Raw genomic sequence first — 138,274 nt, 5'->3', positions numbered from 1 at the left:
GCCAGTTTTGGGCTGCACCACCCTCCATCACACTGAAGCCTGGCGTTTTCATGTCAACCTTTTGTGAAAAGGTTGATGAACCCACAGCTTTTCATACTCGAATGAAGAAACGCACTGACTGAAAGGCTAAAATGCCTTCTTGGCTTGGTGTGAAAGAAACACCTGTGAATTTAGGATCCCTCCCACGCTGCTTCCTCCCGTGAAAGGGGTAATTATGACCAGGCAATGGATTAGTGGTTGAAGAGATTTGAGTGAAGGACATCAGCTCATGTCGGACGGCGAAACGAAGAAACACAAAAGCAGCATTTCTTCTCCCTCCATTCTGCGCTTGTTATGTACTGTAGCTCCCTCCCCTCTCGCATCCCTCCCCCGTCAACCTCTCCATCACCTCCCTCTGCCACCCTCGCTGCTCTGCCTCGCTCTCCCATGTTGCGTCTTATCAGGTAGCGCAGAGATAAGGCCGCTATCTCCCCGTGCCAGGGCTCTGACATGACGCTTTAATGCATAATAAGTTCACTCATCTTTTAATCAGTACGGCCAAATGATGCATTTCTGAAGGGTTAACAGTCATTGGCAGGTCCAAACACACAGATAAGACCCGCAATCAGACCACAGTGCTGGATTTTGCTTAAAGACAAGTATGCAAATGAGATTCTTCTGTGAAGCAGGGCGCGCCGTCACCACCGCCGCCTGAAAACAGCAAATTCTGTCGCTTTAAATCCTCTCTGGAGACGAGTATTGTTGACAGATCGGAGTGTAATCTTGTTAGAGCAACATTTTGCTGGGATCAGATGTGTTCGGGTTTATATTCCGACGATCGTTTCATATCCGCAGTCGCCCTGAAGGGCCAAACATGAATCACTTAACACCCAAAGTGGCAAACCTCTAACTATCATGGGGCTTTAATTTGACAGGAGGGAGGAAATCTGTCCAATTCCGCGTGAAGAACCGACGTAATCCAGATTACACTGGTGACCCATGAGTCAATCATTAGCCTGACCCCTGCTTCGCATTTCATACGTGTTTGTTTTAAAGCTGAATCACTGGTGACCACGTGATGCAACAATTCTTGAACTACTGCCATGTCGTCTTGCAAAGAGTCATACATCCAAGTGAGTCAATGTGCGAGGTGTGGTGAAGTACAAGCTAGCTGGGCTGTGTGACATGGTTGGCTCAGGCGAACAGACCCACATGCTAAATAGTAACTGGCCCACAGATGACTCGACACAGAGGAGGTTAAGTTAAGAGATGAAGAACTGAAGGATGTCGCTCTCCAAAAACACAAGGGAAACACTCAAGGATGGCGGGAAAACCTGAGAACAAATTATTATAAAGCCAATTATTATCAAGCCAACTAACGGGGACAACCAAAACCGCACTCAGGTATATATCCCCGAGGCCAGGACAACAAAAAATGCTTGGTGGTGGAACACTCAAACACGCACGTGAGGAAGACAAAGCCAACAACAGAAAACAAGACACGAGTAAGAAAAACTCTGGCAGAGCGCACAACGCAGCCATAAAAGGCAGGAAACACACTAGAAGAACAAACAAGGAAGCGGCAGAAACGACACGCACAACAGATACATTTCAAAGAGCTAATTTCGAAGAGGACATTACCGGGATCAACCATCTGGCAGGGCAGACTGGAACCCAGGTGTAGAAATCTGCGTGGCTTGATCATCGGGCAAGCTCCAGCTGCGCTGCCATTAAGCTGGGGGGAGCAAAGGAAAAGGAAAACACAGACAGGAAATAACAAAATAAAAGCACAAGAAAACTACAGAACATAACACTGTGGGTCACTGGTGAAGCGGCTCGCTTGGATTCTCTCCTCTCTGTCCGCTCCACCACAGTTGAATCGTTGATTGATCCACTCACTACTCACTACAAATAAATAGAATGACTTAGTAACGCTTTCTTCGTATTTTTTGTATTTCGGTGACAACATTTAAAGGCTATTCACTGTGAAGCCAAATTACTGCCATCTAGTGGCAGGAGGCCTTCTGCTCTGGCTTTGGAAAATACACGCTTTTAACTTTGAACAGTTAAATCTGGAAGTGACTCGTCCACTTTGTCCAGAGTTTTTCAGCATTGCTCTTTAGATTCCCCCTCCCCCTCTTTCGTCGCCCTCTTCCGCACGTCTTCCCCTCTCGATGGCGAGTTCGCGGGTCAGCCGAGTGACGGGGCCTGAGTCGGGAGATAAGAGCAGGCCAGAATGGCATTAGACTGTGAGGGGTGACGGCTGGATGGAGGAGCGGGATGAAAAAGGGGGATGGAACAGAGAGGTGGGGGCTAATCTGCCATCGTTTGAAGTAATAATACATCGCTGATTGTCATCGCTACATGTGGAGATGAAGAGTGTGTGTATGTGTGTGTGGGACAAACACAAGCAGAAGTACAGAAGCAGCGTGATTCTCATTCTCTCCATCTCTGACTGTAACTCACAGCCCCCCCTACCAGACCCCTCCAACCCTCAATGCTGCCCCTCCCTCGAACCCGCCCGGATATCAGGCCGGTGCAGAAGGGCTCAGCCCGGCTGATAGCGGCTCCACTGGGGGTTGGTCGGGAGAGCAGCGGGGTGAGACGTGGATGGTGGAGGTGACAGCGACAAGTGTATATATGTGATTGTGTGTGTGTGTGTGTGTGTGTATTGGTGTGTGCGCATGTTGAGGTTTTGGGGAGCAGCAGCTCAGGGGACTAGCAGGCTTATTCTGCTCCCTCAGATATGGGGGTCAACGGTCAGGTGGAGTAGGGTGACCGCTGTTCTCAGAAGAGATATGACGTGTGTGTGTGAGCAGTAATCCTTCGACCCTCACACATGGTATATTTTTCATTCCCTGCTTTCTCTTTTCTCTACTTTCTGATTCATAATTGTTTTTTGCTTCAAGTGTTGCTTCTTAGCTCAGAGATGCTAACTAGAGGTCACCTTTTTTTAGAAGATCATATTCCCAGAGTTATTCCCAACTAATTTTTCAGTTCACTTTAAACATAAAAGAAGGTAACCTTTCACTTTCCACTTCTGCTTTCCCCCACTGATCTCTTATCCAAAAACCACACATCATGTTTGCTGCTTTTTTCTATAAACAGGTCCAATATCTATCCCAGTCCAGTCCATCTTACAATACGTGCAAATTAATTTTGAATAAATATGACACGACCTAAGTTGCTGTGTGAACATTGTGGAGAACAATAAATGGCTCCAGTATTCCAAATGAAATCAATTAAATTTTGTAATAATTACAATTTTGATTTAATGGAAGAAAAAACGAAAAAGACAGCTAAACATATCATTTTAAAATGTTATATGTTATGATGATTATATTATTGGAAAAAATAATCAAAAACATGATCACTAAAATAAAAAAGATACAAGACATAAATCTCAACATTATGAAGATTCGTTTTCTCCACGTATATACAGGTACTATATAAGTATAAGATGTGGTTAAAGAATAAACACTATTCGAGTCGATTTGATTTAAAAAATGAATCTAATTAATGAGACAAGTTGTGATTAATTAATCTCAATTAATCACAATTTAATCGTATGAGAATATTTGCTACAAGAAGCCACATTTTTCAATTTGAATGATTTTGGTATATTAGCAAAACTAATGATGGAGCCATCCATACTTTTAAACAACAACATATTGTTTATTTTGCATCAGTTTTGACAACAGCACCATGGTGGCTATATTCAAGTTTTTATATCACCTTATTTAAACTAAAGCGCTTTCAATGTCTTGAAAATATTTGTATAAGAATTTCAATGTTATAAGACTTTCAAGTCCATCCAGAGTGGTGGAAACCCTGGTCATTGTGTAGTGAAAAACCTCCCTGAACCAAAGCAAACAGATGCTTTTGTTTGCTTTTGTTCAGGGAGGATTCCTCCATGTTTGTTGTTGTTGTTCTCATCCTAGCTGCCACGTGTCTGCTGCATCAGTGGCATCAGTGGAGCAGGAAATCCTGCACTGACAAAGGTTCCCTGTTGTCTGGAGAGCAAACTGTTCCATTCAATTCAATTAAAGCGATTAAATGCGGTTAAAATATTGTAATGCAACTCCTTAAGGTCCCACCACTAATAAGCACATAAAACATATTTAAACTTGGGGGGCGGAGCTTAATGAAAAATTGAAGATAACTGTTTTCATTGATTAATCAGCCCTAATGGCGTTTCGACAAGAGAATAAGTTGAAGTCCACTGTGTGTTATTAAATGTTCCATGTTGTCTCCGTCATCACGTTTTGTGATGACATTGCGTCGTATCATGTGGTGAGAAAGAAAGTCTATGTGATTCACCTGAGTTGTTTGGAATTGGGATTATTATTAATACATATTTTTTGTGATTCATTTGCCCAAACTCACCCAAGTTAAATTTCAGTAGTTCTGAACTGTAACATTGACTTCAAAGACCTGGCCATCAACAGGCCTCCTGTGGCCTTGGGCTCTATTCACTTCTCTTCTGGATTTGTGTCTCCTGTTTTCTCTTTTTTTAAAAAACACGTCTTTGTAATCTTCGCTTGCGACGAAGCTAATCACCAGCAGACTCAAATCTCCGTCAGTGAGATCAACACTTCGGCACCTGATTGTTGCCCGTTGGGCCTCCAGCAGCTCCGGAACCGGCGTCTGCGCTCGGGTGTGCAGCCAGAAATAACGTCTCCCGCTCCAGCGTGGAAATATCCTCGGCTCGCGAGGACGCGGTGCGGAATGGCAATTTGACCCCTCCGGAGAAACCGGCGTCCTGTCTCAGGTGCGGAGACGCTTCGGAGCCGCACGTCAGCATTAAAAAAGAAAGAAAGCAATTTCCTTGATTTAATGTGGACTTGAGTTTGTCCTCCTGCTGGGACGAGAGGACGGAGTGCAGCAGACTGCCAGGAGATAATGAAGTCATTTGTCTTCAGACGAGGAGACGGAAGACAGAACTTTATTTTTGGACTTTTGTTTTGTTTTTAATTTGAATGTTGTGAGTCTGATTTGGAGGATGAGTGCAACTATCCAGCTGCTCGTGATGGAACATGAACTGCGTCTACAGCACTACTATTTACAGACAACTGATTTCATCCATCCATCCTTGCCTCCATTCATCCATCCCTCCATCTATCATCCATTCATCCATCCATCCGTCCATTCATCCATCCATTCGTCCGTCCGTCCGTCTGTCTATCCGTACGTCCATCTATCCTTGAAAGAAACTGTGATTCATCTGAGTTGAGTCTATCCTTTCATCCATCCATTCATCAATCATCCTCCCACCCATCCTTCCATCATCTAAATCTTCTTTCCACCCATCCATCCATGCTTCCTCCCATCTATCCTTCGATCCATCCATCCTTCCATCTATCCATCCATCCATCTTATCTGAGCTCAGGAGGAACCCTCGGGCATCCTTCCAGTTGAACACGAGTCCAGGACACATCCTTAAAAAAGGTACCTCAACTGTCTTCAGTTGGAAGGGCAGAGGTTCCACTTGTAGTCTCTCCTGGATGCATCTCTCTCTTATGACGCTAGAAGCATGGAGCCTGATTTTTAGAATGACATAACGTGTTGTCAGGTATTGGATCCAAAATTTCTTCAGTTTGTCGCGACTTATAGTTCGATTGTCCGCTGATGCCCATGGCTCCAACAGTGGTTACGAGTCCAAAAACCTCTGCCGTCCAGCTGCTTCAGGAATGCCTTTGTTTGAACCCGATCTGCTCGGCTGGTTGAGGAGATCATCATTCAGCAAAACAAACCAGACACAAGTTTCGGACTCGAGGATGGTTTATTGACGTTCCTCTTTAGAGAAATGCGTCCCTGAAGCCAGTCATGACAACAAGACATCATCACTTGTGGGAGCCCAATTCGATCGGACGTGTATACTGCTGTGAGTTTCCTTTGTTCGTGGGATATATATACGTAGACGTTCATTCCCCCGCGGTGAATGGGTGCCCACAAAAGCGACCCGGTGCACAGGCTTCACCAACCGTGTCGTGCTCAAGCTCACCTCTTCCAACCGGGCCATTCTGAGGAAACATGTCATGCTTGACCACGGTCCGTTTGCTTTGGTCTGGCCGCATCCTAATGGAGAGTCCGGACAGAGAAACCCTTCTTCCATCCACTGGGTCGCTCTAAATCTGGTGACCACAGGTGAGAGAAGCAACCCACCAGTCAGTGGAGAGCTTTGTCTTCTGGCTCAGCTCTTTCTCCACAACAGATACAACGTGCTCATGGTGCCGTCTGTGCATCTTCATTCTTCCCCAGTGAACAAGATACTGGATTTTCCACCAGTAATTCAAAAAGGCCTGATTCATTTATTGTACCTGAGATGGGCCAACTGCGGCATGTGTGCCAAATATGACCCGCAGTCTTACACTTTCTATACTGAGCTTCAGTCATGACCACCGTTCAAATCGTTAAGAGTGTCGCCACAAGGAGGCGCTATCCTCACTTACGCCACAAATGGTCTCCCTTTCCTACCACTGCATTTTGAACAACGAATATGTGAATCAATAGGTCATTTGCTTCCTCACAGTATGGAACACCCCTAACCTGGCGTCACACCTCAGAAGCCTTGGTGCTGTCTGAATCAGTGAGTCTCCAGCTTATGGCTTGGAAAAAAAGATCACACGTCTCTAAGTCAGCAGCAGCTCTACTCCAAACCTCTCGCAGATGACATGCAATTTTTACTTTTCTCCCCCCAAAAATAGACAACAGGTTCTCAAAATTACTCTAGATGCCGCTACTGTAGAGAAGCCATCAGACTCTTTATTGCTCTGAGTTGTTCCCAACACTTTTACCATCAACCTCATTTATGACCAAGCAAACATTCCAGCGCCAGAGTGGAAAATTAGTTTTTTCTGTTCTGTGAAAAAGGTGAAGATACTCGTTGTCTAGCTGGGGATTGTTGCTTCATTGGAAAACAGTGATATTATTTTATCGTCCCTTTCCCCCCCACTTTGTGTTTCTGCCGGTTTCTGCCTCCATCATCATCGTTTTCTCTCTCGCCGTTCCAGCTCCTGCCTTCTTATCTCGGCGTTGCCGTCCTCAGTAATTATTATTATGTGCTGCAGAGATAATTCGAAAGCTGCGAGAGGAGAGAGAGAGAAAAAGGGGGCGAGCGAGGGAGAGAGAGGAGGGTTAAAGAAAGGATGAAAGAAGAACAGTGGCTGTGGCTTCCTGGGTTCTGCTTCTCTTATCTGACCTTGGGCAGAGCCACTTATTGTTAGGCAAATCTCATGTGCAGGAAAATGGAGCGAGAGTGAGTGAAAGAGGGGGTGGGGTGGGGGAGTGAGAGGAGGAGGGAGATGGATGGATGGGGGGTTGGACGTCAGAAAGCAGTGGGAGGAAGGAGTGTTTTATGGAGCGATAGAGGTGTAAAACTGCAGCGAGGTAAAAACAGGCTGACACCAACACTCGCGCTGAGATAGGGAGGGAAAGAGAGGGAGAGACAGCCGGGGAGGACGCGGGCGGAGGAGAAATCTTCTTTTATGGAGGGAGAGTTTTACGGAGTAGCTTGGCAAATAAATCGGGAGGGGAGATGGATGTTGAGAGAAGCTTCCAGAGATTGAAGACGCTTCCTAGGCCACTGAACTTGACCCCGAAGAAGAAGGGAGTGGAACACCGCTTCCTTTTTTCCACTGCCTTTTTTTTTCATTCAGTCAATCTTTCTATTTGAGCTCTGAGCAAATGAGACATTCCTGAGTCGTGCTGCAGATGTTAAGACCTGGATGTTGACCTAAAATTAGATGACCAGGGAAAGTACCTCTCAGATTGCAGGGCGGGAATCATGTTTTTCACAGGCTCAGCTGCTCTACTCTGAGACTCTGGAGGATGACAACACCCAGCTATGCATCAATCTGACCTGAAAAAATTTTCCTGAGAAAACCAGAAATACTAGCTGACCACTGGGCATCAGCTTGCTCAAAAGGCCTGCTCTACTCTGAGTCTCAGAGGGATGGTTCCCTTCACTCACCTTGCTAACCTCAAGCTAGGCTAGCTATGCTCGCTGGAGGAAAACTCCCGAAGTTAGGTGAAACGATGGATGTGAATCTCTGTGAATCTCAGGGGGGTGGCAACATTCAACTGTCTGCTCACTCATAAACCCTGACTCCGGAGAACTACATCCCATCTAACGGTAAAGACTGGTTCCCTCAATGGGGTCCTCTCAGGCTGTTGCCAATCCTGGCCTTGAGGGAGAACCTACAGCGTGGAGCTGAAGTCTCTCCTTCAGGTCCTGGGTCTACCTCATGGTCTACTATCTACAGGTACCTTTTGGAAACATCCAAAAAAAGAGGGCTTGTGTGTGCTTCCTTGTGAGATCACAATTTCAGTGTCTTCCTTATGAGATGCTTCCTTAACTTGCTCCTTTAGTGTGAGGGATCAACTGTCTCAATTCTCCCACATCACCCTCAGATACAGCAGCTCCACCTCATGGTATACTATCTTTAGATGCAGAGGGAGCCTCCAAAAGAGGAGTCACACTTCTTATGAGATTATGAGCCCCCCACCTGAGGAGAATCATCTGCTCTACGTTGAGTCTCAGTTGGATGCCATTCCAAAACCCCATTAGTTCAGGTGAGATTTGTGAGCAGCGGCTCAGGAATACTGGAAGCTCCAGTTCAAACGTCTCAACGTCCCTGTGTGTCCCTGCGACGCATATAAAAATATCCAACGCTGGCGAGTATTTTGGGAGCATAAATTGCCAGCGGTGGACGTCGGGGCCGGCGAGGGCTGATGTGTGGCCTTTGGAGGCGCAGCGGCTCCTTCAATTACACGCCGCTCTGCAGGAACAACAGGTCGTCCTTCCTCAGGATTTAAACCACCAGATCTGTAATTAATTGTGTCCTTCACAAGGTGCAGTGGAGCGTTTGTGTGTCCCTGCGTGTGTGAGATTATAGTGGAATTTGCTCCCAGAAATTTCAAAGCTTAATTCTCGCACCAAGAAATGCTTCATTCAGGTTCTGATATTAATCAAACAAACATTATGACCCCCATTCTTAAGTCCTGCTGTCGTTCCTCTTGCCCTTTGCGTTTCACAATGGAAAATGAGACATTCCTACGCCAGAGTGTTCGATGCGATCGCTTGACAGGAGCACGTCCTGCAGCAGAGCAGCGGCTCTGTAGCTTGCTTCTGATTCTGCCGGAACCATGAGCCCCTTCCAAGGTCGCCCATCTGTTTTCATGGTGAGATCTGACTAAGAGGATGTGATACAAGAGTGCAGCTCTACTCCGAGTCTCTGGCAGATGCCCTACCAAAGTAGCATCTGTGAGGGTGCGCTGAGGCCAGTGGAGCCAAGTCTCTAATCCGCCGTGACTAGTGAGTGACAAGAGTGAGATTATCAAGTGACCAAACCCAAGTCAAGTCATAATAAAAGTTATGAACTGTCATTCTTGCTGTGAATGACTCTCATAATTAATTCTATCACCTCAGCCCGGATCGATCCGACAGTGGCGTCCGCCCCGCACTCCATACCGAACCACATCTCAGGCCCAGCGACCCCCTACCTGCTGCTCAATTCAACACAGGAACAAACAAACAAAACCGCCGGTAATGAGGCCACCTCCAGGAGCGGCGCGGGTGAAAAGATCGGGGCGTATTGATGTGGGATTGAACGTCACGCAGAGACAAGAGGGAGATTTGAGGGAGCGGTGATCTGATGGACTGAGCCGTCTGCTGCTGGTTCACAGCGAGGAGAAGGCGACCAGACAAAGAACCCTGATCAGTGACTCGAGGAATGAGATCACCACCTCCTGACAATTGTGGTCCACACCAGCCGGGACTGAGCTCGGGTTCCCACACCGCCGTCCGGTCCGGACAGCGTGACCCGCTGACCCGGGAGCAGCGATGATCAGCTCACATGACAGTTCAGTGACCTCGCTCACCACAGGAGAAAGTAGCCTTTAATTAGCCCGATGTTTGTTCTTTGAGCCGGATTACAACTGGTTAAAAGATTACGACCATTGCATTATTCTGCCCTAAACTACTGATGCCGCAGCTGATCCTTCGCTTGTGCTGAGCAAACACATTATATTTACTGATGAAGACAAAGGAAGCTGGAGTATAACTTAGTAGTGCTGGCATGAAGTAAAGATATAGTGAATGATATCGAGAGAATCCAGGAGCATGAATCTATAGGTCATATTGACAGGCTCATCTGTTTCTTACTGCAAAAGAATTGATTTTTTTTTCAAAACAAATGAGGAAGTGAAATGCTTACCTTTGAACAATCCTTGATCCCTGTCTTGGTCTCGCCTTGGTGTTCTCAATTACAGCGTTATACGACCTGTTTAAACCCACTGTTCAATGTGTTCGTGCGAATATATTGTACATTCTTTTTCTATGAACTTATTGTCCAATCCTATTGCAGGAACTTATTGTACGACATTATTGTCTGACCATATTGTTCGATTTCTGTCCGAACGATTTTTGCATGCACACAATGCGTGATGTTCTTGTCTGATCTTATTGTACCATGTTTTCCTACGAACCAATTGTACGATCTGATTGTATGGAAATATTGCATGATATTATTTTCCCAACAGATTGTACGATGACATTCTACGAACATATTGTAAAGTCTTATTCCATGAATTTGTATTATTGTCCAAGCATATTCGACGATCTTCTTGGCACCTTGGGGTCATTTCCTCCTGTAGCGACTTGCTCTGCCACCTCCAGCAGCCTGTGTTGATTCTTTATTGTAACTTACATTTAATATCATATGTTGATATGATACGACACATAAAAAAACATAATGGATAATAATTGTTTAAAATCGTGTTTGACATTGGTGCTTGTTTTTGTCAATGCTGCTTCTCATTTTACCGCCGTGACCTGTGACCTAAGTTTAATGACGTCATTTATCACAAAAAATGTCAACTTTATTCAAAGTGGTGTTTTAGTTGTTAAAATATCAAGCCCTTCCCACTGGGTCGACCTCCTCCATTCAACTTGTTGTGGATTTTCGTATGAAATGATCGTACACATTTATTTAACCACAATATCGTATAATATGAACAGATGTTTACGAACACTGCTTTATACAGTTACTTATTGTAGTAACTGTAGTACCAACATAATATATCTTAAGCTCACAATATTTATATCATACAATATGAACAACAAAGTGTATTTGTCTAAGTGCAACTTTGAAATAAAATATGGCCATGTTCCTTACTTATAAGTCATGGCAACTGTTGAGTGCCTCTACGCGCCCTGTTGATCGGCGCCCTGCGCCCAGTGAGCGCGATGTCATCATGGAAGTTAACGTTCTGATATTAATAGTGACAACATCTTTCTGCTGTTAGACATTCCTTCCTGCTCTCTCACCTGGTCTGCTACCGCGTCTTATCTGTGCGCTCCTGTTCACGGGGAAACAGAAGTTTCCATTTGTCACCGCCTGACATTTTGCCGCGGTGATAGCGTCACATTCCCGCCAAAAGATGCCGTGAGACGGCGGTGGCAGCTGTGTGGTCGAGATAAACGAGATGCTCGGGAGCAGCAACATGGAAGAAGGAGTGATCTCAGTTCAAAAGTTTTTTCATTTATTTGCTCAGCAGAGTTCCCCACATGACCCACATTCAGGTCGTGAGTCGGGGCCTAGCGTAGCATGCTCCTCATTTGAAGTAGTCACTCTTTTTCATGCAGCTCTCTGCCACATGTTTTGCTGCTTGTTTGTTATAGAACTTTAGAAGTCAACACTAAAGGAACTGATGTAGTCCTGAGGAAGCCAGGAGGAAAGACTTTCCTTTGTCTCCGTGACCCCGAAGCTCGTGGAACCTTCCTCCGTCCCTGGACGGGCTGAGCCCCCTTGTTCGTTGTTCCTGGTGGCATCGGTAGTTGGCCTTGTCAGTCGGGTGTTGGTCTCACACAGGTCTGACCCTCAACAAGCACCTTGAATTTGTTGTTCAAGAGGCTCAAAGCAGTCAAGCTTTCAGGGATCCTTGACTTTGGAACAGCCTGCTTGAGGAGATAAGACTAAGGATGACTAGAAGGCTCATGTAAACATCAGAGCGGCTGTTGCATTCAGAGTTTTGGCTAAAAGATAATTTGACAGGATATAACTGCAGGGTACAGATCGCATTTTCGCGGTAGAGCTGTGCTGCCGGAACACAGGATGATGTGCCGCGGCACTCTGGTCTCAGGGTGTGTGGTAATCTCACAGGGTCTTGGATCTGAAATCCATTACTGAGCTTGGATATTGGTCAGAGCGGTCCTGCTAACCTCGCAACTGCCGCTATCTCCACTGGCACTTCCGGAGCCATCAGGGGGCTCCGAGAATTCCCCTTTGGGATAGCCCAGTCCGGCTGGGCCACTTCCAACCCGGTAAGCCTTGACAATAGCCAGGAGGCATGGAATGTGCGAGGTTTCTGGCAGCAGGAGTGGGCACTACACACAGGCCCCCTAGAAGTTTCAGGGGCGGAGTGTTGCAATTCTCTGTATTTGTGAAACCAAAGTGAAAGTGTTTCATTTTCAGATCAAATGTTTAAACAGGTCCAAAGACTTTATTTGGAAGTGGAACCACCAGCATTGGTTGAGCTCTTTGCTGACGACAGAGTAACAACACTCTTGAAACGCAGCGTCATCCTCCGCCAGCACCTACGTCGACACCGTCTAACGCTGCACACACCTACACCGCTGACATATGGTGCTTGTGACAGCGAGGGCCACTGCAAAGAGGCAGCTGCCAGCGTTGGGCCGGTGTCGACGACGGACCCGATCGCCTCCTTGTCGTAATTATCTAAATGGGCTCATTCAAAACCTCTTCATTGTGGAACCAGTTAATTAATTAGCTGTTTCTCTGGCGGGATAATGGTGAGCATGCTAAATAGATTAGTCTGGAGCTTGATGTAAAATTGTGAGGCCCCCTACACCTCTGCAGCAGAACCACCTCTCTGTTTATCGGCACCTCTCGCCCCCCACCCACCACGTCCACGCTCTGCTTTTCTCTTGTCTTTGCAGCATCTACAACAATCCGCCCACCCACTCTCAGAAAATCCCCCACGATAAGGATCAGGAATTCGGGACTGGTGCGGCTAAGTGACGTGACAGAACACAAAAATTTGCTTTCACCACAAAATGTGTGTATGTCAATTTCGTCGTTGCATATCTGTTATTACATCATAATTTGCATTCTGGTTCTCCGTTATGAGAGAGACTCAAAGTAGCACCTCACAGAGCTTTGGCAGTCTAGAAGCCATGTTTCCATTATTTTGTCCAGCCCCTGTATGTAGGTATCTGGATGCAGACGGAGTCTTCTGCCCGTGCCCTGCGTTCATTTCCTCCGCGTTTCTGCTTGTTTCCACAAAGTTCACTTCTTCTACAGTTCGCATGTTAGTTTTGGAGTTTGCTGTCGTCACAAACTTATGACTCTGGGCTGCTCCCCCCGGTGGACATCTTGGTGACGAGCAATACCAACGTAAAGAATGCACGGAAGCATGCGATCAGTCATGGTAACATGGTTTGAAACAGACGGGCACAATTTCGTACGTAAACATTGGTACAGACCATTATGACCACTTGTTGGCAGAAGCCCTTCTCCACCTGGGATTACGGTCAAACCTTTGTCAATGAAAGAGAAACACATTTTTGCAAACAGCCCTGTCGTACAGTCGTGCTCTCTGTTGTGGCACGAGCATGAATCACACAGTGCGTCATCGATGTCACCTATCTTGAAGTCAGGCTTCATGTTCAACTCCGAAGCTTCGCTAGAAGAGTGACCAACTTTTTAATGTTGCATGAGGTAATTCTTTATCTATCTTTAAATAGACGACAAATTAATGAGACAAAAATTCTAAATGTTATTCTGTGTGCTGCAGTAGTAGAACTGATGTTTGGGCTTTTTCCTCCTGGATAGCATGTTGACACTTTCAATTGGATCATGTGTCTCTCCCTCAGTTAATAAATCATAAAATTTATCATTGGAAATGACACATCTGTATATTAAAAACAACACCAAAGAAGAAACATGAACCTCAAACATTTGTGACCATTTTAAATCCACATTGCCCCACTTCTCAGCTTCCTCCTCGCGGGGACGGCCGGAGGCCTCCCACATTGAAAACTGAACCGAAAACAAGAAGAATCAAAGGAGAATTGAAAAAGTTTTCAAATGCTAAAACACAATTTGCAGAGCGTGACAAGTCTTCACGCACATCAATCATGAAATAAAAATCGCCGTCTCGCGTTTGATGCAGAGAAAAACACGAATAATTGAATCTCTGATCGGGTGTTTGAGCGGCACATCGGGTCAACTCCCGGTCAAATAATTAACTCTGCTAATGTTTTTATGTGTCAGTGGTGATAAGCGCAGCAAAATAAAAAAAAACACCTACGCTTCAGATTAAGTGCGCAAAGTCACAGAATCAGATAAAAATATCGGAGGAAACAGTCAGATGTGGGTGTTCGGGGGGTGGGATTATGGAGACACAGCGGAGAAAAGAAGGTGTTAGCAAGCGCTCAGGAATCACTTGATTCATCAGGAAAGAGAGCCGGACTCTCTCCAATCAAAGCTCTGCGCACCCAAATCCTCTTGTTGCTCCAGCAGGAGCATGAAAGCCACGAGGGGAGTCTCCTTTTGTCCACACAAAGAAGACCCCTGACGTGCTTTCACCACGACATGGAATGGGAGGGCTGTTTTCAGGGGCTGAAAAACAGCCAACAAGAGGTGCGAATAAGACGCCCATTCATCTCCTGAGCTTTACACTAATTCCCCCGACCGTCTTCTTTTCTTCGCCTCGTCTGCACCGCGCCAAACAACAAACAGCGAGCGGGAGTGAAAACACAAGGATCTCGGGGGGCTTAGCGCAGACGTGTAATCCCCGCCACTTCTGACCCTCCGTTGCCGTGTAAGTCCCTGACCCCTGCATTGAGGCGCCGGGATGCGTGGCTAAAGAAGGGGTGACCCTCGCGCACACTCGTACACACACCCCAATGCGCCCGCCACTCGCTCACCCGACACTCCAAGTCTTTTATGGCGCTGAGCTCAGGAATTCTTTGGAACACCTGAAAGAACCGATTCAGCGAGGAGTCCATAAGTAGGGCAAGGCCTGATCGTGTTTCTTTTCTCCCACCATTTAATTCGTCTTTACAGGCCATCTCGTTAACACGATCTTCTCTCGCTTTCTTCCATACCTCTCCCAGAAAGACCCCCCTCCTCTTCATTCCCCTCTCCTCTCTCCATCTCCGACAACTTCAAAAGATCCTTTCCAGCTGAGGAAAGAAAGTCACTTCTTTCCTCCATTCATCTCTTTCGCTTTTCTCGCTTTCTTTCCCTCCACTTGCTCCTCGCTTCTCCCCTGAAGCAGCAGCCGAGGAATCATCTCACTTTCCGTCTCTGCTTTGCATTTGAAAAAAGAGGTAATTAACCGCAGCGGTGCGGCGGAGGAGCGTGTGGGACCGCAGGACTCAGTCGCTACGAGACCTTTAATTGGAAATGGGAAAACAAAGATCGGAAACTGAACATCGGCATGTTCAATCACCGCGTGGTGGGATGTCTCGGGCTGTCTTTTCCCAAGTTCATTTCTGAGTCGCTGTTTCAGAGTGCAGTAATACTTCAGTAAATGTTATGTACACCAGTGGACCGATGAGCGCCTCGGCGTTTTCTCGCCTGCTGTTTGTCTTAACCTCATTGGACTTCACGAGTCTGAGGTTGACTCGATAAATTACGTAGTCTTAAATTGACCTGTCTACCTGACGCTGAGTTGCTGGCTCAACTATGAAGTTTAGTCAGTGTGAAATCTGAAAGCAAATGAGTGAACCCATGAGTCAAGCTGGGGAAAACATCAAGTCGTTTGAGGCGCTTTAAGTAGCAGACAACAGGTTAGAAGAAAGGACCCCCATCCCATGCCTCACCTAACCCCAACCTCTGTCTCTCTTTGACGTCATGCGCAGCCCACGGCGTCAGGATATTCAGCGGAACAAGTGCTTCAATTGAAAGCCTACTGACGCCTAAGGTAGTCTGTATAGGACGCAATGTCAATGTATGAGCCATAGGAGTGAGGATGCGTTTGAATTGTTAGTTGCACTGTACTGAGTAACGTGGACAGATCTGGCAAAGTGCAGCGTGAAACTGGCCTGGTGAAAGAGCACATATGAATTAGACCGTGCAATCCAGCAAGACTAAAATACTCTTGGTAAATTAGGAGGTTTGAAAAAGACTCGGTAAAGTAGGAGGTGGGAAGAGCTGTTACCGAGTGGCTGACCAGGTTACAGAGGAAGCCACGATGTCTTGGAGAACGACTTGTCAATTGTCTTGTGTGAAATAGATTCTGTAAACTAGGCTGTTGTGAGGCGTTTAATTTCAACCTGAGTTTGTCTTGATCAACTGAAAGTCCCGAAAACAGTTGTCAAGTTGACTTGACATAAATCAGGTGGTCTGAAGGTGTCAAATCTGACTTGTAGGATCATCATTCAGAAGAATAGAAAATTCCAAATTGGTAGGAATCCAAAGAAATTGTCAAAATTGTCGCAGACTGAACTTAAAATCGTGGATCTTTCACTTCGCAACAGCTAGCTACGTTTGGCTACTATTTCAATGTACCAGACTAGCTGGGCCGATGAAGATGTTAGAGCCCCACTCTGGCACCAGAACATCCCGTCAGAGGTTTTTTGAAAAATGTGACAGTAGCCCAAATTCCAGTCCGGCTGTCTCCTCTTCCACGACCTGCACCCGCAAGGAAGAGACTCTGAGCGGAGCGTGTCCAAAGGTGCGGTGTAATCCTGTAATATGCAGAGTGGTGGGGAAAATTCATTCTCTCCTCGCGCCCGTTGGGGTCTTAAGCCCCCCGATGCTGCTGATAGGGACCCCTTATCTCCACGACACAGAGATTTTCAACACCACAGCCCTCCCACACACACACACGCACACATTTGCACACAGCTGCCTGGTGTCTGAGGAGAATTCAAACACACAAACTGACTGCCTCAATCACTCCCATCTCCTCTCCTCACAGCGTGATCGTGGAATTGTGGGAAACAGATGTGAAATAGCAAAATGGGAATGAAGAGTCAAATGTGGAAGAAGGAAATTCCCAGGAAGGACGTTCATCTTCTCAGTCCTGGGAGACAGATGACACACATAAAATGTGGAGAACTGAGCGACTGTAGGATGAGTCCCAGGAATGTTGAATCAGGTGGTGTGACTTTATAAAGAAATACAAATCTGCTGGAGAATGATGGATGTGAAGTGGGACGTTGGCTGTGAAACTAGTGTTGGCTTGGTAGATGAGGCATCATAAAACTGCATTGCAGGGTTGATGAAACAGTGTCCTAATTTTCAGAGGCTGAAGAAGTGAGGTTTAATTGAATTAGTTGAAGAAGTCCAGACAGTGCCATCTGGTGGCCTCTGAAAATCAAGACACTGTGTCATGAAACTTCATCTACCCATCACTAGGTGAAAGAGTAGGATATACTGAATGATGAAGGAATCAGGAAGAGGAAGTATGACGGATAGGAATGAAATGAAAAAGGGATGGAGAGCTGTTGCAGGAAAATGTGGGGTTGGGGGGAGAATGAGAAAAAGGATGTGGAAGTAGAACATTGTAGAACATGGTGTAGTGTGAGGGAGGTGGTTGGAATGGAAGTGTCAAGGAAGTAGTTGAAGGATCTAGGAGAGAGATGAACATTGTCAGAGCATCAAAGAGGTCAGACGTGCAGTGTGAGTCAGAGCAATGAGTCAGAGCATGGATGTACCACAAAACGGTGAGATTGGGTGAAGAATAAGTCCTTTGAGCTTAGCCTCTTAGTTGTGGAGTAAGTAGTAAGCTGCACATTGGCAGCAGCCGTTTTCCATTCCTAAGCAGTGTATACCGTATCCGGCGCTTTGCTTCGCCGGGTCCGGGAACGTGGTGGAGGCGTGGCCAAACAGGTGCCACCTGGTGACGGCATAATGTATTTACTTCCATCCCAAACTTTGGGTTTCTCTGGACAGTCTTCTCTTTCACAGTAGGCCTTTACCTTCATCACAGATGTTTGCGCTACAGTCCTTTGAAACAGTGACATCACAGTGGAATATTTCACTGAAAAAAGTGAAGTGCTGACAGGGTTCAGAACGGAGAAGAGTCATTCAGGAATGTGGATGTAGGATGTCTATGCCGACGAAGAAAGGAGGTTCTGGAGCAGGCGATCAAGGACGAAGCTCTGGATCTTATTTGATCTATCTAGCGAGCCAACTTATGCAGTTCCCTTGTTGTCACCAGACAAACAGCAGTTTATCTCCTCGTCACGGTTGACAGCATCTCAGTTAATGTAGATTTTTCGACCACACGGTGGCAAACCGCGCCGAGTCCTGTTGAAGCTAAACAAGCAGAGGCGGGACGGAGCGAAGACCCTCGAGATCAGGAGGGTTTATCCCGGCTGTTGGTTTAGTCTGGCTCCCTCTGTTTGTTCTGTCTGCTTGGGTTGATGTTGTTTACTGAGCTTAGGTGGCTGCCGGACGCTCGCCTGCCGCTTCCACATCTGCCTGCTGCTCCGCCCAGGTTTCCTGTTTACCACCGCCAACTTGAAGCTGGACGTCTTCAAGACCTAGCTGGTTGATTCGCCTGCGTCTGCTGACGGTGCCCGCGATGGCGGACAGCCAGCGAGCCTGCAAACATATTGATCTGCTGCACAAGCGAAAACATTAGGGAAAGAAGGAGAGAGGAGGCAGAGCCGCTCTGTCAGGGCTGCTCAGGCAACAGAGGAAATGAGCAGCAGGTGCGTTTGTTGGGCTGTCGGGGGGCTTATAGAACTACTACTACTATACTACGATAACCACGCCATAACTCACTTATCCTGTTGAATTTGGTCGCACAAGTAGTAGTAATTACTCTTCCCTCAACCCCTTCTTTTGTAACACTAGTTTTTCCAACAAACTGCTATTTGTACTTACAATATAACTACTGCTTTAACCAGTTCAGCTACTACTACTGCTACTAATAGTAGTGGTAATGAGAGTCTTAGCAGGAGCTGGAGACAGGCATGAATATTTAACAGGAGCCTCCAGTGGCGTGCAGCCTGCCAGTCATTGTCAAATAGAACTTAATCTTTTCAATTTCTGGGTGCAAATATTCACACTGGCCGCTGTTTGTTGCCCAGATTAATGAGGCTCTCGGCCCATAATCCTCTGCTGCTAATTCAAGTGGCCGCCGGAGCGGTTAGCCGGGGGAGGACGGAGGACTGAGAGCACATACACTGCCGAGATTATTTCCTCCAGCCGCCCCCCGGTTCGGTCCATCCGGACCAGACTGGTGAAACAGTCTCACTGGTTTCTGAACGTTAACCGACCGTTTTCTTGTCACCTCTGCTTCTGTTGCTGCTACAGTCCCTTCATGCATTAGCTGTATGCTAGTAGTTTGGTATCCAGCCAATCTTTTCTGAGGCCCACCAGAGAATCTTTTGACCCCATTATGGGCACAGATGAGCAAGGGAGTCTTGACAAGGTCAAATGGAGGTCAAATGTTTAAAGCAAGCAGCGTTAATGTGACATGCGTAGTCATCCAGATCAGACCACAAGTAGAACCACTGCTCCATCTGTCGTGATCGGCCATCTTGGACTATTGAGGTGTCAACCTGGGAGGAGGACCCGGGGCAGACCCAGGACGCTGGAGAGATGATGATTTTCAGTGGAGCTCCTGGTTTCAGCTGCTGCCCCCGTGACACAACCTCAGGGAGTGTAGCTCTGATACCAATGATGAAGAGATGAAGACTCGATTTCACTGCCTCTCTGGCCTTGGAATGTCTTTGGTTTGATGCAACACAACTTTATAGTAACTCATGAGTAGAAGCACTAAAGTAGTACTTCATCTGAGTAGTAGTAACATGAGTGATGTGGTACTCATTGCAATCACAGATGAAAGAAGAAGGAGTTGATATACTACTACATCTGCTTCTAAAACTCTAGTCACGTTCTTCAATTACAAATACTTCATACTTCACTGCTACTGTTTGTAACGGTAATTGAGCAGGACTGTTATTCTATATTGTACTATAGCATATGTTACTGGCCAAGGTGACCCACAGTTGGTGGCATAACTCATGATAATTGTGTTGTTATGTTTCTCTTCTGTAACTACTCATAAAGGTTGAGTAATATGTTGACAGCACCATTGGTACTTTTGGTGGTAGTATTCTGCAGTAGTTTGAACATTACTAGATGCAACGGGAAGTCATTGTATTAGTATTATTGTATGTTGTATTCAAAATACTAAGGCAGGTAGAAGTAATGAACAAAATAGTTCAAAATAGTGTTTTTTTAAAATACAAAAAACATTATTGCTACTATTAAGTATTATTCATGATACTTTAAACTATATTTGCTGTAGTCTTCATAGTAGTAATAGTGAAGTAGTAGTTCTCTCTTCAAACAGAAGTAGTGGTGGCAGTAGTCACAGCCTACAATTGCTTTTAATGCCTTATATTATATTTGTTATTTCTACAACTTGTAGTTTTGAGAGCAGCTGCAGCAGTAGTAGCTAAAGTAGAAGTAGCTGTCCGCCGTGTGCAGTAATTTAGGACTAAAAGTAGAGGTGGTTGGTGTGTTAATGGGAGAAGTACTAATTTTACCAGCTTTATTTCTAGCATTGACGTACGAGGTGTAGTAGTTGTATTAGCTTCTGTAGTCACTGGTGTGGTACATGGTAATGCTTTCTAGAAACACAACAGTCAGGTGCGCTCTGCCGGTCGCAGCTGTGATTGGTCAGACTGCAGTCACATGACGACTCCTTCATCCTTGATCTTTAAATCTCTGTCAGCGATTCCTGCTACAGCCCCTCCCCTGCACTCGCCCGCTCCGGTCAGCGGCGCTGGTCCATTAGACCCGGCAGATGGGGGAGGCTTGGTTCTGGCACCGACCCTCCTCGGATTGATGGAGTAGGCGAGGGCAAAGGTGCGAGCGTCATTACCTCATTAACTGGCTGAGTTCTGCCACGTCACGTCACACGGTCCGGCTCAGTCCGGGATGTTTGCGGGTCCAGTCAGAGCGTCTGCAGTATTCCTCTTTAATATTTGATGAATTATGTTTAAAAAAACTTTAAATATTAGGCTGATGTCACTGTCGACAGGCTGAACAGCTTCTTCATCCAAGATCTCTGACCGCCAATTCATATTTTCCAACTTTGATTTTCCACATTTTTGCCTCACACCCTTGTTACTGGAGTGCTGTAAGACCTCTGATTTGGTCTCCAATGTTATTTAGGACTGTGACTTTATTATTTACTGCGATTAATTGAAAACAAAAATGCAGATTAATCTCCCAAAAGTCTTCTTCATAGGGGTGCCACACCCAAAACATGCATGATGGAAGTGAATATTTAAATATGTAAAAGTTTAACAGTTAATTGATTTTTTTAGGTGGGTCTGCCCCGGGGCTTCCTCCTATTATCCCAGGCAACCACAGCCACTCCAACTGGCTTCCACTGTCCTTTTAAACCAAAGCAAATTCACTAGTTATCATTTGTTGTGTAGCATTCATTTGTCAGTTATTTCTTTTTAATGAAGTTCGCAATCTCCTTGCACAAGTAGAAAGAGCCGTTTGTCCCTCAAGTGGTATTAAAAAAGCAGGTGAGTCTGCTGGGGGCGGAGCTTAAGTTAGTGGACAAGTAAGTTTAAGAGAAGTGAGCCGTCGAGAATGTAAATAAACCCAACGGCTGTTCCATCCTGCTGTGGTCGTCCTCTTCTTCTCCACCTCCAACTTTCTGGTCCAGCTCTGTTTCTCCTCTCCACTTACCATCTGTCCTTCTTCACAAACTTGGACATGACTGAACCCGGCCTTTTCTACAATCACAACCTCAGCATTTTCATCTATGACTCTCCTGACTGTGACTCTTGAGTCTCTTTATACATCATGGCAGGGTCTTCTCCACCCTGCCTGCACTCTCCTCCTCACCTCCTCCTTCTCTGTCCATTGTAGCATTGGATGAAAGAGCAGCCCTAACCACTCTCAGATCTGGTCTGTGAAGCCACAGCCCGTCCCTGGCGTGACGTCACCTACGGTACAGAACGGAACACAGGCTTCTTCAGAGCTGCTCCTCGTGGAGCCACTCGCTCATACGAGCTTTTAACAAACCTTGTTGTTGCCGAAGGAGAGACGAATGACCTCTGACTAGACAACAACGCTCGTCCTACGTATGGAAGCCAAGCGCCGTTGTTTGTTTACCTTCAAGGACTGAACAACATGGAGGTTGAATGCCACGATCGATGGGCTGTCGGCGACCTGCCGGCCTCTGGATTGAACCAGGAACGTTTTCCGCTCTCCTGATCTCACACGTCTGTGATAGCGCCACACAAAAACATTTATTAAAGCACGTTGCTGCTTTCCTTTCGGTATTCTTCTCCCTTCGTTGTTTTGCGAGCAAGTTATTTTTGTCACTGTTCACACACATCAGATGTTTTCTCAGGAATGAAATCAGGAGAGCTTTTCTTTTTCAAACACATTCACCAAATATCTCTGCAGCTGCTCCCTCCTCCAGAGTTCTGAAAAACATCATTGATCATCCTCTGCCTTTGATTCCCTACTGGGGTCACCTGTCCCAGCTCCTCAGGGCCACAGGCAAGGGGACCTGGAGACTCTTTGCCATCTTTATTTTTATTTGTATATATTTCAAATATGTTTCATATCTTTTTTCATAATTCAAAAATCACATTCATACAGCGGTACCTTGGTTTTCGAATGTCCTGGACTTCGAACAAATTGGAGTTCGAACAAAAATTTAGAGATTTTTTTGCTTCGGATTTTGAACAAAAATCCAGAACTCGAACGCCCCCCAAAAAGAAACGCAAAAAACATAACTTGTGCGGACCGATCAGCTGACCCACGAGGCGCTTTGTTATTGTGTATAACGCAGCCTCTGTATGCAGACGTGTCCCGTTAGTTCCATTTACTGACTGTTTTTTCTTCATATTGAGGTGTAAAACCTTTCCTGTCTCCACACTGGAGCGTGGTAGAGTGTCACAGGGGAGGTGCTGGAGCGCTCACTCCAGGGTTTGATGTCCTGTTGTGGGCTGGAGCTGGGACAGGGATGAGGCCAGTCTGGGACAGAGCGTGACTTGGTTTATGACTTTGTCACAGCCAAACTGCACAGAAGCGCACATTCAGAGCTGGACACGCACCGGGCACCTCTTCACTTCTGGAGAGACCTCATTCACTCGCCAACCCCTCCCACATGCAGCGGCCACACACATAGAGGAACAGCCACCTGCAGCAGACACTCGACATTCACTCCTACAAAAGACTATTTTAAGGCTTGGAACGCATTAGTTCTTTTCCCATTCATTGTATTGGGAAAAATTGATTCCGATTTCGAACAAATCGCTTCTCTAACGGCCATCTGGAACAGATTGTGGGCGAGAACCAAGGTACCACTGTATTATTTTGTAACAGGCCTGAATAACGCCAGACTCCCCATTTGTTTTTTTGGTGTTTCACACATCTATTTTGGAATTGATTTTTCAAATCTATGTTTTTTTCCTACAAATTAGCTCAACTTACATTCTGTTCAAATCCTCGACTCCAGTTCTGACTCAGAAATGACGTTTGTTCTAGATGGTGCTGCAGAGGAGAAACCCTCAGAGGTAACAGGCCTTAAAGAACCCTAAAAACCGTGGTTTATTTCCTTCAGACCGTTTTGTCTTTGCGTCGGACACCTGGCTGTGTTCAGGATCCAAACTATGAAAATGAAAATCAGCGACATGTCTGATGACATAGAGGCGAGGGGGGTGTCACTGACAAGGATGCCCCCTTTTTTCCAGGCAGATTTGGGTCAAGTCCCGGGTGAGGAAAGGTCAGGGATGTTTAGGAAGGAAGCGTGAGGCACTTTGAACCTTTAGCCCTTGGAATGCCTCAGGTGCGTGAGGCTCCGCCCACTCGTGCCAGGATTTTGTCCGTCCATGAGAGTTGTCTTCGGGACCAGTGAGATGATAGACTAGGAGGAGGCCCCGGGGCCCACCCGGAGGACGTCCACAAGGCCTCATCACTGACGACAGATGTCTTCTGACTCAGATGGGTGGTTCTCACGCTCACAGCACTCCAGCCAGCAGAGGCGACGTGGTTGAAAACTGAGCGCTGGAAATTGATTTGCACTCGGAAGGTTATTTTCTCTGACACCAGAGCTTCTCATTTTGGCTCCTTCCTCGCGCCTCACATGAATCTCGGCGTGCGCACGCTCCTTCAGTGGAAAAATAAAAGTGACTATTGTTTGAAATGACACCTGAGCGCCCAGCCCACCCCATCCCACCCCCCGACCCCGACGTCATGCACGTAGCTGAGGACCACCTTCAGGGCCCCTCTCTGGCAGGGCGGGTCCCCGGGGAGAGGTTAGTATGATGGATGTGTGATTGGTGGCTCTCCCTCCGGGCCCCCTCTCCGTCACCTCTCCGCGCTCTGAATTAAAAGGCCGTTTGTCTCCTCCGAGTCCTCAGCTGTAGAGCGCCGGCCCGCAATTTCACAGCACTCAGAGAGAGCAAGACCATTACAGGGGGGGTTGTCAGGGGAGCCATCAGAGCCTGGACACGCCTGAGGGACCCCACCAACCCCGCCCCCCACCCCCCACCCCACACACCATCTATTTTTCCTCCGCCTGCTCTCACCTCCATCCCACAGGAGGCGCTGAGGCTCATGCTGTAGTGCTCTTGAGCAACACTGCATGTTCAGACGTCATCTGACAAACGCCAAATGTAATTTCATACAAACAGATTAATCAATTATGAAACAATAAGCATTTTGATACTTTTGATTAATCTTGTTTAATAATACAAGAAATATTAGAACAAGATGTTAAGACATATTTGTGAAAGAATTTCAATTACAGCGACTGAAATGTCTAAAATTAAACAATCTGGCAACAAAATTGTTTTGGTTGAAAATTGTGTAGAATATGTGTAGAAACTTCTGCAGATATTTAACATAAAATATTTGTTGAAATTTACAAGTTCAATTCAAAGATTGATTCTCAAATCCAAGACATATTTCATTCTATTAAATGAAGTTTTATCTTGCAAGTTGAAAAACATTGTAGGAAAATGTATTTTGTTTTAATTTTACTATATTTTTTAACAAAATTATTTTAAGGATGAAAGCTTTATTTGAAAGTAATTAATAAAGTCTAAAATGTCATGCTTTGCGATAATTTTTGGTCAGAATTTGGAAACATAATAATAATAATAATAATAATAATAATAATAATAATATCCATATGACAGTAAATAAAAAGGTAGGAAATTAAATGTAATTTCATGCTAACGTGCCGAACACCAGGCCCCGGGGGTCCAGATTTCGCCATCAAAGTCATTTTTGTGGCCCAACAGTTGACTCATGATCAAAAAAATCAAACCATCTCAAAACACCAACTCGTAGATTGAGGTCCAATTGGACCACAGTCCCTCAACCTTCCATGGTGAGTCAACAAAAGGAACAAAAAGGAACTTTTTTGTCTTAATATTTATGTAATTTTTTAAATTGTCTTTTAGCCCAGATTTAAAACAAATGGCTATTTAAAACATTGGAGATTGAATTGTTAAAATAGGAGCAGATTTATTATAGACATATTGAATAGTAATGATTGTGGAGTAGATTTGAGTAGCAAAACATATATTTTCATTTTTCATTTCATATGTAAATATATATGTGGGATAAATAAAAAAATATGATCAGATCAGAGATGAAAAATATTAACTAAAATATCAACGCTTACTGCTGTAAAATCTAAATAGTTCAAACGAAGACATACTTTTTAGTTATGGCTGCAATTAATCCTCAGGTTGGTGAGTCTATTCACCTCTGAATCTCCTCCACTTTAATATTAACATGATATTATTAACTCGACCTCTCCTTGTCCAGTGACTCAACTCAGCGGGGGGCCCTCTGGTGGTCACTCAAGTCACCACATATATAAAATCTGTAACGACTCCAGCTCCGGGCGACTCTGGGTTTGGACTGATCCAGTGAATTTCTGTGGGGTGGGTTTCCTCCCGCTACCCCAGGATATACAGAGTTTCCTTCATGACCCTAGGTAGCTGGGACAGACCCACATGACGCAATAACAGGCCGGATATGAGCAAATGAATGTGGGACTTGGGACAATCTTAGCGACTCACAGGTGTGTGTGTGTTCGGGGACTCATCGATGACGTCAACATTCTCTGATCACCCGTCGGTAATGAACTGATCGATTAGGTGACGTCATCAGTGGATCTTCTCTAAACATTTTCTCCGCTGAAAATGAGCCAAAATTCACACCCAGTGTCATTCAAACGGGTCATTAGTGCGTGTGGAGGAGGTGTGTGTGTGTGCGTGCGGGGGCGTGGGGGGAGGCTGCTGCGGGGGGTCTCGATCCAGTCTTAAGGTGAATTAGCCTGTTTGCTTAAGTGCAACTAACAAAACCAGTTGGTAAATATTGAAATGAGCGTGGATGCGCCGCTGCTGCGTAATCCAGCACATTTCCCTGTAAATACCCCCCGCCCTCCCCCCTGCATGAGAAAAGACCTGCGACCCCTCCTCGCCGAGCCGCGTTTTGTCACCAGACCAGGTACGGCAGCGACTCCCGCGCATTCACATTCATTCAGGAGGTGAAACGCACCTTGCCAGTTCTGCAGGTATCAGCGCGCGGCGGGTTCTTTTCGGACCTCGAGTCAATGACGGGCGGAAAACACCCCGGTATTCTCTGACCCAGGTCCTGCTCGGAGGCGATATGGACATGTAACCATGGCGACGGCTCTGTGATTGGCTCCGCTGGCTCTGGAATAAACACGCGCGCCGGCCAATCTTCGCCCAGGACGCGCGTCCCCGCCGCCGATCATCAGACCCAGTGATGTGAAAGTGGAACCAGAGTTGAGCCCGGAGGAAATGAGCGGACCCAAAACAAAGCCCGAACTCGAGAGTCAGCTTTTCCGCCTCAACTGAAGTGATTTTCTTTTTCTGTTTTCGGGGGGAGAGATGTCGCAGCGCGGCGGCCGGTGCGGCTGAACCCGCATCTTGGATTACCGGACCGGGACCGCGTCGCTTCGGATTGCCACTTTTCCCCCCAGGGTTGGATCCGCCAGTTCTCCCCGAACTGTTGGACACTCAAGAGCCAAGACGGTGTTCCGAGTGGAGCCGAGTCCGAGCAGCGCAGTCGGAGTGCGAAGGTCGGCCCTGGGCGTCCTGCAGGCCGGCGTCATGATGGTCCACTGTGCCGGATGCGAGCGGCCCATCTTGGACCGGTTCCTCCTCAATGTGCTGGACCGAGCCTGGCACGCCAAGTGCGTGCAGTGCTGCGAGTGTAACTGCAACCTGACAGAGAAGTGCTTCTCCCGGGACGGAAAGCTATATTGCAAACTGGACTTTTTCAGGTAATCCAGAGCGAAGGATTTAGTCCAGACTGGTCAGGGATTATCGCGAACACACACCCTCGCCGTGCACAGAAAAAATCAAAACCCTTCCGGTTGAAAAATTCACTCTCATTTCACAAATATGAACGGTGTTTGCGGTCAAAATAATCAGGAATACATCTATACATCGTTAGAGGTCAAAATAAATCGTAATATTATTTCCTTTAAAACCTCAGATAAATGTAAAAAAAAAAAATTAAGATAACGCTCGAACTATAAATAATAAAGAGTTATCGAACGCCGCCATTTGCCAAATTAAATGTCGACTAAATTTACCCTATGGTTTTTTACATAATTAGTGTATTATATGGCGATTATTGATTATTATTGATCTATACATTCACATTTTTTTGCGAACCAATTTCAATGAATTTTAATATTTAATTTAATATTTCATCATATTCATTGAGAGTTTGGCTAAACGTGTAAATAATACCAATACAACTAATAACATAACACATGAATGTCTTTTCCAACCTCGATTCGTTTACAGAATTTATATTTATATATTTATATTATCAAGAGGCATGAAACCAACAACCTTAGGGCTGCAAGTCGTTCTCCTCAGAGTGATAGATTAAAAAGAGAATTTCTCGCTGCCACGGCTCTGCTTCATTAGCGAATAGTGGCTAACATAGTTGACGTGTCGGTGAGTAAACAGCGGTTTAATTGTTTGTTTTTATTTCACGGAAATAACAAAACGTGATTTATATTTATTATAAGACACCAGAATTGCTATTAAATTTGACGCAGTCACCAGATACAATGTCGAAACAACGTTCCCGTATCGTGCCATTTTTTATTTAATTTCACAGCAAAAATAACAATGAAACATCACTCAGCAAATGTCAACTCAAAAAACCTACCGGCATGTATGAGGTAGTAACTCACTACATGCCAACATATATTGGTTAAACTTGACAATAATAATAATTATTTAAAAAAAAACGTTTTGATGAATGACACAACCTCACGGGGTGGGCTTCTTTGCCCCAGATGCAGGTGACTCTAGCTGCGTCCCTGGCGCGCGACCTCAATGAGCCAAACATTCGCTAATCAAAGGAATGAGCAAAGGGATATCGACAGGGCTCCACAAATAATTATGACTTTTATCAATAAATGAGGGGATGAAGGGCCGCCTCTCTTCCCCTCTCGGATTCCGGAATTCTAGCTCCGGCCCTGCCAGTTTAGAAAATGTAAACAAATAGTGAAATAAATAAATAAATAACAAGGAGAATAAAAATACCCTCCCCACAGCACCTATTTGTATTAATGATTAGAGATTTATTTATTTATTTAACTCTGTAACTCATACGCAGCGTTCTTACATGTTTACTCATTTATTTCTTTCACACATTTCGCGTTATCTATATTTATCTCGGTCACGTGACCAGTCCATTAACCCGCTCACTTTCCAGGTAATTGGGTGATAAGTGAAGCCCCTTGTTTGCACTTTCTCCTCTCGTGTCGGTGATTTTCCTCCCACCCCCCTCCCACCCCTAAAATAAAACGACACCGGGAGCCTTTTATTTTTGGGGATGTTTTTGGCTTCTGACGTCACGCGCGCTCGTAAATGGGGAACCATTAAGTCACAGAGAAACAGTAATCACACTAATGTGGCCATTTGTTGTGTAAGTTAGTTGTAGTATTTCACTGGAGGGGAGGGGGTCGGGGGGCAGGTGGGGTGTCCGTGCACCCCCTCCCCTGTCCGTCCCTTCATGCATGCGAAAGGGAACGATAGGTATATATTTGTTTGCAAATGAACACGCCAAAACAAAAGACGCACGACAACAATAAACATTTAAATAGCTCAATATATTCCAGATTATTATATTCCACAGTCGAGCATGTGGATTAAGGGGAGATTTCCACGCTAAAATGCTGCCACTCGGTTTAATCCCGTCATAATATCCGCGTCCACAATGCGCTGATTGCCACTAATGCGGTTCTGCGTGGGTTTATCGTCACGGCGGCTCCATCAAATATTAACATTCATAATCAAACAGTTTCTCATTTTTTTGGTTTATTTGCTGTGGATTATCCCTTTGTTTACCGGATTAATCACACAATAAACGGATGACGGTGTGACATTTAGACACAAAACCACACGATTTTTAAGTAATAAGGATTACATATATACAAGGATACATACTGCATATATTCAACTAAACGATATTAATTTAGGTTGTGATTATTGTGTTTTAAAGGTATTTCAGAGGACATCTCGCTGCCCACGCGGCCTCTATTTTATTTTCAAAATATGTCAATTGTTCAGGTCAATATTCGCCCCGCTTTATTTTACGATGTGCGTGTATTTATTCGCGGAATTTTACGCACAAAAGCGACCTTTATTCTCCATTTTTATAATTGTTTTTGTGGATTATTCGCACCAATCGCCTCCTACAGTCGCATTCTCGCAACATTTGCAGCTTATTTAATAATGTTTTTTGGCATGTTCGATGGCGCCTCTGTAAATAATAAACTCTCTCAAACTTAATTAAAATCGATTGAACATGAATTTAAGTCGGAACGTTGCAAGCGTCAGAGCGTGTCATGTGACATTCATCATTCTGTCGTCTCTCGTTTGACAACAAATATCAAATCAATTTGCGACATGGAGACAAAACGTGTGAAACGGTGCATAAGATTTCCTCGTATGTATTTTCAACGCTTCATGATTGTATTTGTCAGCTCCGCATTCACGTCATGTAATGACTGTGTGTTTGAAATGATCTTATTTTTCTTAGTTAAAGACACATTCTGGATAGTTTCACTAGCAGACGGCTTTTATTTTGATAGGCAGCACAGCGAAACACAATAGAAATGTGCACGACAGTGCAGTCATATATATTTAGATTTTAGAAGTTCTTGTTGCATATTTAAATCATTTTGAGATACCGATTCAAAATTATATTTTATGTCTCAGAGAACAGTCTTTTATTTTGAAGGCCACGAACACGCTCAAGATGTGTTCTTGCTTTTCTAAGTCTATGCTCGTCATCTTTATTTTAATAGCGGCGGTTTTCTGTCGCCCCAAACTGATGTTGAAATGAATATTTGTAGCTTCTATTTTGAAAGTCAAATCTTAATATTTCATCTCTTTGCAAAGGTCGAAAATCGCTTTTATTTTGACCACTGGGCATTTTATTTGTTTATACTTTTGGGCGAATATGCTTGTCTGTGTGATGGAAATATTTCTGTGCATCGTTTTCCGTGTTAAATTGACTCATTTCACGACATAACAGCTCCTTAGTATTCCACACGGTATTCATAAGTTACTCGATTGTAAACCTGCAGATACATCTGCGGTTATCGTTTCTTCACTATTAGTTCAGGAACGTCAGTAGGGCCACAATGTCATTGTTGTACACAAATCGTCAGACAGAAGTTTATTCTTATCCGAGCTTTATTTTTTAAATAAGTAGACAGTAAAATAATCTTATACTAATGACGCCAAATGTGTATTTACAATGTAGTTATACACGACATTATAGGCTGAAGGAAGCCTTTCTAATAAAGTCCAACAAAACGTCGATTTAAAGTATTAATAAAACTGAATTCATACCTGAGATTGTTTTATTTTGAGACGCATCGCTGGTAGATTTCACCAATTATGAGCTGCAATTCAGCGATGCATCTACATATTGCATATAGAACATGGATATTACTATATTACTTATGGTTTTGGAATGTTAACAGCGTTATGAATACGTATGTTAAGATTTAATTTACCTCATAAAAGCAAAAAATTTTGTGTCAGTATTGATTTTATTTTGAAAGCTGTGCACATTTTCTGAGCAAACACTTACGACTAAACCTGTGACTCACTTATATCGCAGAGACGTAACTCACATTTCTTCTTGTTTAATGCCGATGCGTTAGACTTATTTTGAAGCAGCTGTGTCTCTGTGTTTCCGTCCAGGCGGTTCGGAACCAAATGCGCGGGCTGCCAGCAGGGAATCTCCCCGAACGACCTGGTGCGTAAAGCCCGCAACAAGGTTTTCCACCTGAACTGCTTCACCTGCATGGTGTGCAACAAGCAGCTGTCCACCGGAGAGGAGCTGTACGTCATCGACGAGAACAAGTTCGTGTGCAAAGAAGATTACCTCACTTCCGGCGCCATGAAGGAAGCTACGCTGAACTCAGGTACGGCCCATTTCCTACATCCACACTCCCAAAATCACGTAAATAACAACATGCAGGACTTTATATTGGTTCATTTGTCGTGTTTATTGAACAATAAGTTGTGCGACGACTTCCGGATGTAAACTGCTGCGAGTTGTCGTTGATACTTCATGCTGTATTCATTGTATTTCAAATCACAACCTCATAGCTAAGCTACAACATTGGTGTCATATTCATGCAAAAACAATCCAGAATGTTTTGTATTTGACTTTTCTGTCCGTGAATTACCAACACACCAAATTGGCATGACGTCATAAGCCGGCGCCGAACCTCTTGATGACTAAAACTTACTGGAAGAAAAGTGGGCAAAACGAAAACGTTTATTAAATCTAATAAAACTTAATGTCGATTTTATAACATTTGTCTCGTACATCTGCCGTTAGAGACAAGGTAAACGTAGGTAACGTACCAGTCAACGCCCAAGCATCCATGTATCAGATGCCTTCAGTAGATCCCAGTGAGGCACATGATGGTGACGTCCCTGTTCTCTGCTTTCCCATAGTGTTTTTAAAATCATTTCAACAACAAAGAATTCATTCTGTGATCATCATGGTTTTGTGATTGTAATATTTCAGAACTTTGAATGAGAACTTGACATAGCACGCCCCCTTGAGGTCAGAAATCCACCATCTGTAAAGGCATTTTAATTCAGGATTTATGTTAGAAACAGCGTCCTCAGCTTTATTCCAGTGAACTTCGAACTCATGTTATATTTAAAAAAACAAAATAAAAAAAATCATCAACAAAAAAGTGCAATATATTTGCTTTTTTATTTTAATCTTTTCCTCACATTGATACTGTCATTGCAACATGTCATTCTTGCCGCTCGCAATCTTTCTTTTCTAATATTTTAATATCATCAATTTCATCAATTTTTATAATATTTTTTGTAGAACTGAAGTGTATCTTCTCGACTGGCTTCAACGTCACACAGTCTCTCTGGTTCATGACCTTTCTCCGTGTCCCCTCCTCCCCCCCGTACAGTGTCGTCGTGTACAGATAGGAGTTTATCGCCGGATCTGCCGGACCCGATACAGGACGACATTAAGGAGACGGACAATTCCACGTCGTCAGATAAAGAAACGAACAATATTGAGAATGAGGAGCAGAACTCAGGGGCCAAACGACGGGGTCCCCGCACCACCATCAAAGCCAAGCAGCTCGAAACGTTAAAGGCCGCATTTGTGGCCACGCCCAAACCAACCAGGCACATCCGGGAGCAGCTGGCGCAGGAGACCGGGCTGAACATGCGCGTGATCCAGGTGAGGGTTCTCACAGTCACTCACTCAGATGGAGAAGAAAATTGTGTTTTCTGAAGTCAACAATGAGGACCGGTTGTGTTTTGCCCATCTAATTATATCTGATTTAAACTACTTTAGTTTTCTCACACATCATCGACATCATTATAGTTAACTATTTAATTCTGCTTCAAATAATACTGTACTGAAATGTTGATAATATCGTGGTGATAATAACAATATTTTTGCAAATGGCTTGGGTTAGGCTATTTTTTAATCTCTGTATGTTTCATCACAATAATGAAATAAGATAAAATAATACTTTTGTTGATATTCAATTTAAAATATCTTGCATACATTTTTATACTACTTACATATTATTATAATTATGGTGTGTAATGCATTTTAAAACTGTATTATTCATAGTTGAATTCCATTCAACTGGAATTATTCATATTTATTTCCAACAAAAACAATGTTAAATTATTTACTATGCTGTCTGATTTTTAGAAAAGTAATTTGCAAGTAATATGCATTTATTTTTATTTTAAGTGAAACATAGCTCTAGTTCCAATCATTGTTCAAATTAAATTGACACTAATATTTGGATTTGTTCCTCAGTTTCTTTTGTATTCTAATCTTGCGCCGAAAGTCATTCAAATTTGCTGTATATTTTAAAAAGATGGAAGAATTTAAGAAAGATGATTATGTGTGTTTTATTTGCTATTATTTGTGACACAAATCCTCTGGCATGAAGCATCTCTCGGGAAACGGTCCTGTGTGTGTGTGCGTGCGTGCGTGTGTGTGAGCACCCGTTGTCACGCCGGTGTGCCGACTGCGTCTGGATGATTAGCACCATCTCTGCCAACTGTGATGTGGCTTTTTGTGCTCTGGCTGTGATTATCGCTGATTTCACAGATTTACATACCACCCTCCCCTTTTCCCACCTCCCTGCTCTTACTCACTTACAGCCTGCTCCCCCCGATTATTACAGCAGACCTCTCCTCGTCTACCGGCGGCGGCTGTGTGTGTGCATCCATGCGCTCAATTACTGCATCTGTCAGTCAATCTCTTGTGCAATTCTGTCCCTCCTCCATTGCGTGCACCTACTCTGTCTGCATCGCTTCGATTCCCCTGTGCCTCTCTTGGGATCGTCCTCCATCTTCTGCCTTTTCTGTATTTGTTGCTCCCCCTAATTACTTCCAGGGGTTTTCTGAAGCCACATGACCTGCCTCCCAACATTCCCTCCGTCTCCCACAACTGTCATAAACATCCTCCATCTCCAACATAACTGTGTCTTCTCGTCACCTCTCTCCCCCTCTTCGTCCTTTGTCTCATGTCATGCACCAACATCACCCTCCGCTGCATATCCTTGATAGCTATCTCAATATTACGACGCCCCAACATCTTCAGCATCTCATGCACATACTGCGCTTGCATCTCTCACATCCACATCCTTCTAATGACTTCTTCATCTCCTGCATCTTCTGCCTTCCACATGCCTCACCTGCATCCACTACACCCAACCACCTTCTATGTTTGCTACTCCCGCATCTTCTTCCTGCATTAGTCCCTCTCATAAGTCTTCTGCAATCTCTGCCTTTGATACTCATTCTTCATCATCTTTTCCTTCACCCTCATCATCTCCTCTGCATGATATACTCCTATATCTTGAGCACTTCCTGATTCACCTAAGCCCCAACATCTCCTGCAGCTTGGTTCCACCTAAGCTGAAGTGCCAATCTTGACGCTGTAACTAGCCAAATTTCATTTTATTTTTATTGATAGGAACCCTATGGTTAATGCAGCTCATCAGTTTCCTTGTTTTCATCATCAAGCGTCGCTGAGTTTCACCTCTGTCTCCACCTTATAACACCAGTGATGCTTTTTTTTCTCCTTGAAATAAGAACAACATCCACTGTGCCACACCTTTCATCCAGTTCCCTACTGTCTCCATCATTCTTTCTGTTTAATTTTCAAGCCTGTTGGTCCACAGCTTGGGTCACGATATCAGCCTGGTCATTTAAGACCCCACTATCGATAGCTAGTTTGCAGGCACGTTTGTGAAATGACTTTCATCCCCTGGGCCTTGAGTTTGATACATGCAGCCTGTTGCATCCTTCCCACATCACTGACGTTGTTTGCGGGAAACTTCCAGCACGATAAATCACCTTTGTTGGATATATCTAGTTCAGATTTCCAGTTGTTCTTCCTCGCCCGGTTTTTGTTTGCGCGCATCCAAAATGGAGTCAGAGTTTCGTCATCTATTACGGCTTGTTGGGGTGGCGTTAAATACCGGAGCTTCTCGACGCGGGGAGCCCTGCGAGCTGCGCTGCTCCTCCAGCATGTAATCCCTAAACAACGCTCTCTGGAGGGGAGCCGCAGCATTTCCATAAAAATGTGGCCTACAGTTAGACGATTGTTCTCCAGAAGCAGGTGCCGGAGCACGTGGAGCGCTGCCTTGAGTGCTTTTAAGGTGTTTTTTTGTTGCCTCCATTTTTCTTGTGTGTTTTTGTTAATCTGGTGCACAGTGGGATTCTGCCTCTGGTGTGAGCATACATCATTATGCAGCAGTGAAGCGAAGGCAGCACACAAGATGTGTGATGTGCTCAGACACATTCCTCCATATGGAGCCTTGTTATGTTTGGATAGTTTCTTCAAATGTCTTTGTTCCTCTTCAAAAGCTGCTTTACTTAATGTTGTTTCATGTTGTGTGTGGTTTTTTTTTTCTGGAGAGGCGTCACAACGCCGTGACTCCAATTTAGGAAGCCTCTGCTTCGGTTAGACTGCTCTGCTTGCTTTATTTCTGGTTTTTTTTTTTTTACTTTATTGATCCATTTTCTTCTAAAATCATCCCCCAGCTCCTCTGTCAGCTATGAGACATCATCTCCCCAGCACCAGTGGAGCACCTCAGGTGTCCAGGGGACAACCTCAGCGTTTCTGCTTCATGTAAACCCTATGGTTTTCAAACTGGAGGGTGGGGCTACCACAAGCACTTTTCATTCTTGATTTACACTCGGCAGATGGAGCTAATTTTACTACCAAGCATCTTATAAACACCACCACAAGAGGGCTGTTATAAATGCAAACAATGCAGGAACACATTTTCCCTGCTAGCAGAAACAAGTTGGTGAGAGGACTACCCATTAAACGTAAAGCAGATGGCATATCAATAAGTAAGCCGACCCAAGCAAACGTGAAAATATGACCACTCCTACCTTGCCTAAAGCTTCACCTGTACAACAATGAGTAATGAGGAGACACCACAGTGTGTACTGTGGTCTCAAAGTAGTGGCCACTGACAGCATGAATCTGAACAACTGTGTGTGTTGGGTGGTGGTGTTAACTTGCAAGTTAACTCAGCTCTAGTGAAATGTTAATCTGTTGACAGCACTAATGCATTATAGTGTATTCAATGAAGTACAGTATGTTTTGTTGTCTTATCTTTATCCTCTTCTTTTGTGTTTGGATCTTGGACAAGAACAATTTATGTTAAAACAACTCCATCATGTTTACTGCAGCTTAATTAAGCTGATGAATTGATTTACTTAGTGACCGTAGATGCTATTTTTGCTGCGTGGCTGGAGCAGGAGGCACTCTCTTCTGGTCTTCACCTGGAGGCTAAAGCAAACTCTTCTGATGAGTGTGTGTGCTATGGCAAGGTTGTTGCCACTGTGTGTCTCTGGGATCTTGCATTACATTTTCAGGTCTTTTTTGTGTGTGTGTTTGCACACTGCTGTCGAGGGGAAGGCAGGATGATGGCAATGGTGAAGACCTTGTGAAAACCTCCTCACTGCTGTGCTTTAACATGGTTGATACATGTTTCCATCGTCACCTACACTCACGCCATTACTCCATTTTTTTTCTGTTTTTGTGCTCAACGACAAGAGGTGGTTAGTGCAAACCTAGCTGGCGCAGGTATTCGGTGGTTTGTGGTACAGTGTATTGGCCATCTTTGAAGCAGCCGATAAGAAATGAAAGTAAACGGGTTATTTCGGCTCTGATGCAGCTGCGACTCTTGTGCAGTCATAACTCTCGTCTCCCTCGTCGTCACACCCAAATCACCAACTGATCAGTCGCGCGCCAAGCGGCACTGCCATCACCTGATCAGCACTGAATGTTGAGTACGCACAGGGCATCACAAGAGGTTTGCCGAGTAATGTGAAGTTATTTCTCGGGTAAACAGCGGCTGCCAGTCTCTCCCAAATTTCAGAGGAACGTCCCAGTCCTTACTGTTATGTAAACATCAGCAGCAGCTCTGCTCTCTCAAAGATCAATATGGAAGTCCATGATCGTGGAAGTGTGTCTGAGTGTGAGTAGATTTCAGCGTAGCTTTAGTGGACTGGTCCACTTGCTCCCCTGGCTCTGATGCGCAGCAGATTGTTTGTTAGTATTTATTCATTTAAAAATTCACTTGCGTCAGGCTACTGACCTTTGAATCTCCCAGCACTTCTTCTTTAACAGAAACAAAATAAAATGTTTCTCTACTGCTCTACTACTGTGACGACTATTGCTTTGGCAACTATCACAACTTCTGCTTCTGTGATGACTACTACTGATGTCAATGAAAACTACTATGATGACAACAACAATTGTGACAGCCGTGACAATTATTGGAACTATGATGATATTTAAACACATGCTTTCAGGCACAGGAGTTTGTATTATATTATTGAAAATGTCGTAGTCAATAGTTTCGTTTTGCTGCAAATACTCGAAACTGACTGATCTTCAATTTCAATTTTCGCTCTTAGAATGCCGCTTCGTTTAGTGATTTGTGAAGAACCAAGTATTGACATGGAAAGTGTTTTGCTGTGTTGTATTTTAGTAATGTTTGAGTAACAACTCAGATTGATAGCGAAAGGTCAGAGCACACGTTTGAGCTTCATAATAGCTTCAATACTTCACGAGATAATTGTCATTTGTGCTCATTTGTTGTTCACCACACATCATTTATCTCGCCGGAGATTGCAGTTTCAACGCAAACGCTGTCGCTACAAGCGTGAAATGAAGAGGCCGATTAAAACAACACAAGTTTAAATTTCAATCCATCTTTGTTTATTTGTATTCATTTGTTTTTAATTCCATGTGGAGCAGTGAGTGACGCTGTGATTGCCCCGCAGGTTTGGTTCCAGAATAGAAGATCCAAAGAGCGGCGGATGAAGCAGCTAAGCGCCTTGGGAGCCCGGCGGCACGCCTTCTTCAGGGGTCCCCGGAGGATGAGGCCACTCGGAGGACGACTTGAAGATCCGGACATCCTGGGACCGGGAGCCTACGGTTACTATGGAGGTAGGACTCGCCATGCAGTGAGGATTTCATTTGGGAATCAAATTATAGACTGATGCACAAACTCAAAAAGTTGCTTATGGATGTGAACTGCTTAAAACTGACACCAAAAAACACCACAGCACATAAGTTGAGGGCTGCAAACTAACGATTATTTTTGTTGTTGTCTAATGTATTTTTTTTTTTTTTCGATCATTCGACTTAGCGCAGACTCAGAGAACAACGTCTCCTCCTCCGGGAGCTGGCTCTTGTCAAGATGCCTCCTGCTTCAGTCATGTGGTGGACTGCTGAGTCTCTGTTAAACACCTTGGTGAAGAACTGTAGGAGAGTTCTGATGAGAAGGAAGTGGGGACCTCTCTATCTAGGCTGCTGCTGTTGTGAGGAAGTGGAAAAATATGGATGGATGATAAATAAGAACTTTATAGTCACAAAGAAGTGGACAGAAAAATGGAAGGAAAGGGGAAAAAAGATGGCTGTAGATAGAAAGACATAAAAATGGCCATGTTGATCTTGTTATTGACACAACATATTTGGCACCTCTTTTTTTACAAAGTGCGGCGATGGATTACAATAAAGGAAGTGTGCAGTTGCAGTTTCTGTTTAAGGTTAAAGTACCAACCGTGACTAAGACCGACATTGCTGCGGTTGAATCTTGTGATGAATGCGTTCGATTTGCCAGCATTTTATTGTCTTTAGCCGCCAACATGGTTTCCTCTTTGTCATCATTTAAGTTTTACTTGAGAATCTTTGGCGGCCAAACTTTGGCTGACGGATGTAATAAACACATAATTCCTTTCTGAGGACGCGCCGTGACGGCTCAGCGGCACAAAGCTTGTTCAAGTGTCACGCGCTGTCACTCATTCTGCGGGAGAGGATGAGAGTCAGAGGAAAACAAATACGTTCATTCCAATCAGTCACTGTGTAAATAAAGGCTGCGGCGAAAACACTGAGGGACGCACTTGAGTTTGAACATCGTCGACATGTTTAATTTTTCTTATTTGGCTTTCATTTGCTCTCTTAGAACGCAGGAGTGAGAGATTCCCCAGATGTTCTCCATCCTTTCTCCATTTATTTGTTAATATATTTCGTCATTCGCCGGTCTTGCTCCCTGAATTTGGTGTTTTTGCTTTTAAGCAGGTGCTGAAAGGAGAGTTACAGGAGAGGAGAGTTACAGAAGCGGCGTGTGAGAGAATCATGCAAATTTGCAACATTAGCCGCCTTGGTGATGGTGGTGATAAAACAAATGTTCAAGTTTCATGATTTTATTGATGCTGCCGCTGTCTCGGTTTGGTGTGAGAGTGTCCCGAATGGCTCTTGGTGGTGAAGGGTTTTAGCGATTAAAGCAGAGTGCAGGCGGGGTGAAACAGGAGTCGGCAGCGGTCTGTGACTACACAGCAGTAGCTTTTGCTGAGTTATACCCAGGGTTTCCGCTACATGTAAACGATTCTGGCGCTCTGCCATGGATTAAACGGGCGCAGGAAAAATAATGATCTCTTTGTAAAGATGAAATCTCATGTGATCAAACGTATTAAAATGAAGTGGAACCATCAAAACTTTGCCGCCAATTCCGCCAATCACTTTAGTCTCTTTTCGCCAACTGGCATGTGCGGCATCATATTCCCTTCCTCCTTGTTGAGATGAAGCAATGTGTGACGGCAAATGCTCATATTTGCCCACAAATATTGCAGACAAGTGAAATGTGGAATAGACGTAACTAAAAACTGTCTAGTGCAGCGCTCCATCACCTGAACACTATACGGGGCGGAGGTAAACCAACATGGCTGACCACCAGATCCATATCTCTCCAGGCTGTTTCTGACACGCTACATCCCGACACTGTGGAACACATCAGCAGTTACTGTTTTAATTGGCTGTATTAATGAGCCGCTGAACAACTCCACCATCATCATAAAAAAGATCAGTTTTTATTTAGCATGTACATTTATTTCTTTGCACTTGCAATACTTGTTGCTTTTACCAAATATAAATTTTTTAGGCAAAAAATTGACAGTAGTTTTCTATCTGCTAATTTGCAAAGGTCCTCGTGTCTTCTCGTATTGTTTCAGAACCATAAATAGTCTCAACTTTCACCACAAACTTGTCATATTTGGTTGCAACAATCAATAAAAAGTCTCAAGTCCTGGAGGGACTGGTTGACAGACTGCTAGAATCCTTGTTGGTCCGGGGATCTGGTGGGATGGGTCGGGCCCCACAGCAAGATTGTTTCCGGTTCAAGTGTAGCTCCAGAGAGCTGACCTTTTGCACCGGTGGCTTCCCAGTGTCTTAGTTTAACCCCTGACAGCCAGGAATTATTCCCATGTTTATGGTGTCTGTTTTCTCTTTTATACCCGTATGTTGTAGTGAGAACCACACTGCACCCCTCCAAAGCTCCTCCTTCATCCGGTCCTCGTGTTGTTAGCTGTTTATGCCAGTACGCTTCATGTCTTGTGTTCTGGTGAGATCTGAGGGTTAACAATAACTGGAAGCCGTCAAGGTTGCAACAGAGTGGGCACAGGCACCAGAGGAAAAAAAAATAAAGCCCTCCACATCCCTCGCTTGCTCTCATCTCTTTCTTCGCATGTTGCTTTCACACCCTTTTGTGCGGCAGCTGCCGGGCCGCCCGCCTTTATGCTGCCGCCTGTCTCCTCATGTTCTGGAAGGATGATGGGTGCGACGCAGCATCTGCATGTGTGAGTGTAATTATTGCTTGGAGAGCCAGCACCCCCGCTTTTCCTCGCTGCCATCATCATCCACGGCCCCCCCATTTTCACACGACACCCTTGTTGTTTATAGTCAAGGCTGAACCGGCGAGCAGGGTGTTGTTTGTGGCATGCAATCATTAGCTTGTTAGCCCGCTCCTATTGTTCTCTCTGCTGAGGAGACTTTTGGGCGTGTCGAGAATTCAACCCGGAGCACAGGCTGAAGCAGTGGGCCACAATATTATGACCGTCCCCATGTTTTGGTGAGAGTCATGTCAGAACAGCTTTTCTTTCGGGAGTGGCAGGTCAGTCTTTGCTCCCCACCAGCAGGGGGCGGTAGAACTTGCTGGGGACACCTGGATTTGAAGCTAGCAGTGGGCATGGATCATTGACCATTGAGAGATTAGTGGTAAGAATACTCTGGATGCTGGATGGTTTGCTCTTGAGAGGACCTCCATCTTTGCTGCTATTTCGGCTTGGCCTCGGTATTGTGGCAATATGAAACTTAAGCTCTTGATGTACCAAACTTTGCTCGCCTGATCGTCCTTACTGTGTTGGCAACGGTGCTCTGATCATCAGGATCTTCTGTCGACCTTCCTTCCAAACGAGGTCATGGGTCTTAAACAATGAGCCATGGGAGACCTTGATGACTTGTTTTCACATTCATATTGACCCTTTAAACCATCCACGGACCCTGAACACGGTTTGCCGCTCATATCGACTCATCCATTACCCGTGGAACCTTGGTTGCATATTGAGTCAGCTTGGGCCGAGCGGCAGAGGACCAGTGACCAGTGATTTGGACTCCTGGAATCTGAGGAAGACTGTTGAGATTCTTCTTCAGCGATGTGACTGAATCATTTGCATCACTGGGTTTGTCTAGTTTACGCAGTGCTCATGGGGATTGGCCGGCTGTGATGGGTCAGTAGAAGGCTGAATGATGGAGGGTTCCTGTCTGTCTGGTATTTGGAGACCTTCTTTATGTGGCTACAGGGTGAGTCTGGACAGCTGAGCAATGTTCGAGGTGACTGGAGATGAGTGTTCGAGGGGTGGGTCAGGCGAGAGACGGCAGAACTAGGATTCCCAGGATATTGGTCGGGAACTGTGGTGGTCCAAACTTGAAGGTTGACTTGACTTTGTTGTGTTCTGTTTTGGCAGTGAGGTCCGGACTGTGGACTGAATTTGGAGTGACATCAAACAATGCTGAAGTCACTGTGAGGTTAAAGCTGTTTGCTCATCAGTCTACGTCTTTATGGGTTGAATCTGAAGTGGGTTTGCTGGAGAGGGATGATGTTCCTCTGCATAAATAATTGATAGATTTTCTCAGATGCTTTTTCGAAGTGATGTGTAGACGGGAAGTAGTGTGGGATGCAGGGACGGGGGAGTCTCATTTTGGAACCCCTCATCCAAATCCAGAGATTCCAGATGGGAATGCAGACGCACGCTTGGCGGCTCGCTGAACGGCGGAGGAAGATGAATGGAGAGAGGCGGGAGAGGTGTGGACTTGTTTACGAGCGGCTGATCTCGTGCAGGACTCCCAAGAATTCTTTACTTTAGAGGCAGTCAACGATGTTCACTGCAGTTTGTCAAAAATAGAAATCAGTGAATGTGATTCATTATCACAGAAAGTCTTTGTTTAAAGCAGACAACCCTGAATTTATGCATCATTTAGTCATCATTACAATCACCAGATCATCACGACTTGCTCTTAATTTGCATAAAATAAAAGGAAAAAAATCTGTTTTCAATATATCTCACGGTTTAATCATTTTATTTCTCTGAATTGGAAATCTATGGTTTTGCCTTATAGATAATTCAGTTAAAGCATTTTTAGAATTTGCTTTGTTTTATTCCTTATTTCAGGCAATTGTAGACACATTATTATTATTATTATTATTACCTTATATTTTTCTCTCTTTACATTCTTGAAGTATTTGAAATATATTGAATCAGAAGCACTGTATTATTTTACACTATTTTAAACTTTTTTTTCTGTAATCAGTTTTTAAATAAAATCTTTCCCATCTTTTTTTAAATTTACCAAATTAATCTTCCTTTATTGTTTATTTAGTTATTAATTTATTTTAATGTACTGTTTATTGTGGATCTAACAGATATCTCACACGAAAACACAACCTTAAAACTGGAAGGATTTTAACAGACTCGTCTGTTCTCCCTCCTCTCAGAGTACCAGGGCGACTACTACGGACCAGGCAGCAACTACGACTTCTTCCCTCACGGCCCCCCCTCCTCTCAGGCCCAGTCCCCAGCCGAGTCCCCCTACATGCTGGGCTCAGGACCTGGAGGCATGGAAGGATCGGGTCACCTCCCGTCAGACGACCAAAGGTTCACGGACATGATATCTCACGCAGAGACCCCGAGTCCTGAGCCGGGCTTACCGGGCTCCCTGCAGTCGGTGCCGGGCGAGGCCTACGGAGGCGGGCCAAGTCCTCCGTTCTCACTGGCCAGTAACTCCAGCTACAGTGCTCCAATGTCGCACCAGGGACAGGAGATGGGAGAGACCGCGGCCTGGTAGAGGACAGGTCGTTGACGAAGTAGCGGAGAAGCGTTTTAGCTTTGTTCCCGGAAGAATCTACGTCTTTAGGACCACACCGACATCTTGTGATCCCCGTAGCCTCGATAATGTCGCGTCCTCGCCTCACTGAAGGGAACTGTTTCTAGTTTTGGCTTCTAAGCAGACAAAAGTCTCTGAATCAGGTTCCAAACTTCCTGTGACGCAGTCTTAGAAGCAGGCAGCGCATTTGAGCTGAGCCGGGAGGCCACACCCACCTGCCCTACGACCTGAAAGTCAAAATAAGATCCATGCTTCATGCCTCATCCACATAGTGACGCCATCTGTCACCGAGCGTTAGAATGCCCCGGTGCACAGTCAGTATGTGTATTTGATATTGTGATGACAAATTCGTACATTTTTGTTTCACCAGAAAACCATCGGATCTATTTTTTGTGTTTTTGCATGTGTCGGTCTTCGATCGTTGCAACCCCGAGGTCACCGTGGAGGAATCCCGCTTCATTATTTCCTGTTTCAACTGAGGGTCACGCGGGTCATTTTCAGTATGGAAAGTGGTCATACGTTTGGTCTCTGTTGAACAGGCTCAGACTCTTATCTGCATTAAGAACGTCGTAGTGTGGACGTACGAGGACGGAGGCCAGGATTCATTTCTCTGAAGGACTTTTTCTCAATTGATGGATCACGACGCCGACGTTCACCCGCGGTCGTTGCTGAGAAACATCCGTGCTCGGAATGATTTCAGCCGCCACCCTCTTCGACGTCAAGCATGTAGGCACGCGACAAAAGGAAAAGCTAAAGGGGACATTCTTAGTGATCTTTCATTTGCGGATTTTCATCACGGCAATACGAGTTTCCTTTCAGTCGACCCGTGTCCGTTTCCGCCGGCGAGTTGTGCCTCAAAGACAAAGCAGCCGGTTTTAATGTATAAACACAGGGCGACGCCAGGACGCCTATACCATCGTTTGGAACACACACACAATTATTCAGGCACTTGTACTCATTCATGCACACACCCCCAGCCAGCCAGCCAGCCAGCCGGGCGGGCGGGCGGGCGGGCGGCCCTGATAGTTCTGCTCCGCACACGCGGCTTCACCTGACCTTCCCTTTGTCGCCGTCCCTTTTAAAAAACATGTTTTAATGGAAATGATTTTCAAAAGAACATTGAGCCCATAATGGAGAATCTCCTTCAGCAGCTGAGGTCTCCTTCCCTCTAAAGGGAGGAAACAAAAGAGGGGGCAGACAACATCTGTGACATTACCTCTCTGCCCCTGCGGAGGCGACCGCTGCCATCTCCTGGCCGAGCTCACCGCGACCGCGTTCCTCACTCAAATTACACATGAAATCTGTTCCTCTCCTGCAGAAGCGTGCTGCATTCACATGGGAATGTTTCTCCATCAAAGGATATTAGTTTTGTTTGTGCCAGCAGCTGGGAAATGAGGACAGAGTGAAAGGGATCCCACTAAAATTTCAGTTACAGATTCTGGATTACCGTTGATGATTGGCTCGGCGTGATGCATGTGACAAACTCGTACCCACACTGGGTGTTTATACTGCAGTGTATGGACCCTTCACTTCTTCCAGCACCACCCACTCTGACTCTCCTGTTGAAGGAGTCAGACGGTGTCCGACATTTCACCCATGATTGACTCTGACCCCCCGACTTTCATGATGCACACTGTCCTTTATTTAAATGTATAATATTCAGGATATTCCTGCAAAAACAAGTTCATCTAGCAGTAAAACATCCTTGGTTTTTTTTATTGTCGCATTGTTTTTCTTTAAATTTAACATTTTTTTATACTGATTTAAAAGATTGGGGGCGTTCAAATGGAAAAGAGGCTTTAACATCAGGGTGGAAGTGCCCCAGTCATGAGCAACTCTTTGAAAATCTTTCAATTTTCCACACATCACCACGATCTTGTTTCCTCTCCGTCATCATGGGTGTTTTGGTGACGACGCCACCCGTCATCTAGTGGTGGGCCTGGAATGGCGACTGAGTCCCAGGCCTTGTTATTCATTTTAACTTTTAGTAACGTCAATATTTGCATCATAATTTAAGAAAAACAGACAAATTGACGTCTTTGTTTGTGGAAAGAGCACTTTTTTAATACAAGAAGTTGCAAGTCGGAAAGTGAAATGCAACATGCTCCGTGGGCCGAGCGATCGCAGCGACTCTGCAGCTATGCGGATGATGCGCTATTGTCTCTCAGTAAATTGCTCCCACTCAAACACAAACGCTCCTTTAGCGCCCGCTCAGCCATCAGCTCGTCTCCTCCTGGATTCCGTTGTTCAAGATCTCGAAAGAATGTCTCGTCAGTGATGACATGGACACTGTTGTGTGTGTTTCCCTGTGCGTTCACGAAAAGAAATGGAGCAAGTATGTATTATATGGATGTAAATAGCACTGCTAATAAAAACCTTCTCTTACAACTGGAACTGTTGTCTCTCCTTCACTCAGTCGTGGGTACATTTTCAATCTTTTTCTCCTGTAAAATTGACTTGTTATTCAAAGGCCGCTATGCTCATTGGGTTCTTCAATTAATTAACCTGCGTTACTATGAATTTTATTATTGATCTGTCTGAAGATGGAGGCAAATGAATAGTCTTAATTATGAAATTAATTGGATTTAAAAGGGTGTTGCGCAGTGTTTGGCATATTCAACTGCGATACGAGATTAATTTGATGTTTAAAGAACTAGTTTTCGTTTTAGTTAAGTAAATAAATGTCGTGTATAATTCAGATTTTTTTGTCTTTTTGTCACAAATCCGAAAAGGTTTAATCCTTCCTTGATTAGTCTGTTCATAGTTGCCATCAATAAACGTTCTCATACATGTAATGATCATCCGTCTATCTGTCCAACAACATCACAGGGTGTTTTTGGTGGCTATTTTGTTACTTTTTCACTGTGTACAAAATCGCCATGCAGGGAGTAGTGATTGAACAAAATCGTATCGAACGACATTCTGGAGCAGCAAATGCATCCTGTTCGATGTTAATCCAGTCTGTATTTTCCATCAAAACCATGTTAAATGTTTATGGTTTTTCGCTGAAATGCGCATCTTATCATGATAACATTGTTTTATTTGAGCACGCTTTTATTTTTTTATTTATTTTTTATATTTTATTAAATTTTATATTTTATTTATATTATTTATTTATTTTTATTTTTTTAACAGATTTTTATGAATAATTAGTCGTCTTTAAATGAATTTGAGCCACATGTAAGATCATTTCTAAGTAACGGCGTTGTGCTTGGTTTGTTTCATATTTTGAGGTAGTTTAAAACATGTAAGAAAACATGAAGTTAGTAAAGAGTTTTGAGGGGATTTTGCGGTCTTCAGAGCTGGAGAACGATTCAGATAAGATTTACTTCAGTTATAAAATAATAATAAAACGTTCTATATGAAAAGCTGGAACAGGAAGCAAGTTTAAACCTGAGCTGAGCCAGAAGCTCCTAACAGATGGATGGATGTCTCCGCTCACCACTGAACAAGAGTTTAGTCCTTCAGGAGAGGTTCTCCTGGACGGGCACCATCCTCCATCCTGAAGGGGTTTTGGGCGGATTAAAGCCTGTCCCGGTTAATTTGGGCAAGAGGTTCTTGGTTGCCAGTCCATCTCAGCCCACATCAAAAATAGCCCTAAACTGATGTTTTGAAGAGGTTCTGAGGGCCTCATGGTGACTGATGTTGGAGTACGTCATATGCTGGACTGGTGGGACCAGTCGCTGCTTCAGAGCGGCTGCACCGGTGCCTCTGGGCAGTCACGTCGCTCTGCCCCCTCCCTTTATCCCCTCCCTCTCTCCCCCCCTCTGTCCACCAGGTGGGCCCACGGTGGCTCAGGTCTGCTCTAATTTTCCTCCTGACTGGTTTTAATGTAAAGGGTAATGTGACAGACAGTGTGTATGTGTGTGTGTGTTCTCGCTCACACACACGTAGACACCTCATGCGGCGCAGGATGTGGCGGGCCACACCAGCCAGTCTATTACCGAGAGGCAGAGCATGCTCTTTATTTATTTCCTCGCCGCTACTTCCCTTATTCTCCGGAGTGTTTCCTCCATTCTGACTCTCATCTCTCTGTCCACAATCATGCACCATCCACCACAATACCTGCTCATGCTCACGTATCACACACGGATAGACCCATGCAGATGCTATATATTACACACATTGGCACACAAGCTTGTCAACAACACCACGTGTGTACGTCATGAGCGATTCTGAATCCAATTTCCCATGACTGAAATGTCAAAAAGAGGGAACTAAAAAGCAGAACTCACTAGTGCAGTTCGCCGTCACCGGAACACGATACAGGGGGACGTAAACAAACATGGCTGACCGTGTGATCCATTTGTCTCTGCCCTTGTGAGGAGCTCCGTAACAAAACATAGAGCGCTCACTTCACGCTCTCAGCCCGTAAACTAGTCACAGAACAAGATAAGAAAAAATACAGTTCTCTTATCATTTTTATTTAGCATTCACATTCATTTATTTATCCTGAGAAATACTTGTGCTATTTTGTTAAAATTATGGCAGACAAGAATGTTAGCGGCAGACTAGCACTAGTTTTTTTTCCAGCTCAATTGCAAAGCTCCTTATTTCCCATCATGTTGTCCCACGCAACTTTCACCACCATTTTCACAAAATTGTACTGGCAAAAACAGGCATTTCTGGCCTCAACAATCTCACACACAACCAATATATTATGGACAAATAGTCGCACAAACACACTGAAGTATTCACACTATGGAATGTGTTTCACATGTACACATTTCTATCCTTGTGGGGTCCTTTCATTGCCATATCCCTTTCCCCAGCCTCTCACCCTAACCATCCAAAACAACTGGCTGACCTTGAGCAGGACTCTGAACCAAACTCAAATTCACTTATTTTGAAGTCCTCACGAGGAGGTGTGTTTCCAAGTATTGAGAGCAAGTGCAGCTAAACCAAGTACACACACACACACACACACACACACGTCCTGTGACTTGCTCCTCCGTGAAACACCCCCAGTCACCTTCACCTTCCATTCACCCAGCAGCATCTGGTTATCACTCTCACACGCGTACAGAAAGATGCACGCTTAAGCGTCACACGCACACGCCCGCGCGCTCGCACACAACAATCCCATTAACATCAGTACTTTTGTAATGGATGTGTTTGTGGCGCTGCTGTGGGAGAAAGAGGCGACATGAAGTAGCTGTTATAAATCACACGCTTGTTCCCCCTCCTCCCATCACACGCGCGCACACACGCGCGCGCGCGCCGGCCCTTTCACCTTCCACTGGCATCCCCAGCACATCGAGCTCCCATTCACTAGTTACACACACACACACACACACACACGTGTAGAGCAGCGGAGTGGTTTCCCTCCCTCCCGCTGCCGTGGCCGCCTGCGGTGGGGAAATCCTATTACCCTATGAAGAGGAGGAACACATCATTAATTACACTGGCACACAAACAGGACGCCGCGCCAACTGTAACACGCACAACTTCCCATCGCCCAAAATAAGCCGCATCACCATGTAAAACGTGATAGATTCCCACGTCAGCTGCAGCCTGACAGGTGACGGCGGAGGTGAGCCGCTTCATCTGACGACGCGCGCGCACACACCCGGTGACAGCACGCGGGGAGGAGAGGGAGGCTACAAGAGAGATTCTTCTGGCAGCGAGCGCTGGCAGATCAGGGACTGTCGCCCTCAGATTTATCCGCCGCCTCTGCAGCCTTCTCAAGGTTTACGAGATAGATGGATGCCATAAAGAGATACACGCGCGCCATAAAGTGAACAGAGGAGGAGGAAGCCGCGCGTGGCCCGGCTGTCAGGCGCCAGAGTGTTTATGCACCCAGGTGGGCACCTTTAGGACATATTAAGTCATAGCTGTCATGCAAGGCAGCAGCCAGAGAGACGACCAGGATGGGGTCCAGAGACGCCGACCGTGACTCCCTCCAACGTTCTGCACAGCTCAGTCCAGGGGGGAAACGAAGCGTTCAGGTGCACTCAGGACTGAGTCCAAGAGAGACCTACTCGCTGCTTTACTAGTCTCCTTAGGAGACACAAGTCAGTTTATACTAATGTCACTGAGTCATACAGTGGGACACATATGAGTGTCCTCGTCCATGAGTGTCTCTGCCTACTCGTCTTTGTCTACGAGTGCCCCAATCATCGAGTGTCCTGGTCTACTAGTGTCTTTACCTTCAAGTGTCCTGGTCATTATGCATACTAGTTGTGCACTGTCCTCATCTTCGAGTGGCCTAGTTATTTAATGTCTTTGTCTTCAAGTGTACTTTACCTGCATGGATCTTTGCCTAAAATTCTCCTAGTCACAGTCCTAGTTTCCAACTATCCTCCTCTACCCGTGTCCTGATTTACATGTGTCCTAGTCATTGAATATATTTGTCTACAAGTGTCCTAGTCATTGAGTGTCTTCATCGATGAGTGTCCTAGTCATTGAATATCTTCGTCTACAAGTGTCCTAGTCATGGTGTGTCCTAGTCATTATGTGTCCTAGTCATTGAATATCTTTGTCTATAAGTGTCCTAGTCATGGTGTGTCCTAGTCATGGTGTGTCCTAGTCATTATGTGTCCTAGTCATTGAGTGTCCTTGTCTACACGCGTCCTAGTCATGGTGTGTCCTAGCCATTGAGTGTCCTGATCTACTTGTGTCTTCGCCTACATGTATGTGTGTCTATAACTGTCCTAGTCACTGTCTGTTCTAGTCATCAGGTGTCGTGGTATCAGGTATGTGTGAGGAGGTTCTCCAGTTCTCTAGTTAGATAGTCTGAGGGTCTGGCAGGTGAAGGTCAGTGTTCTCCATGTGGACAGGAATAGCTGTTTGAATCCAAGTCCTGCAAGTCCAAACTCGGACATTCCTGTCAGGATTACGGTCACATCTGACTGAAAAACTATGGACTATTTGGTTGATATTTTAACCCACAAAATGACCAACATGTTTACAGACAATATTCTCTTGGTTGAATTTGAACTGGTTTTATCCACACTCACACACAGATGTAGACACAGGATCCCGCACCCTGTTTACTCATGACTAAAATATTGACATTATCCAACAGAAAACCATCGTCTCTCTGTCGAACTTCGGGGCTCTCACGGCGTCGCCAGGGACAAATGTGCGGGTCACCTGACACCTGCGAGGAATGTGATGGAGAGGAGGCGGCTGCTGAATCACGCTACCACAGCGCCATCATGTGGTCCCAGGTGGTCACTACAGGCGTGCTACGTTTGTGAGTCACACTTTTCCGTTTTCTCAGAGCAAAGTCACGTTTTAAGAGGCTCCAGTTTGACTCTAAAATAAATTAACTTGAGGCATCATATGGCATATGTGTAAGGAAAAAGACATGGTTTCTTGACGCCGCGTCCTTTGACATGAACAACTGCTGACCCGGACTCGGTGACCCCTGTCACACACCAGCGGGTTCAGAGCGACACGCCACACCGCTTCACAACATATCAGTGTCGCTTCTTTCCTGATCAGTGACCGTCTCATCCTGGAGGGAAACCGGACCCCGGCCGGACGCGCTTCTAAATTAAAGTCCTGAGCTCAGCGGAGGAACTGCTGACCAAGCGTTCCCAGGACTCGTGTCAGGCCCACTGTGGAACTCACAGGCAACAAGTCTTCTATTTCCCTCCTTCACTCCTTCTTGTCGACGCTATTTTTTCCTGACACTTTTTTCCGTTTACTTATTCACATGGCTATTTTTTAATGGTTCTCATTGTATTACTTTTTACAGCGGTGCATTCTTGTTTTTCACGAAACTAATCCGCCCCTCACTCACCGTGCTTCTCATATTTCTAGTAAAAAATTGCGTCTCGTGCTCTCAGTCTGTCCATCACCATAGCAACCAGAGGAGCTGATCCCTGATGTAATCCAACTCTCACCTTGAATCCATCTGTCACTCCTCCAGCAACACTGTCCTCATACATGTTTCACATCACCCTCACACCCGTCCGTGACAGAACCAGGCTTCTCTCTTGGAACGTCAGCTTTTTCAAATTTACCTTTAATTTATTTTTTTTCTTTCATGAATGCTGTATATTTTCCCCTTCTTCTTTCTCATGTATTTATATATTTTTATTTTCTATTAAATAATAATAAAATAATAAATATTTTCTACTCAAATAAAGAAACAGGTCAGAGCTTTTTAAATTCCAGGTTCAGGGATGAAAGAAATAAATATACTGGTTGATGGAATGCTTTTTTTTTTAAACCACATTTTCTGTTATTTTAACCTGAGAAGTTATCAAATTGGTACTCATGTTTTCAATGTATATTCTCAGCATGTGTCGATGGGAAGAGGGAGTTGCTCTCACAGAACTCTTGAGACTTCACTTTAAAACAGGAAACTGAGGTCGGAAATCAGCAAGTAAAAAGTAAACTTGGTTTCTGATACGAGAAAGAACCAAAGCACTTGTGATGCGTTTCAGTCTTGAATTGAGCGGATTGGTCCCAGTCAGACCACATTCCAGTATTTGTTTTACTTCAATTACAGAGTGTCTTTGTGCGATCATGGATGTCATAATCCTGCAGGCGGTTCAAGTTTCCAATTCAGCGAGTAGCTCTCGGCAGGTGTCACCTTCTCACACGCCACTGACTAACCACCAGCTTCACCTGGGGAGCCCCCCTTCAGTGCCAGTCAGGCAGAAGGTCAGTCTGGTAACTTGAGGAGCACCTCAGAGCTGCGTCTTTACCCCTCACTGAAACAGATTTGAGTCTACCGCGTGGGTCGACTGAATCCCAGAAACGTCCTCCTGGCCTTCTCAGAGTCCTTCCTGGAACAACCTGTGATCTCTTGAGCGTGACCTGGATCTGGTCTATGGTAACCTTCAAGTGGGACTGTCCCTGGACAGCTCATCCAGGACGGAAACAGTCGGATCACCTCAGCTGACTTCCCCAGGAGGAGCCGCAGGAGATTCCAGAAGCCCCAGAGGGATCATATCAGCCTCCGGAGTCCTCAGTCTTGTCACTACCCAAAGTAGTTAGTAGTTACCGGTGAAACTAGAGGGCCATTAATGCTCCCTTCATGTACGAACATTAAAAAGGATGTTACTGTCACTGACCACATGCTTTATGCTGCTGTTCACTAACACATCCAGCAGGGGGAGAAGCCCACTGTCCAAAGTTTATGGCGACAACAAACCAATATGGCGATGGTGGAAGAAGTATTGATAATGTACCTTTTGCACAGCAGATGAGACGGAGGCAGGAGGCGGTGGTCGGTGAGGCCGATAAATATATCGGCACTAGATAAGCGGTACGCATTGTGTAGTAACAGCAACACTGCTCCCCATGGTTGCCGGTTGTACAGCTCTGCTTGGTCCATTTCTGTAAGCTTTGTGAGGAAATATGGAGGAAATATTTGTCTGTATCCAGATCCTCTTGTAAGGTTGATCATAAATGGGCCTGAACACTAGGAGGCGTCGCGACACTCAGGCCAGTTCTTCCACTGTACAAAAACCCTGCTTGAACCAAATCTCCCTCGGGAATCTTTTCATTGTGAAATACCTTTACAAGTTGTACTGTATTTAATTCCGGTTGATAAAATGGTCCATGGATGGGTTGACTGTCCACTTACACACAGGTGGCTACCGTTATCGCATCTGTTTACAGTTTCTGTCAAACACGCCTCGCAGTTTCAAAGCCCAAACTTCTATAGTGCCATGATAGCTGTGATTCTAACTCTATGAATGTGCAGAAATACGGACAAAATGAACATAAATGGGTGTGAACGGCGAACAAGCCAAGGCGGATGACGTCTTCTGATGGATGAATTCTGTCAGCCAATCAAAAACACAGGCTTAATATTTCCAGAAAACCTTTATTTTAAACCCGAATCAAATAAGAATTTCAGTTCAAGGTATTCCCCGAACTCTTGTATTTAGTCCCCAAAACCTTACTGGCAGAAGATGTTCTGCCCCCAAGCTATTGCACTTGAACATTCGTATGAATAAAGTTGGGTTCAAAAAAGTCAATGAATCACATCCACTCCAAGAAGCGGAGCTCCCTGAATTCAACGCCTGATGATGGCTGCGCACCACTGATGTTCCCACTTGTCCATGGATCTCTGAACTTTCCTCACCCACATGAAAATAAAGATCTTGTGGGACAAAGAGCAGCCTGGAACGTTCACAGCCACCATTAAAACATCCAGCTGACTTTGATGCCGAAGCTCTTGTTTACATTGATTGACATCACGCGGATCTGCAACAGGATGTTCCCCTTTGTGACACCATCAAGGCGGGTCCCAGGATCCGGCTTCGTGATCCGACACCGCGCTGAATTAGTTTATACATTACACACTCATATTTAGTCATTCCACCCAGGATTTTGTTGACTTTTATGGTTCATTTACAGTCATGGTCGACGTTGAGCTGGTTGGCTTAACTCAGTCATTATCAGTTGTTTATAAAGACCAGAGCCTTTCAAGTGGTTGCATAACACTGACACTGAAAAGTCATCCACGCTAGCCTCCCCGACACGCGGGCGACGCAGCTGACTGGAACAGCTTTTGACTTTCCTTCAGCTTCTTCTCAAGGCACAGAATGACGACCGGGTCGACTCTGGGGTCGAACTTGTTGGCGAACCAGTGATGCTGCGCCAGAAGCCACCGCAGGTCGCCCGCGCCGTAAATGCAAACACTTCGAAGGTGCTGCCCGGTGCATTGTGGGTACAGGCTCCCCTCCAGGTACTCCCACTTCACCAGCCGGGTCTGACTCATCATGTCCGTGATATCCGGGTCAGTTCTCGGGACCTCTCCGGGTACTCCAGGCAGCCGTGCAAGCGTGGCCCAGAAGTGTTCGTCGGGTGAGTACGTGTCCTCCGACCACAGAAGGAAGTCGGCCACCTGCACCGAGGAGTTGATGTGAGCCACGAAGTCCCGTGACAAGACAAAGTAGGCGCTCCCAACGAAGACCTCGATACCATGAGGCGGCGCTGCCTTCTGCTGAGAAGTCTTGACCAAATACTGGTTGTGTTTCAGCTCGTCACCCTGCAACTCATGGCGAAATCCAAAGCGCTGCTTCTTGTATTCGCTGGGTCGACTCGTCTCCAACATGTTGCTGCCGTGAAGCTTCTTCAGCTCGGACACCAGCTCCATGTTGGACCTGAGAGGGAAGTCCTGACCACACAGGTTGATGACGTACTTCCAGGGAGTTCTGGAGGCCAGCAGGTCCGAGAGACAGTTCAGATCGGCCCTGAGTCGGCTGATGCCGCCGTAGACCACGTATTCCAGCTTGGAAGCGATGAAGACGTTGGGCAGACAGCTAGCTAAACCCTTCATGGCAGCCATGAAGGCAGCAGGAGACTTTTGGTCGTAGTGGATGCAGTAGATGTTGCTAGGCGAGTAGGCCGCTCGGATCAGCCGCTCCACCATTGCTGCAGATTTGTGAACAACCAGCGAAAACGCCAGCGGAAAGTCCTCCTCCTCCTGCGTCTGACACATCTCATCGTAGCCTCTGGCTCTCCTGAATGCCCGGCAGTCGATTGTGAGGTCAACCATCGACTCATCCGTGTCGTCCACAACAAGGTTCTTTCTGATGACTAGCGATTTTCCCACCTCCACGGGGTCCATGTCGTAGATAGCAGAGCACTTGATGTCATTCAAAGGGGAAACAGCTTGTTCTGCAGCTTCCCGGAATATCAGGCTGACTGTCATCAGAACACACAGGGTCAGCAGCGACAGCAGGGAAGTGAGGAACATCCGTCGTCTGAGTTTGAGAGGGGACCATGTTCTGCTCATTCTGAAAGAGATGAGACACAAGGGTTGGAATATCAGCAACCTTCTCCGCCGAGATACATTTCAAAAACCTGCAGGAGACCACCCCCTGCATGAAGAGCCGAACCGGGACCTTTTTCAGTGCTACTACACTACTAAAACATAGTGAACGTGTGGCATAAGTATGTGGTCCCCAACCTTTTTATCTCCGCGGACCAGTCAACGTTTGACAATTGGCACGTGGCCCGGGGGATATGAAGTTGCCACTTTGAACCGTCAGATAAGGCCTCTGCATGTTTGTGTGCCCACTAAGACTCACATACACTCCTCCTCTCCACCAGTGCCCTTATGCTCTCTGACTCTGGTCGCTATGGTAACGTTTAAACATGCCTTCAAAATAGCATTCAGATACACCACAAAACCAAATGTAAAGTGCATGAGAATTTTAAATCACCATATGGTTAAATCAATGGGAGCCCTGAGCCTGTTTCTCCGCAACGAGACGGTCCCATCTGGGAGTGACAGCAGATGGCCACAATAAATCCATATTTCAAGTACAAATCCTGGTATCCTGGTATGTTTAAAACTTTCAGGCGCTTCTGTCGCTTCACTGAGACTTTTCCCCTTCGCAAAGAAACGGCTGTTTCCTACTCATTTTGCAGGCTTGTGGGTAAAATTTTAACTGAGGCTTAACCAGGAGAATCCGGGTGTGTTTTTTCAAAATAAAAGACCCTCCAGACTCAGATATCACACAAAACGAAAATAGTTAATTAATTCTTGTGAGGACCGGTACCAATTGATCTATGGACCGGTGCCGGTTCCTGGCCCGGGGGTTGGCGACCACTGATCTAGAGAACAATGACTGGCTTGGGCAGAGAGTCAGTTGATGCAAAGCAAAGTGGATCCAGTACATTGCCAGACTTCAAAACTGTATGCAGACTTGGAGTCATGCGTGAGACTGAAGGCCATGACACCACGGACAACAAGGAGATGATCAAACACAGAGCACAGGACTCGGGTGGCCTCACTCCGCTCTCTTGCTTTATTCTCTCGCCTCCTTCTCTCACCTTGTTCTCTTGCTATTTTGCCTCTTGCTTCATTCCCTCGCTTCATTCCATCACTCCATTCTCTCACTATATATATATATATATATATATATATATATATATATATATTATTGACATATATATGTCAATAATATATATGTTGTCAAACTGATGCTAAATAAACAATATTTTGTTGTTTAAATGTATGGATGGATCCATCATTTGATTCAGTAATATACCAAATTCATTCAAATTGAACAATGTGGCTTCTTGTGGCAAATATTCTTATAACATTAACTGCGATTAATTGAGATTAAATAATCATAAATTCTTTAATTAATTAGATTATTTTTGAAAATCGAATCCCACGTCTATATATATATATATATATATATATATACATATTGACAACAGCACAGCACAATAAATCACCATGGTGGCTACAGTCAAGTTTTTATCTCACCTTATTTAAACTAAAGCTCTTTTCATGTCTTGAAAATATTTGTATAAGATTTTCAATGTTATAAGACTTTCAAGTCCATTCAGAGTGGTGGAAACCCTGGACATTGTGTAGTGAAAAACCTCCCTGAACCAAAGCAAACGAAAGCATCTGTTTGCTAAAATGATTAAATTAAAATGATTAAATGTGATTAAAATATTTTAATGCATTAATTATGATTAATTGATTGGGATTAACTCGTGAAAGTCCCACCGCTATTATATATATATACAGTATATATATATGTATATATATATATAGTGTATATCTGGACCAGATGATGGAGCAATGTCATGACTATCATTTTGTTGCTGTTATAATTTGCTGCCATATTGAGTCCTATCTTCCAGCACTCAGCTGGACTCACCTTGACGGCTCTTGCAGGAGGGACAGGTGCCTCACCACTCATCCAGCTCTAACAAGATGGAGGAAATCAAAATCAACAAGTTCTGCAGCTCAGCAAGAATTCTGACCAGGCTCCATCTGTCAGTGGTCCACGTATGAGGTCTGCTCTGTTCATCATCTAACTAGAGTTGCACGTCCCAGGATGTTGGCGCGCTCCTGTGTTTACAGAGGTGGTTAAAGAGGGAGGGCCGACACTGCAGCTGGAGTCCACAGACAGCTGACATCGTGATCAAGGTGAGACCAGCGCTCACATAGGGGTAGCAACAGTGTGCACGCTGCTTTGTTCCTCCATCCACATGAGAGCTTCATCAGGCAGATGAAGTGCGGCTTCAATCTTTTGCTTCGTCCCCTCGCTTCATTGTCTTGCTAGTCCTCTCGCTTGGTTCCTTCCACCCAACCAAGCTTGCCCTACAACGACCATCAAAGATGAATATTCCGACGTAACAGTAATGGTTGAGGGTTCTTTGTTTCAACCTCTTTCTGCATTGAGTCGACTCCCATGGTGATTCCCCCACGATTAGTACAATTCCAGAAAGCACTTTTGGTCCCCATCCTTTCTGTACGACTCTTCAGACTGAAGAATAGCTACATAAAATTTGCTAAAGAAGTTTGTAAACTTGTTTGAAAAGTTGTAAACGTGTTCGCCGTTTATTAATTTGTTCTGAGAGTTTTTCATTCGTTTCAAAAGTTTGTAAATGTGATTTGCACTTCTCAGCAACTGTATATAATTTCTCCACAGCAAGCGATGTTGGAAGAGATGTCACCTGAGAAGTGGTGCAATTTTACTGCTTAGAAGACTTTACAACACATTGAGGTTTTACAGGACATCATAAAGAGGTACAATCACAGCTATCATGGCATTATAGAAGTTGGGACATTGAAACTGCGAGGTGTGTTTGAGAGAAACTATAAACAGATGCGATAACGGTAGCCACCTGTGTGTAAGTGGACAATGAATCCATTCGCGGAACATTTTATGAACAGGAATTACACATAGTACAACTCAAAAAGGACAAAGTATTTCACATTGAAAAGGTTCCCCAGGGGCATTTGGTTAAAGAAGAGAAGCAAGTTTTTGTACAGTGCAAGAACTGGCCTGAGTGTCGTGACGCCCCTTAGAGTTCACACCCATTTATGCTCAACGTTACTAAAGGATCTGGATACGGACAAATATTTCCTCTGTATTTCTTCACCTTACAGATACAGACCAAGCGGTGCAGTGCCACTGGAAACTGTGGGTGAGCAGTGTTGCCGTTACGACCCAATGTGTAGCTCAAATGAGACATGAAGAAGACATAACAATGGCGGAAATTCTCTCCTCCAGTGGCGATATATTTAACGGCCTCACCGACCACCGCCTCCTACAACGCTGACTGTGTTTTCCTCTTTTGTGCAGGAGGTACATTATCAATACTTCGCCTACAGTCGCCATGTTGGTTTCGGAGTTTGTTGTTGCTGTAAACTTTTGACTCTGAGCTGCTCCCCCTGGTGGATATATTGATGAAAAGCAATACCAACGTAAAGAAGATGCAGAAGTGTGTGATCAGTGGCGGTAACATTGTTTGTACAGGTACAATTTCGTACGCAAAGGGAGCATTAGCATCACCACTGTAGAGTCTCTGTAACTCAGTAAAAGGATGAACGCGGATGCAGGTGGCAGTATCAACAGTTTCACTTCATACAGAACCGCACACACCTTGTCATGTGACCAGGCCTTAATAATCAATTAGTTTTCAATGCAACTACAGCACTGAGAAACTTAAACTTCAGACTTAAGACAGGTACAAGACCCTCCATTTGTACATCAGTCATCATATGACCAAGTGCACTTTAAAGAAAACTAAATCGCTGCGTTTCACGTGGTGGCACTTGGTGGTGGTAACGCTGCCCTTCATACCCCTCAGAGGAAAAGAAAATGACACTCATTATCATGTTCTGAAACACACCCAGCGTTGATCATCAAAGGGACATAACCCGAGAACCGTTTGTTCCCTGATTTACTGTTCATTGTGTATTTGTCTCTCTGTTTACAGATTTAAGTTCAGCCGATTCTCCTGGTTCGGTGACGCTTTCTGTTGGACTCTTATTCTCGTATATGGACATCCCCGGTTTGGTGACGCTTTGATTTTAGACTTTGCTTTCTGTTCTGGTTTTATTGATGTAAATTCTTAAATATTGTACCAAGCACCGCACCCTGCCGCCTGTAAGTTACTCATCACTGCACTTTGGTGCCGCGTCTTGAACCTTAACGGTTTTATGATACATCAGCTATCCATCATTAAGCAACAGCAAACCAGATCTCAAGTCAGCGCTAGGCAACAGATGTGTTCACTCATCTCCTCAGGGGGCTGAGAGATCAACAGAAGCTGGAGGGGTCGTGGGGTATGGCCGTCTCATGACAGAGGTCAAGAGACACCTAACGCAGAGGTCAAATAAATGTGCAAACCAAAAAGAAAGAAGTGGATGGAACCAGCAGTGCCAAGAGGAAGTCCAAGGGCAGCTCTGATATATTTTACGAGCCTACAAAGAAACATGGCCGTCCTGCATCAGAAATCTGCTTGAGCAGTGCGACGTGGTTCTGGGGGATTCCGTAGTCCAGTTGCACACATGCATGCCCCATTGGAAAGAAAAACATAGTTCGTGGCTATAATCTGGGGGTCAGCACCCATAAAGTAGCGGCAGGAGTCTTGGAGGTAGAGGACTTAGTTAAAGAGTACTGACTGCAGTGTAGTTTGTGCTCTGCTGAAGAGCGCCACCTACTACAGCAACCCATCAGCACTACGCACATTCATAGAACTGAAGTTACATTCCTGGTAACTCTCAGCATCAGTGCACTCTGCTTTGTTCCTCCATCCACATGAGAGCTTTGTCAGGCAGATGAAGCGCAGTCGCCGCGACGTGCAGAGGTTCCCAGCACATCTCAGTGGTTTAAATGTCTCACTGGGCATCACTGTGTTCTCTGGCTTCTCACACTTCAATCTCTTGCTTTGTCCACTAACTTTGTTTCTTCACGTCATTCTTTATCTTCAACTCTCATTTCTGTCTCTCACTGCATCACTCACTTTGTCTCTTCACTTCATTCTTTCGCTTGAGCTTGTCTCTTTGTTCTCCCACTTTATTCTCTCAACTCATTCTCAAAGTTGTGTACGTGCACTTCAAAAGTCCCATCTCAGCCAGACTGAAGTTAAAAAGAATGCTTCCTGGGCGGTCATGTAACCATGGCCACATGAATGTGGTTGCAAATGAGAGGCCTGGTGCCGTGTTCAATCACCCCTCTTCCCTTCGTATGAACTTCCTCCGACATGTTTGCAGCACTCACACTGACTGGACTCACGTTTGAGAGGTGAGGTCCAATACTGTCAGATTAGATTACCTCCATAGTTTCCTCTCGTGAGTTATGCTGCAAGTCATGTACAGAGTCGTAAACTCTTTTGATCTTCCCGTTTGTTTCCGTTATTTTATTGGCACCTGAGTTGAACTGTACTTATCACACCTTTAAACCAGGTGCAGTGTAAACAAAAAGTGCAACAAGCCAAGCAGAAGTTTCTCAGTCACAACAGCTGACGTGGAAAACTCCAAATGTTGAATGAATAAATGAAGTTGACAGCTTCAAAAGTGTTCATTTCTACGCGCTATTCTTACATTAGAACGTCGGTGCTCAGCTTTACAGTCTTGTACATCGATATTGTGTTTAGGTCACTGCAGCCTCTCGCCCAGTTTCACACTCACATCTGTCACGTCGGCAGAGCTCACCTTAGATGTCGCGCACTGGGGAGCTGAACGCCTCACCGCCCGTGTGATCCAGCACCTAAAAGTGAAAAGTCAGAGGCGCGACCGGACTCCTGGCGAGGATCCGACCGCCTTCGCGCTCCGTGAGTGAGCTACGAGTCTGACATCATGCGCCGCTGCCCATCGCGGCCAAGAGGTCGAGACTGGACCGGGTCCGACCGGGAGACCAGAGCTCGGGGGAGGGTTGGGGAGGGGACCGGCCGGAAAAAGAAGAGGGAGGCAGGGGATCGCGGAGGGTGGGGGGGCGGGAAGAGTCATGAATTTCCGAGGAAATGAAAGAGAAGCAAAAATTGAAATGAATAATACGACTGGTTTTAATTTCAAGTGTTACACAAATGTTGCATTGGTAGTGTACTAGTTTATTTCGACTGTGCCAAAAACGTGGAGATGTGCACCATGTCTCCATCACTGGGGCGACCCGTGGCATAGGCGAAATAAGCAGCACCTCTGCTAATGGTATTTAATTTTATTTTATTCAGCATCGCCCTAACGTGTACATAACCAGCACTTCAGCAGCATAAGGGCCCCAAATAATGAGAATATCTGAGGAGGCAACCAGCAAACCACAGGTCAGACCGCATCAGGATCACGTGACAAAGACGGATGAATCGCCAGTCAGGAGCGAAAAAAAAAAGGTGAAAAATAAACAAGCCTTCAGCGCACCTTAGGCATCTAGTCAGCATCACTAATCTGTGGGATAAATATGTGCCAGTGCTTCATGAACTTGTGAATCCAGTACGTCGTGTTGGTTACAGACACATCTCCATGTCTCTTCTTGCTGAGGGACAGTTTCTCTGCTCAGTTCTTCGACTGCTTCCGGCGTCAGTTCTGATGGCGAGACTTGTGACACGGCGATTCCTTCAGCCACACATCGGGGTGACTCTTTGCTTTACGTCCTGTCATGCTGGTCATCGTACTTCACTTAACACTATACAGTAGCCACGAACCGCCAGTCGTTTTATGTTGCTGTTTTGAGTTTTATTTTTGGGAGTTGAATGTTGTTCATGCGCATTTCTGTTCCGGCTTTGACCAAAACAAAAAGAACAAAATACAAGTCTGTCAAGTGGTGTAGTTGCTCGTCTGCTGATGCGCTTTCCAGTTGAAAATGAATTTCTGATTTTAGTACACTGATGTCTCTTTGTTCCCTTTGCTGTTTTAAAAAAATTCATGACAAGAAAGTGAAAAACTAAATGAGTCCACCCATTTGTACTAGTATTAGTACTTGTGAAAGAAGTAATTTGAGTACTGAAGTAAAAGTTTTCGTATTAAAGTTCTTGGTCTTTCCAGTAGGAATTAAAAAGTAAACGTTAAGCATACCTCCCCACTTTTAGCATCAATAAAATATAGAATTTAAGACTACTTTGCTGAGAGCTGGTTTCATTTGACAGAGCAACCATGTCTGTGTTTTTTCAAATGTTCTTAAAAGCTGTGGGCGACTGTTTAGCTTTGTTTCCTCTGAAGACGTGTCAACTGTGGCTTGTGACGAAGCAGTGGAGTTGCCTTCAGTTTCCATGGTTTAAAGAAGCCCAGGTGAGCAGTTGACCCCCACACACGTCTGCCTCATCACAATGGGCCTCTGTGAAAGGGTTTGGACACCCCTCTTCACCACCATCTTCACCCGCCTCCCGCCCCCCCTCCCTCAGGAGGACAGAGTTGGACTTGTTTCCTCTTAATCACTGCGGAGCCTCGACTCATTATCGGGGATGAATGAGAAACTCATGGTTGAAGTCATCTGAGCTTGTCAGAGCCACGGAAGAAGTTTGAAATCAGATTAACTCTGTGCTGCGTTGAAGCTCGGTTTCAGGAGGAATCGTGTACATTTGTTTTGGAACACGTCCCGGGACGGTGACTGCCTCTTTTGTGAGGAGGACATGCCATTGGGTGTATGGAGAAGGGAGGGGCCGCGTTCACATTTGAGAGTTCCCTCACCTGACCAGGGCACGGTACAGTACATATCATAAAGTTTGTCATGGCCAACAAAGCTGTTGTAGCTGTTATTTCAAATCTTTCTACTTTTTAACCTACACATTCATCCTTTTCCTAACACAGTGGTGCCTCTGCTATTATTCCATGAATCAAAATAATGCACCCTGCAGAACCTCAAAATGCAAAAAAATCAATTTCAATATTGTGTTACGGGACAAAGGAAAATAATTTGCAGCTGGTTTTGTCAAGTCATTTTCAAGACGTTTCCTGCCTGACACTGGTAAACATAACTAGTTAAAGAACAGTGTCCTGCTGCTGTCAGATGCTCTTGAATTTACTGCGCATTATCTGCGTCTTCCTCCCAGCTCTTGCGCCGCTCTCCTGCGTCCTCCATACCAAATACAAGCAGAAATGTGAGCGCATATATGACGTCTCTTTGTTGACCTGGATCACCTCTTTAGTGTAGCTGCTGCCTCCTGATCGTGTATTCGTAGAATAAAATGACTGCAGGTATTATTCACTCATTTCCCTTTTGTACTCCAATCATAATGCACAAATAAGAAAAAAATGCTCCAAAATTATGGTCTGAAGCACATTTATTGACACCTTTTCTTTTAAAAGGACTTTAAATGGATTAAAACCGATTTGATCTCCGCTCAGCTCGTTAATTAAAATCATGTCATAACGAAAGTGACTGATACACTGCGATGATTTTAAGTGTAATCCTCATTCCAGCCTGCTGGTGGCGGTAGTACTTTAACAGACTCAAGCTGAGCGCCTACAACCGTAGAGGAACGCCGCCCCGCCCCTTAGCTTCATGACAGCTCAGGCGTTGGTCGGTCATCACTTCCGGTACGCCATTGTTCGTCGTAATAAATCAATAACGAGCTTGTGGACGGAACATCTTGAAGATGCCCGCCTGACCGAACAGCCACCAATATCTGGGAGTGAGTCGCTTATATCTTATTGTCTTTGTGGTATTTTAAAGCGCCAGTGAGCGTAACTATGTCGTTACGTGTACGAGTAACGCGTGAAACGGCTAATGCTATTTGCTACAGAAGGTCGCCAGTGCCGGTTAAACACGCTCTTTTGTGGAGCTAAATGTCTGTTATTCAACTCAACACCAAACGTAATCTCACGAATACCACCGTGCCGACGTCTGTACAATACATTTCGCGTTCGGGAGTGAATGTAGCAATGCGGTCGGGCTACGACATTGTGCTATTTTAAGACCACGTCCCTACAATATCGTTTTTTTCGTGAGCTGAACTAAACCAATGCTCGCGGTTAACAACGCCAAAGGTTTGTGTGAGTCACTTACCCCCGACTTCACTCATCGTCTGGTATATTACACTCAAGTACAGAGCTATTAAGTTGTGTCTTATAATTCAACGCAGAATCATTGTATTGTGTTGTATGTTCTAGCATATATCATAGAATATACAGTTGAAATCCATCGTAAAATCTGGTGGAGCGTGGACATGCACGTCAGTAGTGACGAGTAGATACATGGATGGATTTAGATCTCCAACTCGAGAATTGAAATGTATCAGCCAAGTAGCAGAAGACTGTTACAAACACAAAATGTAAGATAAAAATGAAGTGATCAAATGGAAATTGCAGTGAAGCATCCCAACAGTGTGCATGGGACAGTGCAGAGTGGAGGAGAGCTTGCCCTGGTCATTTGAGCTAGTATGTGAATCACTAGCCGATAAATGGGAGAATTCACTGTCCATTTCTAAAGGTTGTGTTAGTATTTATAGTGTTATTATTATTAGCTGTCACTCAAAACAATACAATACACGGTTTTAGCATGAAGTACACTCTTAAAAGGTAATTGGAAAAAGATGTATATGTCACTTTATATTTCAAATGAGTGGAGTCTGCTTGTGTGTGATCAACAGAACATTCTTGAAGCTTGTCTTGTGTGCAGGTTTGTGTTAACGTCGACATCATGTTCACAAGTAAAACCCATCTAACTTGTACTTTTTGGTCCACAGCTGAAGAGAACCAGAGAAGATGTTGTCCCGGCTGTTCCGGCAGCACGGTCTGCTGGTGGCCGCCCACCCCTGGGAGGTAATAATAGGCACGCTGGCCTTGACTGTCTGCCTCGTATCCATGAACAGTCTGACCTCCAGCAGTCAGGTGTGCAGCTGGAATGACTGTCCCAAAGTGGAGGAGGTGAGTATTCAGCATGAGCCCGATGGTCCACTTTGTTCCGTGTTTGAAGACATCAACGGCGTGTAAATAGCTGAGATAACTCCTGTTTTTAATGACAGTCAGCATAAGTGGTTCCCAGAAACAACTGTCACTGTGTTCAAGCTTTTCAATTGTGGGATGGTATTGGCACTGTTTTTCTTTGTCACACATTTTGAACCTGGTTGCTTTATCTGCAGTTATGAGATCCGTCAACACTTTCAATCTCTGATTTACTTTTCTGCAATGTGAACATGGAATCCCTTTTCTGGCAGCGATGTGAGGTTTTGTGTTTTAGGTGACACGCACGTCCAAATCTCTTGGCCGGAATGTCACCTCGTTTTTATCGGGTCACCTTATCTCCTCCGTGATTCCCTCTCCAGGTGAAAACCCACAGCAGTGACGTCATCATCCTCACCATCACTCGCTGCGTTGCCATTGTTTACATCTACTTCCAGTTCAAGAACCTTCGACAGCTGGGCTCCAAGTACATCTTGGGTCAGTGTGCTGGACGAGTGCCAGGCTGCATGTGGCATCTTGAAGCTCATTTGTTCTTCCGTCCTCCAGGCATCGCGGGCTTGTTCGCTTTGTTTTCCAGTTTTGTGTTCAGCACCGTCGTCATCCACTTCTTCGGGAGAGAGCTGACTGGCCTCAAGTAAGTTCAAGAATCAGCACACATTCTGGCACTGCACAGAACAGCAGCGATTCTGGCGCTGCACATTCAGCTGCTGCTCAGGCCAAGCCAGTTTCTGCTGAAATGTTCTGTCAGTTATTCATGGTGAAGGTCTCGGTGTGGTGACCCTGATGTTCCGATGGCCTGCGAGACCACGGTTAACTGTTGATGTTTCTCTGACAGTGAGGCGCTGCCGTTCTTCCTCCTGCTCATCGACCTGTCGAAGGCCTGCACGCTGGCCAAGTTCGCCCTCAGCTCCAACTCTCAGGTAACACCTGTGGCAGTCTATCCCCGAAGCTACGCGATGATCATACTGCAGTGCTCCAAGGGTCAGGTCAGGTCAGGTCAGAAGAGGATGCATGAGATGAATTCTGGTGTCATGACTGTATCAGAGCAGCATCGGCTGGACACCAACATAACCACACTTATGAGACCTCAAAAACAAGCAGGGTTCACTCCTCCAGCTGCTGTAGGACTCCATGGCTGTGAGTCCAAGTCAGTGGAAGCAGTTTGGTGACTCACTCTTGAATCTAATGTGAGACCACGCAGGTGCTCCTTTACTTTTAATTTCCCTGTCAGTGAGTCTCTCGTCACGTACACAGCCACTGGTCTGTCTTGGCAGCTGCTGTACGACTCGATAATAGTCAGCCCAGGTCAGTGGATGCAGTTCCGTGACTCACTGTTGAATCTCATGTGAGACCACGCAGGTGCTTCTTTACTTTTGGGATCTTTTTATCACTCCAAGTTTCTCTTCACACCCACCACTCTCTTCACCTCTACATGTTTCCCTGCATGTCCTCCAGTCTCCCTGCTCGTCCACCACCTCCGGTCTCTCTGTCAGTTGCTTGGACTTGATAGTCGTGGGTCCTAGTCAGTGACTCAGAGTTGAATCAGATGAGACTGCACAGGTGCTACCGTGTAAAACTATTGGATCCAGCTTGTTTCTGAAGAGCAAGTCATCTGGTGTCTGTAGAAGAGAGTGTCGCCTGTATTTACATATTCTGGGGTCGCACACAAACTTTTCTGAAGTGTGTCAACCTTTGTGGAGTTGGATGACACTGGTTGTGTTCTGCTGTGCAGGAGGAGGTGAGGGAGAACATCTCAAAGGGAATGGCCATCCTGGGTCCCACCTTCACCCTGGACGCCCTGGTGGAGTGTCTGGTCATCGGGATCGGTACCATGTCAGGTAGATGAGTCCACCTTCAACAGCTGTTGGTGCTGTGCAGCCACCAACAGTAACAGTCCTCGCTCCTGTGTCCAGGTGTTCCTCAGCTGGAGATCATGTGCTGCTTCAGCTGCATGTCAGTGTTGGCCAACTACTTCGTCTTCATGACCTTCTTCCCAGCCTGTGTGTCACTAGTCCTGGAGGTAAGAAGGTTTCTTCACAGCCATGAGAGCATTGGCTCACGTCTGTGTGGCAGCTCTCCAGGGAGAGCCGGGAAGGTCGACCCATCTGGCAGCTGAGCCACTTTGCCCGAGTGCTGGAGGAGGAAGAGGACAACAAGCCCAACCCTGTGACCCAGAGAGTCAAGATGATCATGGTGAGACCCTGGTGAGGCTCTGAGAACTGAGGAACTCCTGCGCTCAGCTGCACATTTGGATTTCAGTCTCTCGGCCTGGCGCTGGTCCACGCTCACGCCCGACTTGCCGCTGAGTATCCGGGTCAGAACCGGACAGTGGATGGACCCATGGAGCCGAGGCTGGAGTCAGGTGGAGCCAAGTGGCCTCTGCAGCTCAACAGGTGCGTGAGTCGACAGCAGTACATTTCTACGTGTGTGACCCGTGGTCCATAGCAACTCTGTGGTGTCCCTCAGCATGGACCTGGAGCAGCTCATCACTCTGGCCCTGGCTCTGCTGCTCGCCGTCAAGTACGTCTTCTTCGAGCAGGCGGAGACGGAGACGTCTCTGTCCATCAAGAGTCCCATCATAAGCTCGTCTCCGGCGCTGAAGCTGCGAGGGTCCGACAGCTGCTGCGGCTGGGGTGAGGCCTCAGCCCTGAAGTCTCCAAGCCCCGCTGCCTCCAGCAGCAGACCCTCAGCTGCACACACGGAGCTCCCAGGTGAGGCTCAGAGTCCGGTCGAACAAAGATCCGTGTGGACCTTCTCTTTTTAAGTGCTGTCACACGATCTGCAGAAGACATAACTCCTCCTCCGTCCACACGAGTCGGGGAGGACGCCGCCAGCGTTGAGTGTCCAGCAGCGAGTCAGAGCTCAGAGCCGAGGAGTTTGCAGGAGTGTGTCAAGATCCTCGCCGACCCGCAGGTGAAGATTGCTCCTCAGCTGTCTGTCCGGACTTCCTGCCTCTAGAGCTCGTGGCTCTGATGCTTGAGTCTTTGATTCCTCAACCTGAAACCCTTCCTCTGTGTCTGCAGCGAGGAGCCGCCAGCCTCAGCGACGTCGAGGTGATGAATCTGGTGGAGTCCCGGAACATCCTCAACTACAAGCTGGAGTCGGTTCTGGAGAGTCCAGAGCGAGGCGTCGCCATCCGGAGGAGTCTGCTGTCCCCGAAGCTACCGGTGGCCTCGGCTCTGGATTCTCTGCCGTACAGAAACTACGACTACGCCAAGGTGAGAGTCCTGCTGCAGCGGTCCCCTGCGGTCAGTGGGTCAATGTGGTGTGTCTGCAGGTGATGGGGACGTGCTGCGAGAACGTCATCGGGTTCATGCCGGTGCCGGTCGGAGTGGCTGGACCACTGCTCCTGGAGGACCAGCAGTTTTATGTTCCCATGGCGACGACGGAGGGCTGCCTGGTGGCCAGCACCAACCGTGGCTGCAGGGCACTTTCCGTGAGTTCGCCTGTCTCTCTTCCCCTCCACCACTCTCTCTTGCCCTCCACCTGTCGTTCTCCACCTCCACCCGTCACTCTGCACCTCCACCTGTCGTTCTCCACCTCCACCAGTCTCTCCTCCCCTCCACTTGTCTCTCTGCACCTCCACCTGTTGTTCTCCACCTCCACCTGTCGTTCTCCACCTCCACCAGTCTCTCCTCCCCTCCACTTGTCTCTCTGCACCTCCACCTGTTGTTCTCCACCTCCACCTGTCGTTCTCCCCCTCCACTTGTCTCTCTGCACCTCCACTTGTCGTTCTCCACATCCACCTGTCTCTCCTCCCCTCCACTTGTCTCTCTGCACCTCCACCTGTCGCTCTGCTCCTCCACCTGTTGTTCTCCACCTCCACCTGTAGCTCTCTCCCTCCTCCTGTCTCTCTGCACCTCCACCTGTCGTTCTCCATCTGTCTCTCTGCTCCTCTGCCTGTCTCCGTCTCAGCTGCAACACTGACCAGCTCTCTGGTCTTCCACATGCAGATGAGTGGGGGGTGTCGCAGCAGGATCCTTGCCGACAGCATGACCCGGGGCCCGTTGGTCCGGCTGCCCTCAGCGTGCCGCGCTGCAGAGGTCAAAGTGTGGCTGGAGAGCTGTGAGGGCTTCCAGACGATCAAGGAGTCCTTCGACAGCACCAGCAGGTGAGGCGCTGGACTGCACTGCACTGGACTGGATGGACGGATGGTTAACATCTGTGGTTCTTTCAGGTTTGCCCGCCTGGAGAAGCTGCTGGTCACTCTGGCCGGACGGAACCTTTACATCCGCTTCCACTGTCAGACCGGAGACGCCATGGGCATGAACATGATCTCCAAGGTGCTCCAGGTTCCTTCTTCAATGACTGATCATTTGGTGGTGCTCTCTGTTGTTCAGCTCCACACTCTGACATGGGAGCTGTGGAGTGTTGGAGGGTTTGACCCACACTGACCAGCCACCATTGAAACCTTTACCATGACCCTTTGTGACCAGCTGGGGGCGTCAGAGGGAACTTGTCGGTTCCTTTGTGAACCCACATGAACCAGATCAGTGAGTGATCTGATCCCTGTTCTTGGTCCCTCAGGGCAGCGAGCAGGCTCTGCAGCGACTGCAGGTCCAGTTCCCGGACCTCCAGGTTCTCTCCCTCAGCGGGAACTTCTGCACCGACAAGAAGGCGGCTGCCGTCAACTGGATCCTGGGCCGCGGGAAGTCTGTGGTCAGCGAGGCCACGGTGCCCGGGAGGGTGGTCCGAGAGGTGAGAGACCAGAGACATGTGCGATAACAAAGAGGTGACCGACCCCTTTATGCCTCAGGTGCTCAAGAGCACGACGGCAGCAATGGTGGAGCTCAACATCAACAAGAACCTGGTCGGTTCTGCCGTGGCGGGCAGCGTCGGGGGCTTCAATGCTCATGCCGCTAACGTGGTCGCTGCCATCTTCATCGCCTGCGGACAAGTGAGTTGCCAGCTTGGCTCGGTGTTCTGCGGCGTTCTGACCCAGCTCCTCCCCTCAGGACCCGGCCCAGACAGTGGGGAGTTCTAACTGCATCACTCAGATGGAGGCCACCGGTCCGGACGGGGACGACCTCCACATCAGCTGCACCATGCCGTCGATCGAGCTGGGAACCGTGGGGGGAGGGACCAACCTGCCACCGCAGCAGTCCTGCCTGCAGGTACGGCGTGTCCCGCTCACCGTGGCTCCTGGCCGTGTTGTGAAACTCTCCACACGTTCTGGTCCTCAGATGCTGGGGGTCCAAGGGTCCACCACACAGGGCCCTGGAGAAAACGCCCGGCAGCTGGCCCAAATTGTCTGTGCGACGGTCCTGGCCGGCGAGCTCTCGCTGATGGCTGCGCTCGCCGCCGGACACCTCGTGAAGAGTCACCTGACCCACAACAGGTCCGACCCACCTTGTAAGTTCTCCACCAGTCGATCCAACAAACCTTGTGACTCAAGTTCTGCTCTCAGGTCCAAAACTAGCTTGACATTGACGTCGGAGCATACCACGTGACAGGACGACCCGGAAGAGAGTGCGGCGTCCTTGCAAGTGGCGCCAGACATTATTTATTTGTGCCAACTTATCGTCCGACCTCGGCCGGGAACCCGCACCTGCACTGTGGCCTGAACACTCGGACTCACATCTTTCTCTGTTGCCTAACTTGCACTCGCGAATGTTAGCTGTTGTGGCTAGCGTCGTCAGTGTTGCACCTTCCAATCGACTTCACGTTGCCATGGAAACGTCAGACTGGAGGTGGTGGTGTTGATGAATAAAACCAAAGGTACATTTTGGGAGGGTAAATTACCGTCTGTTAGCGCACAAGCTAACAGTCGCTCAGCAACGCTTGTTTTTGCACAACTGTTGAACTCACTGAAGTCTTTTTGTCTGCAATGTTTTTGTTGTTTTTAACGTTCTGTTTTAGTCCGTCTGACTGCCGAGGGGTTTCCATGGTAACAAGTGGAGTCGCCGTTGTCAGGACGCTTCGGCCACTTGTGAGCTGGACTGGTGCGCTAGAATAACCAATTCTACATTCTTGTGTTTAATACAAGACGACGACATGCATCTTCTGTCTTTTGTTGCTCATCAATCCACCGTCACACGTTTGCTATCAACAAACTTTATTTACAATTTCTGATGACATTTGCGACTGGGTGAGAAGATTTTCAGCATTTTCCACTCGAGGAGTTTCACCTGCGTCACGTTGTCCTTCACCTCATGCTGCGCACGGAAACGACCCACTCACGAGTCTCTCAAAGCAACTCAGCTCTTAATCTCAACACAAGCCAGTTTCTCTCAACGCACTTTCACCGAGTGGGTGACCAGTCGAGTAGCAACAGCTGAGTCATTTAATCCTGACTGTGGTTCACAGCTGGCCTGTAATCTGGATTTCATCTATGACTCAGCTCTGTACATTAAGACTTTTAAATTAGAATCTGAGATTGTGGGAGTCAGAACAGGTGTCCCCAGGGTCCTAAAGTCTGTCTAATGCAACACCAACTCAGACAGAAGTGAATGTGTATTATTCTAAACCAGGTAACTCATTCAAGTCAAAATCAAACGTTCCTCCGTCGGAGTGTCAGCAAATTCATGATGAAATGAGATTTCTTTTGTGAGCGTGTCACTCGTGTGTCATCTGGTCGCCACGGCTGACCTCAGCTGCAGCTGAACCAGGCACTTGACTAGGTGCTTGAGCGTCTCCGCGGCAACAGACCTGAACTATGTACACTCCCGCGGTCGTTCCGTCAGCACTGCCGCGGCTTCATCAGAGACGACGCCCGAGGTCATCAGGGTCAGGCTGGGGTGGCTGCCCCTCCTCGGTCAGGAGAACAAATGAGGTCTACAGAGTTCATTCACAACACGTTTGATACGCTCCTGGCCGTCATGTGATCAGAACAGGATGGGCTTGCCGGCCGTCTTGTCCTGCACGTAGGAGGTGAAGCGCTTCAGGAACTTGGGGTACTCCCTCTTGGCCACGGCCCGCAGCACCGAGGCCGGAGCCCAGCCACCCGGGTTCACTGGAGGGGGAGAGGGAGTTGAACCACAGACCTCACCCTCCTGTCCTCTGCCGACTCACTCACCGTTGGCCACGTATGTGATCTTACACAGGACGTTGTCCCTGCTGAGCTCTCTGTCGCCCTCCGGTGGGCTGACCAGAGTCTGGCAGATCATGGCGATGTTGATTTTGGCACGGACGCAGCGGTTGCTGGGCTGCAGTGGTGAAGACCAGTTAGAGATCAGTGGCCTTTCAGAACTGGGGGGGAAGGAGAATTCAGGCTCACCTGCGCCTCATTGTGGTCCACGGAGAAGTTGCAGACCAGCCAGGTGTCTGGGTCACTCTCGTTGTCGGCGGCCATCTTCCTCATGGCAGACAGGTACAGGACGTCCCGCTGAGACGCTGGCCACACGCGCTGAGACCAGAGAGTCAAGTCAGACCTGGAGGACTCGCGCAGGTCGCTGCGGCAGCGCTCACCTTGTGCGTCTGATAGATGATCACGGCGTTGTCCGACAGCGTCTCCACCACGTTGAAGTTCTCGATGGTGGCTGCAGGACAAAGACGCCGCCGTGTCAGAAGCTTTCACAACAGACGGAGGCACTTTGGGGGGGACTTACTCTCCCAGTCGTTGCGGTAGGCCGTGTCCCAAAAGTAGTGGCAGACCTCACGACCAGTGACGCCCTTGACCGAGTGCGTGGCCTTCAGCGGGTCCAACACGATGCCGTTCTCCTCCACCTCCCGCCGGTACACCTGCAACACGACCACAGCTGAGTGCACGGCGAGGAGCAGCTGCAGCCTCTCAGGCAGGAGCCAGTGGATGAACAGGCACCTTCATCTCTCCCTCCTCCACCACCAGCTGCCAGTTGGCGTCTCCACCGACGTCCTGCAGCGAGTAGGTCATGTGGCTCTGCACCATCTCCTCCACCTGCAGACACGGCAGACACCCATGACTCACAGACACCGGGGCGCGTTCGCTGAGTCCAAGTTGACAGAGGAGGGAAAGGGATCTCAGGCAAGATGGCCGACAGGGACAGGAAGTTGATGAGGGGTCGTAGCTTCACCGTCACGGGACCAATACAAAACCAACGTCGAGTTACCTCAGAGCTGAATCTGTGGACGTCGTGAGGAGACAACTGACCGTGAAGCTACGTGATGAACGGGAGAAGAACAGAAGGAAAATGAGGTGAGAAACTGAAGCGTGAGATGAGGCGGCACACAGGAGGGGGTGATGAAGATGAAGATGATGATGATGATGATGGCTGGCGCTTTCACCTCTTCAGAGAAGCGGTGAGACCCGGAGCTGGAGTAGACATCTCCTGCCGGAACCGGACTGGACCTCAGGACTCGGGACTTCTCTGTCTGACACTGAGGAAGAGGATGATGAAGGTTGATCTCATGAGACTAGAGCTTCAACTCAGTTCATCAATGATTAATGAAGGAAATAAAAACTAATTTTACTTATAGAAATGGAAGGAAACGTCACTAAAAAGCAGTAATCCTATCCAGTCACATTCTCATGAATGTTGAACTGTTGTCATCAGGTTTATTCAGAATAATTTCTGAAGGTTTCCCATCTTTGCTTGTTTCTTACAAGCAGCACAATATTATTAACTACAACCCATAATTCAGGAATTTAAACTAAAATGTTCACAAATATTCAATATGATGTGTCCTTACTAAATGTATTCATCCGTTTTTACTTCAACAAACAAACATCTTATATCTACAATGTTTATCTAATATTTATTATATTTATATTGTTAAAAATAAATCTGTTTCTGGACCAAAGTAAAACTATATTTGACTTATAAAAGAAGCATAAAACTCAATAAATAAAAGCAAAAACAAAACTATAAATGAAAATCATAAAAGCGTATCTAAGCATCACATCTCCTCTGTTTCAATAAGGAATTTGAAGATGAACAGTCTGAAACCTGCTCTTCGATCTTGTCCTGCCGGTCCAGAGCGGCTTCCACGGCGTCAAAGAATTCGTCCTCGTTGATGAGACTGTTTGGCCCCTCCTGGGGAGCAGCAGGAGGTTAGCAAGGTCCAGCAGGTTGGGGTCAGCAGGGAGCGAGGGAGGGGTCACCTCGTAGTCCGGGCCGTGGAAGTGAGACTTCTTCTTCAGCTCATTCAGAGCGGACTTGTAGCTGTCCTCCATCCTCCGCCTCTTCTCCACCTCCTGCGGACACAGAGCCAGCACTTCACACTCGGGGACTTCAGTGTCGGGGGGTGTGGGAGGGGTCATGGGTTCCGATCCCACCTTGTCCAGTCTCTTCTGCCAGCTGTCCTCCCGTTTCACCATCAGCTCGATGCAGTGCGACAGAGTGGCCAGGATTCCTGCCGTGGTAGCTTTGAAGGTGATGGCTTCTCCCTTGAAGTCGATGTAGTTCACTTCTCGCTGGCTGAACGGCTGAAACACTGGAGGGGCCCGCGAAGAGGAGACAGCTTTTCAGGGCTAGAATCTCACCCACCGTCACTCTAGTTAAACGTTGCGTCTTCTTCACTCACGTTTCTCCTTGCTGCCATTGTTGTTGTGAAGGAAGTCGCCGCGCGTGCTTGGGAAGTCGTCTTCATCGTCCTCCACCACTGCAACGACAGAGGAGGAGCGGTGAGAGCGAGCGAGGCGGTGCGAGTGCCAGGCGGCTGCAGCGGAGCCAGTGGCTCGCCAGCACACAATGGTCTGGTTTCATCTCCAGCAGGGGGCGAGGGAGGAAGAGCAGAACAAAAGCCGGTCTTCATACAGCAGGTCACCCGGGCCGAGAGGTCCGACACTCACTTCTGTCTCTCTGCAGCTCGTCCTTGGAAGCGTCGGCGCAGCCGTCAAAGTACTTCTGCAGTGTGTCCACCTGCCGACACAGGATGTCCCTGAAGGTCTCCATCTCTGCCAGCTTCTCCCTCAGACTGTGGCCCTTCTGGAAGCACGACACACAGGTAAGGAGCCGGGACCGACCCCCCGGCGGAGGCCAGAACCCACCTTGAAGGAGGAGGTGGAGGTGGCGGAGTAACCGCTGGCGGCTGAGGTCAGAGACAGCATGGAGCCGTGTCGCCGCAGGCTGGACTCGGACCCGTACCCGGAGTCCACCTGTGAATGACACGTGGATTAACGATCACGGCACCGGGTCAGAATCCCAGCGGCTGATGGGCTGGTCGAAGCAGTGGAAGAGTTTGTTCTCTGGCCCGCTGCAGAGGAAGATGCCACGCAGAGAGAGGCTTTCTCAACATTGAACACCACAATAACAAAGCACAGACACTTGGTTTCGTTCCCACAGGTTCAGCAGGGACAGCAGGGCAGCCAACCTCAGCGGGCCACGGGTCTGGGCTGGGGAAGGTGGAGGTGGCCCAAACACTGCACCCCTCCAGATGGTTTCTGTCGCCGCTCGATAATGTCCCACAGTGGATCAATAGAGTCTATGGATCGTTGCAGTTTAATGTCTGATCCTGGAACCTTGTTGGATTAGACCAAAGACAGCTACAATCATTCAGAATTTTAATTTGGATGAGTAATTGCGGGATGAATTGTTCAATATCTGTCCAATTCTTCATTGATTGCATGAAAAAAACGTCTTGAAAACGGTTTCAGCCCATAGAATGAGCGTCATGTGAAAACAGCATCCTTCCTGCGCGGCAACAATCGTCAATTAAACGCAGTCTTGAAGCGTCACAAGCATAATCCGGTTTGAACTCGGGTGACATTGCAGTGGAGAGGAAGTCATGGTCAGACTAAACCAACAGAGTCTCTGTAACCATGGCAACACGTCACAGCATGTAAATGTTGTGCTCCTTCTTATGTAACAGAGTGATAGATCCCGCTTGCTCCTTGTTTGACCACCAGAGGGCAGCAGAGACCCAGCGGAGGTGCAGAGGTAACTGCCGGTCAATGACCGGGGGTAACACCGCCTGACTGGCATGAGGCAGCGCGAGGGGGCAGCGGCTGCCCTTTAGCAAAACGTTCGACTCCACACACCGACGACATCAGCAGCTTGTGTGGCTTCCGCTGAAAGCACCGCTTCCCCGGCTCTGGTGGTCCATTTTCTAGCTGGAAAAGGTTCAGGTCTGCACCGTTAACTCTTTCAGCCCTGCGGTTGCCATGGCGACGGAGATTAGCGGGACAGCTCGTGCGTGGTTCTGCAACTCACCGGTTGATGCTAAGAGACGGAGAGGCCCGACTGGTGCAGGTTGCAGAGGCAGAGAGCACTTGTTTAACTACTCTCCTGAGTGTCATTACAGTTTATCAGGCCACGTTCCAATTGTGTCGGGAGTTGTGCGCTGTCACCATGGAAACCAAGGTTCCACTTGAGGCTGCTTAGACTCCAGTTTGAGATCTGGTTACGGGGGCAGCAGCTCAAGAAGGGAAGCCAGACTCATCTCTGTCTGCCAAGGGGCCTCCTCCCAAATGAACACCTCAATTCTCTACTCTCTAAGAGTAGAAGCTAGTGACCAGTGGAGAAACCCACCCGGGTCAGTGGAGGGCTTTGCCTCCTGCTTCAGCTCTTTCTCCACCCAGATACGAGCTCATACCTCTCTAGAGAAGACTCCTCACAGTCCCTGATCACACTCGGCCTTGCACAACGTGCAGGAGTGTATCTCACACACACACAACATCAGGAGTGTGTGTTGTTGCGTCGCCATGGAGTCACAGCTGAGGTGACTTCTTGGAAAGAGAGTGAGTGAGCGGGTGAGTCAGGGTGGGAGGGAGTGAAGATGGCCGATATGAGACCCTGCTCTGGTGAGTCACTCATGTACACCAGATCAGGAGGAGGGACTGAGAGGGGGTTTTCTGCATCCACCCACACACACACACACACGAGTCACATGCAGAGTAAAGCTGTGGCAACTGTTGCAGACCATAATGGGATTTTGTTTCTGCTCTTACAGATGGAGAACATTCATCTACAAGTTGATTTCTAAGTTAGACGCTGCTATGAGAGAGCGGCACCACCAAAAAACTCAGCTTTGACAAATCCTCATTCACACATTTTCCATTCATCATGTTTCCATTGTGTTTTTGTCAAAACATTTGAGTCTTTTATATTTAATTGCGAAGACAGGTTTGTTCATTCAGTTGACATAAAGGACACACTTGCTCAGATTTACTGGGCTTTTTCAGCAGTCCCAACAGGAGCATTGCATACACGTGCCAGCCACACTTCACGGACCATAGCACACAACACACACACACACACATATACGTCCCTCTACCCGTCATTCCACCTTCTTAAAGGAGACATACACTGCAAGGCATCAGTTTGTTTCAATGATTATACTGGGTGTAACTTTAGATGAGGCTACTGTTAAAGCATCTGCCACCGTAGATCACTGTACCAGACGGCACATTGGTCTCATCTTATTCATGGGAAGGGTGTTGATAACCATACTTTGTCTTGTTTCGTCTGTTGAAATTAACACTGGTTTCCATCGGAATTCCATCAAGTGTTCAGCCCTACCTGCGGAGCATGATGTTGGCGGAGGATATAGTGATTTTGCTGAGGAACAGTGCCAGGCAAGAGGAAGCGTGATGATGAGGGAGTGACATCAGTATTTGGTTCAATCAGAGTGACAGACATAGATGAAGGAGGTGGAGAAGTGCAGTCAGGGTGGAGACGACGAGGGTGGAGTATAATGAGGACATGCAGGTGTTTAGTAAAGGATGGAGAAAGGTGAAGGTGCAGGAACTGCTGTGGCGACGCCTGGAGAAATCCAACAAGAGGAAGCCGAAGAAAAGGAGCGAGGTGGAGACCACTGGATGCAGGGATGCGTCACTTCATGTCCAGCTATAGCATCATTAATGCAGCGAGAGAATTTCGTGCATCAAGCACTCGTGTTTGGCTGCGGGGTGGAGTTTTCCGAAGTGTTTCTGCATTAGATATCTGAGCGTGTGTGTGTGTCAGGAAGGATTAGAGCCAACTGTTGGAACAAGGTTGAGATAACGTCCCGTGTTAACAGCCTGCACATGTGTCGCGCAGCCAAACAGGTGGGATTAAGGTGACCACACACACAGATTAGCTGAGCCTAAACTAAGATACACATGTAAGAGGTGCTAAGAACAAAGCTCTGCTGACTAACCAGAGGTGGAGGGATGATTACTGTTCCCTGGACTCCTCCCTTGTCTCGCCTTCCCTCTCTGATACTCTGACGGAAACACACAACAACGGTTGATTGTCATTCGCTGCGACCCACGTTCAGGATCGTCTTCAGTGTCCGGGGACTCACTCTGTGCAGCTCGATGGAGTCGATCCACTGGTGCCGGTGCTCCGGGTCTTGGGCTCGGAGGTACCACACGCTGTCGTTCACGCTGATGTCCAGACGGCACTCGTCGAATTCATGTGGCTGAAATGAACACGGATTTGAATAAGCATTCCAAGTGACAGCTAACAACATGCCAGACGTCAAACTCACAAGTCTCCTTAATTTAGTAGTCTATGTTTAGCATGGTGTAAGGAAATGACTGTTAACCTTCAGTTGAGGCGACTCGGCTTCATACTCTTTCACCAAAACCTGCACCACAACTCATAGTCATGGCAGAACTGGGGCAATTCCCAGCCGTACTGAGGAGAGCGCTTAGTGATCCGGTTGAGATCAGGACTGTTTCCACGCCGCCCCGAAACCATTAAAGACAATCTCATCTCACATTTTACACAACTACGATGATCATTTCCACTAACTCCCTCAGCTTGTCGTACATTTGTCAGTCAGTTCTGTGTCACCGGTCAGCAAATCAAATGTGGAGGATGTCAGAGATCACATCAAACTGTTGTATCCTCTTTGTAGCTAACATCACTAACCTGCAACATGAAGCTACTTCATGCTCCGCCCATCTGACCAGAAGCGGTCTTTGAGAAGGTGTCCATGATACCATACTAGAACACAAGAGGGCGAGCACAATTCTTTTCAAGTCCACAGCTGACTTGGGTAAATGCAACTGCGAAGGCCAGATTACACACGTCCGTACACCACTTCCCGCCGCCGCTGCTCGGATGCTGCTGGCAGGAGGCGATAATTGAGGCTACTTTGATTTAAGACCCAGCCCAGCGGGAGCTGAGGTGGCCCTCACTGGCCTTTTAAGGAAGCTAGCAGGATGAACCTTATCGCACACAGTCCCTTGGGGTTCAGCTTGCGAAGTGAGGCAGCTGTTCTGGCTTCGCCTGCGACTAGGGGCTAAATGTCTGAAGGTATTTATCACAGTGGCTCTCCTCAGAGATACTAATCTTCCCAGGTTTAATCACAAGCACAGAAGCTGTGTTGCCAGCTGAATGAAAGGTGTCCCAGGTCTGACAGTAGAGAGACAACATCAGAATTAGCATATGAATGCATGAATGAATGAAGGCACATACATCAGTGTAAAGCTAGCAACTTGTTCATGGTAAGAGAGAAGCTCAAGTGGTACACAGATAGTTGTAGAGTTGTTTCTCACTGAATGGCATGTCAGCGTGTTAGAGAGGACCATCAAGGCAGTACGTGTGGGAGGATAAAGTATGAGACTAAACATCCATACATTCACCAACAAGTAAAGTCTCCGACTTGGAGACACTGTCACCACGGAACAGAACTAAGCTGACATACGAGTAAAGTTGTCAGCGTTTCAATAAAAGCATCGATACTCAAGAGCTCCGGACACAACACTGATTTGCCGCAGCTTCATTACTCCCGTTCCTCCAAGCAGACAGCAACACCAGCACCCTGGTCTTCATGGTCAATTCAGAGGAAAGTCGAGCTGCAACTAAACCAGCTGGCCAACTCTGCAAAACATCATGAGTCTCTTGAAGCTTCGAAAAATAAAAGAGTGCTGTGGTGAAGAGCATAGAGGAGGATCAGCTACCCACCATTCATAGCTGACTGCTTTTTTTAATTCTTTATTTTCTGATTATTTTCTTTATTACATCATTTACCTGCAGACAGTTTTTCAATTCGATCAAAACCTAGTGGTACTGAAAATGGAATGTCTTCCTGGGAATCGATGGAGTTTGCAATTTAGTACCATGACAACTCCAGTGTAGCAGAAGTGACACGCACAAGAGACATAAGAGGAAAGTGTTCAACTGAACATATCTATAACAGAAATGAACACTTTAATACCATCATCAGGCTTAATGATTTGGTTCATCTGTTGGACCAGTCAAACAACTAAAACAATACATTGATCTCAACCAGAATCACTGGCCAGGAAGATGCACCTTGATGTTTCTACAGTTCCCCTTTAGCAAGCTGTCGCTTTCGAAAGTCATGCTGGGGCAAAGACAGAGGCTCAGCAAGATGTACTGTACTAAAAAAGTGAGAGGACTCAAAACAGGCACAGTCAGAGCAGCTTTTGTCAAAGTCTTGGACCCCAGTACGGGGCAAGTGTCATCGTCATGCAGAGTCAGGACACTGAAATAGGTTCGAGGAAACATTGAGTCACCGCTCACGAGGAAAGGAAAGATGGTAATCTGGAGGTGAGGGTTCAAGACAACAACACAATGACAAGTGATGCATGTGGTTCTTGACCTTTGAGAAAGCTCTCCGCTGTAGCGGAAGAAGCACGCACTGAGGAAGGATCTCATTTCCTGAATGAAGACATTTGGTCATTTCCAGAGCTTCCACAGGTCAGTGCAACCACTACCTGACCCGCTCGCTGTCTCTCAACTTCCATAATTATTTCAATCCAGGATGTTTGAGTCAATTGTTGTTGTAATTTATATATTATCGATTGACCAATAACGCAAGTGCGAACACTCAGGTGACCGCAGACCCAATTTATAGTCGCAAGTCTCCTGAGGAGGTTGGCACACAATCACAAAAATAAATGGGGGATAAATCTGGGCCGGAGCACACAGCAGCGCTGACGTAAGCAGGAAGACCTTGTGGGATGTAGTCCTGTTGCACTCGGTTTCACAGTCGTAGACATCAGAAGGACGACTATAACGCAGGACTGATTTTAAAGACATCGCAGAGCGCTCTCAGACAGACACGCATTTTTGATCTTCTCATTGTTGTCACTTGATCACAGTTAGGTTGACTAAAAAACTGCCAGCAAAGTTATCTGCAAGTCAGACACCACTTGCATTCTATCACGAGGTGTGCCACAAAATAGCATTGGTTGAGCATCAAGAAATTGGGCATGTTCGTTCTTTGACACAACTTCAGGGAAGATCCAAGAGACTCTTGTCATATCAAGAGAAACTGCAGAACTGTGAGAGCACAGACCAGATCATCTTTCCTCCATGATTGGGTCAACTGGGGTTTCCTCTCAACAGAGGTAATCTTTCACATGGTTTTATTTTTCAGCTGCACATGAAAACCTCAACGATAAGAGGAGACGTCCGAAGGAAACGCCCAAACGTCGTCCTGTCACTCTCCGTGGGATGAAAAAGACATAGCTCAACCTCAAATTCTCCTCTCAATTGATCCAAAACAGGCCTCAGGAAATCCCGCCGCTCCGTTAGTAATGGATCGGGATAAACTTTCAGAAGACTGCTTCAGGCTAACTTCCAGATGTTCTGCGCCTCCACTGACAGAGCTCTAATGATGAGACGCCTTTTGCAGAAAGCATCTTGTACTGGCTCTAACAGGTCACCTGACACGTCCACGAGCCTAACTTGGGACACAATCAGATGATCTTGCAAGAAAAAAAAACTGCAGCGGATCAACAAACAATGATGAAAAGTGCATGAGAATATCAGGAGTCTCTGGCGTCACGCTGATTCCAGGAAAGAGGGGAGGATTAAAGAGAGACATATGGTGGAAGCTGAACATATGAATCACAATCTCTGTGTTGGATACAGAAACTATGTAGGAAGACGCCCTTTGAGAGATCAGTCAAGAGTTATCTCCATCCTCTTGGCTCAATGTGTTCCGTCTTCCCCTCAAATGACCTTGTAGTGGGACATCCTCCTTTTGGGGACCAAGTTACGCATGAGGACAGACATGAATGTAGGAGATGAAGAGGAGGAGGACAACCATAGAGGTTCATATGTCAAAACATTTGACAAATGTTTTGACATATGCATTGCAACGGTCCTCATTTCCTGTTATGTTGCTACAGAACTAGAAATGATCACAACTTTCACAAAAAATCTGCCACAAAATCTGGATTTTTCTTTGGGCCGCAACAGTCAATAAAAAAGTCAGTGGAATCCTAATATTTGGGATTTGTTTTGGTCAAACAAAAGCCAGGGGAAACCATCCATCTAACACAATATAACTTTAATTTCAATTCTAAACCGGAAGGTCGAGGGCTTGAAATACTCAAGCTAGAACCAACAAGAGCGTGATGAAGGTCCCCGTGTCCATACTGGGCGAGGTCAGTTACAGAAAATAACTCTAAAAGAAACACCTTACTGAGCCTCTAAGAGGAACTTGGTCCAGAAGGTTTTATTCAACTTCACTGTCTGCCACATTAGGAGTGTTCTTGGTATCACCATTCTTCGCCGACATGTCAGAACAGCTCACGTTCTGGGAAGACCTTGAGCAAGACTGTCAACCGTGGATTCCATCTTGCATCATCGTTGCAGTCTAGACTTAAAAATCCTCATTAAGGGATTCAGATATTGCAGCGTGTCCGCAGGTGACTTGCACAAGCCCTCATTCTTGTAAGACGTGGTGAGATCACTCCTATTACACAAAGAGCCAACTGTGTACCGGAAAGCAAACTGTCCACACAAAACAAACCAGAGGAACCGAGGCCTGTTGTCACAACGTCAGCTGTACTCACAGTAATGACAGCTTTGCTGAGGCAGAGAGAACCCCGGCAGCCGTACTCTGTCTCATCCTGGGACTTGTAGTAGCTTAGCGTGTTGTTTTTGAGAACCACCCAACGATCCTGCCAGCCGTGGATGTAGTTCGTCCACTGAAAACAATATAAACATTGTGAAGACATAGGAAAACACACAAAAAAACAAACATGTCTGCTCTTTAATAAAAACATTTGTATTAGAGAATCATAATTTCAGCACAAAGTGAATAACATTTAGATAAAAGCAGACGTAAGCTTCAAATAAAGAAATTAAATGCATCAAAATTATTTATTAAAAAAATCATTAAAGTACTTTGGAAACAACTAAAATAAAAAAAATGAGAGCTATGATTTAGAGCGATAAAACAGAATGATTTCCAAGTGAAACACACACAATGAAATACAGATTGAAATACAACAAACAGGAGTTAAATCATTTTTATGCACATTTACAAGTAAAGTAAAAAACATTGAAACTTGGACAAACTCTACAACTGAAGACATATATACATATTAGAATATATCTCAAAATTAACTAAAATGCAGACAAAGTCTAAAGAGAAAATAAATAAATGAAAAATATATATATTTGAACGTTACTTTAGATACATATCAACTTGAGTAGTTAAAAATTTTTAATTTTATGGACAGGGGGTACACTGATAAAAACAAATACTTTGGACTGACCTGTTCATCAATAAACTTAATAATACATAGGGATGCACTGAAAAGAGTTTTATCCAAAACAAGCAGTGTACCAGTTGTTTTTTGTTTTTTTTCATATGAATATCTTTATTTGAACAACAGCCCTCCAAATTTTACAAAATTGTCATTAACTGACATTCAATAACTGTGCGCTGCTGTAAAGTGGGATCAGTGGCCATTCCATGAGTATAAGTACTCAAGCCCGGTATCGGACCAGTATGCATCCCAAAGACAATAGTACATCATAAGACTGTGTCCATGGACAGCGACAGTGTTCTTTCTCGGCGCAGCTCTCTCAGACCTGACCTGGAGTGCAGCCTGCAGGGAGGAGTGTCAACACATCCATCCACACACGTCATATCACGGACGCAGAGCTTAGCATGAGTCAACGAACAGGTGAGTTTTCCAGGATCCATCTAATCGGACAATATGCTATGTTAGCAGGTCAGCGTGCAATCTGCTTTGGCAGCGCACGCCAAGATTATGCTCACATTAGCCGGCCGTCGGGCTTAAGCTGCCGCCGCGGCAGTTAATTTATCCAGAAAAGCCTAGTTTCACATGTGCGTGGGGACATATGGCAAACTAGGTTATCAAGACTTTGTCTCGCTGGAGACTTAGCCGTCTGTGCTAACGGAAAACAGACGCTTGTTTACTTAGGAATAGAAAGATGGCTGAAAGAAGTGCGTTTGATGAATTCATCATCAAAACAGTCCTTAAAATTTGTCCATCAAACCATGAAAGGTAGCATGCTAAAAACTAGTTATTACTGTGTGGACACGCTGTTGCTTCAATAATTCATCCTGTGCATACAAATAATTAAAAACATATCAGGTAGAATCATTTGGGGATGAAAACGCAATGACTGAACTCAATTTGCATACACATTTCACATAAAAAAATGTATTTTCCTCAGCAATTTCTTCTGCAGACGGCCAAGAAACACAAGTCACAAAAATGTGCAACATTTGTTAAAATATGGACACAAATATAAACCTAAATTTGTGTCTCAGTTATTCTTTGATACACTATAATTATACACGATTTTAAGAGAAGTATTTCATAAAGTAAAACTAGATGAAAATACAGCAACAAAGTGGATACAAATACATGTATACACTCATTAAACACATGAGAAGTGAGACTAAAATTAATCTTAAATGACTCCAATGCGGATTAAAATACTCCAGTATGAAGACTTCCATTGTGAATTAAAATGGAGTATCATTGATAAGAATAAAGGAAAGAAAAACAGAATAAACGAAATGTTAGATTTATATATAGAATTGAGATTCACAAATGGAGAATAACACGTGTTAAGATTAAAGTGTCCCACAATGAGAAAAATTCACCACAGATTAACAGATCAAATAGAACTGGATTCAGATAAGTAAAATCTATCAAACATTCAGTTTTGGTTTTCAGAATAGAAACGGTTGTTGAGTTCAGTAGGAAGCCACGAGTTACCCTGCAATTACACAGCTTTATCGCGCTTTGCGATTTGATAAGCACGTAATAGTGCATGGTCATAAATTCATAACTATGATAAAAGCTGATACACTACAGCATCGCAGTCAGGCATCAGCTGAACAAACCCAGGCTCTGGGTCGACCTTGAAGGCATTCCATTTCTATTCTATTTTGGAACCCTAAGAAGCAGATTGGTAACTTATCGGAACACATGCAAGAAGTTTTGACACGCTTCTAATTTAAGGATCTTGATAAGGGAGTTACAGGACTGGTGCGATTCATACCAGATTTCATGAATGGATGTTCCAAAAAGGTTATGAATCAGCATGTCTTCAAGTGCATTGGAGTTTTGTTTGTTGTGACAAATGAACACAATCCACTACTTCACAGCGTGTGCTCTGGTTCAAAGATGAACTGGTTGAACTGAGACTAAACTGTGAAATCATCATTATAACTGCTTCACTTCAGTAGTTACCACGAACGCCCTTTGACGCTTGGCCATTTCCTGGTTGTTTGAATGAGTTGCCACTGCCACCCCACTATTGACAGCCACTGTCACTGGTGATCTGGGGGACTCCTTGGTGACCTGAGGTGTAAACAGCTGTTCCACAGGTGTGGGAGTCAGGCGTGCTCGAACTTGAACTAATGGGCGGTTAACCGTCTCACCGGTGACTAGAAACAACGACAGACCCAACTTGCAAAATAGGCTGGACCAAGCGGAACCGGGTGGCGACATTCCCGTGGGGAGTGTTGACACCGACCAGGCGGAGGAGGGCGAACTCACCTTGCTGAGAACTCCGCTGAACTCCGAGATACCAACGGGATGTCCGGGGTCGTCTCTGGGCTCCAGGTCCTCGTCGGAACCGGACGAATTCCAGCTCTGATTGTCCGACATGCCTACGTTGCGAGCGAGGTGTTTGAAGAAGCAGCGAGGTTAGCACACAGGTGAGCAGCAGCTAACGGACTCGCTCATGTTACCGAAAACTGTCAACGGACGCTCCTTCAGTCGAAACCAGAACACGCGCGAGAGGACACAGAAGTGAGTCGAGGGTGTTCCGGCGAGCTCCGGGTGCCCGGCACAACCCTTCCTTGGCTGTCAGACGAGCGTAGCGGCGCTGTAGGAGTTAGTTAGGAGGGTGACAGGCGTCCGGCTCTGCGCCATGTTGTTACTTCTTCTTCTTCTTGTTGCTGTCTGAGCGCGTGCTCTGGTGCGCAGGGGCGCTGGCCGTGTTGACGTCACCAAATCCTTTTCCTAATTTAGAGTGAAGCTCCGCCCCCTGACGGTTCATCCCTCCCGAAATAGTTTTTTTTAAAACCCCTCACCTAAATAAAACTATGAATTTATCTCGTTTCAATCTGTCTTTTTTGTACCTTCAAATGCAGACAACAATTGTTAACATGGAAAAAACGAAATTAGTATACATTTCTAATTGTATGAATAATATAAAACACAAGTGAAAAATAATATTCATATTTCTTATTGAAAACACATTAGAATTATATTTAATTCAATAAAACGTGCTTAAAGAGTTATTTTCCTGATGTTTGATGTTCAAGTATAAATAGAGATGAGAATCAAGAACTTTAATAAGAAAGACAAGGTCAAAGGAGAATTAAAGAAAAAAAACAGATGCAACATTGAGGTAAAAGCCAAATGTCTATGTACAGGATGTTGTTTTAACAGATTCTGATGCCATGTCAAGCTTAATTGTGTTTAATTGTGCTGTCATAGTTTAATAAGACGGGTAAAGACGGGTTTATAGACGGGTTTCAGGCGGTGAAGTATGTCGTCTATAAAGTCTGAAAAATACTATAAGTAGTTCTTAGTTTAACACTGCAGGACAAAGGGGAGACACGATCCTGGTTCAGGCCTGGGGTCTCCTCTCAGTTGAACACCTCACTACCTCCCAAGACATTCTAACAACTCTCCTGGAGGAGCAGAGAATCTTCTCTGAGTCTCCACTGGATAACGGAGCTTCTCTCTCTTGAAGTTGAAGGATGAGCGACCAAACCAATATGTTTATTGATGATGAAAGATGTTGAAACAACAGCAGGTGTGGGAGTTGTATGATGTATCATGTTAGTTCCACTGTAAAAACTATTATGTTGATGTGCAGTTTGTTTCCGTTTTGACTCCATATGTGATCATGTAATAGATTATCAGAGGTCTTGTGATCACTGGCTCAGTGTGACGTTCACTCATAGAAAATGGGTGAGGGGTGAGCGCTCAGCCGTGTCATGGGTGGCGTGAGTCTGCGATCATGAGACCTGGGAACTTGAGAAACCACAAGACTTCTATTAGCCACACAATCCTGCGGAGAGGGAAAGGAGACTCGGCTCGCGGCTGAGTTGACTCACTTTCACTAGAAGACATAGTGCGTGTGGTTGTGGTTCAAGGTTAATGATTAGATCAAGACCAAATTGAAATAAAATATTCGACATGCATTTCCACTGTGTATTGCAATGGAGTGTTATGTCCAGGTTGGAGAAGAGATCTTCACCAGGTGTTTCGAGGGCTTGAAGGAAGGATGGAGATCTGTGCCGTGTCTTCAGTTATGAAGACTACAGTAGTTTGTGGTGAAGAAAGAGCTGAGCCAGAAGCAAGAGCTCTCTGGTGGGTTTCTCCTCTCGCCTGTGGTCACCAGTCATTTTGTAGCAACCCAGAGAACTAGAGTAGCCCTCCAGGGATTCTCTTACAGTGAGAAGCTCAGTCATCCAGAAGAGACTCAGAGTAGAACCACCTCCAGAAGATAGTTCAGTTTGTCTTGAGAAGTAGTGAGGTCTTCCCCTGCGGGGCAGACCCTGGACACTGACAAGCTCCAGGTCTGTGTATGGAAAACCCTGCAGAGTGATAAGCTCTGGTCCGCAGATTAAATCTTGGTGACACACAAGTGGTCTCTGACTTAGCGGATGGGTGATTCATTCAGATTGGCGCTGCATGACTCAGTCAAGGCTGATCAGCCTCTAATGTGATTAGATCACTTCCTCCCTGGGCCGCACGGATCACGGCGTCCAAGTGGGAGAGAGAGGAGGAGGAAGCAGGTGGACGCGGCAGGGAGCGATATTTAGGTTCACTCTCGAGGTCAGGATGTTTATCAAGAGCTGCCGAGTGGCCAGAGTGGTTCAGTACAAACTTCCATGCATATTTATTTGGCCTTAACTGTGTTCATCCTTAATACCCCTTTATTCGGCTTTAATTTAAAATAATCTTTTTAAATTTTATTCTAATGCCCTAGTTCTAATGCATAGTTACAGTTTTTGTAGTTATAAAAAAAGTCAACATTTTGAAAGTCTCGGCGCGACCTCTGCTGGCTGCCACTGCTCCACACTTCACTCGGGTGTTGATATTATCGAGGGTATATTGTGCGCGTGTGTTTGTATTAGGCGGACACTCGCGTGTCTCTCGGTGGGACCGAATCTATGTGAGGTGTGAGACAGAGGTGGGGTCCGGACTGTGAGGGCAGGGTTGCTCTCCGGGTGCGTTAGAGTCAACAGAGCAGAACTCCGGCAGCTCGTTTGTCACCCACTCTCACACGGTGACCTTCCGGTGACAGGCGGGATTTGCCAACTCAGCGATTTCCTCCTCGCTGAATTGCATTCGTCACACACTCGTAAGCGAGAGCGCGCGCGCACACACACGCGGGGTCATTAGCTCGCAGCGTAAAAAACGAAAAATAAAATCGCCTTATTGTAGCGTGATTATGAGCCAAACAACAGAATGAACAATGGATATGTCTTCGAACAGTTCCACAACGTGATCGTCTATCAAGTCGGACGCCATTGTGAAACAAACGCATGTTTACAGGAGCTGTCATCATTTTAAAAAATATAGTTTTATATCAGAATGACTGTGCTGCACCTCCCTGTCTCAACCTCAAGAGGGCAGCTGATACTAGACAGTCCGCTCGGAGCACTCACAGGCACGCGCACACAACCGAAGCCACCGGACAGTTTGGTGCGGTCGAACACATCAGTGCGGGACTTCAGTGTATTCGTTCGTGTTTGTTTGTGTCTGTGTGCGCTTGAGAGTGTGTGATCTTCAGCGTAGTGTGTGAGTCGACGGGCTTGTTTGACTATACTCGTGAGTACCAACTCTTGACAAGCCAACTTCTTGTGAGGACATTTTGTGTTGTGAGGACAGTCTGGGCAGCCCTCCCAAAGTTCAGAGGGTTGAAACCTCAGAGTAAGTAATGTCTTATAATTGGGCGCAAGTTTGGTTCAGAGTCCTGCTTAAGGTGAGCCGTGTGTTTTTGGATGGTTAAGTAAAGGGTGAGAGGCTGGGGAAAGGGTTGTGTCTATGAGAGGTCCTCACAAAAATAGCAACACAAACCTGTGTGATTGTGCAAATATCATATGCAAACAAGGTTGTCAGTTGTGTTAGGATGTCCACACACCTGTGTTTATGATGATAACATTTTTTGTGCAAGACTTGTGTGTGTGTGTGTGTGTGTGTGTGCACACTGTATGTGTTTGAGTGTGCTTTGTTTATCCTACTGGTTGGGGACCTATTCTTGACACTATCCTTGTGAGGACAGCATGACTTAGTGGGTACATTTGGTTGGACCCCACTAGGTTAAGCCATAAATTGAGGATGAAGACTTCAAAAATAACTGGGTCATTACAATTGGGTTTCAGTTTGGTTCAGAGTCCTGGTTGAGGTGAGCCATGTGTTTTGGAATGTTAGGTTTAGAGTGAGAGGCTGGGGAAAGGGTGATGTCAATGAGAAACCTCACAATGTCCCCACAAGGATAGAAATTCAAACAAGTGTGTGTGTTTGGAGTTGTGTACTTGTCAATAACATGACTGCAGGTCAGAAGATGAACCTGCGTGTGTGATGCCACCTGGATGTGACAGCCTGGGTGGGAGGGGCTGGGAGAGCAGACTACAGTAGCGTGATTCATAGTTTTGTCAGTACATCGTGTGAGTGGTTCCCCAGTGTGGTGTTGGTTGACAGACCCCAGATGAAGTGAGCTGGTCAGTGTGGTCAGGAGAAGCCTCTTGGGGAGCTGTCATGGAGACCAGAGGAAGGGGTTTCACTGGGGATTCCTCTCTGAGTCACAGGCCGTCATGAGATGTGTGGTGGAGGAGGGAGGGGGGCGGGAATCACTGAGTCTTGTGCTCCATCTGATCAACATGGATCCAGTACAGTCTGGATGGGAGTCACGCTTCCATCTGCTGCTTCGCCCGCATGTTGTCGCTTCCCTAAGATCTTGACTTCGCTCGTCCACCAGGAGCACGCTGTCAAGTGTCACACAAACGTCGGGGGGGTCGACTCTCAGAGGGGTGAGGCAGCTGGAGAACCTCGAGATCCTCTCCCCCCTCATGTCTGATCTGGGCCCTACAGTAGTAACAGGAGGCTCGTGTCAGGAGCAGGATGCTGACGCAGCAGATGAGGCTAAAAAAGGGAGACCAGTGTGACGCTCTCCTGACCGAACAGCATGGACAGTCACCAGCGACTCAGACCATTCAGGTCATGCGACATGCTCGGCTCAGTCTGGAGTTCTGAGTGCAGGTACCATCAGGGGGTTCTCAGGACAAAGTCTGGCTGGGATGAGAGCTGGGTGTGTGTCAATCTGGCAGGTGAGGAGTATTTATAGCGGCAGATTATCACCAACACACATCATCCCTCCATCCTCTCTTTCTTTCCTTCCTCCTGTCCGTCTCCGCTCATCCTCGCGCTGACAACAGGCAATTAACATCACTGTCACTATCCATCTATTATCCTGCGTCCTAATGCAGGATGACAAATTATACACTGTAATATGGGAGTGTGTGTGTGTCGACACGGTGATGAGAAGAAAAGTTTCTTCCTTCACCTTTAAAGTTCTTGTGAAACTCCATTAAACATGTTAATGTGTGAGTAATTGCACTTACACTGCGCCTACTTTTTGTCCATTCTTATTACGGGTTTGAAATCCTCTCCTGCAGGGTGGATGGTTTCTGCCACGCTTCACCGACCAAGTTGGAATTCCTTGTGTTAAATGAACAAACAGCCACCTGCAAAAAATCTGTAGCAAAATGCTTAGCTTTGAAAGATAAAGAAGAAAAACACAAACTATAGGGATTTCAAACAACAAAAAAAGGTCAAAAACACCTATTTTTCAATCAAAGAAATATCAGAAGAAAACATACATTAAAAAACGTCAAAAATTGTGCAATATTTTTTTATAAACGATAATAATGGTAAAAAAAAAATGTAAAAAATGAAAATGTAAAAAAAAATGTTGTCAAAATACATAAATATTACTATTAAAGAAATAAATCGAAAAAAGCAGTCCAGAATTGGAGAGGCTATTGCAAAGAGAAAAGAAGCTTGACGGTCAATAATCAATCAATATATCTACAGTATCTACCTATGGAAATACCTGACACAAAGCTGAAATTTTATGTGTCCAAACAGAGAAAGAAAACGATCAGACTGACTGGAACAAGTTCAAGTTGGCCGAGTCATGTGACCATACCACCCTGCTTTCTCACGCCCTGCGCCACGATGCCATGGCTCCTCCGGCTCTCCTCCCTGAACCGTCCGGCCGAGGTGTCGCAGGTCACCTCTGAAGCCCGGCGATGACGTGGTGGCTTCACTGAGGCGCGCTGGCTTCTCCTGCCGCCCACTCCTGCCTCTGTGAATGAAGTCGCACATGACGACAGTTAAATACATGATGTTGACAGCAAACACACACCCACACACACCCGGGAGGATGTGGACGAGGCAGGCGCTCTCCCTATGCACACACAGGCACACAACAGCAGGACCGCTCGCACTGACATTACAACTCCCACACAGCCATCTCCACAGCGAATGCGCCACACGTTTCTGTTTGAGCCGACTCTTCAGTGTCGGGGTGCGTGTGCAGCTTTCTGCTCCGGTGACCTTCCTACCGTCCGTCAGAGAGGGCGCCAACGACTCCATTATGACTGTCGGTGACCTGTATCCACACTCCATGAGTCAGAACCACTTTCTCTTCAGCAGCTTGATTCTATGAGTCCTGCTCAAGTTCAATGAGTCCGTACGTGAGAGCTGTGGCAGAACCTGAGTCACAGCGACTCCTGACAGGGAGACCACAGGCCGTGCGTGTCGGCAGCATCGCATCCAGCGGCATCACCCTGAACGCAGGTGCGCCCCAAGGATGTGTGCTGAGCCCCCTACTCCCTTCACCCTGCTGACCCACGACTGCAGCCCCGCGCACAGTTCCAACCTCATCATCAAGTTAGTGGATGACAGGACTGTGGTGGGTCTCAACAGTAATGCAGACGAGACCGGAGCGAGGTGAGCAGCCTTGCCAGATGGTGCGCTGACAACAACCTCTCCCTGAATGTGAACAAGACCAAAGAGATTGTCGTGGACTTCAGGTGAGCTCACGCCCAGCATGCTCCTCTGAGCATCAATGGTTCTGCAGTGCAGAGGGTGAGCAGTTCCAAGTTCCTGGGAGAGCATATGGATCCAAGACCTCTCCTGGACCTGAAACCTGAAACACCTCATCACTGGTCAAGATAGCCCACCAGCGTCTCTACTACTTCTCCACAAGCTGAGAAGAGCCAGAGCCCTGACCTCCGTCGAGGACAGCATCCTGACCAGTTGCATCACTGTGTGGTACGGAGCCTGCACCTCATCCTGTCGCAAGACTCTCCACCGCATCGTAAGATCACTCCCTCCCCCCCTGCAGCAGCCGCCTCACCTACTAAGCCGTCAGGATAATGCAAGACGCTACACACACCTCACACAGCCTCTTCTGCAGGCCCCAACCATCAGGAAACGGAACTCTCTACCCACGCTGCCTTCTCTACCTGCGCCACAGTATGAACAGTGAGACGTCAGAATCCCAGGGGCGTGTGCATTCATTCATTCACACACACGCCCCGCACTCCTAGTTGCACTTTTGTTTATGTTGTTCATGTTGTTTTCTGTCATTTATGTTGTATTTTATATATAGGTCAATGTCGTATATGTCACTGCACGGGCCGCCGAGTAATGGCATTTCAATCCTCCACATGCAATGCATATGGCAGAATTGACAATGAAATCTACCTTGACCTGGAATTGGTGATTACATGAGTCAGAACTACTTCCTGTGGCAGAATCTGAAATGCTGGGTCTGTAATCTCATGAGTCGAACTCGCACTCGTGATGAGTTGAATGTGACTGACTCAATTGGGTGTGTGGAATTTGTTGGCCCGTGAGTCCAGCTGATCTCCTGTTGCAGCTTGAGTCACAGAGGCTTACAAACAACCTGATGGACTTGCAGATCTCATGAGTGTGGCCCACTTCTTGTTGACCAAACTGAATCCAAAGGGACTGGCTCAGCTGATTCATTTAGATGTGCTGGGTTCTGGAATCGATTCAGTGCGGTGTGGCAGGAAAGTGTTTTTCCCAGCGGGTCGTCCGGAGCGTTTGTGTCAGATGGTTCTGGTCGGAGGTCAGTGATAAAAAGGAAAACAGACTCGCTGATGTGTTCACGCTGGTGTGTTTATGATCCCGCAGCCTTCCATTATCTTTGTATCGCACTGGATATTTTAGGGGCGAGAAACGAGCCAGGGAACTATGCGAGTGAGACGCGGCATCTTTCCTCTCGGCTGCCTTTCCATTTGTGCAATGACGGAGCAGAGGGAGGTGAGCGCCCCCCGGCAGTTTCCGGCATCATCGGGTTCATGTCGGACCGGCTTGTTCGGACCCTGGAACGATGCGACGGAAACAGCCGACGGGCCTCAGCTACACTCTGGGCTTCTCTCCTCGCACCTTTATGAGGATGCATTTAGAATCTCGACCAGCTCAGTCACCGGCCTGACACTCAAAGTAGAGCTCATTTTAAATTTCACCCCGACGAATCAGGCCAATTATTTAATTCAAAGAAAAAAATGTGAATGTCTTGTTTCTAATTATTTTCTATTATCTTGAATAAAGTTAAAGACGGACATAAGGAAAACAAAATAGGGGGAAAATTAACTATTTTATTCACACTTTCTACATGGAATTAATAAATGTAAAAAATAATGCGTCATATAAATGAAAAAAAAAATAAAATAAAATATAAATAATGCATTCAACAAGGTAAAAAAAAGAACATATTTGAATAGTATGCAAGAAATATATTTCACGATTTTAATGAAAATGAAAGAATATATTTTTTAATGATAAATTTGAATATGTTTAAAACATTATATAAATTCTATTTTTAAAATCTAAATCATTATTATTTTTTAAATAACCATTTTTTTTAGAAAACTCTAAAATTCTGTAGAACAAACCTATTGTCATGATTCTGCTTTTATTTTGTCACGTGAGTCCTGTTTTTTGTTTCTTCCTGTTCCTGTGGCACACGGCTGGAGCCAATCAACCCCTGATCACCTGAGTATTAGAGCACCTGGACTCCAGCGACGTGTGCCAGATCGACTCCTATTGGTCCCTGTGATTTAAGTTCGTTTGATTCTCCTGGTTCTGGACGCTTTTCGTTGGACTCTTGTTGGACGTTGGGCTCTCCTCCTCGTCCTCTCGTTCGTCCTCTCTTTCTGTGTGCTAGCTAGCTTATTTTGATGACTGTCTGAAACCCTGGTGCCTGAGTTAGTGTTTTTGTTTCTGCCTGTTTCCGTGTGTTTCCTGGTTTCTTTTGTGATTATCTGTTCATTGTGCTCTTGTCTCTCTGTTTCCAGATTTAAGTTGGTTTGATTCTCCCGGTTCGGTGACGCTTTCTGTTTGGACTCTTATGTTTATGGACTTCTGCCAGTTTGGTGACAGTTTGGACATTCAGATTTTGCTTTGTTTCTCCCGGTTCAGTGATGCTTTCTGTTGTGATTTTCTCGTTGATGATTAAAATATTGTTTTGACTCGGTCCTGCCTCCTGTGACTTTCACCACTGCACTTGGGTCCCGCTCCACATCTTGACCTCGTGACACCTATTTTTCTGACTCATGTGTGGACCTCATTGACCTACCATGACCGCCTACCGGTTCATAGTCAACGTCACACATGTTGACATAGTTTTGCTTTTGGATAATGTTAGAACTGTGAGTACAAATATGGGGTACTATGAGCATAAAATATCTCCAACACATTAAAAACACCTTCATATTTTGACTGGAAAACTGAAAGCTGTGATTTGGCATGCCATCGAGTGTCCGCCACCTTGGTTAAGTGACGGAGCCGCTCCATCCGTGTCGTCTCCTCGTCTGCTCCCATCTGCTGGCCCTACATTTCTCTTGACATCCGACATCCGAGATCAAGTGGATGTTAGACAATGGCATTACGCACTCGGGCTCCATGACAACGATCTTTAGGCTCCGTATTTTTAGCTCGACAACAAAGTAGCGCTGCCTTCATGAGTGCTTGCGTCAGGGGCCGAGTGTCTTGACATTTTGGTATTTACAGAGGGTTTGTAGACAGTCGTTTCTGCTGTCTTTGGAGGCCCATGGAAAGATCACAGGATGAAGCGCATCAGCCGGTTTTGATGTTAAAAATAACGGTTCCAGAGGCTGGTTTCATCTGCAGCCGAGCTGATCAAAAGGAATAAATGCAGGTGTGTTTCCTCCCCGGATGCAGAGGCAGACAGTGTTCTGCGGGGAAATAATGAGGCTGCTTCAAGAGGAAAAGGACTCAGTGACACGGTGAAGTGCAGCAACGGTGGAGCAAGTGTGCGGTTTCATTTGAAGGTCTGCAGCCCAGAAAAGCAGCAAGACCCAGACTGGCTCAGGCTCTCAGCAAGAACTGAGGTGGGCATGATCGCGATGAGCCATGTCAATTTACAATTAGAATGAGTGTAAAGTGAGTGTAGAAGATTTACTTATTTGGGATTTTTAAACATTTGAAAATGTTACTTTTTTTCTCCTAAAATCATATCACTTTTCCTTTTTACTTTACACTAGACACAATTCATATTTTACACTCAACTTCCCATATATTTTTTTTAAGTTTAAAAATGACAGTTTAAAATTTCAAATAAAAATATATTTCTTCTTGTAAAAATGACATTTAATTTTCTAAAAATATTTATATATTATTTCTGTTTTCCTGTTTTCCCTTTTTCATGTTTACATATTTTTAGTTAAAGTTGCTTCCTCTTACTTTGAATAATTTCTTTAATCATATCTCATAACTTTTGTGAATTTTGTCTGTCTTATTGTTATATTTTGCTTGTTATCTAACACACACACACATATACTGTACATTCTCATCACTATTTTATTGTTTCTTGTTGGTAAATAACGCTGATACAAAATACATTCACTTTCCCAAAAAAACAACGACCATTTAGTTTTGTGAATTCTATTTTTTTCATGCAATGATATTTCACTTTTCTTTCTCAGCACTAAATTTCCCAAAATATTTTATATATTTTTCTTTCATATATTATTTATTATTTATTTTAAAGGTTCCCTTTTTCAGATTGTTTAAATTTCATTTTTGATGATTGTGGTCACTCTAATGAATATTTTCTCAGTATTGTTTCCTTCTTAATGATATTTTTAGTTGTATTTATTTATCAAGATGTTCTCTCCCCTGAATATACACATTACGTGTATGTTCGATGAGCCAGTCTCAGGTGCACGTCCTCCTATCAAGTGAGCTACTCCAGGCCAGTGGGGGGCAGCAAGCAAGAGTCCGCTGAGTAGCTCAGTGGAACTGAACACTCATCGCAGAGACAATTCTGAGCTGAGGATCTGACAGCTCTCGACTCCCTGTTGATGGTACTGAGAAGGTCCTTCTGAAGTAAGTCAATACAGGTGAGGTATCATGAAACAGTATTGCATGGAGTCCACCAAAACCTGAAAGATGGGATTCCCAGCGGGAACAGGAAGTGATGTCAAGCAGCTTGATGTTAGACGTGACTTATTTATGTCAGAAAAAAAAGTGTTCTGTAAGAACAGTAATGAACCTTCCCGTCACCTGCCTGCTCAAAGGCACTGAGGAGGCTCTGAGCAGACACTTGCGATAGAAGCGTGTTTACCAGCGTCATGTGGAGGTGGTAATGACTCCTCCAACGTCGCCTGGTGCCGCAGGCGAGTGTAATTACAGCACCACACTTCTGTGTTTGTGATATTACCAGCGCATGTAATGAGGAATCAATTAAACTCCATATCAGGACGGTGACTTGTTAAAAGCTATTTTAATGAACGGGAGTACGCGTCACTTGCCGCGGGCCCCTTCACAGGGAGGGTTGGAGACGGGCGGCGTTCAGAGCGATGTCAAGTCGCAGAGAGATTACGGAGAAACTGCTCGCAGATGAACATCGGTTGTCACCAACAATGTTATCTGAGCTCTTCGGGTGGCGTCTCAGGTGGCACGGGAGCCAGAAGGTTTGGAGGAATGAGCGAGCTTCGTGTGAATGGCATTTGGTTTGTGTTCCTGTGGCTTGTGTCAGTCGGCTTGTTTATTTATATGTGTATTTTAAAATGACTTGATGTATGTCTATACATGTTTTGGTGCTGGAGTGATACAGTTTTAGTTTGGTCTGGTGTGTGGGTTTTGCTTGGTGGAGCAAATAATGGCGCTCCTAATGTCATGACAGGGCGAGGTTCAGGACCCAGAAGCAGGAGACTTCATGTTGAATCCAAAACATGAGGGGCCACACTATTGATGAGTAGATGAGGTTTCATGAAACAGTGAAGACTGATTTTCAGAGGCCACCAGGCGGCACTAGATGTTTAAAAGACTGAACAATGACTTCGACTTGACTTGACAATGAACTATGAGGACTAGATGAGAGTCACCTAGACGGTTATTTGACTTGACATGGACACTTGACTTGACCAGGTAAGAACTGTTTTGACTTGACAGGGCACGATGAGAGAGTACTCGAACAAACAGTTTCTTGCGAAGACTTGACTTGACAGGACAAGACGAGATGATGACTTGACTATATGTCACTGGCCTGGACTGAGCAGTTCCTTGAGTTGACGTGGAGACTTGACTAGACTTGAAGAGAAGACGGTGGCTTGACAAGGACTTGAGGAAACGTGACACACAGACGTGCCGGCACCAACACTGGAACACAGGATCAGTGGGGCAGATTAAGGGGAACCAAAGTAAGACAAGGGATAGAGGGGGGCGGAGACAAGACAGACGAGGTGCACACAGGAAGACCAGACACACCCCACCAAAACAAAACAGGAAATAAACAACCCGAACTAACTGTTATTGGTGACAATGTGTGTGCGCACCTTGTATAGCTAGACCTTTTAGGTGGTCCCCACAAGGTAAGGCCTCAATTTAAGGAAGACACCAAGTGGATCATTATAATTGGGTATCAGTTTGGTTCAGAGTCCTGGTTCAGGTGAGCCATGTGTTTCGGGTGGTTAGGTTTAGGGGGCGAGGCTGGGGAAAGGGCCACAGCAAGGACAGAGCTACAAGCCTATTCTCAGTAAACAAACACGGCACCAGTATCAACACACTGCCACCATCGCTGCCAAGGAACAGGAAGCGCTGAGACGAGTCAGACAGGGAGCGTCGTGGGTATTTCAGCGCTTCTAGTTTCACTCTCAGAGGAAGTTGATCACTGAAGGACAGCGTTTGTTTCCAGCAACACAAACAGCTATTCAACTTCAAAGTTGCTGCTGACGGGAGAGTGACAGTTGCGTTTTAATTGGCTCCAGGTGGACTTGGTTCCGTCACCGGTTCCGGTCCTGCACGGCTGCTTCTCCTCACGGAAGCTCCACCAAATGCCCGTCTTCTATTGACTCCAGCATCACTCCATCCTCCCCTCCCCAGCTCCTCCCCCTGCGCCCCCCCTCCTCCCCCTCCTCCCTCCTCCCACCTCTCTCAGCATCCCTCGTCTTTCTTGGACTGCAGCAGAGCATCGCTGCATCGAGGAAGACACGAATCCAGCCCGACTCTCTGCAGGAACCGCACTTGCTCCGGGTGCTTCAGGGAGGACTTTCTCCGCGATGCGTCTGCGCCTGCCCGCCTGGTGAGTTCTTGTCTTCCAGCTACTGCGCCAAACTTCGCCGTCGTCCGTCGACACTCCGCTCGGACCTCCGACAGGAACGGCAACAGTCGCTTCTGGAGGCGCGTGGCTGCTTCCCCGCGGTCGCAGACGTTGCACGAGGGCGTAGGATTGCCGCCAAAGTTGTGGAAGTTTGTACACGAGGGTCTCACGCGAGCGGAGCTTCTTCTTTTGAGCGGAATTGCCTTTAAAATGACGTTTTTTTATGTGTGTGTTTGGTCACGACCAGATCGTGGCAGTAGTGGAAAGATGAGTTAGTACGCGTGCGCGGCGGAGGCGACCCCCTCGTGCGCGCCCGAAGTGAATGAATCTGCAGTGAGACGGCGAAGTTACTTGTATGTGACTTGTGTTCCGAGCGTGTGTGAAGCTGTAACTGTAACAGTTCTGCGAGATCAGTTTTTGTGAGTTTTCTTTTTTTGAATCATTTTCTTAGCAACATTGACAAAATTGATGATTACTATTGTCATTTTCACCTTTTAGTTTACTTTTTTTGAAATTTTGAAATCCTCTACCTTCAATTTGAACATTTCTATTTTGATTTTGCATTTCATCTATTAATTTTATTCTTTTTTATTGTTTTTTTTCTTTCATGTCACCAGTAATGTTCTCTAACACATAAATTGGGGACCATTTTTAAATCATTCTTTTTACCCCAAGGTCAATATTTTGATAATGTTTTTAGCAAAATAAATTATATAATAAGTGTTATAATAATAATACAAAACGTTTTTTTGACTGTGACTTTTTAGCCCATGGTTGTATTCCTGTGGCTGAAATTTGAAGATATTGAATTATTTTTTTGAGGTTTAACTGCTTTATATTATTATTATTATTATTATTATTTATCTGCCCTGCTGGTCTCACGCGGCCCGCGGGCTGCTAGCTTGACACCCATGCCACTGGCTGTTGCTCCTGCCCCGCTCGACTTCACGTCACTGGACCCGGTGTGTGCGGAAAGAACCAGAACACGGTGTCAGTTTGAGACTTTGCAGAGATAGAATGAGTCAATGGCGTGTGCGTGTCAGGGAAGGGGGCCGTGCTGGGGGAGGATTGATTCTCCGGCTGCAGGACAAACCAAAATCTAATTAAGGGCTGCGCTTGAAAAAGACTGGGAGGTGATTGATGGTGGTTCCTGGCGTGACGTGGCAGCCGATGAGGCAGTGTTGATGGTGGACGCTTCCACTCTTCAGCTACCATTTCAAGGCAGTAAAGAGACGGACACATCATTTATCTGCTAAACGTGCCACCCAGCAGCGCGCAATCCTGCGCCACCTGAAGGTGTCAGCAGATGCACGCGCTCCTCATTCCCTCGCTGAACTTTCAATTGAAACTTGAAATTTGAAACCTGAAACAATAACAAACAAATTGTACCGTGCCAAACAGTGTCACCTGAAGCTAGCTGAGTATTATCTGCTGACTGAACTGATACTTTCACAACATAGTAGGGCTGGTCAATTAATCACTGTTTTATCGGGATTACGATAATGTCTTCCTCCGATTATGAAAACGTGATAATTGTCATGAAACGATTATTTAGCCGGACACCCGTCTCCCCATCTTCTCTCATTCTGTCCTGATGCACCCAAACGCTGCACCACACCTCGTCCGGAAGGCCCAGTGAGCCCGCTACACAGAGTAGCGCGAGGCTCTGCCTGTCAGCGAGAGAGGTTGAGCCCCTGTTTACTCGGACGCTAATATTAGCCACTGTTAGCTGCCGACTCGGTACAACGGCGGCATGGTATTCAGCCTCAGAACATCCGAGGAGCAGACGCTCAGCCAGCGTTCTGAGTCACAGCCACAGTGATAGCTGCTTGTCAGAGATGTTATTTGGAAGTGGATGAATGCATAAGAACAATCGCTCGCGCTCAACCTGAGACAGGGGTGGTGAAAACAAGCGCTCCTTGTCATTCATCATGCTGCAGAGACGCTGGAAGAGTGCCCTGATGTCGAAGTGTTATAATTTAACGAGTGACTTCTCTCATGATCTCATGAAAAAATGACAAAAAAAGCAAAACTTTGGAATGTGAAATCACTTCTTACAACATCAGAACCGCAGAAAAGTCTATGTATCCCAGTCAAGTGCCAACTCAACTTGAAATATGTTCTCGTCTCCACTGTTCTCTAAACGCAGACATTACAGATATGATACAGAATAAATCATACCATCAACAGAATATTATGGAGGAGAAAAATAATTATTATGCATTATTGGAAGCTCTCACTGAATTGAATTTCTTAGGAAAGAATTTTTTTAAAATTCTTTCCTCAGAAAGAAAAGTCCAACAGATTGTGGGTGCTTATTGAATGGATTTCTCTGCCGTGTGACCGTAAATGTCTGTGATTGGATGAGCTGCTGTGCTGAAGGGGCACTTTCTCCAGTGCCCCAAGAGCTGGCTGTTCTGAACAGGACGCTGTTTCCTCTGAAGCATGATGACTTGTGTTTTATAGAACACTCAAAGCAGTGATGCTCAAGGATAAGCATATGTATTTACACTCAGGTGTGGAGCAGTGACCCAGTGCCCCCTGCTGGCCAGTCTCTAACTGAACTTAAAGTAAAATAGATGACTAAATAAACTAAATTATTCATAATAATGAGTGGAAGGAGAAGGTATGTCAGAGGGCCAAGTGGTGAGACAGTGTTGGACCAAGGCTGTAGGAGAGCGAGACCAGTGTCTGTTTGAGAGATCAGAAGGGAGAAGGCCAAAGGCTCCACCCAAAAGGCCCCATCGATAACCTGATCTTCCCTGTCGTCTGGTCGTGTTTGTCTTTGGCCCGGTTCTGCTGTTTGCATTGGTGAGGAAGCCTGCATCAATGCACTCCCTGATGTCATCATCACTGTGGTGTCTCCACACAGAACTGGGCGTGCGAGCGGACCTGGCCACGCGGCTGCTCACAATAGACTCCGGAGGTTTTGTCTCTGTTGACACTCACGGACGGATAAACCCAATCATCACCGCGCTTTTGTTTCAGCAATGATATGCTTGTTGTAGTTGACACACTACTGTTGGGCTAAAATGGAGGTTAATGTTGATGCCCTTCTCAGACCAGGATTTGGTCTTGCATCATGTTATTGCTGGACTTGAAATTACTATTTTGAGTCTAACACATGTATTTAACGCTTCTGTTGGAGGGTCTGACCGGACTCCCCTCCACCTGCAGCCGTCATAATATCTTCTCTCTGAAAGACAAAAATAATTCACATATTAATTACATTTTTGCTATTTATATATTCATAAATTTATATTTATATATTATATTTATATATTTGTTTTTCAATCATACACTTTCTGGGTTTGCATTATTATTATTATTATTATTATTACAACAGAATTTTCTATAGTCTTAGGGTCAATAGTCTTTTTTATCGTATTTTTATCATATTTTCCGAAAAAAAAAATCCTGCAATTTTATCGCATATGAAGTCACAACTTTTGTCGTTTTATTTGTGTTGATTCTTGTTTTTATTCACTTTCAAATTCAACTTATTTTCTTTTTGTTCTGACCAATGTTTTATTTGTTTTGAAATTGTTTATTGATTTCACATTATGTTTAATTTCTTGTGTATATAATAATAGCTTTATAACACCATATACCGAACAAAATATCTTTTTATTATTGTTAATCCTCACTTTTACTGCAGATTTGAAATTTTCCTCCGTCCAAGTACAAAAATTGAGAGCTTAATTGTCTATTAAGTGAAGTATATATTGATTAGAACTGGAAATCATAACGCAGGTGACGCAGTGAGGACAAGTGAATGGGGTTTTCCATCTTTAGCTTCCTTCCAACGTGACTGTGATGTTGGTGAAGTTAACACAGTTGGAGTTCAAACTCACGCGGTCCAGTTTGCGAGTTTGTTCTCCCTGTCCTGGAGAAGAGGTCACGGGTTCGTCGTACAGATTCTCACTGCAGCTCCACTGGAGTTTAAAAATCCTCTGTGGAGCGGAAGCTTTGTTTCTGGAGAGTTCGTGGAGCATCTGCACTCGCTGGCGTGTTGACTCCGAGCATTAGCGAATGCTCACTGGAGCCATCTGGGGGCGCCGCGCACGCCTGCAGGGCTGCACATGTGCCACCCCAGCGTCGCCACATTTTGCTGGAGATGGCGTGCGAGCGCCGATCGCTCCTCCCCGCCGCCGCGCTGGGTCGCTGCAGATGCGTGTGCCGCTACTGTACGTGTGTGTGTCCTGGAGTGATTAATGGAGGTGCTGCATGGCGTCAGCGGGCCGTGACAGCACGACAGCGAGGAAATCGTTCCCCCCCTTCCCCCTGCCTCCCCACCCCGGACTGCTGATTCAGAGCGGGCAGATTTTTTCGCTGATTGCCAAAATCACATCAGAAGGTGACGCTAATGTAACCTCAATCACTGCGTGGCGGCAGGAGGTGACGGTGTCGGCGGCGCTAGCGCTAAGAAGTTCAGGCGAGAGCTGTGTCGGCAAGTGTGCCGGACACGAGTCAGAGGCATTTTTCTTTACATTCAAAACCGTTTGATCTTTTACTTTGAGAAGTCACTGCGTCACAGCGTTCGCATTGTTAACAGCGCAGCTAACGATGCTAATACATGTCTCCTTAACAACTACACTTACTAATGCTGGATCTACTACCGCAAAGATAGCAGCTAACAATGCTAATACATGCTTCATCGGTCCTAATTGACACAAATGCTAACAGCCCTACTGGTGTATCGTCTCCTTAACAACTACACGAACTAATGCCGTATCTACTACCGCGAAGATAGCAGCTAACAATGCTAATACATGCTTCATCGGTCCTAATTGACACAAATGCTAACAGCCCTACTGGTGTATTGTCTCCTTAACAACTACACGAACTAATGCCGTGTCTACTACCGCGAAGATAGCAGTGCTGTGAAGATTGCTGACATTTCTACTTCAACTATTACGACCTCACATACCTACACACACTCCTGCTACCACTGAACCCCACAACTAGTACCTCAGTCAGTACTAGTCAGACAAACAAAACATTGACTGCTTCTGCTCAAACAACACAGGCTTCCCATCGTTCTAATATTGATACTTATACAGCCAGTACTGCAAGTTCTACGACTCCTAGAATAACTTATGGTCTCACTTTCAAGATGTCAACAACATGCATCTTCTACTCTACTACTGCAAACTGGCTTCACTCCTGTTGTTCCAACTGCTGCGACAGTTAGCAATACAAACTTTGACCATGATTACTGCAATCCCCCCGATTCTAGTTTACTGCAGCTTTGTATGGTATTAAAACTAGTTATGTTGCTACATACTACATAATCGTGATCGTCTTCGTCTTCATCCTCATCCTTATCCTCATCCTCGTCATTGTTGTCTTCTTCCTCATCCTCATTGCTGTCTTCCTCATTATCCTCATCATCCTCATCCTCATCCTCGTCGTCATCATCATTGTCCTCATCCTCATCATCCTCATCGTCCTCATCATCCTCATCCTCGTCCTCGTCCTCGTCCTCGTCCTCATCATCCTCATTGTCCTTGTCCTAGTCCTCATGCTCATGCTCATCCTCATCCTGATCCTCATCCTCATCGTCCTCATCATCCTCATTGTCCTCATCCTCATCGTCCTCATCCTCATCGTCCTCATCATCCTCATCGTCCTCATCCTCATCGTCCTCATCCTCATCGTCCTCATCATTCTCATCGTCCTTGTCCTCGTCCTCGTCCTCATTCTCATCGTCCTCATCCTCATTCTCATTGTCCTCATCCTCATCCTCATCCTCATCAGCTTTATTTGCTTGCTGCATTGCAGCAAACCTCTGGAGCCCAGCGTGGCAGCAGAGCGTTGAAATGACAGACCCCAGCTAATGTTTTATCTAATCCAGCGGAGCAAAGGTGAGAGAAACACCATTCATCAAGCTGCCACGGCCCGTTTGGGCTCTTAACCCCGGAGGCGGAGCTCGTCATCCAGAGACTGCAGACACGAACAGACTAGCAGGTTAGGGCTGTAGCAGAAACTCAGCTTTGTGATGGGCGTTGGCACGAGGATACCTCGACCTCCGCGCCAACATTTGTGTTCGTAGGTTCATTTGATGGGATCAGAGACGAAGTAGACTGCCACGAGGACGTCAGTGCTGTTGTCCATTAGAGGGCGCCCCTGTTAACCAGCTGACCCGAGTGACTCGATGGAAGAAGATCAGTTATGTTCTTCACCTCACTGACCACTCGCTTACCAGAGGAGTGAGTCCCAGTGTCTCAAGTCCCGAGACAGGAAGTCGACCAGACTCGGAATTCATTAATAATGTGAACTGACTTGACTTGTTTCGGCACTACTGGTGAGTTACAAGACAGGAAGTGAGTCGGACTCAATATGACTTGCCTGTCCAGGCAAGGATTAGGTCTATGCCTGTGACTCTAGTCACTTGAGATGGACTTGTGGATTTGAGTCAATCGCTGTGAATCCCATACAGCTGAGTGAGTCCCGCTGACAATAAAGTGTTGAGGGGCAGGTGCAGTCATGAATCTCTGACTCAGTAATCCAAGCTAGTCACTTGGAGAGGCGGACACCTGCCGCAAAGTGCGAAACTACAAACTGGAGTAAGTCACATTCATGACCCGAAATCCTCCAGCTGTTATGATGATTTTGACTCCAAAGAGTCACCCGAGTGATGAATTAAGAAGGACTGACGCGAGGGTTATTCAGAGTTACAAGAAATGAATTAATGACAAACATCAACACACCACAGCCAGCAATTCATGAAACATAAAATCCATCGATTGATTCAAGGACGCACAGCATGAAAACACAAAGTGACACGTCACGCCGTCTGTCAGCTGACACGCCCCGGACTTCAGTTGTCGCAGAGAGATTTGGCCCCCAGACTCGATCTTGTCCGTGAGACGTGGTGACGAAGCTTGAACCCCAGACCTCCCACGGACTCTGTGTGCGCCTCCTCCGAGGCCCTCAAGCTGCCGCGGCTTTTAAATTATTCACGCCAGGGTGGAAGCTGATTGACACGCCGACTCTTTGACCCGACCAGCCCGGCTCGAGGGGATGATCCAAGCTGTCACAAGCTCAAGGACACCCTACAAGGTTGGCAGTTCAAAAAACATCTGCTCTGGAAACGCATCTTCGCCTCAAATTCGGCATCAGAAGGTCAAAAAAACGTGATGGAGCAAAAGCTCTGGGGAGTTCTTGCTGACGGATCGATTCCCGAGTCGCTGACGGGCTCAGGAGAAGCGGCAGCCGGGCCATAGTTGTGGTTCTGCTGCGTCTGTCAAGCGAGTTGGCAGGTCAGCCCACCTGGTCCTGACGGGACCCCGCGGCACATGTGGAGTAGTCGCTGCAGTCAGAGTCTAACAGCTGTATATTGAATGATAAAAGAGAAGGTTATGGGTCTGAGTCTTGTGCACTCAGCTTATGACAAAGCAATAAACACACAAACTTCACAGACCTCTCATTGCCATAACCCTTTCCCCAGCCTCTCCCCCTAAACCTTGCCATTCAAAACACATGGCTAATGTTAACCAAGACTCTGAACCCAACTGAAACCCTGTCATAATGACCCAGTTATTTTTTTCCTGGTCCTCATCCTCATCAAAATGGCGGTACAGAATTTTGCCGTTGGCAGGTTATCCCCAAGCTCCTGGTCAATAGTTTGAAAAATGTCCCCAATTTGGGCTTAGCCATGAACTCACAGACGCACAAACACAACAACAGACCGACAGCCAACTGGAGCAAGCACACACATCAGAACCAGCTCCTGTCAGTGAACCAGTGTCCAGCATCAGTGACTGTGTCTAAATGTGCCGTCTCTCCCCTCACAGGCTCACGGCCTCCTCGATCGGACTCTGACAGAACCATCCACTTTCAGACTCGTTTCATCATCGCGCTCCGGCCGATGGAGTTGGACATCATTACTTAATCATTAGCATCCTGGCAGCCCAGCCCAGCCATCTCCCCTGCTGAAGCCCAGAAGCCCCACAGACAACTCCCAGAGGCCAGTAGCCGAGATGGAGGACACACACAGCAACAGGACTTCCTTGGTCAAAGGTGCCAAAGACATCGCTAAAGAAGCCAAGAGACAAGCCGCCAAAAACTTCAACAAAGCCGTCGATCGAGCGTCGGACGAGTACTCAGGTCACCGCAGCTACAACCGCTTCCAGAACGAGGATGAGGAGGAGAACTACAACGGCTACGGGCATCAAGATGGACGCTGCATGGAGGAGGCCGCCAACGACGATGATGGAGCTTCCAGCGACGCCACGGAGGGACACGATGACGAGGACGAGATCTACGAGGGGGAGTATCAAGGCGTGCCCGCGTACAGCGACGGGAAGCCCAGGGATGGGCAGGTGGCTCTGGGTCAGCCCGTGTCGGACAGTCTGAAGAGCCACAAGGAGCTGGAGAACGAAAGGCAGGCGGACGAGGAGGAGCTGGCGCAGCAGTACGAGCTCATCATGCAGGAGTGCGGGCACGGCAGGTTCCAGTGGCAGCTCTTCTTCGTGCTCGGGCTGGCGCTCATGTCAGATGGCGTGGAGGTGTTCGTGGTGGGGTTCGTCCTGCCCAGCGCTGAGACGGACATGTGCGTCCCCAACTCCGGTGCTGGATGGCTCGGTAAGCGCTGACATGCTCTGAAGGTACCGGTCATGCAGAATACGAACCGTGCATGTTGTGGTTGGTCACTTTGTTAGCTGGTGAAGATGAACAGATGATAAACACTGAATGTTTCGACGTGACACACCGTTGTTCAGTGTGTGTTCAGGTGCGTTTGTGTGCCACTTGACCTCGTCCACTTCCATACTGACGCATGTCACCCTGCAGAAATAGCAGTCAGGGTTTAAAACAGTGGCAGGTGGAAAAAAACACGGAACAGGAAGCAGCCATTGAAGAAGCGACTGAGAAACAAGGAAGCACAGGGCAAAGTATTGACATTTATTGAATAGGAGACAATAGAAACGCTGGTTTTTAATCATGAGAGGAGCCGAGGGCTGAGGGGTCACCCTGCACCCTCAAATGCTCCCATTGCTCCCACTTCTCAACAGCCGTTTCAATATGAAATTTATTTCCTTCTTCATCCGAAGCTCCACAATTCCTGGAAAGAAGCTGTTTTTAATTGTTCACTTTGACAAACGGCAGTGGAGCACATCCCTCCCAGCCAGACAGTTTGATCTGCCCGTGGGCTCGTGGAGGACCATCTGGACCCTGCGATCGTGATGGACAGGGAGATGCAAGCTAGCTTCAACTCAGCTCCACTGCTCCACTTAAATGGGGAGCTTGTGTTTTCCCCCCTAACAACAGCCAAAAACGTACCTAGGAATATGAGCTGGTATGTTTCTGTTCTAGTTTTGACATTTGAGAAGAAAAATACGTTTGTTGCAGGTTATTTTGCATTGAATGAGGCTAGTTTTACATCACTGACAACAATCCAACCGATGCAACCGCTCAAAAACAAGACCTCTGTGCGACGAGTCCAAACAAAAGAGTCAAAGACCAAATGGCATTTTAGTAAAGATGGATAGTTTGGCTGTGACACTGAGACTTGAAGTTCCCGACTGACTATTGATATCCCACCCACACATGCTGCTCTCAGACGACTTGAAGATTTGCTGTGACTCATCTCAGGTGTCGACAGGAAAACCTTTGAATGACCTACATGTCCAAAACAGTCCTCAGCCAGCGTGTTGTCATGGCACCTGGTATTTTGATTCACGAGTAGGAGGCGAGTAAAGATGGAGGGCTTGTTTTCACACGCTCTCCCACTCACTCCGCCAAAACTCCCTGTGCTTCTGACAGGGAAGCAGGTCAGGAGCGCGACAGTGAAGACTCCGCTCTGACTCATCCCTCGGTGGGAGCCCAGGAAGAGAGACCAAGAAAAAGAATGAGTCATTTTACCAGCCAGCTCATAAATAAATGATATCACTGGAGAAGAGAAAGCAACCTCACACATCGCGTTTTGTATTCAGAGAAGTTGATGCGTGAAAGAGAGCAAGGTTTCAAGTGGATGATGGACTTTCAATGTGTTTCTATGGTGACCGAAATAGTGTTCAAACCTCTGATGTACAGTCACGAATGTGTAGTCGGTTATATAGTAGTCAATATATTTAGTGTTTAGAAATGTGATTTCATTTTTCCACACCGGATCGCTGAAGCGATTTCTGGAGGCAATTGAGAGACTTGACTTGAGTCTTAGTGATGACCAATAGAAGAAGTTGAACCTGGTCAATGGTCACTCTGTGTATAGTGTTCAAGACGTGGGACGGGACCCAGGTGCAGTGGTGCAAGAGTCACAGGAGGCTGGAGCGAGTTAATACAATTATTTGATAAGAAAATACAAAAATATACCATAAAAGGTGTCACCAAACTGGGTGAAGAAAACAGAAAATAAATCCAGAGCGTCACCAAAAACGGGAAGAGTGCACAACGGAATAAGTCCAAACAGCAAAACGGGACTCAAGTGACCAAAATAAAAGCGGAATCATGACATATACTGTAGTTGTAGCTCAAATCCGTGCCACAACACAATAGAGCATTTGGTCTTTGACCACTCAAGACCCAAACCATTAAGTTGTGGGTCTGTGAGGTGAATTTATTCAGTGAAATTACTGGGGAGAAACAGCCTTTTCATGGAAAGCAGTATGATGGCGCTACAATTCGGGCAGAAATGAGTGGAAATGTAGGGTGCTGAAAGACACTAGCTAAAAGCCTGTCCAGTAGTGATTCTCATGTGCCCAAAGTTGGCACTTTAAGCAGTGAGGTATCTGTTTTCAGCGCAGGTTTTCCCTATATTTTGCTGGGCCACGTGGGCTGTTGTGGGCCAACAGAAGTGTTTGACCACACGCCGGAGTCCTCCTGTTACAGTGGACTGACGTGCTGCTGAGTCAATATTTTTCCACTAATCCAGAGCAGGGATGTTCCTGGTTTGCAGTATCACCTCTTTCCCCCTCTGTTGTAATCAAACTCTGCCACAGTCTGAGATGAGCGCAGGTGACGTGGAGATAAGAGCCGGAGTTAATCTCTGCAGCATTGTGCTTCACTGCAGTTTAGACATGCTCGACTGGCTCACGTAGTACCTGAGAGAAGGGGGGGGGGCGGCCCCCCTTTTGCTTTTCTCCGTTTGTCTGCAGGTGTTTTCCTGCATTGCTGTGGAGGAAGTTCACCAGACTGCAGGTAGAATAAAGCATGTCAGCTCCAAGATTGGTGTCAGATTGAATTCAATCAGTTTGTGATTACTCTTGTGAGTTCCACTTGACGACAGACCTGTCAGGACGAGTTGGATCACTCTAAAGTCCTGAAAAATCCATCAGTGTTCAGAGAAACCTGTGCTCAGAGTGGTACATCATCTGTCTTGGAAGCAGCTTTGGCCAGCTAAATGATGGCTGCACATCTGTTTAAGACCAAGCTCTGATCAGTGGACTGTGTTTTGTGAGGGTAACTGTCATGAAGCTCCATGAGACATCAACCTGATGCATGAGCCCCACTTCATACAAGAAAAGGTACGAGCAGGCGAGGCCTGGGTTGGACTGGCACGTGGTGCGATCCCGAACCCCGCGCACTTCTGTGGCACGACACAGGCGATGGAATCGAGGGGTACCACTAGGGCTGGGCGATAACTTATCGTACACAATGTACCGCCAAACACAATCTCCACGGTGACAATTCTGCATCTCACGATAAGTTCGATAAACACACTCGCTGCATTGGACTTGCGCATGTGAACATGACGAGATCACTCTCCAGCTCCGCGGCATTTGACTGCTGACACCAGCGTGTGACAGCTGTGGAGAGTGTGGTGGACTTTGCTTCACAGTCGTAGTTTTAAACTTATTTTTAATCCAGGGAACCTTTGATCATAACACTGGTCGACTCTGAGTCTCTGGATCCCTGTTTACTTTATTAGATGGAGTGGTCCTCATAGGTTCTCTGACGCGCTCGTCTGCCTTGGTTCACATCAACACATGCAGGTCTCCCGCTGCACTGGTGAAAATAGGTGGATATTGGACGGAGTTCTGCTCCGGAATTGGCGGCGGCGTCCTCTTCCGCGTCCCCATTAGGCTTCACTGATCCAGGACACACTCTAACAGGCAGCGCTAATGCTACGAGTCGCCATCAACAAATTCTAAAACGGTCAAAGTATTCGCGAAATATTAAGAGCAAAGAAAAACGGCCATTTTAAGAGAGAGAATTGTGAAAATGTTTTTCATCACACAAGAGAAATGACTGACAGTTTGTCTCATGATTTTGAGAATAGAATATGACTAAATGATCATTTATTGAGATACAGCAGACAGACAGCTCAATTTCACCCCTAAATAATAGGACCTGGTTCTACCAGAGACAGCATACATTGAATTTCTCATCTCCACACTTGGCTCACTATTATATTTAGACATAAACAAATCATGATGCTGGAGACAAACTCCAGTCATAATTTTCATCATGAAACAGTTTCAAGAGAGACTGCAGTGTGTACAACACATGGAATGGAATGAAAGTGGATTTATCGTGATGACTTTTTTTGTCCATATCACCCAACCCTAGGTACTACTGACCTAACCTACCTGGGTGGTATTTCGTCTGCACATCTTGAGGCCCCACCCCTGGAAGCATGACTGAGTTACAAACTGTACCCCCAAAAACCATGGTAGCTTGAGGACTTCCATGTTTTACTGGTGTTCCTCAGATATATCACTAGTGTCTTCATCCACCAACATGAAAGCCAGACTGCAGTCCTGAGTGTCCTGACAAGGGAAGGTAGATCCTCGCGGGGAACCCTCCAGGCTGCCACAACTCTCCAGGCAATTTACAGAATCGATGAAGCCTCGGAGCGGGGAGCAGGATTCTATTACACCCCCTCTGGGCAGAAACTGACACACGCATTTTATAGTGTCTTTAAACAAGCATTTCATTAAATGCTCATGTGACCGCCTCATCTATCGCCTCTCCTCTCCTCCTGTGGCCTCCAGTCGTAAACATCTTGTAAAGAATTGATGAGTGAACCGATCGATTCCCCTCCACTCATTGTTACTCATTTATTGCTCCAGTTTCTTTAATCAATAGTCGCTGCCTGACTAAGCGTTAGAATCACATGACTCATGTTTTTTGTGTGTGACCACAATGTGGCGGAGGTCAAGCTAACGTCTTGAATCCACGAAGGAGTAGCAACTGCTGTCCACAGAGTCTCTGCAGACTGTGGCCAACAAGGCAGGTATAATACCAGTGGTCGCAGGCGAGTGGAGGCTATTACTGAGAGCGCAGGTGAAGGGATTTAAAGATGCCCTATTGTTCACTTCCTTTCATCAGTAATTGAATCTCTCTCAAAAGTAGCTTTGTGTGGTGCAAAAGTTTAGAAAATGGAAGACTGTTTTGCCAAGACAGAGGTCTATGACTACAAAAATGGCTGTCGCTCCATGCCCAGATCTGGTTTCAAGCGGTCAAAAATGTTGTTTAGAGCGAATGAATCGCAGACATGTTTTGTTACTCAGTGACTCCTAAATGAATGAGCATGGCTCCTTCACATTCCTCTGTATGTTCAGGTCATTGGTTCAATCCCAGCTCCTGACCATTGTGTCCCAGTCCTTAGTAAGAGCTATTGACGGAGATGCAGGAAGGTAGGAACTCAGGGTATGAACTTTAAACCCAAATGACAGTTAGGGCAGGACCATGACTGAGTCAGGGAGTCATGTTGAACGAGATGAGTCTCGTTCAGACCTCTCACAGTGGTCTCAGAGTAGAAGCTCAGCAGGAGCTGGGGTGTTATGGCGTCCCTGACCCCAGAGGAGGGTTCAACTTTGGTTTGGGAACCTTTGTATTTACCCCAGAGAGGCCCCCCTGCCCTACACTGATGCTCAGCATATCTACAAAGATCTAGAAGGACGGAAGAGTGTCCTCCTCAGTGTAAACAGATCAGCAGGTGTTGAAGTAATTAACATGAGACGAACGAGCCTCTCCTCCTGTGGGACCCCTCCTCCCCCCTCCGCCCCCTCTGAAACAAACCCGTCAATCGAGTGCCTTCACCGGCTCGCTGGAAAATGTCCTGAATGAGGAAATTAGCGGCGTCTGCCGGATTCTGGCGCTAGAGGACGGCGGCAGAGACGTGTCATGAGAGCGTGATGCTCACAGTTAATGACTGTTGGAGGAGAGAGATGGCGAGCGCTGCGAGTGTGGAGGAGAGGGATCCCACCGGACGCAAAGAAACGCTGTTCAGTCTCTCGCTTCGCTGAGCAAAGACACTTCCAGCTGGGAGTCTGTGAAATGTTAACTCAGACTGCCTTCACTCAGAGTCATGCGGCTGACTTTGTATGTTGTAGGGAACATGAAGAGCCACAAATGTACATTGGACGTCAAAAATCTGTCACTTGATGGTGACCGCTTCAGCGGGTCCTGTCGATGGTTACCGCTTCAGAGGGTCCTGATGGCAGTCAAACAACACACAGCCTTGGGACACGATGCACCAAAATTTCTCTGGAAGCAATGAGGAGCTTTTTATCTCCATGCACGCTTCCTCTTGTTCTGACCCGCTACACTGGGTATCACTGTGACCTCTGCAGGCAGATGCTCCTGCCATTCCTGGTGGTGGTTTTGGTCCTTCCTTGTTCCTTCCACTTCTCGACAACATTTCAGACATACATAACCATACATTACCATATATTGCGATTGCCTGAAGCCTCCATGCAACTGAAAAACACAAACATAACTGAATATTTGTTTATTGAAAAAAAATGAAAAAAGCATTTTTTTCCGATCATCCATGGGGAATGAAAAATTCTTTTTATTTATTTCTGTTTATCAATTTAATTGAAAGCCTTTCACACATTCATTTTTATTTTTCAAACAAAAGCAATAAGAGGTTTATTTAATTGTTTATTTTCCCAATGAATAATCATGATTAATATTAGTGATTGCAATGTTGATCAGATTTTATCTTTATGTTTATTTACTTATATTATTCTGCAACCTATTACTACGGCACTTTTTCCAGTGTACACTCATGACGGACCCCCCCCCAGCTCCCCAACACAAAAAAGGGGGGTTGGAGGGGGTTTGACTCCTCCCACTTTTCTAAATGCTATAAAAGCAAACGCAGGGCCCCCCAGAGGCCCGGGGCCACGCTGCTTTCATGTTACTAGATCATTTTATTGACTAGCTCTGTAAATGCTTGATCCTTTGTGCTACAATGGCGACGGATGGGTTTTAAAGTGAATCTGGAGCTCGTCCCAGTCTTTGCTGGCTCAGCGCCAAGAGAGTGAAGAACTCAGACTCCTCAGATGCTCGTCCAAAACAGTTCTGCGTCAGAGTTGAGCCCTAACCATTCAGATGTTTGGCTGAGAGTGAAGGTCCTGAGTCCCCCGTGGTTCGATCTGACCCCCCTCATTTACATAAAAGCACTGTAACGGTGGCGCGGATGTTTGTAAGGTCTGACCTCCGTGTGAACCCAGATGGAAATAGCAGATGCAATCTCTGCAGGTACGCTGTAACACCCCCTCCTCCCCCTCCTCTCGTTGTTACGGAGGAGCCATAAAACAAATGAGCTGATTCGCCCTGATAAATCTCCTTGCGGGTCTGACTACAGTGATCAAACTATCTCCTCGATGTGGTGATATTTCCACTCCACGGTCGGCACTTGTAGGCAAACTCTTCTCCGCAGTGCTAGCATAGACGCGGCGCCTGTCACCTGTAATGAATCACCAGCTCTCAGCCCGGTGTCTGCGCCGCTCGATAAGACCCTCCACTCTCGGCGTATCTGTCCCATCACCTTCTCGAGAGAGAGAATTACTAAAAAGCGCCTCCTTTCACGTCCCGACTGCACAACAACGCCGTTGCCGTCCTCCGCTTCAATTTGCATTTTTATTAGCGCGTAAAGTCGATTATTTACGGCCTGACACGCCTTCACAGCCGCCGCTCGGCTTTTACTCGCCGCAACCCTGGGAAGAGAGATGACCCTGACTTCCTGCGGATGGCTGGAGATGAATGGACCCGAGGAGCGGCGAGGTCAGCGGCTGCTCTGTTTTAACAGCGGTCACTTCATCAAATATCAGTTACTGGAGCGTCCGGTCGCAGCGACGTGATGTGAAACTCAACCTTTTGAGCCCTCGACAGAGTCAACTCTCAACGGGACGCGCTAAACGCTAAAACAATTACAGCATCATCGTGTGATGGGGTCGAAGGCTAACCGCTAATGATCTTCCTACAAAAGTGTCATTTCCACATGTGACTTTGATGGTCTGCTCTGCGTCTCCAGGGAGCATCGTCTACTTGGGCATGATGTTCGGAGCTTTCTTCTGGGGCGGCCTCTCCGACAAGGTGGGCCGACGGCAGTGTCTGCTGGTCGCCATGTCGGTCAACGGCTTCTTCGCCTTCCTCTCCTCCTTCGTCCAGGGCTACAGCATGTTCCTCTTCTGCCGGATGGTGTCTGGCTTCGGGTGAGCTGACTCTGGTGTGCAAATTTGAAACACCACTGCAGGTTATCAATCTGAGAGAACAAAGCAAAACGGAAGCACTTGCATGACCGAAGCGATCGGAGGAACATCTGTGCTTTTTACTGTCGCTCCCTTGCCTCTACCACCATGGAGGAGCGGTGAATCTCAAACTCTGGCTGCAGACTCAGTGGAGCGAGTGCAACCGACCCATTCTCACTCGCAGGGCATCAAAACAGCCTTCAAGAGGCCGCCAGCCTTGCATGTTGACGCTCAGCTGTTTCAATGGAGTGAAAAGTTTCCTTCCTGTGTGACATTGGAAAGGGGAGCTCGCTTCAGATGTCACTTGGTATTTGTATCACCTCATGTAGCTCCGCCCTCTTACTGGTCCGTAGAAGCCATGACTGAAACATGTTTATATACCAAGTGACACATTGTACTATACAGAGTGAAAGGAGCGCCATCCCATGGCTAATGCTAACCCAAACCGCCGTCTGTGTCTGCCTTCAACGTCAGTGTAGAATGCTGTTTGACAGCTTGGGAGATCGAAAGTGTCAGTGTAATCTGACACATTTGTCATCGCTAACGCCATCCACTGTTTCCTTGCAGGATCGGAGGAGCGGTGCCGATCGTGTTCTCCTACTTCGCAGAGGTATTGGCCCGGGAGAAGAGAGGAGAGCACCTGAGCTGGCTCTGCATGTTCTGGATGATCGGAGGGATCTATGCCTCGGCGATGGCCTGGGCCATCATCCCTCACTATGGTCGGTTTGTAGAGGTTGCGGCCGGACTTTTGAAACTGTCACTGCCCAAATAGTCTTCTAGCTGAAGTTAAATCAATTTCATGCTCACTTTGTAACTCAGAAAACACTCCAATGTGCCGGGGGCAGAGCTTAAAGTCAACATGGCAGAACAAAGAGGCATATATCACCATAAAATATGGACTGGTTAACATGCCGCAACTTCATGGCTTGAGAGGCGACAAATGTCGCCCCAAACCTGTCTCATCCCCTCTCATATTGTAGTGCAACAGTCGCAGGTCCTCTACCCTGACTTTACATGTAAATCAACAAGTTTGTACCTGGTTCCCAGGGTTCAGATGACGTTTGAATTTTCCATTCAGGACAAACCCAAAGAGTCTATGGCCATTTGAAGTGTCGGATCCTGTCTGAGTCAACACTGGCTCTGTGATCATCCCACAGATGACGCCCGTTGAAGTGGCACAAAACTGCCTGTTACTGCTCAATAATTCTTTCATTTTGAAACATCAAGAGTAAACCTGAGGTTCGAGTTGTTATACTGTGCTATTACACTATAATTACTCCCCTGTGGTGACACAGAGGTTGTGCTGTGTGTCAGGTAGACCTCCAGTATTGTGTGAGATAACTGTGGTATGAGTGAGGACGCACAGCAGGTGGCGACATGAGTCTAGCGCAAACCTGCTTGTGTCAGCAGATTCTCTCAAGTCAACATTTATTAAACCTCTCTGTCATCGATTGCCTGCCCCTCTGTAGGTCATCGATGTCATTTGTGTTGCCAGAGGGCTGCACAACATCATCATCCCATCATCATCATATCACAACCGTCATCTACATCAGTGTTTTTCAACTTGTTTCAAGCCACGTCACCCTTGTTTCATTGAAAAAATCCCTGGTCTCACCACCAAAGGAACCTGGGCCAAAGTGTGCTTGTGCTTAAAGTCCTATAGAAAATCCCTATTCAGTTGTGAAACACTGTAGCTACTGACACTCGGTTGCTATTTTGCCAGGCTATTTGCAGAAACAAATTGCAGAAAATGTACTTGTTTCAAATGTGTCCAAAAAGGGGGGCAGTATGGCAACATATATCAGGATTTAGCTGTTTATTTACTTACCTTAAATAACTTTTGCATGATTTTATTGTGGTTTTGAGTTTCCAGACAAGGAGCTCTACAGTAGAGTGGAGAGAAAGAATGTCAGTAAATCCATGTGATCTCCTCACCTTGGCTGCTCCTCAACACCTTCTCATTGTCATGATTTCATGTCATCATATCGCGCACCTCACGGACACATGAGGTGAAACTGGATCATTTTCCCACGGCACCTACAAACGCTTGTGTCTTCGTGACCAGCAACTTTATTAGTGTGAGAGCTCCATGGTGTCCTGCAATTGAGTTCTCTTGATCAGGAGGGGTTTCCATACGTCGACTTCACAATGCAGCGATGTGTGTGTGTGTCCATTTCATTGTGGCGCTTGCACTGACCAGTGAACCAAGGCCAGGTTGTGTGTGTTTGTGTGTGTGCTAGTTTTCAAAACAGGAAATTATGCAGGCCACATTGACAAGCTGTCAGTTGTGCAGCAGCAGCGTGAGCTTGTGCAGACAACCTTTTAGTGAAGTCAACGACTTGGAGTTGAACGATGACCAAGGACGGTGTACGTGTACGTGCGTGTGTGTGTGCGTTCGCTCACAGTGTAGCAGCAACATAAATCTCCTCGAGTCTCTGGATCAGCCAGCCGTCCCTCCGAGTCCATAATAACCCTCCTAATGCGGGTCCAACACGCACCATACTCCACTGAGCTTGTCCCCGTCTGTGTGCAGGCTGGAGCTTCAGCATGGGCTCAGCCTACCAGTTCCACAGCTGGAGAGTGTTCGTGGTGGTGTGTGCTCTTCCGTGTGTGTCCGCGGTCGTCGCTCTCACCTTCATGCCGGAGAGCCCCCGTTTCTACCTGGAGGTGAGCCAGCCGAGATGCGCTACGGTGTGGCGGTACCTGCTGTCTGACTCGCGCCTCCTCTCCCCGACAGACGGGGAAGCACGATGAGGCCTGGATGGTCCTCAAACACATCCATGACACCAACATGCGCGCTCGTGGAGAGCCGGAGAGAGTCTTCACCGTGAGTAGCCGCTCCTCTGAGGCGCCCTCTTCCATCCGCTGACAGGTCTGCTCCCGCAGGTCAACAGAATCAAGATTCCCAAGCAGCTGGACGAGCTGGTGGAGATGCAGAACGAGTCGGCCAATCCGCCGCTGAAGCTCTTCCATAAGATCCGATCTGAGCTCAGAGGGGTGAGGAGACGCTTCGGCGTGGCTGCCTGACGTCATCTAACTAACGTTCCCTGTGATCCCGGCAGGTCTGGGCCACCTTCATGAGGTGTTTCAACTATCCAGTGAAGGACAACACCATCAAACTGGCCGCTGTCTGGTTCACACTTTCGTTTGGGTGAGACGCTCCTTCACAAGTGCTGTCACTCTGTGCGTGTGTGCGTAGCTGTACTTGTATAGCTTTACTAGTGGGGGCTGATTGTTGGAAACACACCTTCTTGTGAGGACCTTTTGATCGTCCCCATGAGGTGAAGCCTCAATTTGAGCATGAAATAATAAAAATAACTGGGTCATTATACCAGGGTTTCAGTTTGGTTCAGAGTTTTGGTTCAGGTCAGGTTCACGGGGAGAAGCTGGGGAACGCATGCAAGTCAATGAAACCACAAGACATGAAAACATAATATGTGTGTGTGAGCCACCCCTGCTGAGCTCACGCCTTCCTGCACCCTCAGGTACTACGGTCTGTCCGTGTGGTTCCCCGACGTCATCAAGCACCTCCAGGCCGACGAGTACGCCTCCAGAGTGAAGATCCACAGCAATGAGCGCATCGAGGACTTCACCTTCAACTTCACACTGGAGAACCAGATCCACCGGAATGGACTCTTTCTCAACGACAGGTGCTGAAACTGAGTTCTATCTAGACATCAGATTGGGTCCACCCTCTGTCTTCACTTTGAGTGGAGAAGCAACTAATGGGTCTTGACTACAACATCCTTCCATCTTCTTATCTGAGGTCAGGTCACGGGGCGAGCAGACAAAGTTAACAGGCCCAGACTTTCTTCTCCCCAGAAACCTGTTTCAGATCTTCTGATGGAATACAGTGGACTCCACATTGCATCCTGGGTTTGTCCCTGGCCCTCCTCACCCTTTGGCTTCTTGTGATTGAACTTCGACTCTGAGTCTCTCCCAGATGTCTGAGCTCCTAACCATACCCAGCCTCTTGGTCAGTCCGCAGCGTGGGTCAGCACAAGCTTTTAAACACTCACAGAGAGCTTCAGTGTATCTCGGAGGGGACCATGGTGCACACCCAGGTTTGGTCCTGAACCACCCGGGAAGCATCTTTGGAGGTGTCTCCTCACAGCCAGGCAGCAGATAATCAGTTCAGAAAGAAGACACAGTCGTGTTCGGAGATGCACGTGATCTTCTTGGTCGCTGCGGCTCGTCCCAGTGGCAACTCCTCACTCCCACAAACAACAGCGGCGCTGTTATTAATCCTGCTGCTTTATCTTCACCGCCAGCAGGAAATTAAAAGTCTTATCGTCTTATTCTCGCACTCTGAGAGCCATTAAAGCACAGCGGTCAGGAATCTCACTCACACTGCGATGCTTTTTGTTGCTTCCATGTTGGCTGGACCCGGGGGTGCACGCTTAATAACAGCCATGATGTCGGCTGGAGCAGCAGAAACGCTGCTTCGGAAAGAAAAGGTGGAGCTGGAAACCGTTGGCATTTGACCCGCTCTCTTTCCTCATTCAGGCTCATTTTGCTCAAAGATCTTAGATGTGAGCAACTGGAGTCCTTAGTCCTGGAGAGGGGGGGTTTAGTCCCGGACCTCTCACTTACTGCAGGTGTGTGGCTTATTTCCCGGGCAACTCAGTCAGCGGAGAGGAGTCTGGTTGTTGGTATTTTGTTGAAGGTGGACAGCCCATAATGTACCGTGGGGAGTAAGACACACTTGTGGAAAGCGCCTTTAGGACCCTAGGACCTTAGTTGTATCTGCACAAGTTGTGCGTCAGATGGTTCATTTGTCCACGCAAACTTTTCGAAATCTGGTCCAGAGTGGATGGATTTGAAAACTCTTCATCTGTGCACCATTTACTGGCGTGTTGCTGGAGGGTATAGCAGACGACCCAGGGTAGATCAAGCTCAGCGAACACGAGGCTCTCTTCTTTGTCCATTTATTGTCAAGTGCAGTGTTACAACACTTCCTCACTTGTGAGGCATCAGATATATCATCAAATCTCACCTGGACCTTCCTGATACTTTATGCACCCGTGGTCAGGGCCAGGATTCAGCCATGAGGTGGCGCTCTTTTCACACTGGATATTCAAGCTCATGTCACTTGGTATATATAGTACCTCAAGTGATCACAGGCAAGCCCTTGGTTATATGGTTTGAGCACCATATAGTGCCACATACACATGTATATTCAGGGCGGTCTGTTTTCTGGGGACTGAAATGGTCACTTTTTTGAGAGCAGCAAGGAAAACAGTTGAAAGGAATGGACTTTATGTGTGTGGTTTTTGACACCCGTGTCCTCTGTGTTCTTCCCAGGTTCATCAGCATGAAGTTCAAGGCGGTCACTTTCATTGACTCGTCCTTCGTAAACTGCTACTTCGAAGACATCTCCTCCGTGGGCTCCTCCTTCAAAAACTGCACGTTCCTGGACTCCTTCTTCTACAACACAGGTACAGGCTTAAAAAGGTGGAGCTGCCACATTTATGCTGCATTTTTTTTACTTCCGCCGGCAGAAAAATCCAATTACACTGCCGCTGCCCCGCACATAAGTCTGGGCCGCTCTCCTGACAGTCCATTTGGGCTCTCTATCGTCACAGCTCATGGCTCAGGAAGAATGGACGTTTACGGCCTTGCTTTATGCCGCTGAATTACTGCTTAACCTCCGCGACCCCGCGCAGATTGCTTTTCGGGGCTGAGGTGACAGACGCCACCAGAGAAACTGAACCCACCAGCGCCAAAACAGTTGTTTAGAACGGAATAACTGCCACTTTGACTCAAAACTCTGGAGAGGTTCGGAGTCAGCGCTGAAAAGCCCTGCTCCTCAGGGATGAGATGAAGAGGATGGATGCTGCAACATCGCCAAAACAGCAACAGAGACGCCTCAGGAGCTTTGATGTCTCTGAGCGCCGCGAGAGGAACTCTCCGGAGACTTGAGGCTGAGACAGCAACAGAACTGGCTGCCTTTTCTGGAGTGCGGCATTTGTCCGGCATCTAGTTCGGGGCACTTGGCGGCCCATGAGGTCATCTCTGTGGCCAGTTCCCAACGCTTACGCTGAACTCCTGAGCAGTTCTCAGGATTTTATTTTCATAGAGGACATTAATGTGTCTTGGGACATGTGGCCCCAGCTGGAGGAGGCTTACCAGGAGAGGCTGGTCCTCAGATGGATGTTTGTCGAACTGGGACTGAGTAAAACGTTTTTGTGATTTGCTGCAGATATCGACGATGCTAAGCTAACCAACTCCAGAGTCATCAACAGCTCCTTCCACCACAACAAGACAGGTTGCCAGATGACGTTCGATGATGACTACAGCGCCTACTGGGTCTACTTCGTCAACTTCCTGGGAACGTTGGCCGTGCTTCCTGGAAACATCGTCTCTGCGCTGCTCATGGACAAAATCGGACGCCTCAGCATGCTAGGTAACAACGCCTTGCTCTCCGCTACTGATAGATACTGAAGCAGCATGACCTCCTTTCTGTCCCTGGTGTGGCCTGCAGGGGGCTCCATGGTCCTGTCCGGCATCAGCTGCTTCTTCTTGTGGTTTGGAACCAGCGAGTCCATGATGATCTTCATGCTGTGTCTCTACAATGGCCTCAGCATCTCCGCCTGGAACTCTCTTGACGTGGTTACGACGGAGCTGTACCCGACGGACCGAAGGTCAGTGAGGTCACCAGTGTAACGTGAAGAGGATGAGGCTCATTCTGGAAAAAACTGTTTTTTAATGCTGCAGGTAGAGGTGGAGTGCCTTGTAAACATAAGGGAGATAGCACCCCCTAGTGGTGTTGGCATTGTAATAACAGCAAATCTGCGCCACATATTAGGATTGTTTCTGCCGCTAAAACAGCTGTGGGTGGGGACATTAAACGCCACATGAGTCAGAGCAGTAATTGAAGTCCTGCTTTGAGACCCGACATGAGTGACCGCTGTCTCTGTTGTCTGCAGAGGGACAGGCTTTGGTTTCTGCAATGCTATGTGTAAACTGGCCGCCGTCCTGGGGAACCTGATTTTTGGCTCGCTGGTCGGCATCACCAAGGCGATCCCCATCCTGCTTGCCTCGGCCGTGCTGGTGGGCGGCGGCCTGGTGGGACTTCGACTTCCAGACACCAGAGCCAACGTCCTCATGTAACGCTGAGTGGCTGTTCACCGACCGCCGTCAAGATTTTGGACTCTGGAAGTAAGGCTCGCCAATCCGAATTCAGCGACGCCGCGGCCGACGGGCTCAGTGTCGACTGGTGGTCCTGAAAGCAACCAGCGCTCGAGTCTTGTGTTCACTCACTCATCTCTCCCGAGACTCTTCACACACGTGCATGAGAACCTGCAGCAGCTGTTGTCGTTTTATTGATTTGTTTGTCCTGTCAGAGAAGCATGGTCGACACCCTCCGAGAGAAAGAGTTTTGTCTGAATTGAAGAGTCGGTTAATGATTTCAGATTTTGGGGGGAAATAGTTTCTTCATTATTTCTTATTATTCATGTTTTTATTTTCATTTAAATATTTCTTGATTTTTTTTTTCAGTCCAGAAGAAGGGGTGTTTGGAAACCATGTGTATCATAAATTAATATGGGAAATATGTCTTCCCCATAGTTCTACAAAGAAGAAGAAGAAAAGCTTACGTATATAGAGCCCTGCAGTATGTTGTTGTCACATCAATAATTAATAACATGCCACAAGATGAACAAGTTGTTCATTTTTTTAGACAGTTTGAAATGATAATTACGATTGTTTTTTTTTTCTTTTCTATTTATTTATTTATTCGTTTTTGGGTCAAAAGATATGGATTATTCTTAAGACCTAATAAGTTGTTTTTTTTATCCAAGAGAAATTTTCAATTTAGTTGATAGATCAACAGACAGAAATGACTTTATGAATTCATAAATGTGTTATTTTCTGAATCAAAAGCTTTTGTTAAAAATGACTTGCGTTGTAATTAGATCTATTTTTCTGATGACTTTAATAAATATAAATCAACATATATATGTATAAACATAATAGGACAATATTTTTCTCAATAGTTTCCCAAAGAGAAACATGTTGTTAAAATATATGCAGTACAGTATATTGTTCATTCACATTAGACTCTTTATTTTACTTAATTTAATTTAAAAAATGTTTTTTTTTGTCAAGAGACAACAGAAACTGACTTATAAATTCACCAACTTTGGGGTTCCCTCGAGAGAAAGAGCACGCTTCTCTGGGTGATTTATGTGTCCCTCACGTTTGAGATTTTGTGTCCCTTCGTTTGTCGTGTCAATGTTTCTGCCTTCTCTGCGGCATGTGGACGCGACGTCTGCAGTTTCTGACAGCAAGTTTACATGTTCTGCTTCGACAGCAAACCAACTCTGAGAAGATCCTGCTCTCTTCCCCGTCTTGTGGTGCTGTGGCCTCACCTCCAAGGGCTTCGCTCGCCGTCGCTGTTCTGCCTGATCTGAACCAAGGACAGAAAAGCTAAATGTTTCCTGGTTCACTCATCTCTCCTCGGTTACCCGTGTCTCTGACTCACTCTCCAACTCAAGGCCTTCTCTCTCTCTCCTCTCTCTCTCAAATGTGGTGCCTCTTTCTCTCCATCCAGACCAGGCTGAAGCTGTGCTGCTTTGTGTGTGTGTGTGTGTGTGTGCGTGCGTGCGTGTGCATGTGTGTGTCCGAAGAAGGAACATCTCGATCGTTGCTTCACCTCTTGGAGGAACCAGTCACTTGATAAAGTGAAATTAAAAGCCATGATTGAAGGGTCCGGGATCTCGTTCAGGGATGTCACTCACCTGACCTCTGAAGGCTGCTGCCTCAACGTTTCTCAGCTCAGTGTTGTTCTCAGTCAAACAAACAATGGTACACAACTGGAACAAAACAGATCTACTGTGAGAAAGAAGCTCTAAAATCCAGTTTCCCGAACAGGAAAAAGCACAGAGCATGCAGACCTCCGCCAAGCAGCTCATTTCCTCCCAACTGTCTTCTTCTATATTCACTCTGTCTTTGTCACTTCATACAGTCTTTTAGCATTTGAAATATTCTTACCATGAAGAGTGGAATTTAAATGAGCTCACAGAGACAGCAGGTGGCAGTAGTGTTCCAAAAGTGCAGGGTCCAGATGGTGGTCCAGAGCACCATCAAAACTAACCTCTTGCCACCTGTTTATGTTTCCTGAGAAACATTAACAAGGGTTAATAAGGACTTGTCCAGTGTATTCTGCTAACCCTCCTTGGCGGAGGAGATGAAGGTCATGTGGTGGCCACGACATGGAGGACAGTAGCTGTTGACACTTGGGGTTGGAGATTTGCATTTTAAAACTGAAGATGTTCCTCTGGCACATTTCATGTGGAAGAAAGAGCTGAGCCAGAAGATAAAGCTTTCCACTGGCCAGTGGGTTTCTCCTCTCACCACTGGTCACCAACTGTGGAGTGGCCCAGGGTTTGTCTGGACTCTGCGAGAGAGAGAAGCTCAGTCATCCAGGAGAGATTCAGAGGGGAACCTTTGTTCCTCCAGGAAGAGACAGTCCATGACTAGTGAGGTGGGAGGAGGCCTGGGGCAAAGAAGGAAGTCTCTCGAGTCGAGTTTATGGTGTCCTCCGCTTCTCGTCCCGGGAGCAGGGGTGGACTCCTGCCCCCTGTGAGCGTGTGAAGCTGACAATGAACAGATGAATCAAAAGATTAAGAGACCAAAAATAGCTAAAAAACATGGATTTTCCAAAACATTCAAAGAAAATGTGAGTGTTGTTCTGGAGAAACAGGTTTTGAATTGACATGATGAGCAAGTGGCCACAGCCATAAGACTTGACTTTGTCAGTGACCCACTTCCTCGACGAGACCCTGTTGTCTTCACCGCTTGAGTGAAGTGACCCTTTCAAACCTCCAGTGAAAACAGATGTTGCTCGCTTTGTTGTCCTCTTCTCTCTCAAAAAAGCTCACCGTTTTGGAAGTGCAGGCGACTCACACGCGGCTTCTTGGACTGTGTCTGCACTCCTGCATGTTTGTGTCCCCTCGTGTGTGTTCCCCTCGTCTTGGCTCTTCCTCCCCGGGAGGAGGAGGTCAATAGTGAATGTATCGATCTCGTCGAAAGTGTACGGTATGGAAGGCATGACACGACTGTTTGTGCTGTGGCGACCGGCAGGAGGCGCTGCCGGTCGTCGCTGAGGTCGGGACTTGGGAGCGGACCAAGCTTGATATGATTTATTTTGATAAGAAAAGTGTCGCGACAGATCCTTTGGTGTGTGAATAAAACTTTCCAAATCTCTGAGGTGTGTGAACGTTACGTCCGTCAGCGGCAGGAGGTGGTGCTTGCCAGTCACGCTGTCGCAATCCTTCCGCTCACCATTTCTCTGGTAGGGAATTTCATGATTCTACTGGGTTTTCTCAGATCACTGGACTGTTGCTCACCAGTTCACTGCACTGCACGCGCAGACAGGATCCCAGTCCGGCCTGGGGCCATTCCTGATCAAACCTTATGCCGCGGAAAGATGTGTCTCATGTCAGCGTGTGAGGTACACAACACATCCAAAGTTACGACTGTAGAAAGCATTTTAACCATCAGCTCTTCCCGACAAGAGTCAAAAGAAAGCGCCAGGACATGGGCGGGGTCTTGGGCACATGCAGGCAGCATGGGCACTTAAACAAGCACATGGCTGTGGTACACAACAAGGGAGTGGCCCCTTATTTCATTTGCTTCATGTCGCCTAAAGCACCTCAGCCAGTAAACCGTCCACAAGAGGGGAGCGTGGTTCACCTCAGGATCGGTCAGTAAGGGGTGTAGACGGTCACAGCGTCATATGTTCTTAGCGTTCTGTGGTCGCTTTTTGTCCTTCTGAATTGTGTGATTGGCTGATGGCAAGAGGTGGGGTTCATGGGTGTCATCTCAGGGGGGCGCTAAATGCTGAAAGCGTTTGAGTACACACATGAACATTTCCCCGCAAGATCAGAAAGTAAGCAGCTGAAGCCTAGCCGTCTCTCGAGCTCCAGCTCATGCCGTGTTAGATTAGATTCCAGAATCATACGCCATGCCCAGCGGCGCGCCGCAGCTACGATTATGATCATCTTCATAATAAAGCATGCTTGCACTTGCTTGCCTTCAGTGAGGGAAAACCAAGAGAGGGACCAGATTGCAGACAAGATGGCCGACCTCACTGCTGTAGACCAGATCCTCCACTCGCCTCCTCAGTAACAAAACCGACCCAGTATGACGTCACCAATTCATCTGCAAATCTACATTTTGTTCGGTTTATTTTCCAAAATGCACAATGATGTTACATGATGTTGGCACATATTCTAGCGTGCTTTTCCTGTGGAACTTGTGAGAAGAATACAAACCAACTTGAACATGACCTAGATCTGGGGGCAGTTTTATTCCCCTGTAGAGCAAGAACAGAAAATAGAGTGACAACATGTGACTGGCTGATGTTTTCATTTTACAGCTTGTAATAAACATCCCGCAGGAAGAAAATGTTTCAATGTTCCAAGCTGAAATCTGAGCCTGTCTGCTGCACCACAGTGATGGACCTTTGTCCACAGAAGTGTGGAATACAGCTAAGTGACTCCAACTTATCGTTGCCAGTATAGTATTGCATTGTTTTTCTTTGTGCTCTGAGCTGTATTTATTCCGAGTCAACGTCATTGTTGTTGGAGGATTTTACTTTTGTAACAAGAGAGAAGTTGTGTTTTAAAAATGAGCGTCCCATATTGGCTTCTGATGTCAGTTATTGTGTGCTATTGAGGTCCAGCTCATCTGCTTTGAGCTTCTGAGTTTCCAGTCGAGAAATGCATGGAGCATGGAGGATCCGGTGTAGAGGAATGAGGTCGGCCATCTTGAATGCAACTCGGTACTCGTGAGGAAATGTGAGGAGGGTATGGCACCAAAGAAAGAAAGCCTATAAAAGTGAGTTGTTAGCTGGCGTTTGAAGGTGGTGGTGCACATTGTGTTTGGGATCTGCTCAGACAGAGGAGGAGCCCTGGCAGAAAAGGCTCTGGCTCCTCCTGATTTAAGTCCAGACTTAGGGACTAGCGTGGATCCAGGATTTGAGGGTTCTGGCTGGCTAGTAGGGGGTCAGCAGTTCTACAGTGTAGTTGGGGGCCAAGTCGGAGTTAAAAGTTACCAGTCAAGTCTATCTAAAGTGGAGCCACTTGGGTTGGATTTTCGAGAGAGTCATTTTCAGCAGAAGGAAACAGGAACATCTTCAAGACATGCTAGGACAGCAGCCTCGCCTTGAGAGTTTTTAATGGGTGAAAAAATCTGTGTGTCATCGCAGTGGGAAGACACATGGAAACGCTGCATCATCTGTCCAAGCGGTGGCATGTAGATCGAAAATAAAATGGAACCAGTAGTCCTGCGAGGAAGTGTCCTTCTGTTTTAGTAAGTCAGTTAGAATGCAGACAAGCAAGCGTCACATACTCCCAGAAGTGTGTAAAAGTTCATTCAAGTTCAAGATTTCAACTCCATGCAAGATGTGCGTGGGACATTTCCAAACATTCCAAAGTAAGAACACCAGCTTCAACGCAGTACTTGAGCTGGCGCGTGGGGATCACGTATCGCTCCCCAACATTTCCCCTTCCACTGGTGCTGAAGCCAGATAAAAGGGCACACATCGCAAACACATAATTATTATTGTGTTGTTGGCTCTGAAACAACCACCTTTATGTCTGTTTTGTTAAACATATATTATCTATGGTTAGAGCCCATTTGAAGGCGAGGATATTTGGAGAAAGGAGAAAGAAAGACGAAAGAGTTGAAAGGAATAAAGACAATGAAATACCTCCGCTGAGGCGGCTCAGGCCTCTGTTTTGGATGCCTCCCTAGAGAGGTGCTGCCCCCGCATTCCAGCCCTGGATAAGCGGCAGAAGAAGAAGTAGAAGAAGACTGTAACATCGAAACAAAGGGAAAAAGATAAAAGAAGGAATAATGGGCTAAAAAGAGTAAAGAACAGGAAGAAAATCTATCACACAATATAGACGCAAAGAGGAATGAGGAAGGACAAAGGGATCAAAGAGAAATGAACATGTGGAAAATAAGAATAAATAAGGGAGCTGTCTAAAAATGAAATAGATGGGTGGATGAAGAAAGACATGACATGACAAAAGGACATGACAGGAGAAATAGAATGGAATTAATGCCTTGAAGTCAAATAATTCTAAAGACAAGTGAAAGGAAATAGGGGAAAAATCTGCCAGGAGAGAAATGCAAAAAAGATAAAGAAAGGAAAGCTTTGCGGTAGACATGAGGTGAATAAAGGAACAAGGAAGTGTAAAGCAATGAAAGAAAGGAGAAAGAGGGGACCCAAACAGGTGCAAGAAATGAATAAAAGAAAAGAAAACAGAAGCATGGGGAGAAAGGAAAGTTGGAGTCTGGCCTAATACGAAAAGCAAGATATTATCATGCCAGGAAAAAGAGGGGAAAAGTGCAGGTGCTGGAGCAGCCCTTGGGGGCGCCTCAGGAACATAGCGCCCTGCGTGGTGAATAAAACCTGACCCCATCTGGATTGCTGATCAGTTCCAACAGGAAGTGCGTCCGCAGCGACGAGGGAGGTGAAGAGTGCAGGAAGGGTGGCGTTAGAAAATTTTTATTGGAGCATTTTAACAACCATAGAAAAATATTTTACAGACCTGTTACATGTAGACACATTTATACAACCCTGGAAGAAACGATCACAAATATCATACTAAAGTCATAATTGCTGTGCGTAGAGTGACGTCAGAGCCAACACACAACATGCTCAGTTTGGAATGGCGATCCCTGCTCCAGGACAGTAGGGGGCAGTGTGGGGGCAAGCCGCTTGCGATGCAATGTGAGGCCTTCGGACGTGACACGAGTGACGATGTGTCGTAACAAGTGAAGTCAACTTTTCCTCCGTTCCGGAGTCACACAGTGTCCGATGTGTTTAGAGCCTTCTTTTTCATGCCAAAGTATTGCGAGGTTGAGTGGGACATGAGCAGGAACAGGAAGGGGTCCAGGCAGGCGTGCAGGCAGCACAGACACACGGCCACGTTGAACCAGGCGTAGAAGATGTCTACGTGGTGCAGTGTCAGCTTCACGTAGTGGACCATGTGCAGGACCCCGGCGGGGGTGAAGCACACCAGGAAGATGAAAAGGACCAGGAAGCTCACCTTGATGTACTTGGCCCAGTCCAGATGGGACCGGTTCAGCGCCACAATGATTCTGTTGTAGCTCCAAACCGTGGCCACCAGGGGCGCCAGCAGGCCAATGACCGTCATTGCAATGTTATAGGGGAGGAGGAACCTGTGTGAGGCCATGTCCAAGGGCAAGACGTCGTGGCAGGTGACAAGGTCCTCAGTGGTAATCTTGTACGTCTGCTGTATCAGGAGCTCGGGCACCATGGCGGCGGCAAACACGGCCCAGTTGGCGAAGCAGATCAAGGCGGTGATGCGCTTCTGGGGCATACTCCGGTAAACAAAGGGGTGCACCACAGCCAGGTAGCGCGTGACGCTGATGCAAGCCAGCGTCTGCGCGGAGCAGTAGAGGTTTCCATAGAAACAGGCCGTCACCACCCGACAGGCGATCTCCCCGAACTTCCACTGGTTGCCATGGAGATGGTAGTGAGCCTTCAAGACGAGGGAGAGGAGGAGGAGGAGGTCGGAGACTGCCAGGCTGGAGTACAGGATGCTTGAGGAAACTTTACGGATTTTCTTCAGCAGCGTGCACAATATGGCAACGTTGGACGGGACACCAATGGTGATGACCAGGATGTAGACGAAGGGGATGACTTTGGTGCTGAGAGCGCTGCGCAGGTATACGCCCGTGTTGTTGTTGTCCGGCGTCAGCCCAGGATGAGGGCGTGGGTTGGTCCCCACTTCTTGTTCCACATTCTTGTTGAATATGTTGTTGACATGCCCAGTAAAGCTTAAGTTCTCCAGGTCAGGGCTGTTTATCTCTGCAACACAAACACCAGAGTCGTCACTGCCATGGACGGTTGATAGAAGAACGATGGAAACAAAAACTCACTTAGAATACAAAGCAGCTTTGTTTTTGCTGCTAAAAAAGTAGCTTTAGCAACAACTTTACCTCATTTCACCTTGATAAAAGCATCAGGTGTGGTGAGACTCACTCGAGTGCCGCGGCACACTGGCTGAACAGCAGTGATTTAGGGGTCATATTTCACAACATAGTACAACACTACAGTCTCGGTCCCGACCCTCATCTATGGTCATGAAGGAAAAAAACAGTTCTCAAATACAAATGAGTTTCCTTCATTGGTGGCAGGTGTCTCCCTTAGAGATAGGATGAGGTGACTTGGGAGAGACTCATCTAGAGAGCCACATCTTCTCTGCATTGAGAGCAGTCAGTTGAGTTGGTCCAGGCATCTCATGAGGACGAGGCCTCCCTTTGGAGCTGTTTCAGGCATGACCGAGGAGCTGACCCAGGACCAGGTGGAGAGATGAGAGATCTCAGGATCTCCTAGTCACAACCATGCAAGCACTCCCTTTTGAAGGTACTGCCCCCGTGACCCGGCGATGGATAAGCAAACAATAGGTCTTGTTATTTCAACAAGAAAAATCTTTTGTATTTCTGGCCATTATTAGTGCACATAATGTACAGTTATTCTTCAAACGTCACCATTTTTTTCAGTCTTGTCCCCCCAGAGTGCCTTCCAGTACCCCCTTTTCGAGAAGCAGTTGATGCAGCACCTCTCCCGCGGTGGACCCCACAGTCCTGCTTGTGCCCCCTAAACCGTCCTCCTCGGTCTGAACTACTTCACAGTGTGTTTCCTGTTGATCCAGCCGTATTTTACGGTCTCATGTGTGACTGATCTGAGTGTACGGATCCAATGAACTGGTGTTTTCAGGATGAAGTTCACCGCAGCAGAGACGAAAGGATGGTTCATTACCTTGTTTTTGGAACGTTGCCTGTTGACAGAGGACGACGACAAAGACCAGCAGAAGACTCTTCATGTTGTCCTCAAGGTTCCTGCGCACGTCTGCTTATGTGTAAAGAAACAAGTCCACAGCAAGCCACTTCCAACCTCGTCAGAATTGCAGAGATGGACTGTTCCCTCCCTCTTATAAACGGCAGCCAGTGAGGGTTTGCTCACAGAGCCCTCCCTGCATTTGAAGTCACTTCACAAGAAGCGCTGAAGCTGCCAGGAAACGTCACTGATTTTCTGACTGGATCAAAACCAGTCGTGCTAGTCTTGGCTGCTGCATGTGCTTCCTTGTGCACCGTTTTGGGGTGTGAGACAGGGTGTGTGTCCCGATGGGTTATGTAAGAAATATTTGACCTGAAGCTGTGTCAACGGAGTAGATTGTTAATGCGGTGAATGTAAACACACACACGTTTACATGGCTGCCTTTAAAGTGTTGTTCAATATTGAACAATGTTGTGTCTAGGTTCTTGTTTTTTTGCGTGGGTGCAAAACAGTGTCATTTCTGAGGGCGTCTGTGTCTCGTGCGTAGTGTGCGTAGTGTCGTTTGCATGGTTGTGTACCAGTGTGGTCACTCTAGTCTGAGTGTGAGGGCCATCCATGTTATACACAACGCCACATTTGTGTCACTGTATACAGTTGCTGTGAGAGAGAATGTTTGTTGAGGTGTTATTCTGTGAGTGTGTGTTAGTGCGATTACTGTCGTTGTCATGCTTCCAGTTTGATTAGTGTGAGTGGGTTCGTTGTGGTTGCCATTGTTGGAGTGTGTGTGTTGGTTGTCATCAACAGACGGCTGGAGTTTCATCTGTTTGATGTTGGCCTGAGAGAGTCGCTGCCACGCAGCAGGATGTTTTTTATGTGGTACTTATGGAGTCGAGCGCCTGCAGGAAGTTGCTCATTGGGAGAAGTCATGGGTTCACACGTTTTTGCCAGCAAATGCTGGCGTATTTGACCCCAGTTCTGAGAAGCGTGAGCTGTGAGCGTCCATCGTTGTAGTCAGCTGACCTGAATCCAGTTTTCTGACACGTCTCTGTCTCTGGTCCCGCTGCAGCCAGATGTGACCCAGTCTTGCTGTCCACTGGGGCAACACCAAAACACTGACCTGTGACATCAGACGTGGTTAGATGAGAGTCACATCTGGGACTCCAGACTCGCACCGCAGCCCAGAATAGATCCCTCATATTTCTCCAGAGCAATGAGTCGCATTTATCTGCTCCATAACTGAAAGACCAACTGTGAGTAGTGTTTTTTAGTTTACGACGCCCTATTACTCTGATTCCATATTTTTAACTGAAGCACCTGCCGTAACTTCTGATGACCTACATATAGATACATTCTTTTACCTTCGTGCAGACGTGACGTTTTTCCCAACCATTGTCGACCAAACGAGAAGTTGCCCAGCCTCGCCCAAACAGGAAGTAGCTGTGCTTGGCTCGGACAGGAAGTAGTTTTCTGTTGCCCATACGGGAAGTCACTGAATGTTGACCGGACAGGAAGTAACTGATTGTTCATCGGAAATCGTCGCCGTTGTCATTCACCCTGTGTGGAAGTGTCACTCACAAATGAAAGAGTCCAATGTTGCCTGAATGGGAAGTAAGTAATGCCGGCAAAGCCAGACATTGCTGAGCGACACCTGAACAGAAAGTAGCTGAATGTTGACGAAAAAGAAGTCACCTGATTCTTCTCAAAAGGGGAGTAGCTGAAATTCACCGGAACAGGAAGTAGATGAGACAGGTATGTGTGGGTGTGAGCTGAGCAAGATGGCGGCGTAGTAGTCTGTTTGAAATACAAGCTCTCTGCATAAGCTAGATTTCTCAAGCTGGTCTCGCAGCTGATTGACATTTTTTGAGACATCACTAAAAACTCTGAAGATGAAAAAGTCAGTCCAAAGGAGACTGTGTCGCTCAGACAACAAGGACAGTAGAACCAGTGACCACAGCTACACGGCTAACGCGGGCTCTAACCAGTATGTCGGTTCAGTTGAATGATGACGTTCGTGCACTTTCAGACCTCATTAACCAAGCAGTTTAACTCGGATTTTGTTTGTCTTCCGGGATCTCACTCTGTTGCACTGGATGCCTTTTTATGGAGAAGTCAGTGGGGAAATACTTCTCTCATGGAACAGAATGATCTGGTGGAGTAATTACCTTTAAGAATACTTTCGGTCGTGAGGTCTCACACACACATTGTGACCCAAATGTCACATGTATTTCATTCAAGGATAGAATTTGCTGTTATTAATTGACATTTTCTCTCAAGCCTCAGGTCCGGTTCTCAGCGTAAACAAATGTGATCTTTTGGCTATTAAAGGTGATTCAACCTCAATTATTAGTCATATTCCAGTGAAAGAGGAAGCAAATTATTTAGGCATTGACATTGTTAAAGATCAAACAAAGAGGAGTTCTACAAACGTTAAACATATCATTGAAAAAAAAAAACATGGAAATGAACAGATGGCTTGCAAGAGAGCTCTCACTCTTGGCAAGGGTTCTGCTGACCAAAGTCAGTCACTTCTAGACTGATCTATGCTGCACTGGCTCTAAATATTGAAAATAGAATAGATCGATTACAATGAATTGATACAGTTACTCTCAATTTTGTCTGGAAAAAAACGAATACACGATTTGAAAAAGTTGGTAGTCATGAAGCCTTATGAGTGTGGTGGGCTTAACGTCTTAGACTTCACTACTCTATATCGCACATGGAAAATAAACTGGCAGAAGCAATGCTTTCAGGATCCAAAACCTGGATGGAACATCATACCTCTCCATTTATTTTCCAAGTTTGGGAGATCTGGAATACTTACGGTCTGCAATGACGATATTGATAATAATAATATAATATATAATATAATATAATAATAATATCCCTGTAAAACTATTGCTTTTCATCGCCAGGCCTTTTTGTCCTGGTCTCTCATCTTTAAGCATAATTTTTCTCCACATAGATATTATATTTGGAATAACAAGGATATTGTATTTAAATGAAAAACACTCAAAATTGGTTTGATAATAACATCTATCTTGTGGATCAGCTTTTCGATGATAAAGGGTTACTTATGTCATATGAATAATTCAACCTTCCTGTTTCACCTAGTGAATGTGCCAAAGTATTTGGTGCTGTATCTCTCAGAGTATGTTTGTGATATAAACATCAGCCAAGAATGAATGCTCTGCTAACATCCTTGCCATCCCCAGAGAATCCACTTGCATTTGTTTGAAAAAAGACGCAAAGAACAATACATTAATTCAAAGTGTACTTCAGAGTGACGTTTGTACCGCACAACACATCCTTCTTTATTGTATGTAAGAAGGTGTGGTACCTTCCTCATAAGTATTTGATCATCAACAAAGTTTAAAGTTTAAAATTCTTCACAGAATCGTATCCAGCAAAGACTTTATTAAGAAACCATTTCAGAAAGATGTGGACACCACTCTGGCTTTACCCCATTTCTGACAGAAGGTCTGTGTCTTCATTAATAACAATGTAATAACTAATTTTGAACTTTTTGGAAGAAAGTTGTTTTTGGTTTATATGAAGAGCATTTACCTCCATCCTGTTTTATCATTCATTTCATGATGATCTCAGACATGTTCCACGTCCATAAATCTAAATATGCTCACAGATCCCCCTCCTCAATTGGTTTCTACACAAAATAATAACTGCTTTCTCTCAATTTAATATCTTCATTTAAATCATTTCACCCTTGAGCATTAATATGTATCTATAACATCCTGTTTTATTTTTTTGTTTTGTAATTTCTCTTTTTTCGTTTGTTTGTTTGATTGTTATTGGCATTTTCATTTATGATACTTACTCCAGCCACATATACCTGCACAGTGATTTGATTGTAATGTAATGGGCGTGTTCATGACTGTATGTTTCATTTTGGCAAAAAGAGGTCACCGGAAGAGGACGTGGACAGGAAGCTGTCAAATGGGGCCCAAATGGGCTGTAGCTGAGAGTCACTGAGAACCAAAATAGCGGAACGTGGTACGAACACGAAGTGGCTGAGTCCCGCCCGGAAAGGAAGGTGACTCAACAGGTCCCAACTTTATGCTTTATTATGAATTTATTAGCTTTTTATGAACTCACACTTACTCAGCAGCAGGGTTTTATATATTTCCATATTGCAGCTTTCGAGAGTGAAGTCGAATGTGACCCTAGAGGTCACTTCTGAGTCACACTTCAGTAAAGAAGCCCTTGCAAACGAATGAAATCCATATGTGAAGTGCGTCTCTAGTTTGTGCCAGCAGTCGTCCTCACAGTGAGAGTGAAGCGAGGTTATGTAACAGTGTCTTCTTGGAGCTAATCACATGCATCACAGACGTATTTTTACAAGTGCCAGACTCAGTTCCTGGATTCATGTTTCAGCCGGTCCTGCATTGTTCTGTGAAAATGAGTCAGGTATCAATGTAGGATTCCAGCAGCGCTCATCTGGCTGTGGTCCAAGTTCAGACTCTGTCCTGCTGACCAGATGTTCTGGCCTGGGTCCACGACTTTGTCAGTCACATCCGGTCGTGTTCATCGACAACGAAAAAGTTGCTGTTGTGACACGTGATCGCCACTCGTCCTCACGTGTTCCTGACATAACCGCAGCAGATGCCTTTCATAGGTGCCATTTATATGCCAAAAAAAAAAGCCTGGAGACATCAGAACAACCAAATCCTGCTTGGGCTTGTTTGCTTTGCGGTGGTGTGACACGCTCCAAGTTTATTGAGAAAGGTGAAGCCCGGTCTTGACTTTGGCAGCTTCAGGCAAACACCTGGGCAGGTGCCTCTTGTGTGCCACCTGCAGGAGGATCACGGCAGTGCGTTGGGGAGCAGGACCTCTGAAGGGCTGCGGGGGCTTGTTCAGAGAGGACTTGGAGAACAAGTTAGTTCCTCAGGATGTCCTGTACGGGTTGGAGGATGAGAGCGTCCTCAGGTGGGGGAGTTGTAGTATTCTGGGGTCTTGTTCATGAGTGAGGGTCGGACGGATGATGAAGAAAGACCTGAGCCACAAGCAATAACTCTTTCTCTTCTCACCTGCGTTCACCGGCTCTGTGGTGACCCAAGAAACAGGTGCTCTGGACCTTCTCTTCGAAGGAGAAGCTCAGTCATCTGGGAGAGACTCTGATTGCTACCTCTGCTCCTCAAGAGACGGCAGTTCTCCTGAACCAGTGAGGGGTTCAACTTGCCGGACATCCAGGCGAGAGGGATGTCTGGGACTCTTTGCATCGGCTGCTGCCCCCACGACTCAACTGCGGATATGAAGAGGAATAAAGCAGAAATGTTTTCATCATTTCACTTTATTTTCCCAGAGGTTGAGGGGTCGTGTTCCTGTTTACGCATTTGATTCTTACTTTGATCCACTGAACATGAAGTTCACGCTACTTATCAGGGTTTCTATCGAAACCCGCCCTGCACTCCGACAATTTCAGGCCTCCGGAGGGAACAAATATAAGTCAACAGCTCAACTGTGTCAGAGATGTGAGGTGATCCTGGAGTTCCTGCCCCAAGTACGGTCACAAGTGATGCTGCTGCCGTGTTCCTTCAGTGGAAAGGAAACGTGTGACGTTCTGATTTCAGTTTTTCATCTGGAGGAACAGAAGGTCGTGACGCTGGATCAACTACTGTGTACTTTGCTTCAGCTGCTGCGAGTGTTACAGACGGACAGACGCCATTTTTAATACCTCTGGGAAACTCTCTCTGGACATTGAGTCCCCAAGTCGTTATGCTTCCATACAAAATGTAGAAAAATAAAAACACATAATTTTATATTACTGTATGCAACTACCCAGGGAATACATTATGTCAACAATAGGTCCCCAGAAAAATAGAGAGGCTTGTGTGAGTGTGTGTGAGTGTGTGCGCTTGAACTTCTGTCTTCGTGACAGAGTCAGGACATTATGGCCGGTCCTCACTCTGTCACGCCTGAGTTTGAGGGTTAAAACTACAAAATAGCTGGAGCTCAGAGTAAAGGCTAAGTTTAGCCATGTGTTTTGGATGGTTAGGTTCAGGGTGAGAGGATGAAGAACATGTTAATGCATGTCAATGACAGTCCTCACGAAGATAGGAAGACAAACATGTGTGTCATTGTTTTGCTATACTCTGCAAATACACCTACTTGTGGGGACCTTGCAGATTTGTGGGCACATTTTGTCGGTACCCACAAGGTTAAGCCTCAATTTGAGCGTTAAAACGTATACATAACTGGGTCATCATAACTGGGTCATGGGTTTCAGTTTGAGCCCTGGTTAAGGTGAGACACGTGTATTGAATGGTTCAGTTTAGGTTGAGAGGCTTTATCCTTCTTGTGGGGACCATTGGGCTGAATTTGCGGATTGTGTCCTTGTATATCTATAGTTGTGGGGACCAATTTTTGGAAACATGCTTGGCTCATTATAGTTGAATTTAAGTTTGGTTTGAGCCCTGGTTAAGGTGAGCCACGTGTATTGCATGGTTCGGTTCAGGTGGAGAGACTGGGGATAGTGCTATGGCAATGAGAGGTCCTCACAAAACTAGCGAAACAAACATGTGCAAGTGTGAGTCCATGGTTGTAGGTGTGTGTGTGTGTGTGTGTGTTTATCCTTCCTTGTGGGGACTATTTTTCGGAAACAAACTTGGCTCATGACAGTTGAATTTAGGTTTGGTTTAAGTCCTGGTTACGGTGAGCCGTTTGGTTTAGGGTGAGAGGCTGGGGGAAGTAAGATGGCAATAAGCGGTCCCCACAAAGACGGGGATACAACCGTGTGTGCGTGTGTGGCTGGGTTGTCATTTGTTTGTATGTTATTGGTGTTTGTGTCTGTATTAGTAGCTGTGCGACGTGGCCGTGCAGTCGCCGGGTGGTTGGTGGTGCTGAATATTTTTTGTAGTTCTGCTGGCATGTTGTGTTACTTGCCTGTACTGATGGGTAGATGAGGTTTCATGATACAGTGTCCTGGTTTTCTGAGGCCACCAGATGAGATTGTCTGCTGTAAAACGTTTGCACTTGAGTTCAACTGCAACTAATTCTCACAACGTTTCTAAACCAAGAGCGCCATCTAGTGGTCCCTGGAATATATCTCTATCTAGATCTATCTATCTATCTATCTATCTATCTATCTATCTATATATATATATATATATATATATATATATATATATATATATATATATATATATATATATATATATATATATATATATATATATATATAAGAATTAATGCTCTGCTAACATCCTTGCCATCCCCAGAGAATGCACTTGGAAAAAAGACACAAAGAACAACACATTAATTCAAAGTGTATTTCAGAGTGACGTTTGTACCGCACCACACATCCTTCTTTATTGTATGTAAGAAGTTGTGGTTCTTTCCTCATAAGTATTTGATCATCAACAAAGTTAGAGAAATCTCTTTTAAAATTCTTCACAGAATCGTATCCAGCAAAG

The 138,274-nt window shown here is 46.3% G+C and overlaps 6 protein-coding genes across 13 annotated transcripts; 3 read left to right on the top strand and 3 right to left on the bottom strand.

Moving 5' to 3' along the window:
• The first annotated feature begins 26,684 nt into the window (after positions 1-26,684).
• Positions 26,685-45,689, top strand: lhx5 (LIM homeobox 5). The gene is made up of 5 exons (XM_053882074.1): positions 26,685-27,279; positions 31,241-31,464; positions 32,488-32,765; positions 37,865-38,030; positions 42,913-45,689. The coding sequence occupies exons 1-5, from the start codon at positions 27,107-27,109 to the stop codon at positions 43,260-43,262; spliced, it is 1,191 nt and encodes a 396-aa protein (XP_053738049.1). The 5' UTR covers positions 26,685-27,106; the 3' UTR covers positions 43,263-45,689.
• Positions 45,690-53,164: 7,475 nt separating this feature from the next.
• On the bottom strand, positions 53,165-55,011 carry LOC128767943 (beta-1,3-galactosyl-O-glycosyl-glycoprotein beta-1,6-N-acetylglucosaminyltransferase 4-like). Its single transcript, XM_053880383.1, has one exon. It carries the CDS (start codon positions 55,009-55,011, stop codon positions 53,737-53,739), a length of 1,275 nt encoding a protein of 424 aa, XP_053736358.1. The 3' UTR covers positions 53,165-53,736.
• Positions 55,012-63,465: 8,454 nt separating this feature from the next.
• LOC128768785 (3-hydroxy-3-methylglutaryl-coenzyme A reductase-like) lies at positions 63,466-70,942 on the top strand. 2 transcript variants are annotated; one of them, XR_008416281.1, is made up of 21 exons: positions 63,466-63,599; positions 64,653-64,833; positions 65,232-65,346; positions 65,416-65,503; positions 65,705-65,789; positions 66,602-66,707; positions 66,783-66,889; positions 66,943-67,062; positions 67,129-67,262; positions 67,336-67,580; positions 67,655-67,782; positions 67,893-68,087; positions 68,147-68,305; positions 68,823-68,980; positions 69,047-69,152; positions 69,397-69,567; positions 69,626-69,766; positions 69,825-69,983; positions 70,053-70,207; positions 70,277-70,587; positions 70,729-70,942. XR_008416281.1 is itself a non-coding variant. In XM_053881955.1 (20 exons), exons 2-20 carry the CDS (start codon positions 64,672-64,674, stop codon positions 70,317-70,319), a joined length of 2,577 nt encoding a protein of 858 aa, XP_053737930.1. In that variant the 5' UTR covers positions 63,466-63,599; positions 64,653-64,671; the 3' UTR covers positions 70,320-70,941. The 2 variants fall into 2 exon arrangements, 1 of the variants encoding a protein (XP_053737930.1); XM_053881955.1 differs by having other exon boundaries at positions 70,277-70,941.
• Positions 70,904-85,887, bottom strand: LOC128768794 (ceramide transfer protein-like). 7 transcript variants are annotated; one of them, XM_053881980.1, is made up of 19 exons: positions 85,660-85,885; positions 85,466-85,578; positions 82,490-82,624; positions 78,013-78,129; positions 77,866-77,931; positions 74,777-74,884; positions 74,579-74,714; positions 74,311-74,388; positions 74,063-74,220; positions 73,889-73,981; positions 73,734-73,820; positions 73,072-73,164; positions 72,897-72,944; positions 72,629-72,724; positions 72,417-72,549; positions 72,277-72,347; positions 72,086-72,214; positions 71,885-72,014; positions 70,904-71,821 (listed from the first exon to the last, which is right to left on the bottom strand). In XM_053881980.1, the coding sequence occupies exons 2-19, from the start codon at positions 85,574-85,576 to the stop codon at positions 71,694-71,696; spliced, it is 1,917 nt and encodes a 638-aa protein (XP_053737955.1). In that variant the 5' UTR covers positions 85,577-85,578; positions 85,660-85,885; the 3' UTR covers positions 70,904-71,693. The 7 variants fall into 7 exon arrangements, with proteins under 7 accessions (XP_053737955.1, XP_053737964.1, XP_053737946.1 ...); XM_053881989.1 differs by having other exon boundaries at positions 74,579-74,711; positions 85,466-85,887; XM_053881971.1 differs by having other exon boundaries at positions 85,466-85,886.
• Positions 85,888-98,437: 12,550 nt separating this feature from the next.
• Positions 98,438-125,205, top strand: LOC128752301 (synaptic vesicle glycoprotein 2C-like). Its single transcript, XM_053853369.1, has 13 exons — positions 98,438-98,576; positions 106,394-107,183; positions 114,808-114,988; positions 115,592-115,743; positions 117,558-117,691; positions 117,762-117,851; positions 117,911-118,021; positions 118,087-118,175; positions 118,510-118,674; positions 120,329-120,462; positions 121,227-121,430; positions 121,509-121,668; positions 121,954-125,205. Exons 2-13 carry the CDS (start codon positions 106,580-106,582, stop codon positions 122,135-122,137), a joined length of 2,208 nt encoding a protein of 735 aa, XP_053709344.1. The 5' UTR covers positions 98,438-98,576; positions 106,394-106,579; the 3' UTR covers positions 122,138-125,205.
• Positions 125,206-126,319: 1,114 nt separating this feature from the next.
• Positions 126,320-131,064, bottom strand: LOC128768213 (proteinase-activated receptor 3-like). The gene is made up of 2 exons (XM_053880942.1): positions 130,830-131,064; positions 126,320-129,875 (listed from the first exon to the last, which is right to left on the bottom strand). Exons 1-2 carry the CDS (start codon positions 130,891-130,893, stop codon positions 128,845-128,847), a joined length of 1,095 nt encoding a protein of 364 aa, XP_053736917.1. The 5' UTR covers positions 130,894-131,064; the 3' UTR covers positions 126,320-128,844.
• Between the last annotated feature and the right edge of the window lie 7,210 nt (positions 131,065-138,274).

This window comes from Synchiropus splendidus, chromosome 1, assembly GCF_027744825.2.
Source record: "Synchiropus splendidus isolate RoL2022-P1 chromosome 1, RoL_Sspl_1.0, whole genome shotgun sequence".
Classification (NCBI taxonomy): Eukaryota; Metazoa; Chordata; class Actinopteri; order Syngnathiformes; family Callionymidae; genus Synchiropus; species Synchiropus splendidus.
The sequence above is the reverse complement of the archived record's forward strand: the minus strand, read 5'-3'. Positions and strand labels throughout refer to the sequence as shown.

What these genes read in the sequence shown, in the direction of transcription:
- lhx5 (XM_053882074.1), top strand. Translation starts at nt 27,107, where the DNA reads ATGATGGTCCACTGTGCCGGATGCGAGCGGCCCATCTTGGACCGGTTC. An exon ending in GGAAGCTACGCTGAACTCAG is followed by an intron (nt 31,465 to 32,487) that starts GTACGGCCCATT and finishes CCCCCCGTACAG; the next exon opens with TGTCGTCGTGTACAGATAGG. An exon ending in TGAACATGCGCGTGATCCAG is followed by an intron (nt 32,766 to 37,864) that starts GTGAGGGTTCTC and finishes ATTGCCCCGCAG; the next exon opens with GTTTGGTTCCAGAATAGAAG.
- LOC128767943 (XM_053880383.1), bottom strand. Translation starts at nt 55,011, where the DNA reads ATGAGCAGAACATGGTCCCCTCTCAAACTCAGACGACGGATGTTCCTC.
- LOC128768785 (XM_053881955.1), top strand. Translation starts at nt 64,672, where the DNA reads ATGTTGTCCCGGCTGTTCCGGCAGCACGGTCTGCTGGTGGCCGCCCAC. An exon ending in AGAGAGCTGACTGGCCTCAA is followed by an intron (nt 65,504 to 65,704) that starts GTAAGTTCAAGA and finishes TTTCTCTGACAG; the next exon opens with TGAGGCGCTGCCGTTCTTCC. An exon ending in CGCAGCAGTCCTGCCTGCAG is followed by an intron (nt 69,984 to 70,052) that starts GTACGGCGTGTC and finishes TCTGGTCCTCAG; the next exon opens with ATGCTGGGGGTCCAAGGGTC.
- LOC128768794 (XM_053881971.1), bottom strand. Translation starts at nt 85,576, where the DNA reads ATGTCGGACAATCAGAGCTGGAATTCGTCCGGTTCCGACGAGGACCTG. An exon ending in CTCACCGCTTCTCTGAAGAG is followed by an intron (nt 72,945 to 73,071) that starts GTGAAAGCGCCA and finishes TTCATCACGTAG; the next exon opens with CTTCACGGTCAGTTGTCTCC. An exon ending in TCATCTATCAGACGCACAAG is followed by an intron (nt 72,215 to 72,276) that starts GTGAGCGCTGCC and finishes CTCTGGTCTCAG; the next exon opens with CGCGTGTGGCCAGCGTCTCA.
- LOC128752301 (XM_053853369.1), top strand. Translation starts at nt 106,580, where the DNA reads ATGGAGGACACACACAGCAACAGGACTTCCTTGGTCAAAGGTGCCAAA. An exon ending in GCCCCCGTTTCTACCTGGAG is followed by an intron (nt 117,692 to 117,761) that starts GTGAGCCAGCCG and finishes TCTCCCCGACAG; the next exon opens with ACGGGGAAGCACGATGAGGC. An exon ending in TCCGATCTGAGCTCAGAGGG is followed by an intron (nt 118,022 to 118,086) that starts GTGAGGAGACGC and finishes TGATCCCGGCAG; the next exon opens with GTCTGGGCCACCTTCATGAG.
- LOC128768213 (XM_053880942.1), bottom strand. Translation starts at nt 130,893, where the DNA reads ATGAAGAGTCTTCTGCTGGTCTTTGTCGTCGTCCTCTGTCAACAGGCA. An exon ending in GGCAACGTTCCAAAAACAAG is followed by an intron (nt 129,876 to 130,829) that starts GTAATGAACCAT and finishes TTTGTGTTGCAG; the next exon opens with AGATAAACAGCCCTGACCTG.